Genomic DNA, 144,179 nt, shown 5'->3' with positions numbered 1-144,179 from the left:
AAGCCAACCACAAGAGACCGTGGTGGCTTTACCGACCCATCAACCCTCTTCATCCCATCCAAACAAGTGTGCTCGGACTTCCACAACCGAGCCACGCCTTGTTGATGAAGAGGATACCATTCCTCCACCAAGCCCTCCACGGAGCCCACACCCGGAGCGCGCTGACCGAGCTAACTCTTCCAAGTGGGGTCCAAAAATCACTTTTCAGAATCGTGTATACGGGATACTGACTCCGTAGTCGCTGAGAAAGATCACCTAATGGCCTTTAATCTGGCCAAAAGTGTTTGCTTTCCACCTAACATGGAGCACCACGACCACCTAACCGAGCTAAAGGCACTTCGCTCACCCACAAAATCCATGGTGCTAGTAAGTAGCTCTCATGTTTATCTTTCAAATTCTTACAACTTTCTGCTCAGTCGTACTTAAAAAAGTTTCTTTCCATCCCTAGGTAGGCCATACAAAAGAACCATATCGCTCATAAGCGAGTGTTGGAGCTTCAGAAAACAACAAGGCAGGCTATGGCCGAAGTAACTAAAAAAACTGCCGAGCTAGAAGAGGCCAGGAAGCAGCTGGCCGAGCTACGAACCGAGAATGGTCGTCTGACCAGTCTTGTTAACTCGGCTGAGGCAGGCAAACAAAAGGCAGCAGCCGTGGTAACAGATAAGTATCTGCGCGAGTTCGCTAAGCTCGAGGGAAAAAGAACACCGAGATAACCAAGCTTGAGAAGAAGCTGGAAGATGCGGAGGACCGTGGTTTCAAGGAAGGGGAGGCTCTTTACATTAAGCAATGCGAGGCGACCAAAGACTTATTCTTTAAATGCGGATGGAGGACAACCGTGGCACAGCTCGGTCATGGGCCAGAGATCGAGGTCTTTAACCCTCCTCCGTATTTTATCCCGGGTTCGATGACGGAGTACGTTGCTGCCATTCAGTAACAATTTCTTCAGGCTGAGAATGACGAAGAAGAGACCGAGCCAAACAATACCTCGGTTGTTAATGAACCTACTGTTCAATTAGCTCAGTTGGAGCCACCTATTGAAGATCTGACGACCGAACTACCAGATGAGACCAGGCTACCAGATGAGACCGGGCTCTGAGTTGATCTTGACGTGGAAATAGATGACCTTTTTGCTTAATCTCTGTATTTTTCTCGTTTTACTTTTGGACAAGAAGTTGTAACCGGGCTGAGGTCCCACCTTGTGTATTCAATTTGCACTTAATGAATCCTCTTTTGTTCCAACTGTTATCTCAGTTTACTTCCATGCTGGTACTTGCCTTCTAACTAATCTGAATGAAGTATAACATTCTCTTGCCGCGATACTTTATCCCGGTCTTTAGCTTTCCAATCTATCAAGCCACAGTTGCCAACCTCTTCAGCCTAGATTATTATCTCGGCTGAAGAACAATAGGTGTTGATTTTTCCAGCCAACCACTCTTCAGTCTAGATCATTATCTCGGTTGAAGAGTGCAAAGTGTTGGTTTTTTCAGCCAACCACTCTTTAGCCTAGATCCTTATCTCGGTAGAAGAGTACAAAGTGTTGGTTTTTTCAGCCAACCACTCTTCAACCTGAATCCTTATCTCGGCTGAAGAAGACTAAGTGTTGGTTTTTTCAGCCAACCTTCCTGCAGCCTGGATCCTTATCCTGGGCTTATGAAGGGTGTTGGGTATTCCAGCCAACCTCTAAGTTGGTTTTTTCAGCCAACCTAGAGTAAAGTGTTTGGTTTTTCCAGCCAAACGTCCTGCAGCCTGGATCCTTATCCTAAGCTTAGGAGGAGTGTTGGTTATTCCAGCCAACCTCTAAGTTGGTTTTTCCAGCCAACCTAGAGTTAAAGTATTTGGTTTTTCCAGCCAAACGTCCTGCAGCCTGGATCCTTATCCTGGGCTTAGGAGGGGTGTTGGTTATTCCAGCCAACCTCTAAGTTGATTTTTCCAGTCAACCTAGAGTAAAATGTTTTCAATTTTCCTAACTCCCTAAAATAATCTATTACAGAGGAAACAACTATACTGAAAAGAAGCTGCTTGTTTTATTAAGAAAGGAAAAAAACTACAAATATTTGGAAAAAAAAGCTAAAAATAAAATAACTGGGATTGGCAGTGTTCCACGGCCTTGGAATGGCTTTGTTGTCTTCATCTTCCAAGTGGTATGCCCATTTTCCTGCTAATCCAACCACTTTGTATGGTCCTTCCCAATTGGGCCCTAGCTTGCCATCTCCGGGTACCAAAGTATTTCCTATTACTTTGCGAAGTATCCAATCTCCAATCTTGAACTGTCTTGGATGCACTGTCATGTTGTATTTCCTTGATAACTCTTGCTAGTATGAGGCAATGTGAACCAGTGCTCTTTCTCTTCTTTCTTCCACAAGGTCGAGCTCCAAGGTGATGGCTTCTCCATTTAGGTCTGGATCAAAATTTTCACTCCTAATTGTAGGGAGGCCGACTTCGAATGGGATTACCCCTTCCATGCCATAGGCCAAGGAAAAAGGTGTTTCCCCAGTAGATCGACGAGGTGTGGTACGGTAAGCCCATAAAACATAAGGGAGCTCTTCAGCCCACTTGCCCTTTGCTTTTTCTAGCCTTTTCTTCAATCCATCCAAGACAATTTTGTTTGATGCTTCTGCTTGGCCGTTTGCTTGGGGCTAAGCCGGTGTAGAATTGTAAAACTCTATTTTGTACTATTCACAAAAGCCTCTAAAAATTTTTCCATCGAACTGGGTGCCATTGTCTGATATCAAAGCTTTTGGTATGCCGAACCGAGTAATGATATTCTGCCAAACGAATTTCTTCACATCTTTCTCCTTTATTGATGCTAGTGCTTCTGCCTCCACCCACTTTGTGAAGTAGTCTGTTGCTGCTAGAAAGAACTTCCTATTGCCGGGTGTTGTTGGGAGTGGCCCTACTATGTCCAAGCCCCACATTGCGAAGGGCCATGGGCTAGTTAATGGTAGAAGTTCTCTAGCTGACTGATGTATTTGGTGTGCGAACTTCTGATATTTCTCCCACCTCTTTACATACTTCTCTGAATCTGCTTGCATGTATGGCCACCAATATCCTTGCGAAATGGCTCTGTAAGCTAATGATTTTCCTTTTTGGTTGCTTTCGCAAACGCCTTCGTGTATCTCGAACAAGAACGCTTCAACTTTGCTGGGATGGACACACTTTAGATAAGGCCCTGTGAAGGATTTTTTGTATAAGGCCACTGATGGGGAGAGCCAAAATCGCTGTGACTTTGCTCTTATTTTGTTGGCCACTTTCTTCTCTTCCGGTAGGACGCCGTTTTTTAAGAATGCTATGATGGGATCCATCAATGAAGGGCCTAGTCCGGCACAACATGCTTCTTCTACTTCAGGTTTTTCAATGCTTGGTCTTGGTAAGTAGTCAATCAGTAACGAATGTAGGACGACTGTATCTGCCATTGAAACAAAGCCTGCTAATTCATCCGCTCTACTGTTCTCTTCTCTACCAATCTGTTCTATCCGCACTACTTCAAATTTCTTGATCTCTTTTCTGACTAATTCTTGGTACTTAGTCATCCTGTCGTCTTTTGCCTCGTAGTCACCTGAAATTTGGTTTACCACCAGCTGTGAGTCACTGTAAACCATTAGCTCGGTGGCCTTCATGTAGGATGTTGATTTCAGTCGTGCTAAAAGTGCTTCATATTCCGCCTCGTTGTTTGATGCTGGGAAGTCAAGGTTGACTTCTTGTTCCACTACTAGGCCATCTGGTGAGATGAGAACTATGCCGAGTCCTGCTCCGTGCCTGTTAGATGCTCTATCCACAAAGAGCTTCCACATCTCTCCTACGAATAACTTCTAGCAGGTAGAGGGATCGGATGATGCATTGGGTCCTGAGTGTTGCTGGCGTTTTCTTTCAAGTCCATGCTTGCTGTTTGCTCCTCATTACCTGATTGTACCAAGTTTTCATTTGTTGGTGAATCTTTGCTTGGTGTAGCATGGTTTGTTTCTTTTTCCCTTACTTTAGTCTGGTCTGCCTCAGGGTATGACTGGGTATCCTGCACCAGGGGTTGCGTTATTCCGGCGTCAACTTCTAACCCTAGTTTGGTTGTATCGGTCAGGTCGACTGGGCAGATATGATGACTTCCTGGGGTGAATTCTGCGACAAAGTCTGCTAAGGCTTGGGCTTTTATCGTGGTTCTGGGTTGGAACTTGATGTCAAATTGTCCCAACTCCACTGCCCACTTCAAGATTCGCCCAGAAAAGTTCGCCCTCTCAAACAGAGCTTTTAATGGGAAAGCTGTGAGGACGATTATGGTGTGGGCGTGAAAGTAGTGCGACAGCTTCCTTAATGCCATCATCAAGGCTAAGGCCAATTTTTCCAATGGTAAGTACCTAGTTTCTGCGCCCAGCAATGTCTTGCTGACATAAAAGATGGGTAGATGTTGGATTCCTTCCGCTCGGACCAACACTGCGCTAATTACGTGCTGTGAGACTGCCAGGTACAAAAATAGTTCTTCTCCAGGTATTGGGGTCACTAGTAATGGTGGAGAAGACAGGTATTCTTTCAAACTTTCAAGGGCACGGTCGCATTCTTCATCCCACTGAAATTTGGCCTTCAATGCTTGAAAGAATGGTCGACATCTGTCTGACGACCGACTTATGAACCGGTTTAGCGTGGCTGCCATACCGGTGAGATGCTGTACTTCTTTTACTGAGTTTGGCCTCTCTAGAAACTGGATTGCTTTGATCTAAGAGGGGTCTGCCTCTATGCCACGGTTGGTTACCAGGAAGCCTAGGAATTTGCCAAATCCTACATCGAACGCACACTTAGATGCATTAAGGCGTAACTTGTGTTTCTTCAGGATCTGAAACATCTAACCTAGGTCCTTGAGATGTTCACTCTTGTCCATGCTTTTGACCACCATGTCGTCGATGTAAGCTTCTATTGTTCTGCCTAACAATGGTTCAAACATCTTGGTAACCATCTGTTGGAATGTTGCCCCTGCGTTCTTTAGGCCAAAGGGCATGACCTTGTAGCAGTACAGTCCTTTTGGTGTTGTGAAAGACGTGACCTCCTGGTCTGGTTCATACATAGCGATCTGATGGTAACCTCTGTACGCATCGAGGAAGCTAAGACAGTTGTGTCCTGCCGTCAGATCTACCAGTTGGTCTATTCATGGAAGAGGAAAGTTGTCTTTTGGGCACGCCTTGTTGACCGTTTTGTAGTCCACACAGACTCGCCATTTTCCATTCTTCTTAGGCACTACCACTGTATTGGAGATCCATCTGGGGTAGTGCACCTCTCTAATAGCTCCTGCTTCTAGTAGGTTTTCTACTTCTTCTGCCACTATCTCGGCATGGTGGAGTGCCGATCTGCGAGTGCGCTGTATAACTAGTCTGGCAGTTTGGTGGACATTCAATTGGTGACAGATGAAGCTTGGGTCAATGCCAGGCATGTCATACGGCGTCCAGACAAACACTTCGATGTTAGAGGTTAAGAATTTCATGACCTCTATTCTCTCAGTACTGGACATAGATGAGCCAAGCAAAAAGAACTTATCCGGGTTCTTTTCATCTATTCTTACCTGTACCAAGTTTTCCACTGCCTTTTGTTCAGCGGCTTTGCCAACATCGACAAACAATTCATTATTTTCGGGCTCTTCTACCATCTGAACAAACCACTGTGACGAAGCATTGCTTGGACATAATTTGTCCTCTATAGACCTCTTTAATTACTCCGACTTCGTTGGGGTGCCGCATGACTTGATGATATGTTGACGCTACCACTCTCATGGCGTGCAGCCATGTCCTTCCCAAGATTATGTTGTAAGTGGAGGGCACTTTCAATACCCAGAATTCCACTTGTTTAGTCATGCTTCCAGCTCTGACTCGGAGGATTATCTTGCCGACTGGCCATTCTGGCATTAAGTTGAACCCGATCAGGGGAGATACGGCGGGTGCCAAGTCTTTGTCCTTCAATTTCAACTGTTTGAAAGTTTCGTAGTACATTATCTCACATGAGCTTCCTTGGTCAATCAAAATTCGTTTGACGTTGTAATCCTTGATGCGAAGAGTGACGACCAGTGCATCGTTGTGAGGGCAATATATCCTTTCCAAGTCTTTGTCTGAAAAAGACATGACATTTGTCGCCTTTGTTTTCCCCTTTTTAATGGTGGGTTGCGCACTTAATATCTCCCTTAAATGCTCAACCTTCTTTATCATGCCCCTGAGTTCACATACTTGCTCAGGCTCGAATATCCCATGTATTATGTTTATCACGCCTTGAGGTGGGGCGTCATTCGGTGTTCCGTCTAGGTGGTCGTGGTTTTGGGGGGCTGGCTGTGTCCCTCCTTCTATGTACCGGTCTAGGTGACCAGCTGCCACTAACTCCTCCAGATGCTGCCTCAATGGTGCGCAATTTTCAGTGCGGTGCCCCTTTTCCTTATGGAAGGTGCACCGAGATCTTTCGTCGTAGTCTTTCTGAGCTTCTCCTAATTTAGTTGGCCATTTGACGAAAGGTTCATCGCGTATCTCACTAAGAATCCGATAGATTGGTTTCTTGAATACCGTGGTAATGGCAGTGCGGACTCTCAACCATCTTTTATCTCGGTCCTCTTTGTTGTCTCGCCTGCCTCGTCCATTCTTGCTTTGACGTTCTACCGTATTGACCTTTGCCGTAGTCTTCTTTTCTGGTGTTGTTGTCGTACTAGATTTTGCCTTGGCACGGGCGACATCCTCCTCCACGCGAATATGTTGGTGCACTCTCTCCATCAAGGCTTCCATCGTGAGGGGTGGAGTCATTGTAATCGAATCCCTCAATCAGTATCTGACTGGAAGTCCTCTTTTGTATTGTGTAATGGCGAGATTGGTGGGGCAGTCCCCTATCTGGTTGAACGTCTCCCAGTAGTGACTGTTGTAGGACCTCAATGTTTCTTTGTCACTCATGTCAATGGAGAGTAGCTGATCAATCTCCACTGGCGTCTTGGTGTTCGTTCTGAATCTTGTCACGAATGCCTCCGCTAATTGCGCCCAGGAGGCTATGTTGCCTTCTGGTAGCCTTTCGAACCAGGTTAAACCTAGGTCGCCAAGGCTGGATAGGAATAGGATGCACATCAAAGCTTCGCTCCGCCGATATACTGCCATAACCTGGCAAAAGTGGCTTAGGTGCATGTAAGGGTCTGTCTTCCCTTCGTACGTGGCAAATTTAGGCTGGATAAAGCTTGAGGGTAATGGTGCGTTCTCAATCGCCGGAATGAACGGCGAGCTATGTAGTTTTGCCAATACTTTATCTGTTGGTTTGTAGGCAAGGTGCGGTATTGGTATTCCAACCTCGACGCTTCCATGCGTCCAAAGAGCCAACCGCTGAAGGGCTGAAATTCTGTACGGATCGCGTGCCCTGGCATCCTCCTTCTGTCGCGTCCTTTCTTCAAGCACTGTCCGTAAATCGGACGATCTAGGTAACTCCGTTTGCCTGGATGATGTCTGATGCGTATGTGAGGACTGATAGGTACTTCTCTCAGTGTAAGACCTCAACGATCTCGTTCTCTCAGACCTGGAGTAACGAGTTCTGGAAGTCCTTGATTGAGTGTCGCCTGTCCTGAGGCTTCTACTCTCTGCTTGCGATGGCGTGGTATGCCTACCACGATCTTCTGAGTGGCGAGGAGGCGTATTGCCTTTGTGCCCCTCTCCTGTCGCCACCCCTTTTCCCTTGATCTAGTACTTCGTGGCCTCCATGTCCCCCGCCATCTTCCTTATTAGTTCATCTTGCTCTTTTATGCGATCCTCCAGAGCTTGAGGGTCAATTCTTCGCCTTTGCCTTTCAGGACTTTGTGAGCGAGAGCGACGGGGGCTGTTGTTCCGCCTTCCCCCTCGTATCCCTCCGGGGATTCTGTCGCTGGGGCTCTAAGTCCGCCATGGGAGGGATAGAGGGTAATCCTTCGCACCTTCCACCCCCCTCTGGGGTTTGTTCGTCGATGGTGGACTGCGGCAAATCTTCGTTGTGCGCCATTCAATTAGCGAGGGAAACTTGATCAAGAGGTTTTGTTCCTTGTCTGATCTTCCCACAGACGGCGCCAATTGTACGGGAAAGAAATAAACCTTCTCGTATAATCCTGTTGATCAAGCCCGCGCTCCTCCAAACGTCGTCGCTTTACTCCCTGAAAACACAAACGTGAGCTAGCCGGCGGGTGTGTGCCGGATACCTCTCTGATGCCTAAGTCAGCAAAATAGACAAATAGACAAAAGCTCTATGTATTCGATAATCAAAGTTGTGTTACCTCTCCATAGGTGATGTTGTGAGCTTTTATAGGTTCCGTGTGGCACAATCCTAGTAGGACTCTTATTCCTCCCTGTAGAGTCCTCCTAGGAATCACATCCCTGAAATGTAATGATTATCCTTCAACACCCCCCTCACTGCTTAAACCAAGTGAGATGGTTTTACCATGGTCGGAACCCAACATAACCGAGGTAAGCATGGCTATGCTAAGTCGCAGAGTAGACTGAACTAAGGCCAGTTCGGTTTCCTCCATTCACTACTCTTACCTCAGCTTCTCCTCTATAAACCATGATGTGTTTAGACCGAGCTAAGAAATAACAAGGTTTTGACCGAGCTAACCGCAACATGCCACGACCGGGCTAACTCTGAGTGTGGTGACCGGGTTGTCTGTAACACTCTCTTGGACCAGGATAACAACAAGGCCTTTTTGGGGACCGGGCTAATGCCAAGGCCCTTTTTACTCCGCCTTTCTTACTATGGCCCACAACGACCCATTACCCAGCTCGGCCCAATTTATATATAAATTACCCTCTCATTTGTTATCACCTAAACTTTGGTTAGCTAATAATAGTGTACTCTTTGAAGTAGTTGAATAAAAAATTGTTGCCAACGAGTTCTTCAATAGAATTTTTAGAACATTGTAACATCAAAATAGTGATGCAGAGTACCTTCATTGCGTTTGTACTTTAATTTTAAAGATATATTCATTCCTAATATTCTTATGATTTTTTTGAGGGTGTAAAAATTATTCTTCTTTGATAAATTATCTCTTTCTTGTCTATCACTTGAATATATTAGTTGATTAACTCTTATCTGATTGTAACAAGATTGTTATTTGTAACAATTTCAGCTTTTAATGTTAAAAACACTTAAAGTTCTCATTATTGCTACTCTTTGTTAAATTTTTTAATTTAAGTAAACAAACCCCCCCCCGGCCAAAAAAAAAAAAAATCTAACTACTCTCCTATGCAACAATAAAATTATCAAAATTGATCATTGAAAAATATTTTTCATATCATTAAAAATCGTTAATTGACTTAATAATTTATTTTTAAAAAATTTAATTATTAATATTGCATGAAAAATTAATTATTAATATTGCATACAAACAATCACAGACTTCTTTCAAAATTCAAACACCTTCAAATATCAAACACCTTCAAATAACCAAACACCTTGAAACATCACAATCTACTATCAGACACCTTGAATGTTTTGGACTCATGACTCATATCCAATTATACTATCACTTTGTCAATATTTTTTGTTTCTTTTGTCTTTTTGATTTTGAATTTTGAACTTTTGGTGGGTGAGTTTCGTAACAAGATCAGATCAAATTCGCAAAATCCAAAATGCCATTGGACTTATCACTCATAATCAATTATACTATTCGTCAAAAAAAAAAAAATCTTACTGCTTTCCTATACAATAATAAAATTATTAAAATTGTTAGTTGAAAAATATTTCTCATATCATTAAAAATCATTAATTGACTAAATAATTTATTTACAAAAAAATTAATTGTTAATGTTAAATTAAAATATTAAGATGTATCATAGAATCAGATAGAATATTATGGAAAAAAAAATTAACTCAAATTTTACTCGCATTATTTTTACATTTTTCCTTCTCTTTTTTAAATTCTTATCCAAATTTATAATGTAAACCCAAAATATTTAAATATCACCTAATGTGAAAGAGTTGTGTCAATATTAAATTTTAATTATTTTTTTCCAGATTATCGGTTACAACAGGTAAAGTAAATCCTCCTCCACCAACAAAAAGAGATGGACAATATCAATGGTATGAACTTGTATGTCAATTTTGATGAACAAATAAAAAAATGTTCATGGTTTGTTACAGCTACTAATCAAAGGATTTATCACAGATGCAATTTCTGAATGTCGTGCTCAACAAAACAATCGATATGCTAGATTTACACCTGAACAACGAAAACAATATATTGAAAATATTTCAAATAATAGGAAAAGAAAACGCAAAGGTCCAAACACATTTGACAACACAAATTACTCTTTGGAAGGGCATGACGAGACAACTCCAACGAATGGTAAACACACCAAATTAGTAATTATTTTTGACGTCTTTTACTATATAGACTTGATTTTAATGCCTGTAATTTGTTTAATATATATGAAAAACAGGTGATGTGTCATCGCAAATTGTTTGCTCTCTGACACATGAATTCCATGAATTACATAAAATGACACCTTGTACCTTTTGTAAAGCTAAAAGGTTTGAATATGAACCTCTGAGCTTTTGTTTCTATAAAGGAGAAGTAGTGCTTGCAAGCCCCTAAGTTCCAGAATGCCTAAGAACCTTGTTCATTTCTCAAACTATAGAGGCTGTTGAATTTCGTAGACATATTCGAGCATATAATAGCATTTTTGCATTCACATCATTTGGCGTGAAGTTAGGCAAGGAATTGGCAAATTCTAGACGAAGTGTTTACACATTTTGTGCACAAGGTCAAATATACCATGATTTGCCATCTTTGATTCCATCTGGTAAGGATCCTTGTTATTTTTAGTTGTACTTCTATGATACAGAAAATGAACTTAACAATGCATCACTTTGTAAGGTTGTTGTTGGTAAACTAATTGAGATACTTTCAGAAAATCCTTATGCTCAGTTTTTGCGTACACTAGAACATGTTCCATCAGATACTTTTCTAATCCATATAAGTACAGATGTGAAGTTGGATCAAAGGGTTTACAACTCACCATCAATTGATCAGGTAGTTGCAATTTGGATTGAAGGAAATAACCCAAATGTACCTCATGAACGTGATATTATAGTTCACTCAAATTCGGGGCATAAGCATAGAATGCAACACTATCATGGTTGTTACGATCTATTACAATACCCATTATTATTTTCTAGAGGAGATGTTGCATGGCATCAAAATATCCTTAAAAGAAATAGAGCTGGAGTAGATAATGGTGTCATTAACATGCAACAAAATTCAAATATGCATTCATTTACATTAGCTGAAGACATTTTTAGATAAGAACAAGAAGGTACTTACTTTTTTCTAATGAAGCCATTTTTTATTTTTATTATTTTATATTTTATCATTTTTTGTTTTTCATTTTTTTGGATTTTGATGAATGGGACGATGAAGGACTAATAAGAAAATTAATGGAAATGATAAGTCATGGAATAGCAAGGTATGGCCAAGCTTGTGTTTCGTTGAACAATTATATATTTTTCATAGTTCTTTGATGAAACCTTCCATTATTGTTTAACAAGTCCTAAAAAGTAAACAATTCGGATCACCAAAGTCAGTTCCAAAATGAACATACCAAGTCCAAACGCTCTCTCAAGTTAAGATGGCCAACATAAAAGAAGTTCAACCCATATATATATATATATATATATGTAAATCATTAGGGTTTTATTATGAATTATGGTAGTAGAATTAGTCGATTGTGATTTTTAGTTTTCAACAATAAATTTGCAATGAAAAATATTAGAATATATGCTTTAAATATTATAAATTTGTAACCATTGTTATAATATGCATATACTAGCAAATTACCCGTGTCGAAAGCACTCATAACATAATTTTATAACAATTAAAATCAATCACTTCTATGCAATCAACTTACCCGGCCCTCTTTCCCTCTTAATTTAAGCTATATATTAAGTGAAGGAAAATTCTACTACTTATATACATCACTACCATATGTAACTTTAAAGTTATGTCATTTTTTCCTTTAATCATGGCCAATTTTTCTCTTTAATTATTGCCTTATTTTAGTTATAACTTATGATATCTTTGATTGTACTCTATGTATGATTTGATAGTGACTTTATTTATTTATTTATTTTTAGTTATAACTCAGAAAGTATAAAATCATATTATTTTCTTATTTAATTATAAGATACATACGGTACACACTCTTTAAAGGATGTGTACCATAATCTTTCCTGTCAACGATAATAGTCTTTTTAACCAAAAATCTTGTTGATGGCTTGATCAAAAATAGAAGTACGGTGGAATTGTCTATAAATGTTCTTTGTCTTTTAGTTTTTTAGGCCTTTGGTTTAGTTTTTTCCATGAATATTTTGAATTTTAGCATAGGCAATGGTAGTTGTGGATTCAATTGATGGATCCGACAAATACCTATATTATTGACTAAACGTTAATTTAACTATATATTTTTTAAAATAAATTTGGAGTTTTCTTTTCTATTCAATATGTTTGGTTTCAATTTTCTAGAAATTTGAGTTTTTATTTTTCATGTTTTTTTGTTTTTAGTGAATATTTTTAAAAAATTTAGAAATTTTTTTTATTTTTTTAGTTACACCTTAGATATATCTAAATAGTTAAATATTTGTGAAAAAATATTTTAAAAAATTAATAAATACACAAAATACGAAAAATGTATTGATTTTTTTTTTTTTTGAATTTTTAGTATTTAGTGAATTTTTAAAAGATTTTTTTCACAAATATTATACTTTTTAAGTGTATTTATGTTAAGTGTGTTTAAAAATTAAAAAAAAATTGCTTAAAATATTAAAAAAATTCAGTGAAAACAAAAAATATATGAAAAAAAAAGTAGAATTTTTTGAAAAGTGAATTCTGAAAACTGAAACCAAATAGAGTGATTATCTTTTTATTTGATCAATTTACTTTTTTTGTATTATTTTTATGAAAAGCTCAATTCAAGAACAAATCAAGGATAATTTTTTATAGGTTCTAGAACTCAGTTTTGATCATTTGATTGTGTACAATATTTTTCTTACCAAGCCAATTGCATGGGAGTGACATATTTTAATAGGTATCATCGTGCCTATTTAATTGTAATTTCATTATATATTTTTCATATATTATTTTCTTGATGAATTGACATAAAAAAAACCCACCTATGAAGGACATGGAGGCCGATTACACTTATCAAATTTTAACTAAACAATATCCATGCTTTCAAACCTAAACATTAAACATTAACAAAAAATAACAAAATGGTTCAAAAAGTAAAACTAATATAAAACCTACAAACCAAAAAAAAAACATAAACATAAATATAAGAAAAATACCAGGTGCAAAGCGCATGCACATCCGCTAGTATATTTATAAATGAGAGATCTTTCAACAGATCTTCCATTTATGTTTCAAAATATTATAGATATTAAATTTGTAAAAACATATTCATAGCCAATCATATGAATTTATGGTGAAAAAAAATCATTTCATTGTGGATTTTAAATTTATACAAAAATTATATATTTTTCAAAATTCCTAAAAGGTTGGTATATGAAATTCATACAAAATTTTTGTTTTTTATAAAATAATTAATAAAATGATCTGAATTTTAAATTTTTAAAAAATTTAAAACTAACTTTATTATATTTATTTTGATGTTTATAAAATTTATAAATTTATTCTGAACTTTCTTAAATAAAATGGCACTTTACATTTTATTTCTTACATTTTTTTATTGTGTCTTAAAATTAAAAAAAAAACAATAAATAATAAAAAAACCAATATTTTAAAAAAAACATAAACAAAATGTGGAGTGAAAATAATCGTGTAAAAAAAAATTAAAAAATATATACAAAAGTATGAAGTGAAAGTAGCCAATATATACTGTGAGGGGCTGGCTTCGCTTCGGTTTGTGATTGAATTGAAAGGTTTTATTGGGCCTGTGAAGGCTTATCACGAGTTCCATTTTAATAATTTGAAACATTTGTGATTGAATTCAAAAGTATTATTGGGCCTGTGAAGGCCCATCCACAAATCATGTTGATCAGATATCGATAGTTATGTGATCAAATCAGTTTTGTATGAAAAAATAAACGGTAAAAAAAATAAACGATTGATAAAAATTTGATCCAATGAGATAACTATCGATATCCGATCGACGTAAATTTTTGCAGGCATATAATACTTGACGAGTTCTACACATTCAACAGTTCGAATTATCAAAACGGAACCCATGCTGAGCTTTTACGGATCTAACAATACCTTCTAATTCGATCACAGACTGAATTTATTAGTTTGGCACACACTTCAAAGTATTATATGTTCCCAATACTACAAGAATTTTCCCAAGGAGGGTGGGCAGAGGTTACAGGGTGTGTGTGGGGAACAATACTACAACAAGGCACCTTTGGGACACGGGGTCGCTGAACTTTGTGGACTAAAAATTTTCCTTTTCTGTTTTTTTTTTTTTGTTTTTTTTAAGGAAATATCACTTAATCTAGTGGGACACAATTTAACGGAGATCGAATTAAAAAATAAGAGTTCTTTTAATTTTTTTATTTATTCCCAACAGCTTCCACAAAATTTACATGGGGATTCATTTTCTAGTTTTTGTTTTAAGAATTGAAATTAAAAGTTTTTAGAATTTTGTTTGGATGATTTAGAATGGTTGAGACAGGTTTTGAGATATTTGACAGGAGATTTTGAAGTTTAGATGGCTCAAAATTTTGTTTTTTTTGTTTTTATACAGATGGTGGATGTAAATTGAATATATTTTGGCCTTAATTGGTTTTTATTTTTATTTTTTATACAACTACTTTTTATTTTTTTATTTTTTTAAGTTACATTTTTTTGCTTATGATTTGATAAATTGATTTGTTCAATTACAATTTTTTTCCCTTTCAATTTCACTTTTGATGCATTTAAGCCAATTTTTATGATTTTAAATTCAAAATTAATCTTTAAAAAAAATACAATTTAATTTGATAAATTGATTTGTTTGATGAATTATTTTTATTTTATTATATTTTCTATTTAAAAAATTAAAAAAAAATTCAGCACAAATTTTTTGCTAGAACTGTAGGGACCAGAAGACAACGGTAGCTAAATTGATTGGTTTGTTATAATAAAATAAGAATTAATAACACTCTTACATAAAATTTAAATAAATAAATAAAAATCGATGCCGTTTCATTACATAGCGGGCACGGCAGGAAATAATGCATCATAGGTACCCCATGTCCCCTTCACCAAACACTCTTCCCAATTGTCTGCGCTTTTGCTTTTCCTCTTTTTGGATATAAAGTTTTTTGATTGGCTTCGAGCTTATTTTTCTCCTTTCTTTCATTTTTTTTGAATTTAATTTCACTAATGGTCTTTAAATAAAGGATTTTTTACATAGAGATATCTCAAACTATTAAAAAATATTATTTTGACTCTCTAAATTATAAAAACATATAAATACACTCTCTAAATTATTAAAAAATATCACTTTACTTCTTAAACTATAAAAACATTCAAATAAACTTCCTAAATTATTGATGTGTTTCACTTTAATCCCTTTCGTTGGAGGTTCAATTTGTACATTTTTATAGTTTATGAGGTCTATTTGTATATTTTTATAATTTAGGACACAAAGTGATATTTCTCAATAGTTTAAGAAGTTTATTTATACGTTTCTATAATTTAGAGAGTCAAATGGATACCTGTCAATAATTCAGGGGGTTTTCGTGTAAATAACCCTTAAATAAATAAACTTCTATAATTTATTTTCTTTTCTTTCTACATCTAATCCATAGATGAGCCTAAGGGTGTTCATGGGTCAGTTTGGTTCGATTTGACATTAAATTTGGAATCAACTCAATCATGATTGATTCTAAGTTTTTGTATCCAGAACCAAACCAATCATTCACTATAACCAACCTAACCCAACCTAGTTTGGGTTGGTTTGAATTGAAACTACGGTTTCACTATATTAAAAATAAGCAAATCAATCAATAATAAATAATTAAAATAAATAAGTTTTTAAAATTTAAACGTAACTCAAATAAAGAGTAAAATATTATCTAATGCAAGCCAATGCAAAAAAAAAAAATTGGTAATAAAAGTTTAGGTGAGTGGAGGCTATCTCAGTCCAGGGTCAAGGTAAGATGCAGGCCTTAGCGAGGACTTATATTGGACTTATAGATCCCACTAAGGAGAACTGTTGGCAGCGAGAATCAAACCTAAGCCTTAAAGGCGAAGAGTCCGATCCTTACAAACTCAACCAACCCCCATTGGCCAAGCCAATACAAATTAAATCCAACTCGAGTTTAAATATAATCAATACAAATTAAATTCATTAATAAAACCACTACAAATTAAATCAACTACGAAATCTAAGTCTATCTTCTACTACTTCCTTCATTTACCTAATAATTCTTGTATATGAAAAATTATTAGGTGTAATCAAGTCTATTGTAATAAAACAATAAGGTGAACACATGTCAATGTAAATAAAAGTTAAATATATATATATATATATATTTGGTTCTCGGATTGCTTCTATCTATTTGATGATTTGAAAATCTAAAATCAAGTCAATACATTCAAAAATCAAACTAACCCAACCTAACTCAAAGGTTCGATTTGATTCGATTCTTTGATTCAGTATGTAATTTGGACCCCTAAATGTGCCATACTTGATCCAATGATGGAGGATATTAGGTTTATTCATTGAGCAAATAGGCTTCCAAGTTATTTAATTATCATTCAACTATCTTAGACCATTTTTAATTATTCATTAGATCTTTTATCAAATTTAAATTTGATAAAAAATTGATAAAATGGTGCTCTAATCATTTTATTAGTTTGATATCAAATGAAAGAAGCGTTACTTTTTTCATCAAATAAATGGAGTGTTTATCCTTTCATTAAATTTGTAGGTGACTGTTGGGCCAGACGTCCTTCTGGACATCCTTCCGAACAACTAATTTTGGGATAAATTTGATGAAAATTAACTCTAGACGGTTGACCGGCCATATTTGATGAAAAGGTTAGAAATCGTATCAGATCAAACTTTTACTTAAATTTTAACTCAAATTTGATGAAATATCTAATGAACGATTGGAGATACTCTCATAAATGTTTCATTTCTAAAATAAAAATAAGTAAATAAATAAAAACTTGATATGTAGAAAACTCGACTTAGCGGTATATTATGTGCGGTATATTATGTAAATTATTACAAAAATATATTTTAAAAGAAATTAAGATATTAAGGATGAATATTTATCAGCAAAGTACAAATTTCATTAAAGCTCTGTTTGAGATATGATTTTTTTGACTTTTTTTGGTTAAAATAGTCAATAAAAATAAAATAAACTAAATAATTAATAAAATAAAATATCACATTTAAATTATAATCATTTTACTTTTTTTTTCTACAATTATCAAATCGATTACAAAAAATAACTATCATCCCAAACACAAATTTTTTTTTACCATGTTAAAATAGTTAAATAATTAAAAAATCAATTAAAATAATAAAATTCCATATAAAGATCAGATCTCAAAGATGCTTGAGAGTTCACCACCTTATAAAAATTAAATATTTTTGAGTAGTATAAGTATGCCGTACCAAATTAAATACTCTCATCTAAATCTCTCAAAACCTCATACTCATTTAATAAAGGACAATAACAATTATAAAAAAATAAATAAATAATATAAAATAAAGGGCAATTAATAATGAAAGAGTGATGATAAGGTCTAGTTTAATATTGAGTGGTTCTTGCTGTGTTTTTAGCACAATAATAATTGTTGTGTTTTCATTTGAAATTTATTATGAATTTATTTTTATGATCTGAACCGCTTATTTGTAGGACACGTCGAATATTTTAAGTATGTTAAAATTATATTAATCGAATATCGGTAACTATACGATCGAATTCTATTTATTATAAAAAAAATAAACAATAAGTTTTTGTTTTGAGAAATAACATAAAAAATATGTAATCTGATCACGTAGTTATTGATATCCAATCAATATAATTTTTAATATACATAAAGTACTCAACAAATTTTACAAAATAAATAATTCAAATCATAAAAATAAACCTATAATAAACTTCAAATTAAAACATAACAGTTACGTCGTGCCTACCCATGCCTAGTTTTTTAATTGCAACACTCTTACTGATTAACTGAGTAGTTTTGGCCACATTGGATACTGAGTTATATTCTCTCATAGTACATTTTTGTGTTGTGAACTTTTGACCATGGTTTGCATTTTCAAATTCTTTGAATCTCTTTGATGCTATTCATGGAAAATGATCGTCTAGCTAATTATAGTTTGTAGACTTTGAAGTGGTTAGACAATTCAACTAAATTTGCATTCCAATCGTTCAACTCATTTAAATTACTATACGTGATTAAAATCTACATGAACACAATTTGATCAACTTTGAGGTTTTTCTTTTGCAATGTACAATATTAACGGAAAAATTACGATTCAATGGTATCTTTTCAAAATAAGTATGAAAATTTTAAAATTTTAATTATTAAAATTTATAAAGCTTATCATTGATTTGAATTTTTATTATCTCGTCAATATTAATATCCCTCTTTAGTTATTTTATTTTATTTATTTATTTATTTATTTCCAAATGAACCTGTCAGATTAGAATCATATTTTCAAAGTTCTTGTTTGTACTGCAAGGGGTTATTTGGGATGTTCTAAATAAATGTACTTTTTGACTTTTTATGAAATATGAGTTGGGTTTGAGTTGGATTTGAAGTGATATGTTAAAGATGTGATATGACTTAAATAAGATGATATAACTTAAATAGAATAATAACTTTTTAATTTTTAACTTTTTTTAAACATGTCAAACTAGACCTAAAATTCAACTAATGTTGAAGAACATGACAATGCGTCCTTTACAAGGAACGCGCTAGCCCTTATGTACTTATCTAATGAACTTGTAATATAAGTTCGGTTAAATAAAATACAACAAAGTTGTCCTAATCTATCTGTTGCCAATTCCACGCTCGTCGCTTTTGCAACAAACATAAATTAGAAACAAATTAAACCCAAGTAAACACTTTCCATTCATCCACACTTACATTTGGATGATAAATTTTGAGAGAAATGAAAATATAATTTTAAATTCTTTTAATTTCATCATTTGGAATGAATATGAAATGGGAGAGTGATTTTTAATTATTTATTCAGATTGAAATTATATTTATAAACTAAGCAGGACTCTCCATTATGATTTCATACTTTTGGAATTTAGTATTAATAAATACATGTAGGCCATATTATTTAAAATTTTATCATTTTTTTTTATAGAGAATTATTGGCCCAATAATTTTATTATTAGTACCAAGTTTCTTAATAATAAGATTTTTCATTTTTTAATTCTTATCACTCAAATATAACTTAAATGAGATGGTCAATATCTACAACATACATTGGGATTGTTTGGGATATTCTAAAGAGCAATGGTAGAGGGCCCAAATTTTGTGGCTCAAATGTGGCTCAAATGGCCAAAACGACGTCGTTTTGAGTACAAAACAACATCAAAATGGCCAAAACGACGTCGTTTTGGCCATTTGAGCCACATTTGAGCCACAGAATTAGGGCTCCCAAACATTTTTCTATTCTAAATAAGTATACTTTTTGACTTTTTATGAAATATGGGTTGAGTTTGAAGTGATGTGGCAGAGAGGTGCTGTGACTTAAATAAGATGATGTGATTTAAGGTGTCGTTTGGTTTTCGCTTTTTTAATTGGCTTTTTGACTTTTTTAGTCGTTTGGTATTCTTGTTTGGCTTTTTTGACTTTTTGGCTTTAGAATGACAAAATTGTCCTTAGTATAGAATGATGCTTTTTTTACTTTTTATTTGTATATAGGGTAGTTTGGTACTTTTGTAGCTTTTTTGTCTTTTTGTGATTTTGTAGTTTTTTTTTTTTTTTTTTTTTGTCTTTTGTACTTATTTAGCCCACAATGAAAACCAAACCAAGGCTTAATAAGATTGTGACTTTTTGACTTTTTTAAGAGATGTCAAACTTAATCTAAAATCCGATTTACTCATTGTGAAATTTAATAGTATCCTTTGTATATACAATAATGATTCATGTCACTAAAAAAATGATCACTAATAGTACTAATGCATTGGGAATGTTAAAAAAAAAAAAAAAAAAAAAGAGGCATAAGTATAGGCAGTGGGCCCGCCCACTACCACATCATTAGTGGTGCTATTAGAGTTTCACTTTTAGTGTTCTCAACCATTTTTCTTCTATATATGACCTTTAATTAAGGCGGTGAATTTTTTTTTTATTTTCATAAATTTTTTGGCCTCGTGGAGATCATTGCAGATAACAACTTGTAGTACAACAACTTTATTTATTAATTTTTATAACAAAACCCCACATGTCTTCACATGGATGACAATGTTCTGGCTCATTTTTTTGGCTAAATAATTTTCTGTCATTTCATGGCATCAACAAAGCCCCTAAAATGAATTGCATTATTTTTGACTGATTGAGAGAGAGAAAGATAGGGGTGTTTTGAGAAGTTGATAAAAAGTTAACTTTTGACTTTTTATCAAGTTTTTTTAGCTTTTTTAAAGGTGATTTGGGAAGTTGATAAAAAACTAACTTTTTTATTTTTGATTTAATATTTATTTATAGCATCAAATCAAAATAGAATGACCAATGTACCCTTGCCAAATTTTGAAATTTTAGATAAATCATTAACATGGAGGGTATTTAGGTAATTTCACAAGGCAATATTTTTGTCACTTGCTCAATGCAACAGCTGCAACAGCTGGCGTTTTCGGCAAGCCAAATGGCACAAAGTTGTGCAAGTTGTGAATTATAAAGTAAAGTGAGATTTGCAAAAATCATGATATGCTGAGAACGTGGAAGGATGGACTTTCCAAAAATTTATTTATTATTTTATTTTGAATTATTTTAGAAAGTTAGTTAAAAATTAATTTTTTAATTTTTTTTAAAAAATATATATAAAAAAATAAAATATTAATATAATTTAAAATAAATTAAAATTCAAAATTTAATTTTCAATTATCTTTTTAAAAGAGGCCTTTTTTTGATGAGAGAGATTTATTTAACTTTTTATCCATTTCTTAGCTTCATAATAAAAGGAATGTAATTAACATCGATTGGGCCACTGGTCAAACAGAGTCTGCCGGTTCAAAACATGGAATGGTTCAGTTGTTCGACAACTTCAATGCAATGTGGTCCCCTCTAGAGCAAAGGTAAAAACTCAAAAGGAAGAGGTTAGAAATTCTAAGGTTGTGTTGGTAAAGTTGTAAAATTATAATTTAATAATAGAATTGTATTTTGAATTTATGAGTTTTAGAATTATAATTTGAAAAGAAAAAATTTGTTTGATTATGAGTTTTGAAAATATTTTTGAATTGAGTTTTGAATTTTTGAGAAAATTTGTCATTGAGAAAATTTGTTTGATTATGAGTCATTAAGAAAATTTGTTTGGTTATGAATTGAGAAAATTTGTTTAGGTATGAGTTTTGAAAATAATTTTCAAAACTTAATTAAAAAAGTTATAACTCATAATTAAACGCACAACTCAAAACTTTATTGCAAATTCCATTCAAAACTCATAACCAAACTCTTTTTTACATTTAATTTAAAAAAATAATTTAACATGTTTTGAAATATGTGGTGAAATCAGATTTTCAAAATTCTATCCAAACGGAGAGTGCAAATGGAGGGACAGAATTATGATTTGAGAGCTTTCCCAAACACAACCTGAAAGTTTTATTAAAATTTTTATTAAAGTTTGTAAGATTCACACAATGTGAGTCTCATGTTAGTGAAATTTTTTTAAGATTTCTAACATTAGTCAACTAAAAATTAATAAAAATACTAAAAATCTCAAAAATTTTATCAAAATTTCTACTAAATATCTCACATAGTATGAGATCCATATGAGACTCACATGATATAAGTCTCACATCCATATAAGATATTTAATACAAATTTTGATAAAATTTTTAAAATATGTAGCATTATTAAAAAAAAAAACAAATCACTGAACACTCACATTTGTGTATAAGTGTTTATATCTATATTTCTTTATTTTAACATTGGTGATAATCATCCATCCAATGTCCTTGCAAGCTTCTCACTTACTAATTAGGTACAATTTGATGTTGGCTCACTTAAAAATGAACATTAGACGACCTCCCACTCCTCATTTCCTTTTGATTTTTTTTTTATTTCAAGTGAACATTTTAAATATTTCAAAAAATATATATTTTTAGGTTCAACTGTATTATAAATCCTTAAAAAATTGACGAAGAAATTGATCAAATTTTCCAAACATTCACAAGACCAAAAAAAAATTGAAAGGAAAAACCTAAAATTATTTTCTTTAAAAAAAAGAACATATGAAAACTGTTGGGTAGGTTAGTCCTGAAAAGTATTGGACTTTAATAACCCTTTACAAAGTATATTCCTAATTCGAATTTGTTTGAATGAAGGTATTTTGATTTTTTCACACTATTGAACTACTACTTTACTTTTCTAAAAATTTATAACTGAGTGATAGATAAGCTATATTCTGATCATAGTAAAAATTGTTATAAACGTAATTTTAATTTTGGATGAATTACATGAATCTTTATTTTTGTGTCTTACTTAATTTGATTAAATATATTAATTTTTAAAAAAAATAAAAAAAATAAAACATAAGAATAGTCGGAGCAAGAACTCGGATAAAAGCTAAGAAAAAGCATTATCAAGAACTCAGAAGGGACCAGAACGAGCTGATTGCTGTTACGATGAGGTTTGTTTTCAAGGAAGCGATGGACTAAAGTGGAAGGGCACGTGTCAGTCACCATATGGCCGGTGCAACCGGCGACAAACGAGTGGCCGCCTCCAACATGGATATCTTGTCGTTACCTTTAGTTTGCAATAATCAATTAATTAAATTAAATTGTTAGTTGGCTATTTCGGCAGCCCATGTGACCATATTGCATGATTTCAGGCATTAATATTTCTTCTGTATGCTTGTGTAATATGTATGTATGGTTAAAATAACTAAGAGCATTTATGATAAAGTGACTAAAAGTGTCTGTTTGTGTTATATGATAAAAGTGAGATCTAAAATATGTATTGAAATTTATTAATTTAGTGAGTAAATAGTAATATAATAATGTATTAAGGTGTGATAAATTTAAAATTTTAGAGATATTGATTTATAATTATGTATCAATTTTAATTAGTAAATAATAATCTCAATCAAATAATCAAAGATAAATTGACACAATAATTTTACGTGAAAAAAAAAATCACTGGCCAAAACTACAAACAATCTACTACGAAGACAAAAATGAATTATACAAGTGTACTCTCAATTGCCTAGCGAATCCAAGCCCGAATTAAACTGACCCTAATGTATCTCTTCCAATACCGTCTTCACCTCGGAATTGTCTTGTCCAACATTAAATTCACGATGCCGATGTCGAATCACGACAATCCACCAAAGTTTCAGGTCCAAAATTTTCCGTAATCCACTGAAGAACAATTCTTTTTTTTGTGAATAAAACAAACTAAGCAAACCCTTTGATATAATCCACTTAATTCATGATTAAACTCTTACATATATCAAATGAAACAAGCAAATAAGCTCCAGATGAAAAGCCTAATACCCAAAAAGAAGATCTAGAAGCTGTGTCCTAAAAATAGACTGAAACGCAGATTTATAGTAATCAGAATCACGATATCCGTGTTGGGTATACCTCCTTATTGGAGTGTGGGACCCAATTGATTTGTTAAATAATTTTAATTTGACTTGATTTAGGTATAATATATTTTTATATATTATATTTGAGGAGACCCAATCCAATTTAGAAACAACTAAGGTTTGATAAAACAAAACCCTAGATTCATAATATATATATATATATATATATTGTTTTGTGTGTGCCGCAAGTTAGAGGCAGTGGTCAAATTATATTTGTTTGGGTGCTTTTATTCTTGGGTATATACATTCAAGTTGGTGCACTAGTTTTGTGTGTAACAAGTTGGTGCATCTTTGTTTCGGCAGCTTTGGTGAAGTTGATTTGGGTTGTTATTTTGAATCTTCTTCAACTCTGGTTCTGAAGATTTTGGTTCATCTATTTGGTGAGGTCTTTCCTCTTTGTTTATTTGTGATTATTTGGAATTCACCTAAGGGTGGTTTTGTGAGACCATTAGTGTCTCGTTTGTAATCGTTTGGAACTTATTTGGTTAATAGTGGAATCGGATTTTGATCCCGTTGATGTACCTCACATTGAGGGAACCATGTAAAAATTCTTGTATTGCCTTTGATTTAATTTTTCCGCATTAGTCTTTATTCCCATTGATTGATTTACTTGTGGGAAATCACATATTTTCCCTAACAACTGGTATCAGACCTTACGGTTTATTTGAGTTTATTTATTTGTGTAAATCAATGGAGGGGAATGTGGGTTGTATGTCTAGCTTCAATAGAAGCAATTGGGTAACTTGGAAAACTAAAATGGAGGACGTATTATTTTGTAAAAATTTGTATGGACCCATTGAGGGTGACTCTGACAAACCCGAGGGTATGAAAGATGATGAATGGAATAGGCTTAATCGAAAAGCCGTTGGTGTTATCCGTCAATGGATTGATGACAGTGTGTTTCATCATATTGCTACTGAAACTTCAGCACATGATTTATGGAAAAAATTAGAGAGCCTTTATAATAGAAAATCAGCCACAAATAAAGTCTTTTTGTTTCGTAAGTTGGTTAATTTAAAATATAAAGAGGGCAGCCCTATTCCGGAACATCTGAATGAAATAAAGAGTATTGTTAACCAACTTGCTTCTATGAAAATTGTTTTTGATGATGAGTTACAGGCTTTGATGCTACTTAGTTCTTTGCCCGTAAGTTGGGAGACTTTGGTTATGACCGTCAATAATTCGGCACCTGATGGAGTTGTCACAATGAGCCAAGTCACTAATAGCTTGTTGAATGAAGAAACTAGAAGAAAATCAGCGGGTTCCTCTCATTCAGAAGCATTTGTTGTGAGAGGCCGAAGCAAAATAAGGAGGAGGAGTAAGACTTCTCATGGTCGTGATCAAAGCCGTGATAAATTAAAAGATGGTTCTTTTTCAAAGAAAGACATTGAGTGCTATTATTGCCATGAGAAAGGGCACATGAAGCGAGAATGCCGAAAGCTCAAGAATAAGGAAAAAAGGCGTAACAAAAGTGTGGACAAGAAGTAAGAAGACACAACGGTAGTTACTACCAATGGTGATCTCATGGTCGTTTGTGAAGATGATTGTATCAATTTTGTGGGCCAAGAGAGCAATTGGGTGATTGATTCCGGTGCTTCTTTTCATGTGACTTCTCGAGTTGATTTCTTCACTACCTACACCAAAGGAGATTATGGTTCTGTTCGAATGGGTAATGAAGGTTTGTCCAAGATTATTGGTATGGGTGATGTTTGCTTGGAAACAAATTTGGGCTGTAAGTTATTGCTTAAAGATGTGAGGCATGTTCCCGACATTCGCCTCAATTTGATCTCTACTGGGAAGTTAGATGATGAAGGCTTCAACAACAAATTTGGTGATGGAATATGGAAGCTCACAAAGGGTTCTTTGGTGGTGGCTAAGTGTAAGAAGACTCATATACTTTATTCGATGCAAGAAAAAATTTGTGAAGGTATTGTCAATACACTTGAAGATGATACTTCTACTGAATTGTGGCACAAGCGGCTTCGCCACATGAGTGAAAAGGGGCTGCAAGTTTTGTTCAAGAAAGAGCTTCTACTCGGTTTGAAAGGTACACATCTTAAAACTTGTGTTCATTGTTTGGCGGGTAAACAGCATAGAGTTTCTTTTCATAAAAATGTTGCTTCTAGAAAAGAAAATGTTTTGGAGTTGATTCATTCAGATGTTTGTGGTCCTTTAAAAGTTAGAACACATGGTGGTGCACTTTATTTTGTTACTTTCATTGATGATTATTCAAGGAAAGTTTAGGCTTTTCTACTAAAAACTAAAGATCAAGTTCTAGAAGTATTTAAGCATTTTCAGGCCATGGAAGAGGAGATGAATTCCTTACTTAAAAATCACACTTATGATTTAGTGAAGTTGCCTAAGGGGAGGAAAATTCTGAAAAATAAGTGGGTCTTCAAATTGAAGAATGATGGCAAGAATCTAAGGTACAAGGCACGTCTTGTTGTGAAAGGTTTTGGGTAAAAGAAAAGCATTGACTTTGATGAGATTTTCTCACCAGTTGTGAAGATGTCTTCTATTTGGGTTGTACTTGGCATGGCTGCAAGAATGAACCTTGAAGTTGAACAACTTGATGTGAAGACCGCATTTCTTCATGGTGACCTTGAAGAAGAAATCTACATGGAGCAACCGGAAGGTTTTGTGGAGAAAGGGAAAATTGTTTGCAAATTGAAGAAAAGTTTGTATGGTCTCAAGCAAGCCCCGCGACAATGGTACAAAAAAATTGACTCTTTCATGATGAATAATGGTTTTTCTAAAACCACTTCGGACCATTGTGTGTTTGTGAAAAATTTTTCGGATGGAAAATTTATTATTCTTTTGCTTTATGCTGATGACATGTTAATTGTGGGTCAAGATTCTATCATGATAAACAGGTTGAAATTGGAGTTGAGCAAGTCTTTTGCTATGAAAGATTTGGGACCGGCAAAGCAAATTCTTGGTATGAAAATTGTTCGTGATCGCAAAGAGGGGTTGATTTGGTTGTCTCAAGAAAGCTACATTGAGAAAGTTCTTGAGAGATTCAATATGGATAAAGCGAAGCCGGTTGGTTGTCCACTTGCGGGTCACTTCAAGCTTAGTTCGAATCAATGTCCTACAAGTGAAAAAGACAAAGAAGAGATGTTGAAAGTTCCTTATGCTTCAGCAGTTGGTTCTTTGATGTACGCCATGGTTTGTACAAGACCAAATATTGCTCACGCCGTTAGTGTGGTAAGTCGGTTTCTCTCTAATCCGGGTAAAGAACATTGGGCAGCGGTAAAATGGATTCTAAGATATCTTCGAGGGACTTCGAAGGTGTGTTTGTGTTTTGGGGATGGTAAGCCGATGCTTGATGGGTTCACAGATTCTGACATGGCTGGTGATATCGATTCTAGAAAATCTACTTCGGGGTATTTAATGACTTTTACAGGGGAGTTGTGGCATGGCAATCTAAATTAAAAAAATGTGTTGCTCTCTCAACTACCGAAGCTGAATTTATTGCTATTACAGAAGCTTGCAAAGAAGAGTTATGGTTGAAGAAATTTTTGCAAGAGTTGGGTTTGAAGCAAGAAAAGTATGTGCTTTATTGTGATAGTCAAAGTGCTATTCACTTGAACAAAAATTCTACTTTTCATTCGAGATCGAAACACATTGATGTAAGATACCACTGGATTCGTGATGTGTTAGATTCGAAATTGTTGTAACTCGAAAAGGTTCACACAGATGATAATATTTCAGATATGTTGACGAAGACTTTGTCAAGGGACAAACATTTAAAGTGTCAAACTTTGGCGGGTATGGTTGATCTCTCCACCTAAGTCAGTAGGGGGAGAATTGTTGGGTATACTTCCTTATTGGAGTGTGGGACCCAATTGGTTTGTTAAAGAATTTTAATTTGACTTGATTTAAGTATAATATATTTTTATATATTATATTTGAGGAGACCCAATCCAATTTGGAAACAACTACGGTTTGATAAAACAAAACCCTAGATTCACAATATATATATATATATATATTGTTTTGTGTGTGCCGCAGGTGAGAGGCAGTGACCGAATTATATTTGTTTGGGTGCTTTTATTCTTGGGTATATACATTCAAGTTGGTGCACTAGTTTTGTGTGTAACAAGTTGGTGCATCTTTGTTTCGGCAGCTTTGGTGAAGTTGTTTTGGGTTGTTATTTTGGATCTTCTTCAACTCTGGTTCTGAAGATCTTGGTTCATCTATTTGGTGAGGTCTTTCCTCTTTGTTTATTTGTGATTATTTGGAATTCACCTAAGGGTGGTTTTGTGAGACCATTAGTGTCTCGTTTGTAATCGTTTGGAACTTATTTGGTTGATAATGGAATCGGATTTCGATCTCGTGGACGTACCTCACATTGAGGGAACCACGTAAAAATTCTTATGTTGCTTTTGATTTAATTTTTCCGCATTAGTTTTTATTCTCATTGATTGATTTACTTGTGGGGAATCACATATTTTCCTTAACAATCCGCTCAAGCGTAAGAATGGCCGCTCGAGCGGAAAGATACAACTCTCAGTACTATTGCAAGCGAGAAGCGAGTGAAACTTCTAAAAGGTTGCGATCTCCGCTCGAGTGCAAGAACGGCCGTTCGAACGAAAAAACAACTTCGACTACAATTTTGATCCTTGACATAGTCAGCGAAGTGGCAAATATGATAGGATTAAGATCACAAACTCCTCTGCATATACACAATTCAGGTTAGATTCGCATCTAAATATTCATAACCTCACTTAAATAAAAGATCGAATAAAATTACAACTGAAAGAAGTTTTGTCAAACAAGATTGTTAATAACAAAAACCTAACAAGGTGTATGTTAAAAATATTATATATATATATATATATATAATTAAATCATAGAAGTACAACTTCTTTTTTCTCTCTCTCTCTCTTTCTCTCTCTTCTTGTGCTGCCAATTTTGCCACAGCAGACTTGGGCTACAAACCCCAACACCCCCTCCTCTCTCTCTTGCTAGCTATAGGGCTGGTTGCAGTTAACCAACAAATTAACAGTTAACAAAGTTAGCAAACACACATATTTTGAGCATCATTTGAGCCTTTCATTAGCCAAAATTTTAATAGCTGACACTAACACACCCCTTAACGGCTCTACTATGGATGCTCTAATGATTGAGAGAGTAACTTCCGGACTAAATTTAAGGGATCTAGAATTTTAGAGGTTACGTGGTATATAAATAGTAATTTGAACTTATATTTTTGATATTGGATATGGTTTGTTTAAATTTAGAAAACTCGTCCTATTAATTTAGCTGATTTTGGAGAAGTTGAACCTAAGATTTTGAGTATAATATACCTAAAAATATTCTACTCAATCAAACCCTTTGGTTAATATGTATGGATAGTCAATTTACCCAATGAAAACGTATGGGGAGAGGTCTGGTGTAAATTGTAAGAATACTTCTAATTATCATGAAAATTTATTTAAAATTTTATAATGTTTGAATTCAGTCAAATATATATCGGTACCATAAATTTTTCCGTTTCTTTTTGTGTTTCACATAAAATCAAATCTTTTCTATATGAATATTTTTATCTAGGTCTTTATTTTTTTTGAAAAAAATGACACACTAGGCATACATGTACATAATAAAATAGTTTTGTATTAAGGCTTACACAAAAAAAAGGTTTTTAATTTTGTTTTTCAGCATTTGGTTAACACTTTGAAATAAAAATGTTTTATTACCTAAAAGATAAATTTTGATTCAATAAAGTGTCATTTATGATTTTTTAGTGAGTTAAAATACTTATTTAAAAAGGTTAAAATGTGTTGCAAAGTTAATGAGTGAGAGTTAACTTTGTAAAAATTAACTCACGAATTTTTTAAAGATAAGTCATTTCTGAGAAAATAATCGAAAAATATTTTATTTAAAATTTTTAATTACTTTTTGTTCAACCAAATAATTAAAAATGAGTAATATTTTATGTCAAAAACAAATGGAGCCTAAAACAAAACAATATATAAGCCACAAAAAAGGCCAGGAAATTGTATGAATCCATTGCAAAAATATCAGGAAATTTGAAGGAAGTTTCTATGCAATGGTGCGGAGACTATCTTCAAATTCCAGAGACAGAAAGCAAAATACACTCTAGGCGACTTCTCCTTCATTGCTCTATTCATTTACTAATTTGTGATAATATATTTTATTTAGCAATATGGGTTTGGACAACACACTGTCCCGTTATAATAAGGAAAATGTTTGGACCTCACAAAAAGGGATCCCCATGACCTCCATTGATATATTGATTATTGGTGTGTTTGAATTTTTTTTAAGAGTTGTGTGTGACACGAATGATTCAGATCATTTTGAAAATTGTGAAAGTTATGTTTTGTAAACGTCTCTATCATTACTGTTATAATAAATATATTTCACCACATATCGACAACAAAAAAATCAACTTTTGATGTTACAGTTAAATATGATAAACATACTTTTATGATTTTTGTTTTGTTTTGTTTCTGTGGTACTTATCACACTGATAAAAAAGAAAGATGTAAAAGTGTTGTCCTATTTACCAACATGATCAATGAATGGGTCCAATTATGGTAGTGATTTTGGATATTATAATTTGAAAAATTACATAGTATGATTACTTTGTATGTTAAGGCTGGGTACAAGCAAAGTCGATTATAATTATAATCATATATAAATAGTTATATTGTGTCGTAATTTCTATGATAAGTAGAGTTAATTTCAAGGATAGAAAAAATAAATCTAATTTTTTTTTTCATTTTTAAAAGATAAAAAATAATTTTTGAAGTATGAACTACAATCTTAACAATGCTACTACATTACCACCGTACCATCATCTTCCGCTACTATCACCACTATGGCTGTCCAACCTCATCGTCTTCGCTAGTTGCCACCAACACTAATTTAACTATTAGTACGTTAATTTTAAAGACACAATCAAGCACAATAACATATTTTCTCTAGAAAAATATTTAGAAATATTTTCTTCAAAACAAATAGAATGTTATATATATATATATATATATATTTTGTAGGAGTGAAGAATAATTTGGGGATATGCATATATATTCCCATATGAAACTGTGATGGACAACATGCAAAACAAACACAAAGCAACCAATAATTCACAGCAATACAAGATTGACCATATTGAGTAGCAATATTATATGGGTAGTATTGAGATTTTAGTACAACATATGGCAAATGATAGCATGTTCACTAAGATATAATCAACACATGAAGAGCCAAATTCAGTCACATCCTTACCTGTCTTTTCTAAAATAGCTGTAATTAGGCCACAAAACCCTTTTGTCATTCTTCAACCAGTCCTCACTTTTTATCACTCACAATTAATTAACTATAAAATAGCATACTTTGTAAAACAGGCTGTCATTACTCATTTTCTATTGGAAATTTTATTAATTATTATTTTGATTAGAAAAAAACAAATCTGTCTTATCTCATCTCATGTCATGATAGCTAATTGTAGTTATTTGTGAGAATGCTTCATAAATGGCAAAATATATAGAAAATGTTATATACATGGAAGTCTCCTATTAAAGATTTATTAGCTGAGCTGATTTAATTGGATTTAACCATCCCAGATAAATTAACTTCTTTTTTGTTTTTTTAATACTAAATCCATATGCATAAAACTCTTATACATAACTCAAAACAAGTTACATAACAAAAAAACTCAAAACAAGTTTAGATATATTATTGAGATGAGCATGTTGGGATCTTGTAATCATATTTGAAAAATATCAAATAATCAAACCTTACATGTATATAAGAGTGTATATATTCATATGTGTGTCGTTTTTATTCTATGTATAAATATAATCTTGTGATTTTAATTATAATTTTGTGATACTGAGATTTTGTGGTAGTCAAATGTATGATACGATTAATTAGGTTAGGATCATGCACTATGAGGTTTTATGAATCAAAATGGCCTTAATTATGAGATTTTTGTAAATGAATCAATTTAGTTTTGTTTAAAAAGTTACAAATGGCTGAAATTTTGAGTGCTAGTAACTTTTGTAGGTGACTTGACATCTCATAACACATGGCCCAAAATGGCCCATTTGAGACTTAGCGATGGCATCTTAAGGCTTAAAAGAACGCCAGTCCCAATTTATTGGTGGCCCAAATAGGCAGCAACAAGGCCCAACCCAAATAATAGTAATGGCCAATTTTTGCACAAAACAAGTAATTCGGCCCACTTACCCCCCCAAAAAAAAGTAATTCGGCCCGAAGTGCTCACAGCAAACCAGCGGCTGGCCCATTTTATATTGATAAGGGGAAATTACCCATAAGTCCCATGTGGAACATGTGGACACCATTTAATTCCATAACTTTTTGAGTACACCCAAAAGTCCTTTCCCCTCTCTCTCTGCTTTTTGCTTTTACGTCTCCTCCTCTAACCCTAATCTCAGTCCTAAAGTCAAACAAGAAGGCGATGAAGAACAAGAACAAGAAGATGATGAAGAACAAGAACAAGAAGACGCTCATCCTCAGATCTGTGCTTAGATTCAACAGATTTGTGTATATATCTTTGTCAATTTCTCTCTCTTTCTCTCTCTATTTACAGATTTTTTTTCGGATAGTTGTTGATCTATGGTTGTTGTTGTTGCTGATGAAATAAATCTATAATATCATTGAAACAGATCTGTAATGACTCAGATCTGTACAGATATCACACAGATTTGTAATGAGAAAATTTTTGAATTCTGAACAAGTAATTTTCGAGTTTTAGTTACAGGCGGTGAAAACTGTAAAATTTTACAGTTTCAATTTTTTTTTTTTGTGCTGGAATGAATCATGGTTTAAAACTGTAAAATTTTGCAGTTTTATAACATTTTTTAGAATTGTAAAATTTTACAGTTTCATAACATGTTTTAAACATTCCGACGAGTCTCCGGCGATGTTGAACATTCCGACGAGTCTCCGACGACCGTTTGATGGAAGTCCGACGGTAGTAAGATGTGAACAGTGTCTGTAAATTAAAAAAAAAAAAGGATTTTTTGGTAACAATTAAAAATATATTGGACTAAGTGGTGCAAGTATTTTGTTTTGGGATTAGTTGGGTTTTGAACTTAGTACATGGGACTTATCAGTAAGTTCCCCTATAGATAATAACAGGTTTACAGAGCAAAGCTTAACCAGTAACCCAAGCACTTACCAAAAGTGAAGGCAAGGCCTTTTTTTTTGGGCCAAATTTTGGTATTTCCAACCTTTGTAGTACACCCATAAAAATAAAAATAAAATAAAATAAACCTTTACAGTTGTAAGTAGTTTCCCTATCCAACCCATTTCAAAGCAAGGAATGAATTCTATAATGAAGCTCAAGTCCTCATCGGCCAGCTCAATCAACCAAAACTATGAGGTGTGTCTTACTTTTTTATCATCTTATTTTTTTTCAGAGGTGTCGTTTGCATTAATCACCATTGATTAAGGCCGAAATGTACATCATTGAGGCCGTTAATTAGAATCTCTTAACTTCACTTGCTGGTCAAACTGTATACTTTATGTGTGTTAAATGTCAATCAGGTTGTACATCGTCGGAGCATAAAATGGGCAAAAAGACAGAATTTTGACAGAGTTGACTTTCCCGCACGTGCGTTGACTTTTTCTGAGAAAGTCAAACTGACGTTGTAAACCTGTTTGGAAGTAAGTAGAAGCATAAAAAGAAAAGGAAAAGGCTGGAATATGGTTCTGTACTTGTTTTGACCTAAAGAGAGAGGCTAGGGTTTGGAAGGGAAGAGAAACAAAAAGCTTCAAGGATATCTCCCATGGTGGTTCCTTCTGTATCTACCTCCTTCCACTCCTCCATGAGTGGCTAGTCTCATTTTCTAGGGTTTTGATGAAACCCTAGCCGTGTAATTATTTAGTTTTCTTTTTTATTTTTAATTATGTAAAGGTTTGAACATTTGTATGGTGATTTAGAAGTTTCTTTTATATATTTTTCATTATTTTTTCGAATATTTGACTTTCTGTGATTGTTGAATGTTATCCATACATGTGTTTTCTATTCCTTCACATTCAAGGTATGAGACGAACCATATTACGAGGAAGGAGTCGTATCACTACTCTAGTTTAGAGTGAACAATTCGTATTACTTGAGATGGTTCATGCTCGTACATTAAACGTGATGATCTTCTTATTAAATGCTTTGAGCTTGTAGTTGCGAAGCATTAATCCGTTCAAACCATAGCATAATTGATTTCAATTGGAAACCCTAATTACGTGGCTAGTGGTGGACTCTTTACCCTAGTTTTCTCCCCAATTCAGTAAATCCACTGTCAGTTATAGTAGATAATTTAATTCCTTAGTTTAATTTATTTGTTATTAATTTAGGCTATAAACAATCAATCTTTTTATCAAAATTAATTTAGAAATTTAACAATTAAATTAGTTTAATTTCACAATTGTCCCAGTGGATCGATACCTGGACTTACCATTATTCTAAAAGAATTTGGTATAGTTTAGAGTTTATTTTTGGTGTGTTCAACGACTCATCAAATTTTGGCGCCGTTGCCGGGGACTTCTGGCGAAATTAGTTAATTTAAAGTTACATTCTTATTTTAATTTTTAGTTTAGGATTTTATGATTTTGTGTTGCTAAGTGTGCAGAGCGTTTGAAATTGGAGCTATAATCGAAGTGCAAGCGGAGCCCAGCCGAGCTTTAAAATATTATAAAAAAAACCGCAGCACTAAAGTGAGTAAACAGAAGCCAACACTCACAAGCAAAGTACCAAAGTGCTAAAACGAAAGGCGAAGCTCAAATAGAGATTGGAGGCAACGTCTACACGTCAAGCATCCGCAAGACGAGTAAAGCGTTTTCGTTGAACCGCTGTGAGTATTTCTCCTTTAGCATTCTGCTTTCGTAACTTAGTGCACAGAACCGAACTTTTTGTGTGTGTGTGGGTAGTGTATGCACGGGCGTCATTCTTGTCGCCCTGAATTGTGGTGTTTGGACCTTGAACTAGAAAGGACCCTTAGGAGGCTTAGGGCCTCTGCCCGTGTTCCTAGGCTTGAATATTCATATTCATATATTGAGCCATTAGAGATGGCAGATCCTAATGTCCCGAATGTGCCTAACCAGACTCTTAAGGATTATTTCACACCCACTGCATATACATCACCATCATGCATCCAATTACCTAACACCACTGCTGCTCATTATGAGATTAAGTCCAGCACCATACAAATGCTCCCCTCATTCCATGGACTAACTCATGATGATCCTTATAAGCATTTGAATGAATTTCTGGAAATTTGCTCGACAGTGAGGATCCAGAATTTCACAAATGAGGCCTTAATGTTGCAATTGTTTCCATTCTCGTTAAAGGATAAAGCCAAACACTGGCTAAATTCTTTACCTGCTAATTCAATCACAACTTGGGACCAATTACAGTAACGGTTCTCGGAGAAGTACTTTCCCATAGGTAAAACCAACCAACTTAGGCGAGCCACCACAAACTTTGCTCAAATGGATGTTGAGCAATTCCATGAGACGTGGGAAAGACTTCGAGACCTTCTCCAACAGTGTCCCCACCACTAAGTGCCTGATTGGGAACTTGTTCAAACATTTATTATGGCTTAACTGAGCCGCACCGTCAAATGGTGGATTCGTCCTGTGGTGGGACATTTATGTCTAAAAATGATGCTGAGGCATGGCAATTGTTTGAGAACCTAAGTGATAATTCCCTTCACCATGCCTCCGCAGCCCCGCAAGTCCGGCAACCAGTAGTTGGAGCCCCGAAAAGATGGGGCATTTATGAGGTCGGGCAAAACCTAGAGTTAGCCTAACAAGTAGAGGCACTGTCCCGCAAGATGGACCAATTATTAGCTACGGGACATGCCCCTACCCAGCAAGATCAGCCTCAATTTCACGAGGCATGTGTTATTTGTGCGAGCCCTGTTCATGACTTGAGTGCGTGCCCTTCGGCATCACAATTTCTGGATTTAGTCCAAGAGCATGTGAATGCGGCTCAAGGATTCTCCAACCCGGGCAATGATCCATACTCCAACACATATAATCCGGGATGGAGAAATCACCCTAATTTCTCATGGAGACCCCCTTCACAAGGCACTTCTTACAATCCTCCACCACCAAAGCAGAATTTCAATAATTTTGCCAACCAATCATCCTACCGACCACCGCAACCTTATAGACCCCCACAACCGTATCGATAACCACAACCCCCGCCTATTCCTCAGGGCAACTCTGCCTTTGAGACTTAGGTGTTGAAAGTTCTCTCAGAACTTAAGGGGTTAGCACCGGTAGTTCACTCCCACACTCACTCTATTGCCAAGCTAGAGACCCAATTGGGTTAAATGGCTAACAACATAAATCGGAGAGATGAGGGAAAATTACAAAGTCAAACTGTGGCCAACCCTAAGGGACAATACAGGGCAGAGAGTTCGGTGGGAATGGGAAGCACCATGAGCAGGTGTAGGCAGTGATTAGTTTGAGAAGTAGTAAGGAGTTAGAGCCTCAGTCAGTTGCGTCTGATGCAACTAGAGTTAAGAAGGGTGACCACGGTGGTTCACCTAGTGAGAGTAAGGGTGAGGGGGAAACACTTAAGAGGGATGACTTAGTCCCTAGTACTTTACTTGAGCCCAATGCACCATATGTGCCTAAGGCACCCTTTCCCTAGTGCCTTGATACACCGTCCCCTTTTAATAAGAAGGCGGTATCTATGGAGGCAATGATGGAGGTCTTTAAACAGGTAAAAATCAACCTCCCCCTGTTGGAGGCGATTAAGCAAGTATCATTATATGCCAATTTTCTGAAGGACCTTTGTACGCAAAAGCGTAAATCTAGGACACATGTGTCCCAAAAGGTCCTACTCACGGAGCAAGTAAGCTTCATCTTGTTGAATGACACACCTCCTAAGCTTAAAGACCCGGGTGCCCCAACCATTGCATGTATTATAGGGGACCATTTCATTGATAGGGCCTTATTGGATTTAGGGCTAGTGCCAATTTGTTGCCGTACTCTATATACGAGGAATTTGGGCTTGGCGAGTTGAAGTCCACTACTGTTACTCTTCAGTTGGCTGACCGGTCCCTCAAAGTGCCACGAGACATGATTGAGGATGTACTAGTTAAGGTTGAAAGGTTCTACTTCCCTGTTGACTTTTTGGTGTTAGATATGGAACCGGTAGCCAGTTCTAGAAAACAAATCCCGATGATCTTAGGTCGACCTTTCTTGGCTACGGCCAATGCATGCATTAATTGTCGTACCGCGATGATGGAAGTTTCATTTGGTAACATGCAAGTGAAACTTAATGTTTTCCAAGCATCACAACAACCTCATGAGAAAGAGGAGTGCTTATTAGTGGATGTTGTAGATGAGATTGTGGAGGAGGCTTTGCCCTCCATTCTTGTAGAGGACCCTTTAGAGGCTTGTCTAGCTCATTTTGAGTTTGAAAATTTTGATATTGATGGGTCAGTTGAGGAGGTGAATGTCTTGCTTAATTCTTCTTCTACACCGAATTTTCCTCCATGGAAAGCCCAGTTTGAGTCACTTCCTTCTCTGTCGAGAGAGCCTGCCATACCATCTTTGGTCACACCACCTACACTTGAGTTGAAGCCACTCTCAGCCACACTCAAGTATGCATTTTTAGGGCCCCAAGATACTTTACCGATCATCATTGCATCTGACTTGACTATAGAGTAGGAGAGTCAGTTAATGAGTGTTCTCGTGGCACATCGGAGTGCTATAGGGTGGTCAGTGGCTGATTTGAAAGGGATAGATCCCTCTGTGTGCATGTATTATATACACCTAGAGTAGGACACCAAACTTTCTCGTGAAATGCAACGGAGACTGAATCCTAACATGAAAGAGGTGGTGAAAAATGAGGTATTGAAATTGTTGGATGCAGGTATCATATACCCCATCTCAGATAGCAAGTGGGTGAGTCCCACACAAGTGGTGCCCAAGAAATCGGGCATCACCGTTGTTGAGAAAGAGATAGGAGAGTTAGTCTCCACACGAACCACTACTGGGTGGCGAGTGTGCATTGATTATAGGAGACTAAATTCCTCGACTAGGAAGGATCATTTTTCCTTACATTTTATTGACCAAATCCTAGAGCGGTTAGCGGGGCAGGGTTTCTATTATTTTCTTGATGGCTACTCGGGGTATAATCAAGTCTCGGTGTACCCCACTGACCAGGAAAAGACCACATTCACTTGCCCCTTTGGCACTTTTGCGTACAGGCGCATGCCTTTCGGGCTATGTAATGCACCGGCGACCTTTCAACGATGTATGATGGCCATTTTCTCCGATATGGTGGAGAAATTCTTAGAGGTTTTTATGGATGACTTTTCGATGTTTGGACCGTCTTTTGAGGAATGCCTTAGGAACTTGACTAGAGTGTTAGAACGATGTATTGAGGCAAACCTAATCTTGAGTTGGGAAAAGAGTCATTTTATGGTTCGTGAGGGTATAGTGTTGGGACACATTGTGTCCCTTCGAGGTATAGAGGTTGACAAGGTTAAGGTTGACCTCATTGCAGGCCTTCCTCCACCCAATTCCGTAGGTTCATTAAAGACTTTAGTAAGATATCAAGGGAATCCAGCTTCCCTTCTCTCCCCTGTAATTTCTTTTCGATTTTTTTTTAAAAATGACAAGGGTACTATTTTTTTTGTGAAAATTTTGCTACAAAATATATTATTTTTAAGTTCTTGTTTACTGTGTTGATCAAATAATTTAGGGCGGAGGGAGTATCTGTCACACTTGTTTACAATATTTTCTTTCTTACAAGGATGAAGATTTTTTATACATAACAATTTTAAATTCACCTTAGTATTGTTGGTGTCCTGATCCAAACATGCTTAGGTACCTGCTGTATGATAACATTTATAGTTGACTATTTTTTATTTACATAAAATATTATGCGACAAATAGTTTCTTTCCTGTTTGGTTGCATGGAGATTAATTAGATATTTGATACGATTTTCAGAGGGGTTGTATTAAGGGTGAGGGGTCTCACATTTTTTCATTTAAGAATTAAAACATCATTTACAATGTTTTGATCCAAATGACATATTCTGTAGAAAATTACCTTATGTATGTCAACATGTACTCTATAGACTAAAAAGAGTTTAAATCTAGTATTTGCAGTATTGTTGGGTGTGTTTTCTTTTTCTCCTTATTTAAATTCTAAATTGGCTACCACTATTTGTGTGGTGAAAATCTAGTGTTGTTTGATAATCTACAATGTAATTAGTTTTTTGAGGTTTCAACCGTAAGTGATTATTTTTAACCCGAACCAAGCACTTTTTTTCATTGTTTTAAGCATTACAATTTGAACTCATTCTTAAGAGAAACCAATTAACATTTTAGAAAATTAGTTATGATGGATTACCATAATATTTTTATATTTCAGTGAAGTACTAATAAGGATTGGCCAAAATGGATTTACTAAAATGCAATGACAACCACAATTACTACATCTAGGATTGGAAATGTTGTTCAGTGCCTCTTTTAGGCCAAAGTGCACAAGGGTTTGTGATATCATCATTGCAAAATGTGTATGAAACTAGCTAGATTTGTTGGAATTCTCAAAATTTCTATTTAATTTTTTTTGAATATGACTAGGGGGTTAATTTGGCAGGTGTTGGTTTTGAATACTGGCCCTACTTCTTGCTTATTTTCATGTTTTTTTAACCTTCAACACCATTTGACTAGCTCTATCTGTAATTTACTTATCAAAATAATCAATCAATTAGTAATATTTGCATATGGTCTCTACAGTAGTTCAGTTTTTTTGTTTGTTTATTTATTTATTTATTTATTAAGACATTGCTTATGATTAAATTTGAACCAGAATTGCCATCAAGCAGAGGAGAGGACCTGCAGTCAAAGTGCTTGCTTGAACTCTACGGACTGGAGGCATTTTGATTCTATTGCTTCCTTGCATGTGGAGCTTATATTGATCAGACACAATTTGACAATGATTATTTGAACTAATGGAAGATATAATTTGGTTGCATTTTGTTAAAATGATTATTGCCACAAATCATGTTTTGCTGCATTAGTGATAATCAATGTTCACAGACAGAACCTGCTTGCTTTCCCTTTTGTAACTGATGACAAGGATCTGGCCTTTTCATTTTAAAAATTACTTCATCAAGAATATTTAAAAATATGCATGTGAAAGAAAAATGTATCCTAAATAATGAGTTTTCTTCTGGATTAGAAGTCTCTCTAACTATTATTTAGCGGAGAACTCGTATTGCATCTTCTGTAATGCATGTTGAACACTCTATCACATCCCCTTTACTGTTTTCTCAAGGATCTAATCTAAGAACTAAACATTCTAGTACTATTAGTTGGATTACATTGTAGCTGACTATGAAACATTTTCTCTTGGTATGTTCTGTAGCTGACTATGTTAAAAGTGATAAATATAGCTCATGGTGCATATTTATAACTTATTGTTCATGTAACAGTTGCTTAGTGTGTTGTCCACTAATCACACTACTGTTTTTAAGAGAAACATAATGAGTACTTAATTTGTTTCAATCAGACTACTATTTCTAATTGTTCAATCATGTCATAATTTGTTTAAAAGATGATGAGTACTTAATTTATTTATATTAATTCAATCCATATTATTTTTATAAATGTTAAAAATGTTAGATGTTAACTCTGAAGCACCCGTTAACTCTCAAGTACCATTTGAGAGTGATGCGTCACAACATTCATCGCCAGCTACGAACGCACCTATGAACTCACCGTCTCCCCTCTCTAATCAACATGTTATTAATTTAGAAGAGTCTAATACTACTTGTGGAGGAACTAAAAGAAAACCAAGTGTTGTGTGGGAACATTTTCAAAAACAACAAGTCAATGGGGTGTGGAAGGCAATATGTAATTATTGTAATAAGCATCTTGGAGGTGATTCAAAAAATGGAACAAGGCATTTGCATGATCACCATAAGAGTTGTACTAGGAAAAAAGTGATAGACATGAGGCAAAAGTATTAACTAACAACTTTAGTAGAGAGATTCCAAAAATGAATTCTTATATCTTTGATCAAGATTTTGCTAGGAAAAAGTTGTCAAATGCCATAATCTTGCATGAATATCCCCTCTCTATCGTAGACCATGTTGGTTTTAAACGATATTCAACAGCACTTCAACCATTGTTTAAAGTGCCTTCTCGAAATACGATAAAGAGTGATATTTTAAAGATTTATGATTATGAGAAGGTGAAGACATTGAGTTTGGTGGAGCATAATAAAAGTAGGGTGGCAATCACAACTGATATGTGGACTACTAGCAATCAAAAAAAATGATTCATGGCTGTCACCGCACACTTTATTGATGATTCATGGACATTGCAAAGTCGCATTTTGAGGTATATTTTTGTAAATTTACAAATCATTTAAAAATTCTATCTTATTCAGTTCAATTTGCATGTTATTAATACTTGTTTATGAATATCATATTTTAAGTTTATTTATGTTCCATGTCCGCACACAAAAGAAGTTCTTTGTGATACTTTCCTTGAGTGTATGATGGATTGGAATATTGATAGAAAAATCTCGACTGTTACTGTTGATAATTGCTCCACAAATGATACCATGATTACCATGTTGATGGATAAGTTAAGTAATTCATCGCTTTTGTTGGGTGGTACTTTATTTCATATGCGTTGCTGTGCGCATATTTTGAATTTGATAGTGAAAGATGGATTGGATGTCATACGAGTTGGTGTGGAGCAAATTCGAGAGAGTGTAGCTTATTGGACAGCAACACCAAAAAGAGTAGAAAAATTAGAAGAAACAGTCAACCAATTGCGTATTCCACATACTAAGAAATTAGGACTTGATTGTGCAACTAGGTGGAATTCAACCTACTTGATGCTTCAGACAGCCTTATTGTATAAGGATGTCTTTTCTAGGTTGAAAATTAGAGAGCCCCAATATAAGACTGTGCCAACTGAGCAAGAATGGGAGTTTGCTAGAGAGATTAGTGGGAGGTTTAAGATTTTTTTTTCTATCACTGAGTTGTTTTCTGGTACAAAGTATCCCACAGCCAATGTTTGTTTCCCAACTTTATGTGAGATTAGGATGACACTGTCTCAATGGCTCTCTTGTGAAATTGAAGTGATCAGAACAATGGCATCAAAAATGGTGGAAAAATTTGATAAATATTGGTTAGTGATACATGGTGTTATTGGGGTTGCAGTTGTACTTGATCCTAGGTATAAGATGAGTGTATTAGAGTTTTATTTTGAAAAAATTTATGGAGACAAAGCTGAAGATGAAGTTGATAGGGTTCGTCATATTTGTTATGATTTGTTGCAAGAGTATCAGCACTGAGTTGGTATGGAGACAGATGTTGTTGGTGACTCTTCTGCTCATCCAGAAATTGTTACAGAGACCCCTTCAGAATTTGATTTGTTTATTAGTAGAAAGAGAAGTAAAAAAATAAAGAATGTAAGATCAAAGTTGGACTATTATCTAGAAGATGATGTTTTGCCAAGAACTTCAGGTTTTGATGTTTTGAATTGGTGGAAAGCTAGTGGACCAAAGTATCCGACTTTACAGGCAATAGCTAGGGACATTATAGCTATTCCTGTATCCACTGTTGCTTCTGAGTCAGCATTTAGTACTAGTGGAAGGTTGGTGAGTCCACATCGTAGTAGACTTCATCCAAATAAGCATTAATGTGTGCACAAAGTTGGTTGTGGGGTGAAGAGATGAAAGGTATTATTTCATCCAATTTACATATTATTATTTCACTTTTTATTATTTATATTACCATGGAATAATTTCACTATTGAATTTATATTCTTTAATTTTTAGGAAATTCAACATTGGAATCGGTGGGCTATGCAACTATATATGATGATGATGAGATCGAGTTGGATCAGTCATGTGCCACTTTTGTGTTAGTTGTCATCTTTTTTGTTTTAATTGTTAACATTTTTTACATTTTATTATTAGTATTAATTATTTGTTTTTTTCCTTTTGTTATTTAACAAGAGTTCAAGTTGAAGGAGATGATGGAAGTTGTGTGGTTTGTATGGGTTTGAAGAAACAATGGATTTGCTTTTTTATGTTGTAATGGATATTTTTTTTATTTTTAATTTCAATTTTTGGGTAACCTATCCCTTGCGGGTTGTGCTTGGGATTAATTATTCTCTTTGGTACTTGTTGAATTTTCTTGTGTGTGTGGGCTGCTGGACAGATGTTTGGTTTGTGTTATTTTGTTGCTACATGATGTTTTGTTTGTGTTATTTTGTTGGATTGCTAAATTTTCATGTTGTAATGGATGTTGAATTTTCATAATGTTGCTACAGGATGTAATGGATGCTGAATTTTCAGGATGTAATGGATGCTGAATTTTCAGGATGTTGCTACAGGATTTAAATAGATGTTTATTGATGTTTTGTATTTTGCTTCAGGATGTTTACATTTACAGATTTTTACAAATTTTTTTTGTTGCCTCAGGATGTTTTGTACGTTGGCAACAAAATGTTGCTTCAGATAATGTTGCTTCAGATTTTTAATCAATTTACAGATGTTGCTTCAGATTTGTAATCAATTTACAGATTTTTAATCCATTGTTTCAGGATGAAAATGGATTTTCAAGATGTTTTGTAAAAATGGATGCTTCAGGATGTTTTTAATCTATTTACAGATTTTTACATATATGAAAAAAAAAAATTACCACCGGGGATTTTCAGGGTCGGGGATCCCCGATCCCTGATCGGCGGCAGGGATGGGGCCGAGCTATGGGTCCTCGTCAGGGATCGAGGATGAGGACGGGGCGTATATGAGTTTCGGGGATCAGGGACGGGGGGAGTAGTCCCCGGCCCCGCCCCGCCCCGCCCCGTTGCTATTCCTATGAACAACTCTTTGAGCTGTCACAAGCGAGCCCCCTGTGGTTTGCACATATTGTGAATTACTTGGCCATTGGGCAAATTCCGCAAAATTGGTCTAAGCAAGACAAAGACCGATTCTTTTCGCAGGTCAGGTATTACTTTTGAGAGGATCCGGAGTTGTTTAAATATTGCTCCGACCAAGTGATCCGAAGGTGTGCGCCAGAGAGTGAGGTGCATAGCGTTCTTACATTTTGTTATTCTTCTGCATGTAACGGTCATTTTAGTGGGTATAAAACAGCCGCCAAGATTTTACAGAGTGGGTTTTATTGGCCAACAATTTTCAAAGATGCCCATCAATTTTGTATAACTTGTTCGCACTGTCAGCAAATAGGTTCGATGTCTCGGCGTGACATGATGCCAATGTCCCCTATTCTTATGGTAGAAATATTTGATGTTTGGTGGATTGATTTTATGGGCCCTTTCCTGTCGTCATTCGGGTTTGAGTACATTCTCTTAGCAGTAGATTATGTGTCTAAGTGGGTGGAGGTAATAGCTACCCGAACAAACGATCATAGAGTGGTAATCAAATTTTTGCATAAAAATATCTTTAGTCAGTTTGGGTTTCCTACAGCCATAATAAGTGATCAGGGTACACATTTTTGTAACCGGTTCTTTGAGTCGGTAGTTAAGAAATACTCTATCACTCATAAAGTTGGCACTCCATACCACTCTCAAACTAGTGGTCAAATGAAAGTCTCAAACAGGGAGGTAAAGCACATAATTGAGAAAACGGTGAGGCCGAATAGGAAAGATTGGTCACAACGGTTAATTGATGCATTATGGGCTTGCCGTATTGCTTATAAAACACCCAGTGGGATGTCACCATATAGAGCGGTGTTCGGCAAAGCTTGCTATCTCCCGGTTGAACTTGAGCACCGAGCATTGTGGGCCATAAAGAAGTTTAACTTCGATATGGCCGCGGCTGGGCTCAACCGGAAATTGCAACTCAATGAGCTGGAGGAAATCCAGAATGATGCATATGACAGTTCGAGAGTTTTGAAAGCTCGAACTAAAGAATTTCATGACAAGCACATTAATAGAAAATCTTTTGAACCCGGCCAAAAAGTGTGGCTTTTTAATTCAAAATTGAGACTCTTTCCGGGAAAGTTAAGATCAAGATGGGATGGTTCCTTTGAGGTTGTTGAGGCATTTATTCATGGCGGCGTTGAGGTGCGAGATCCAAAGACTGGCCACACTTTCAAAGTGAATGGCCAAAGATTGAAACCTTATATAGAGGGGATTGGGAATGGGGATATGATTAAGTCCATTGCTTTGATGGACCTATTTTACTATGATTCATAGATTGATTTATTATTCTTTTTTTTTTCTTTCCCTTTTATGATATTCTGTTTTTCTTTGTTCTCGTTATGCTTTATTTGTGTCTAGGATACTTTAAATCCTCTAAAGGTGTAATTCTTTGGTGTTTGTCGTGCCCGAACGGCATCTGACGGTCTGGTATAGCCACATAACCGTCTTTGTAGTGAGTTCCTAGGAGACCAACTGAGACGGTGGAAACTAGAGTTTGAATGGCAAAGTTTAGAACACAAAGGTTTGAGATTTCCGAGACTAGAGTCTAGTTTAAATACTCAGGGGTGTGGAGATTGCTTCAAAACTACCTCAGCTTGAACTCTGTATGGCAGCCCCATAGGTTGAGGTAGCTTTATGCGCCTTGATTCTGGATACCGAATCAACCTAGTCTGTCACCCTGTTAGAGAATAGGGAAAGTTACAAACACAGTTAGGAAGAAAAGTAGTACCCGTGGTTTTCGCGTGAAGATTATACCTTTAGTGGACATTCCGTATGTTCTTATGTGCTATATTTAGTCCGGATGTCAATTGAAGGTAGAAATGGTTAAGTATACTTTAGGCGGTATTAGCCCGAAGGCTATAAACTACGCTGGGTTTTATTACTTGGGAGATTCTGAAGTGGCAACTTTATGCCATAACTTTGGTGCCTTTTGTTAGGTGCTGGGAGTTAGTTTTCCATTTTCTTGAAGCATGTACGCTTGCGAGTGCTTCTTGTTTTTGTTAAACTATGACGTTGCAATGTAGCAGAAAAAGGTCATTGCATGCGTGTGGGTAGAAGGGACCCTCCCTAGCCTGGGTAAGACCTTGATTTTTGATTTGTAGTTTTTGGGGAATCAAGTATTCAACTACATGTAGAAATGCTTAGAATTTTGTTAAAAAAAAAAAAAATTTGTTATACTTGTTAAATTTTAAAAAATAAAAATAAAAAACTCTGTGTTGTACTTGTTTTTTTAAAAAAAAAATTCCCATACGTGCGGCACAACCCACGCACGTGCGGAGCAATCCCCCAATTTGTGAGTTGCACACTGCTTAATAAGTAGGTGTGGAGGGAGCTGCGTTGACCACGTCGCACGTGCGGCTTGACTCTCGCACGTGCGGGACGCCGATTTTTCAAAAAATAAAAAATAAATAAAAATAAAATAATAATTTGTGTTCGAGGAAATCGCCGCACGTGCGGCCTGGGCTCCGCACGTGCAGGAGATTGTGCATTTGTGAAATCGCACACTGCTTAATAAGCAGGTGCGGGGCCAAGTGCAGAAAAATTTATAAAAAAAATAAAAAACACAATCTTATCTATCACTCTCTCTCCCAATCACTCTGACTCTCAGATTTCACTCTCTCTCCCTACCTTATCTATCTCACTCTCTTCTCTCAACCTCACAACCCACAAAAATCCACAAACCCACCTCTTCCTCCTCCTCCTCCTTCTTCTTCTTCTTCTTCTTCAAAAAAAAAAAAAAAACTCAGAAATCATGGTGCTAATACTAGTCCTAATTTAGTTTTTTTTTTTTTATTTGCTATATTTGTTTAGTTTAAATCGTTTTGTTAGTGATTCTCTTTAGTTTAATTAGTTTCTGGATTGTTTTGGTTTTGGTTTTGGTTTTGGTTTTATTTTTATTTTTCATTTTATTTGTTTAGTTAGTAATGTTATTTTTATTTATTTTTTATTCTATGCTGCAATTGTTTATTTAATTATTAAGTAGTGTAGTTTTTATTTTATTTTATTTTATTAAATTTCTTCTCTTAAAAATATATATATATATATGCTTAGTTTAGGTTATTTTATTCTATACTTTAGTCTCTTTTGTAGTTTAGTTATTTTATAGTTTAGTTTAGTTTATTTAATAGTTTAGTTAATTTAATTTAATGTCATTTTTATTCATTTATTTAATTATTTTCGTTTTTATATATATCTAAAAAAAAAAGGAAAAAAGTGGGAATTGCATGTGGTACATTAGTGGGCAAACTTGTGCTTTCATATTTTATTTTATTCTCATGATTGGTTCCACGGGTTTGTGTCTATTTGCTTTTGGTGTGTGCAAGATATGAGTCGACGTGTATCTGCTCGGGCCTCCAAGAAGGCCAGAGGTTCCATCTCTTTGGCGCCACCACCGCCACCGTCACCGTCACCACCATCCTCGCCACCACCACCGAGTGACTTGCCCCGGCTGGAGTGGGCTTCACGCCCTCTTCACATGCTCACGCAGTTCAATATGCTATTTTTTCAGCGTGCCGCAGACACTACTTGGGCCGTTAAGCAGCTTCGCCTCCGACAACAATTGGGCATTTGCGCTGTGACAGCTCCCACTTATCCTCGTATGGTATGACTATTCTACTAGAACCTGTATGAGACATCCACCGCGGATGGGCTGCTCTCTAACATTGATGGTCATGTTGTTCATATCACCTCATCCATGATTGCCACAGTGTTAGGGTTTTTCGCCAAGCCGGAATATCAGCCCTTCCCGAAAGTTGAGGATTGACAGCCCATACATAGCCTCATCCAGCAATACTTCCCGGGGGCCCACGGTGACCTCAGTTTCACATGCTTGCGGCGAAGCAAGCTGCCTAGTCGCTTACTATTCCTTGATTTCGTGGTCTATAAGAATGTCCTTCCACTTGGGCATCGAGCTGAGCGACGTTTGGAGTTTGTTCGGGTTTTACACGGGTATCAGCATGGCTATCAGGTCCCGCTTGAGCATATCATCTGGATGCATTTGTGGAAATTTTTACGAGAGGCCGTTCGGCCTGATCCTATGCAGAACCTGACTTGGCCACTGCCCTTTGCCAATTTATTGACACTTGTGTTTAAGCTGAACCACTTCCCCTTTGCTGAGGATGAGGAGATTGATAGAGGGTATCAGACTTTCGGCCAGCGGGAATGGCAGCATATCATATCTCATATGCCGCAGCCGGTTGGTGCCCCAGTTGATGAGGCCCAAGACCCCGTGCTCAACCATCCACCTCATCTTGTTCCCCTCGTGCCTCCCCAAGGGGACCCACTATACATGACTCGCGAAGCATACTTACAGCTTCAGCACTCTGTGGATCAGGTCCACAGTACTCTTCGTGATCACCACCAGAGTCTCATGGAGTTACGCACGGATTTTCAGGCGCATTGTGATTATTCACAGGCGACGTTTGATGGGTATCAGCAATCAGTTGCCTCTCTGCACACTGACTTCTATGCATACCGGGATTCGAGTGGGCAGCGGTTTAATCAGTTTGATCGGCAGTTCGATCAGCATGGCACTAGGGTTCATGATGAGGCGTTCAAGACTAGGACACTGATGCATGCCCTATTTGAGCAGCATTTCCCACCACCACCGCCAGATCCACATCCGTGATTTCTGTATATTTCCTTTATTTTCTTTATTTTGTTTTATTTATTTATTTTTTTTTCCTTTTTCTTTTCTCCTATACCAAAACAAAAAACAAAACAAAACAAAACAAAAAAGTGTGAATTGTGTATATGTTACTCTCTGTCTACCTGGATGTGCACCTATAATTCTGGTAATATTCTCTCATTTCTCTTTACTTTTCCATTGCGGACAATGTCATATTCAAGTTGGGGGATGAGGGTTATATGTTCTTTTGTGCATTTATATTTGGCTCATAATTCATGTTTATACCTGTTTCACTTGATTGCATTACTTCACTTGATGTGACTTTTTGCTAGTAGGGTGATTATATTTGCATATGTTAATTGGAGAGCATAGGAGACTTGTATGAAAAGGGTTTATTGGGTAGATACTTGCATGCGATGTTTGCACGAGGAGAGTCGTCGGTGTTTGTGGTATTAGTACACTTGTCATGAGTATGCCTTAATTCACATGAACACACTATCATAGCGGTGATCTTTTTATTATAATCTCTGGTGTACATCATTGATAATAGTTAGAGTTGCAGAAAAGAATAAATGAGGAGCCAAGATTCTTAAAAAAAAAAAAAAAAAACCACTTGACTAGTTTGGGTTCGTAGCCTTTTTAACTCGAGTTATTAAGCCCGTAAGGGTGTCTCTACACCTAATGCCCTAAAACCGTCTGGTTTGGGAGTCATTGGCCCAAAACTTGCTACATGGGTTAATTAGAAAGCTTAAGGGACTTGGACATTGCACAGTTAAGGAAAAATAAGAAGAATAACTAGTTCGGATTCGTAGCCTTTTCAACTCGAGTTATTAAGCCTGTAAGGGTGTCTCTACACCTAATGCCCTAAAACTGTCTAGTTTGGGAGTCATTGGCCCAAAACTTGCTACATGGGTTGATTAGAAAGCTTAATGGATCAGGACATTGCACAGTCATAAAAAAATAATAATAATAATAAAAAAAAAAGTGAAAAAAAAAAATTTGAGAATCTTGGCTGCAACAGGTTAGTTTTTCTGTATATGTTGAGTGTTATTATGAGTTACACTAAGCTATTATAGTGGATAGTTAACTAATATGGAGATTGCACTTTACACCGAGGGTACTCATGACTTGTCTACTAGCATGCACAAGTTTAGGGAACTTTACTTTTGTATTAACTGAATTGTGATTTCGACTCAATAGGTTCCTTCATGCTTGTCCACTGTGCCTTTAATGACTCATAATGTCTCAATATCACACTGTAGTGGCACATAAGTTGATTGTTAGGTGGAGTAGTGTGGTCATTTGTTGTTGAGTATATATGAATATGTTAATGTTTGTGGGTATCATTTCTGGAAACTCTCACGAGACTTTACTCGTCCACTTGGGGTAACCTTGTGGTTTAAAGGCTTGTTACATATGCTAAATGCAACCGTTTTCCCATGAAAGAGGAAATAGATTGATTTTGTTTAATTTTATTTTATTTTACTTGCTTGAGGACTAGCAAGTAGTAAGTTGGGGGATGTGATTAAGGTCGAAATGTACATCATTGAGGCCGTTAATTAGAATCTCTTAACTTCACTTGCTGGTCATACTGTATACTTTATGTGTGTTGAATGTCAATCAGGTTATACATCGTCGGAGCATAAAATAGGCAAAAAGACAGAATTTGGACAGAGTTGACTTTCCCGCACATGCGTTGACTTTTCCCGCACGTGTGTTGACTTTTCCGTACGCGCATTGACTTTTTCTGGGAAAGTCAAACCGACGTTGTAAACCTGTTTGGAAGTGAGTAGAAGCATAAAAAGAAAAGGAAAAGGCTGGAATAGGGTTCTGAACTTGTTTTGACCTAAAGAGAGAGGCTAGGGTTTGAAAAGGAAGAGAAACAAAAAGCTTCAAGGATGTCTCCCATGGTGGTTCCTTCTGTATCTACCTCCTTCCACTCCTCCATGAGTGGCTAGTCTCATTTTCTAGGGTTTTGATGAAACCCTAGCCGTGTAATTATTTAGTTTTCTTTTTGATTTTTAATTATGTAAAGGTTTGAACATTTGTATGGTGATTTAGAAGTTTCTTTTATATATATTTCATTATTTTTTCGAATATTTGACTTTCTGTGATTGTTGAATGTTATCCATACATGTGTTTTCTATTCCTACACATTCAAGGTATGAGACGAACCATACTACGAGGAACGAGTCGTATTACTCCTCTAGTTTAGAGTGAACGATTCGTATTACTTAAGATGGTTCGTGCTCGTACATTGAACGTGATGATCTTCTTGTTAAATGCTTTGAGCTTGTAGTTGCGAAGCATTAATCTGTTCAAACCATAGCATAATTGATTTCAATTGGAAACCCTAATTACGTGGCTAGTGGTGGACTCTTTGCTCTAGTTTTCCCCCCAATTCAGTAAATCCACTGTCAGTTATAAAACTCAACTGTATGTGTCAATTTCCGACCACACTGCCAAATTAGTACTCAGCTGGAGAGCACTAGCAAAATAGATTAAGCCCGAACGACCTGCAACAGAAAGAAGAGATTCCGGTGGTGGTTCGTCCACCCGGGGGCACTCCGACGATCAAGTCAGTTATCTCTTAAAGATAGAAAAAATGCTTAACTCACTATTCAGAATATAAATTACGTACCTTAGACCCATGGGGGTGCCTCCCTTTTATAGCCAATACAATCCTAGTCCCAATAGAAGCCTAGCTCTAGTGGACTTATGATTACTGCTAATCTTGAACTCCTGGTAGGATTAGGATAAACACTCTAAGAGTCTTATCTTTACCCAAACTGAACTCTTTTCTCATTTTAGGACTCTTGTCCCTTATCCGCTTATCCCAGATTCCAGTATTCTCGCAGATAACCTCGGCCTATCCGAGATCACCTCGGCGTCATGTCCAGGACACGTGGCACATCGGCCGACACTTCGATGCCACCTCGGCCACGTGTTGTCACTCAAAAATTATGTCCCCACAACTGCCCCCTAGGTTCTATTACCTCGGCATACTAAGGTGATGGAACCTATATCATTTCTTCCATCTTGCACGTCGGTTAAGTTCGTTTCAACATTTATTGCCGAAGTTATAACTTGTCGGCTCAATATGTCCAAGACCTATAGCCTGCTTTCACCAATGCCTCAAAACCATTAACCATGTTCATTCAAGTTTCTCAATCCAGATCATCCTCTAAGCCGAGGTATTGTTTCATTAAATCAAGAACTCCAAGAGCTCCTTTATGCGTATGAGTTGTCACGCATAACAGCTCAACCGTCCTTGCCACGTGTTTTTCTCCTTCTGGGTTGTACCTGATATGCTCCTGTAAATCGCCTTGTGTCTAGGTGCACCGTCTGACAAGCACGTCGCCCTAAACGCATTGATGGTATTTTGCTGCCATTCTCCATGTTTGATTAAAATCAATTTTCTCTCTTCGTCTCTTCACTTTTGCATCCTCGTTCTTAAGCTCCCAACTCTTTCTCTCTCTGACTTCTCTCTCCAAATCCGCCATTGTTCCAGATCTTCAAGCACTGTAACCACTTTTATTCCTCTTCTCCAGTGAAGCTTTCGCTGTCTTCTTCCAATTGTAACCGCCTCCTGACTCCAGCGTCTTCAACATCTGCTTCACTCATTTGGTAAGCTACTGTTTTTATCACGGTTCCCAGTTCTTAGTTCTCTTTGAATTCTGTTACATTTGTGCTCTATTACTGTGGCTTTGTATATATTTCTTACAAATCTGTGTATGTGAACTCAATCATGCATTTGGGCATATTTACATCGTGATTTTATTTTTGGCCCAATCCACTCTTGATTATTCACACACTGCTTACATATCTGTTGATCTTTGCCACTGTTCTTGGCTTCACACACCTGCACAAACTTTGTCAGTGTTCTTGACCACTTCGTTACTGTTCTTGATTCTGAATCACGTTCATGTTTTTGTTTCCCATGTTTTTTCCAGATTCTTGCCATCAATCTTCACTTACCTAGACTTAGGATTGGGATTTGTCTATAGAAATTACGAACCTTAGGAAAAACTCACACGAATTCCCTTTAGATCCATACAAACTCTTACCATAGTACATTTTTAGGTTTTAGCCGAGGTCCCTCAAACCCTTCTAAAACACGTCCTTCTGAAATCCAACTCCTTCAATTAAGCTGACGTCGTGGGCATGTAGAAGCATATGGTAGACACCCCAACTAAGTTAAAGTACTTTAGGCAGGGGTTTTCCATTCCTGCCGACGTCCACCTCAGGTTGGCAGGGGAGGAGGATTCCATTATGCCCGACGTGGACCTCATGTCTTTCCCAGTAGTGGCCTTTATCAAGTGTGGACTTATGTTTCCACTTGACACCCTTTTCCGAGAAGTCCTCCACTGCTATAAATTGAACCCAATGCAACTTGCCATCAACTCTTATCGAGTTATCAATGGTATAATCGCCCTAGCCAAGAAAGAAAATACTAGGGTTACCCTTGCCGACATCTAGTACTGTTACACCATATGTCATCTAAAATCGAAAAAAGGCCACATCTATTATCTCAAGCCGAGGTCCATAGAGTATAAGCTTATTGCCGACCTCCCAGACTCAAACAAGGGTGTTGGAGACGATTACTTCATCGTCTCGGGTAACTAGGAGTTTCAACCAAACGATGACCTCCACCTTTATCTCCTAAGCCAAACAGTTTTCAGGGAAGGAGATGGTAAGAGCCAAGTGTCACATTTCCTTGCTTTTTTTTCCAAGTTTTCAATACTTTGTTCTAACGTCTGTGCTCTTCTTTTTACAGTTCTTCCACAACCACCAAAGGGCTTCCGCAAGTCCTTCTTCTCTAACAAGGACTTGAAGAAGCTACTGGACCTGCCAGTTCACAAGCGGAGAGCCCCTTTGCTACTCAACTTCATTCCCACTTACACGTCGGTTCTTCTCGACGTTCTAAAGAAGAAGAAGAGTCAGTCTTCTCCGTCCGCCACTACTCCTCCCACAACTTCATCATCTCGGCCAGATCAGGGGTCAACCTCTGATCCAACAGAGCAGCCATCTACCTCGGCTCCATAACTGATCCGACCATCTCAACGCCGTCGACGACGCCGAACTGTTTTTACTGCTGAGATGGGCCGCAAGAAAGCAGTCGCTGAAGATCTCTTGACCGACATCTCATCCACCGTCGACGCCCAACCAGCGCAGTCTCAGCCTCCACCAAAGTCAAAGCCAAAAAGATTGAAGAAGGCTCAGCCGAATGCAACGGTGACTTAGATTGATACTGTGGACACCTTGCCAATTTCAAAATTGGTTAAGAGTGAAAAGACCTCTTTGGCCGTAGAGAAGAGGCCCATCGAGGCTGAACTATCCTAATCAACCCGGTCAAAAAGGCCGAGGTCCGAGTCTGCCACAACCTCGGGGCCCATGAAACCAGATGCCCCATGGGCTCCCCTAATCACCATCGAGGACAAGCCAGTGAGAGCGGGTGATAGCTCGATTGACCTCAAAGTTAGCATCGCCCTCTCTACGGCTTTACTCCTCTTAAACGATCTCAACCGAAACGCCGAGATGAGCGAGTACGAAAACTTCGCTCTGATTCTCCAACATTCTGTTCAAGTAAGTCTTTCACACTTGGTATTTTTCTTTCTCTATTCCTTCATACTCAGAGAATTTTACTAACTTTTGTTATGTTCATTTTTTTCAGGCGATCCAGCATGCCCACTCATTCTCTATGCAAGCTTTTGAAATGAGAAAGGAGTTGGCCGACAAGATTAGGAAGATCGCTGGTTTGCAAAAGACCATGAAAAAGACTGGGGCCAAGATGAAAACTTTATTCGACTAGGCCGTGGTGGCCATTAAAGTGAAAGACGAGGCCGAGGAAAAAGCTGACGCTACCGAGGCTATTGCCAAGGTCCTCACAGCTGAAAAGAAAGAGGCCGAGACAAAGATGGCCGAGGCCCAAAAGGATCTTCAAGATGCCTTGGCCACAAAAGCTGCTGAGATCAAGGCCGCAGATGAAAAGGCATACAATGAGAGGTGGCCAATGTCACGACGGACTACAAGAATCAGGTGAAGCAGGCATGCAACATGGGTTTCACCCTTGGTTGTATGACTGCTCTAAAAAAGCTGGACGTCCCCGATGACTCCCCCCTAAAGAATGCCAATGTCCTCACCCTGTCATTCCTCCCTCCTCCAAGCCAATCCGAAGACGATTCTGGGTCTGAGGAGGAAGCTTTGGTGAGGAAATCGAAGGAAGCTGCTAGGGCCAAGTCCCCTACTCCAAATGAGCAAGTCTTAGACTTGACTCAAAATAAGGAGGGTGAGGTCCTCAAAAATGACACTCCTGAGAAGACAACATCCGACGTGCCCATTGCCGACAAGAGCATCGACCAGACTCTCAAAGAGATCGATGCTGAGCTCGCTGCTGAGAAGGACGCCGAGAATAATTCTCAAATGTCTTCGGAGCCCCATCCTACTGCTGATGCCCAATAGTCTTGGTTTTTTGCTTTGTACTTAGTACTTTGTCTTAGTTTTTGAATCAATGTAAGCTTGGATCTGGTCGAAGTGCCACTTTTGTAATTTCTAAACAACTACTCATTTGGCAGGCCGAAGTGCCCTCTTCTTTTTGAACTGATTCTTCTGAATGCAAGTACAATTTCCTTTGTATGACTCTTGTATGCTTCTGTACTTAGAATAATTTTGCATGCTTTCAAGCATACACCTTATCTGTGTAATCTTCTCGGGATGAAATACCTTGGTTATACAAACCAACGCTTTTATCTCGGTAAGTACGCAAGTACTTCTTTCGTTATAACCTTAGCTTAACTTGTAAATTTTTCTAAAAAAATTTCAACAAGTGTTTTAAACCAATCTTCCTTTGAGACAACCTTGGTTTAACTTCAACTTGTAAATTTTTCTCAAATTTCAACAAGTGTTAAACATGACCTCAGTTTAATTTCAACTTGTAAATTTTTCTCAAATTTCAACAAGTGTTAAAACATGACCTCGGTTTAATGTCAACTTGTAAATTTTTCTCAAATTTCAACAAGTGTTAAACCAATATTCCAAGCATCAATTTCCAACCCTAGCCCTCTGCCCCCTAATGTGAACCTAAATTCCACTTGGGTTCTCATTTAAGACTGGGCCTTTGACCTTGTTGCAGAGGTTAGATTCAGATAAAGACTGGCCGAGGTAACTAACCTCGTACTTTTTGTTAATCTGACTGATACGTACTTAGTTCCAATCTGAGTTTGATTATGCCAATATGACCAGCCCAGGTTATCCTAACTTAGTTCAACTCTATTATATGCAAGTAAAAGTTCTACTCTGCCATATAATAAGCTTAAGTTATTCGTCATGTTTCGCTTAGAAACATCGCCAACTTAGTTCAACTCTATTATATGCAAGTAAAAGTTCTACTCTACCATATAATAAGTCTAAGTTATTCGTCATGTTTCGCTTAGAAACATTGCCAACTTAGTTCAACTCTATTATATGCAAGTAAAAGTTATACTCTGTCATATAATAAGTCTAAGTTATTCGTCATGTTTCGCTTAGAAACATCGTCAAGTATCCGGTCAATCGCATTACACAAGTTTAAAGATCAAGCTAAAACTTTATTACTTCTGCTAATAATAAGATAAAAAGAAATCTTAGAAAATGAGAAAATCTAGGGGTAGAAAAACTTTAGATTGCAAGTATTCCAGGGTCTTGGCAATTCTTTGCCTTCACAGTCCTCAAGCCGATATACCCCATTGCCCAAGACCGAGATGATTCTATAGGGTCCCTCCCAATTTGGGCCAAGCTTGCCCTCTCTAGGATCCTTCTTGTTGCCGACGACCTTTCTCAAGACGAGGTCACCAATTTAAAACTTTCACGGGTTCACCTTCTTATTATAAGCCGTGGCAAGCTGCTGCGGGTATGCCCCCAGGTGAATTGCTACTTTCTCCCTTCTCTCTTCTACTTCCTCAACGTGCGTCAACGTCGGCCTTCTGACTTGTTGGATTACAGGTTTGGCTGACCTGTCCACATTTAGTCTGTGGCAAGTGACCTCAGGGTCAATGCCAGGCATCTCGTAAGGCGTCCAGGAAAACACCTCAATGTTTGTTCTCAAGAACGCCTCCAGTTCTTTTTCTTCTTCCTCGGCCAACCCCGAGCCGAGAAGGAAGAAGCGTTCTTCGTTCCTTTGCTGGACAAGGACTTTCTTCAGGGTTTCCTCACTCTTCTCGGCTGGCTCTTTGCCAACGTCCTCCAGGACTTCCATGTCTTCATCCTCAATCTCTGCTGGTTTTGCTTCCCGAATGTTGCAGGTAGATTTCATTGCTGCCATAGAGTAATTCTTTGCCTACACTTGATCCCCTCTAACCTCCTCTATCCCATGCTCTATTGGGAATCGCAGTAGCTGGTGCAATGTTGAGGGAACAGCCCCCATTGCATGCAGTCATGGTCTTCCCAGAATTACATTGTAAGGGGAGGGGGTATCAATTATGGTGAACTCTGTCTTCACCCTTTTGGTGCTAGCCTGCACCTCTAAGCTTGCTGCTCCTAGGGGCCATGTCAACGTTCCATTGAACCCAACCATTGGGCCGTTGGACTATTCCAAGTCATCTTGGTGAAGGCCATGCTCCTTGTAACACGTGACATACATGATGTCACAAGAGCTGCCTTGGTCGACTAAGATGCGGTTCACTTGGCACTTTCCAATCTGGAGGGATATTACCAAGGCATCATTGTGTGGATGTTGCACCATCTCTAGGTTTTCCTCAGTAAAGGACACCACTGGTCCTTGGCTCTCGTTTTCCCTAGGTTTCTTTTTCCCGACCTGATATACATATTGCAGGTGTTTTACCTTTTGGGTTTCCCCCTTATCTTATTCTCATTTACCTTTGAGCGGATCACATTGATCACTCGAGGTCTGCCTGCCTGTGGTTGTGGTGCTGGTGGGGGTGGTGCTGTTTGTGCCTAGGGCAGTCTTGCCTACCCTGCCCTTGTTCTGGCTTCATCTACCATGTCCCTTAAATGGCCCTGTCTTACCAGGTATTCCAGATGTGTCTTCGAGGCTCTGCACCCCTGAGTCAGATGTCTAGCTTTATTATGGTAAGCATAGTTCTTGTCAAGGCTTCTTTCCATAAACTCGCCTAGTACCCTTGCTGGTGCTCTGTAGTAGGGCTGATTGCGGATTTTCTCCAAGACTTTGTAAACCGGAATTCAAAATACGGTTGTGACTGCCTGAACAACCCTTAATCCGATTTCTAGTTCGTTGTAGCCACCATCACCTCGGCCTCGCTTCAGCGAGCCATTTTTCTTCTCTAGTTTCGGTGCCTTTGTTCCCAGAGTATCCTCCTCGGCCCTGGCGTATTTCTCTATTCTGGCCATACTTTTTGACAGTGTTTTTGCCAATGATTTTCAGAGCCGACAATTATCTTATAGGCCATTCTCAAATGATACGACCGCCACCCCTTGGTTGCATTTTGGTATCCAGTTGAATACCTCATAGTACCTTTTGGCATAGGCCCTCAGGCTTTCGTCCTCGCCAATTTTCAGAGCCATCAGGGCATCCACCCTTAATGGCTGTAGTTTTTTCATCCCGAACCTGGCAACAAACATCTCGGCCAGGCCTTCCCGGGTTTTCACAGTTCCTTTCGATAACTTGTGAAAACCAGTCTGATGCAATTTCTCCTAAGGATGAGGGGAACACCTTGCAAAGCAACGGCTCGTTCCCAGTGTACAACGCCATCGAGTTCAGGTACAAATTGACGTGATAGTTGGGGTCCGACTTCCCATCGTAGATCTGGAATCTCGGCATGCTAAACCTTTTCGGGGCTTCGAATTTGTCCAATTCTACCGAGAAGGGCGTTCTCGGTTTGACCGGGGAGGTTACCTCGGCATCTTGTTGCCTCCTCTGTAGGTAATCCCTTAGGTCCTCCTTGGTCCGACTAGGAGCTCGGCTATCTCCTGACTTCAGCCTTTTAGGTGCATTACTCTCAGCTTCATTGTGAGCCCTCTTCGACCTTTCTCTATTAGTTGCGTCGAAGCACAACTCCTGTCTTTGAACATGCTGATATTCTTTGGGGTCTACTTCCTTGGTGTGATGTGTCCTTCGAGATTCTTCCCTTCTCCACTCTCCTTGCCCGACCTCCCTTGAAGGCCGGTGAGAGTGTTTTTCGCTCCTGGTGTGCTGGGGGACTGTAAGGACTGTTTTCTGCTCATCTTGTCGGGCATCTTTCTTGGCCGCTGGAATTGATGTATCTTGTAACGGGAACGGTGGTTGCATGACGTTGTTCTGCATCATGAAATTGACGACCATTTGCAGGTCTGCCAATTTGTTCGCTATTCCCTTTACCTCATCGTCCCTCCGTAGGCATCTATCCTTCCATACCTGAAGGTCGTCCTCGTTGTAATACCCGCTTTGGTACGTTTTCTTTGGTACGTCGCCTTCCTGGATTCTGATCACGAGTCTCTTCGTTGCAGTTGTCTTCTTCGATGTCAAGGTCAACAGGTTTCCCACTCCCAATAGGAATTTCATCCCTAATCTTCTCTATCTGTCCGTCGTTGGCCATCTGTTCTCCTTTATTTCCCACAGACGGCGCCAAAATTATGTGTGTCAATTTTTGACCACACTGCCAAATTAGTGCTCAGCTGGAGAGCACTGGCAGAATAGATTAAGCCCGAACGACCTGCAACAGAAAGAAGAGATTCTGGCGGTGGTTCGTCCACCCGGGGGCACTCCGACGATCAAGTCAGTTATCTCTCAAAGATAACAAAAATGCTTAACTCACTATTTAGAATATAAATTACGTACCTTAGACCTATGGGGGTGTCTCTCTTTTATAGCCAATACAATCCTAGTCCCAATAGAAGCCTAGCTCTAGTGGACTTAGGATTACTGCTAATTTTAGACTTCTAGTAGGATTGGGATAAACTCTTTAAGAGTCTTATCTTTACCCAAACTGAAGTCTTCTCTCATTTTATGACTCTTGTCCCTTATCCGCTTATCCCGGATCCCGGTATTCTCGTAGATAACCTCGGCCTATCTGAGATCACCTCGGTGTCATGTTCAGGACACATGGCACCTCGGCTGACACTTCGGTGCCACCTTGGCCACATGTTGTCATGCAAAAATTATGTCCCCACATCAACTATTATATAAATTATAAATATTCAAAACTTTGAAAACTATGTCACATACATTAATTAATGAGTAAATTACAAATACATCCCTTGAGGTTTTCTTAAAATATAGATTGCTCCATGTAATTTGAAAAATTACGAATATCTCCTTATCATAATTTTTTGTTTAACAAAATTAACTGAAAAAAATTAAATTCATAATTACTCTCCTATAAAATAACAAAATTACCTAAATTATTAATTGAAATATATTTCTAGCATCATTAAAAACTGTTAATTGACTTGAGTATTTATTAATAAAAGAAACGATTTGTTATGAAATTAAAAATATCAGGGGTGAAATATAATTTTCAAAACCACATAAAGTAATTTATATTTTAATTAAATATCAGAGGATATATTTATAACTTATCCTTAATTAATATATCAATTGATACGCTCTATTTTTTTTTATCAGTCATACTATCTGCATTTCAACGAGTTTTAGGCCCAATTTGAGGCTTTTCAGTCCATTTCTCACCCTAAAATAAAATCGAGGTATTAAAGTGAAACTTCCTTTAAATTTTAGGGTAAATTATCAATAAGTCTTAATAGTTGGACTTAATTCTCATCAAGTCCTATTAAAAATAAGTTTTGGTAAAATTATCGCTAAAAATAATTTTTTGTGACAATTTCTTTATATGTCACTAGAAATTGACAATTAGTGACTTTTTTTTTGTAATGATTTTTATAAATTGTCGCAAAAATTTACAATTAGTGACGTTTTTTAATAACAAATTTTTCTCATATGACCTATTAGACAATAAGTTTACTTATTAAGACCTATTTACTTATTAAGACCTACACGTAAGTACCCCTTAATTTTAATTATATGAACTAATAGTAGAATTTGTTGTTGGATAAATTATTGATTTTTTTTTTTAAAGTTGGATTCTTATAACAAAATAAATTTTCAATTTTCAATTTTATCAGTCATAATATATATAAATATTTTTTAACATCTCTAATTTTTTTGATTTATTTTTAATATAACTATTTGTGTTGCGTTTAATTGATAAAATATTAGTTTTTCATTGATTATACGTAACTAGGGATACAAATGAACCAAGATATTCATGAATAAGTTCGGCTCGACTCTTTAATGGCTTGATTCGGTTCGTTTAGTAAAATAGTCGAGTTCGAGCTCGAATATGAGGCTCGTTTAGTAAATAGGCTGAGCTCAAGCTCGCATAAGCTCGGCTCGATTATCTTTATTTAAATTATATAATAAATGTATTATTTATATATTAAATAATATGTAATATATTATTTATATATTAAATAATATAAATAATATTTTTTATTTAAATAATATAAATAATATTAAAAAGATTATTGTGTTGAACCGAACCGAACTCGAGTTTCATTAATATTAACGAGCCAAGCCGAGCTCGAGCCTAGTTCCTTATCGAGCCAAGCTCAAGATCAATAAACGAGCTCGATAAGTAAACAAGCCGAGCTCGAGCTCAGCAAAAGTTGACTCGACTCGGTTCGTTTGCAGCCCTATACGTAACAAAACATACAAATAATTTAGACTGAAACAAATCAAAAAAATTAGATATTAAATTGATAAAAAAAAAAAATTGTGGAAAAGAGTAGAGGGCTGCGTTTGGTTTAGTTTTGAAATTGTGATTATTTTTTTGAAGTTGTAATTTGAGTGTGGAATTTTGAGTTGAGTTTTGAGTAATTAAAAATTTGTTTGGTTATGAATTTTGAAAAAAAATTTGAATTTTGAATTTTGAAAAGAGCGGATTATATTTACCCAATTGTTCGCCAGAATATCCAGTCGGTTTTGAATAAAAAAAAGAACATTCAGTTGGTTGACTGGAACAGTGTAATTTTAATTTTTAATTTTTTTGGCTACGATTGCAACCTGTTATTTGAAAGGGGAAAAAAAAAAATTATATTTATGTTTAGATATTTTTTAAATATAGAGATTATTTTTTTAAGATTTTTTTTAAAATAATTTAATAATCTCATCAATAATTATTTTTAACATTATATCATTAAAAAAATTTTGAATTTTAAGTTTTGTGTTTAGTTATAAATTTTGAAATTAATTTTTAAATTAAATTTTTAGTAATTTTATATTGTGTATTTGATTATAAATTTTGAAAAATTTATTCAAACCAAACGGAGAATTTTTTTATTTTTATTTTTTATTTTTGGGAAACGAAGCCGATACCAAAAGTGTAGATCCATTCTCTCTTTTTTGCTCTGGTTCGCTCTCAAAGTCGGCGTTACGCTAACCATATGACATAAATTCGATCTAAGCTACTCAGGAAACTCAAATCGCTGTCAGCTATTGATCGTCAAATATTGGTACTTGTCTCTCTTTCTCCGTTTATCAATTTGCTTGCTTTTTATATTTTGAAATTGTTTTTGCCCCAATAGTCTTTGATGAACACAAAATAATCCTCAATTAATCTACTTGAACGATTACTTATCTTCCTAATTGGAAATTATGTACCTGGAATTGCAAATACCGTATCTGGTGGATGGTTAGAAGGGTCTGTGTGAAAGAATAGTCTTTTTTCTATAAATTTCATATACAGAAGGTGCAAGGTTTGACAAGAGCTAGAAGAAAGAGAATTTGCAAACTGGGTAAGTTTCAATGTGTGATTTATGGTGGTTTCTAGTGGAATTTTTAAGGGCTAACTCTTTCTGTTAGTGTAAATGTCATTGAACTATATTTTAATGTTTTAAACTTTATAATGTTGGGTGTTATACAAAGTTTTACAGACACAGTTCTAATATTTTTTTTATATTTAAAAGTACTACATTTCACTCTGGATGAAATGAAACACACAATTGGGTTTTTCGGAAAAAGAATTTGAAATCTACACAAAACCCTTCTTTGGCAAACGTTTTTTTCTTTTTCTTTTTTTGTGGTTTAGGAGTAAACTTCCCAAACTTGTCATCCACCGACTTCGGAATCAACTATCTAATGTTGGTTTAGCCGGAGTAGGACGAGGGGCAAACCTCAGGTGTGTGAATTGACTCCACAACGCACACACTATTTAAGTTAGGGAGTGCAACTATCAGGATTCAACCCCACACCTAAACCTTGGATACAATTCATCCAGCATTTAAAGGACCGTCTTAAGACTACTACACCAAACCCCTAGGAGTTGGCCATGGAGAGTGTAGAACCTGAGACCTCAGGACTCATCCCCCAAAACCTTGCCAAAGTGTCACAACCCCTTGGGTTAACAAACGTGTTTTACTTGAACTAAACCAATGAATGCAATTGATTGCCAATTCAGCGGAACAGAGCGATCCTTATGAAATCGATCTGGTGTTTGGTGTACCACAACTCTTTCATCAATATATTCCTCCAAAACTTAAAGAAATAGTTATAGATTGCAATTCATTATGAAATCAGTTATCTTTTTGCTTAAAAGAACAAAATGGGCGAAAAAGTTACAAAATTGATAGATGTACTGTTCTACATGAAAGTGTACCATATTTTAGGATGTATCCTCGAATGCATTGGTTGCATGGATTCTAGGGTGTTATTATTGTGGTTACTGTGTATGAATTTTGTATAAAACTGTGATATCCACATATTGTGTCATTTAGTTAGTTAAGTTATTACTTCTCATTTATTAAGTATTTACCATATGGAATCCGTTATTGGACACACAAAATCTTTCTTTAATCACTTACATTTATGTTTTTGTTATGCGACAATGATCTCCATATACTTATGCCGTTTGGTCATGTAAATTGTCGACTTATTTTATAAGTTATGAACTGTTTTACATGGACTTTTCTATTTCCCCCCAAAGTAGTTGTGTTCGTCGGATATGACAAAAGTAAGGGTGTGGAATGTGTCCGACACCTGTACTCAATTTAAATACTCGGATCCTCTAATTTTTTATGATGTTTGAGGAAGAAAAAAAACCCTACTTGTTAGTAACAAAACATTCTAGCCTCTCACATGGATGAGAGATAAAAATTTCATATTTTTCCTAATTCAAATATATTTCTATATAAATTATCGCATCTTACATTAGAATATTATACAATATGCAATATATACAAGTGTCTAGCCTCTCACATTTGTTAGTAACAAAACATTTCTAGCTTCTCACATGGATGAAAGATAAAAAATTTATATTTCTATATAATTTTTAATATTTTAAACAAAAATATTATACAATATCTAATATATATGTGTCCATGACGCATCTCCATACTCATACCCAACCCAACTTTTGGATACTTATCCCAATATCCTAAGATTTAGGATTATGAAGATTTGATGCTTGGCCACATACTCACATCCGATTCTCGTACATGAGTCCATGCAACAAAGGTTATGAACTTACAAATGCAAATGTAATGCTTCTTTTGTTTTGTTAGATGTTCTTCTCATTTAGGTTAGCATCTTTGACAATTCTATATGTGTATCTTTTAAACCGCTTTGAGTTTATTTTTCTTTATTTTTTTGTGTATTGTTCAAATGTTGTTAAATAGCACTGATTAATTTATTGCACTTCAATTTGGAAGGTGATTTTTTTTGGGATAACACCAAGGGAGTTCTTCTGTTGGCAACAAGATGGCCTATGAGATAGATGAGCAAAAGAGTAAGCACCATTATTGTTGTGTGCATGTACAAGCACAAGAACAAGCACTAGCACAAATGGATTATTGCATTTCTTAAAATGTTTCATTTGTGTCGTTTCTTTGCTTGAGTTTGCCTCATAAAGAAAGAGCTCTATGATTTTCTTTCAAGACTGTCCTAATAAAGGGCATGCTTGTCATTTAAAAATTATCCACTTCAAGTTTTCTTTCCTTTCCCCTTGTGGTAACAAACACAGGTTAAATGAGATAGAAGAAAGATAGTTTCAGTGCTTGTGTTTTCTGTTGATGAGCTATCCTGATTATATTACTGCACAATATTCCTTTACTTACAATTTGCTTAGAGATGCCACAAACTCATGTCATATATTGATATGTTATTAACTATTTACACTTTTTTTTTTTGCGGGTCTGTCAAAGTTATATTTGGCTTCTAATGTCAAAAATTGTATTCGATCTTGCAGAGGTTGGTTTAGGTCTCATTGGTTTTGGCATATTTTTTTCAATTCTTGGGATAATTCTTTTCTTCGATAGGGGTTTGCTTGCTTTGGGAAATGTAAGTCTTTTTTATAATGGAGATTTTCAGGCTTGATTTGTACCATGAACAGCCGTAACTTTCTAATATTTTTTGCTCGTCATCAGATATTTTGGTTGGCAGGAGTGGCCCTTCTACTAGGTTGGCGTTCTACATTACAGCTATTCACTAGTAGATCAAACTACAAGGTATTAATTTATAGCAGAAAAGGGATGCTAATAAGACAGTTCATTCTTTCAATGAATCTCGTGGTTGCAGATTGGATGTTTGAAAATATTGCTTTCAAGCAAGAACATTTTTGTTTCATTTCCATTGAAATAACTGAAATGTTTCTGTTTCCCAAGAAACTCATATGAATCATTAAAGGAAAACTGAAATTGCAATGCTTTCACCGAAATGCACCGAAACTCGTGAAAACACTACGAAACATCTTGGAACAATGAGTTGTTTCAATACCTATTTGGGATATCTAACAAGAGCTATTAATTTATATTTACCTTGTTTGGTTAAAAGAAAATTTCAGTCAAAGAAAATTCTTAACTTTATTAGAAAATCAGAGAAACTAGAAAGTAGAGGAGGACAAATGTAAATGGACATGGTTAAGTCATTTATTCTATTTCTTTGTTACTATAGGCACTCTTTTTTTTTTTTTTCAGAAATATTATTACGGCTACTTTATTTTCTTTTCTTTTTTTATCCCTACTACTATAATCTGACATTTCTTGTGAACTGTTTTCCCAACTAACCATTTAAGCCCTTTTTGTTTTTTTGTTTTTTTGTTTTTTTTTATGAGTTTCTAATATTAATTGACCTTTATTGAACCTTAATCTTTTTGTTGGGGGTGGGGTGTGGGGGTGGTGTTTGGGAACTTTGAACCATGTTTGCACTACGGACCATCCACACCTTGGGAACCCTTCGACTTTTCTTTACTATAAATATCATTATCATTTTTATTATTGTTATACACTTGTGCTTGATCAGACTGATTTGTTTGACATTAATTAAACAATTCTTGGTTAACAATAACTTTACTTCCAAATTACTTATTTGTGCCCTTTATGTAAAGAGATGTGTAGACCCAAGTAACCTAATCTTCCACCTTAGAGTGGAGGACAATGCTTTGGTTCATGGATTGAAGAATTGGAGCAAATTTGTGGATTTCATAAAATATTAGTTGATGCATGTGTTTAAAATTTTACACCATTGTAAGAATAAGCTACGGCATCTTGATTTATTTTATTATTTTAATTTAACTAATAAGAATAAGATACACAAGTAACTTTCCTTGTCCATTAGGGATAATAATTTTGAAATTCTTAAAAAAAAAATACAGATTATATAAATATCGATGATAAAAGTTATATAATAATATATGCTCTCGATTTCATAAATTTTGAAAGTTGACGCTCTCACTCCCTCTCCCTCTCTCCTACTTTCGTTTGCTGAATTGGTGGCTTAGGTGTAGACCTCAAATATGTCAATTATTTAATTATTGAGTTTGTATAAACATTTATATAGAGTTTAGTTTATGTTTTCAGACATTTCCATAGGTTTTAAAAAAAAAAAAAAGATTTGTGGTTTCTCTTATGTTTCCATAATATTTCTGTCTCCAAGCTTACCAGACCATGCATTGAAATGAAATTTCGATCCTTGTTTCCAATTTTCTTTGAAATGATGTGTTTTTTTAATTATTTTCTTTCTACCCACCTAGAGGCTGGGAAAGCTGGACAGTGGCTTATATGGTTCGTTTTTATGCTAGCTATTACCATTTTGAGATTCTCATCACCAGTGGGTCTGAAATCAGCAATATTTTCCCATTTTTGATTGACCAGCTTTTGTTTTAGTTAACCAATGCCTTATCCAGAATGTGATAAATATATATTTCCCGCCTAATATTGTCTTTTCTCTTGATCAACTATTTATTTGTTAAAATATGTTGGCAGAAAAAATTAAATAAAGACACTAGAACTTGCTGAGCCTGACGTTAATGCTTATCTGAAAGTTGAATTAAAATCACATGCTATTGAAATGGAGATAAATATATCTTAGTTTTCTTCGTTTCACTGTCAGGGTTCTGTGTCATTTCTTCTTGGGCTCTTCTTCATATTTGTTCGTTGGCCAATAGTTGGTATAATCTTGGAGATATATGGCTGTATAGTTCTCTTTGGGTTAGTATTAGTCTTAACTCCTAACATGATGATTTCTTCTGTGTATTATTATGTGAGGTTAATTACACCAAGACTTCTTCAACTATTAGCGAATATCAACTTACCCCCCTGCATCTATGAACCCATATATTTTGACCCCTTAAAACTATAAAAATGTATCACTTTCATTCCCTTCAACCACCTTCGAGAGAAGGGGGGGGGGGGGGTATTTGTTCAGTTTATAGCTGCGGGGGTCAATATGTACATGTTCATATATGAGGGGTGAGGTGATATTCACTAATAGTTGAGGGGGACTTGGTTTTTTAGCCCTTGTTATGTTCCTAGACGTCTAATATTTTTACATGTTCATGTAGTGGTTTTTGGCCATCTGTCAAGGCCTGTCTCTTTCAGATTCCAGTTCTTGGATGGATTCTACAATATCCTGTTCTGGTGAGTTCTGCATTAGCTATTTCTATGTTTATGTCATGTTTATACTTGCCACCCCTTGGGCTATTTTTGTTTTGACAGAAGTCTCCTTCTATTACGTCATATATATTGTATGTACAATATTATGACCAAGTTAGTTTAATTGTATATTTCTCAAGGGGAAATAAAATCTTGTTTAGAGAGGGGAGTAATGGCATAAACAGATGTCTCCTTGAAGCACTAAGCAAAATATTACACATCTAAAGCTACATGAATAAAGATTAGCCTTGCCTCCATTTCCATTGTTACTAAAATAGTAGATATGTTTGATATGAGTTTAGATTCCTCTGATTAGGACACCTATGTACCAGAGACCTGCCAAAACTTGATATACTTGTATATTTTTAAATTTAAAAAAAAAAAAAATTATGGATGGAGGAAAACTTTTACTGGGGAAATTAACTTGTCAAATAAATAAATGGTTGGAAATATGAATTTGTTGCCACCAGCTACATCTTCAAGCTTTTAAATTAGTTTCTTTTGAAAGAAATGTAACAAAGGTGTGATGATTTTCTGCATTTTGTTCTGGTTAGCTATATTTGGATGAAAATTTCTTGTAAAGGAAATGCTTCATGGGTTACATTTTCCAAATGTCCAATTTTCCATCAATTTAGGGACTTCATGTTACATCACCTAGGTGATGGTTACAATATACATCTATAACAAGTTGAGCGTTTTAAATTTAATGTCACAATTGTTGTGCCAATCTATAACTGATGATGTTTTACAATTTCAGCTTCTTGATCGTATGAGGAGCTAGCTTTGGTTGATCGTAGTAATATTTTGGGCTGAATCAAATATTGGGATGGTAATATGCTGATCATCCCCTGCTTTTATCCGGTTGCACAGTTTATGATGACGAAGAATTAAAATAGAAAGTAGTGAAAGCATGCATACTTGTTCTCATGATTTTATACATTGTTTGGGTTGACAGTGGAAGTAGTTGTTAATACCCAGAATTGGGATCATATGATGTTTTTGATGTTCAACCTTCTTATCAGATTCATGTTTGGGAACACTAACTAGTGTAAATAGTAGTTTAGTTGATCTGATAACTCATGCAATGCCATCTCTTTGTGTGCTACATTTCATTTTGCATTTGACAATCTCATGTTTACTGAATGAATGTAATAACATCTATTGTTGTTGTGCTACATGTTATGTCTATCTAAATATTCAATGGAAGGAAATAATCATAGGTAAATTAGTGGGAAGTTTCACAGCATGAACTTTAGTCTCATGATTTTTCTGTTAACTTCTAATATCCCACACACCAAGGCACTGACCAACGAAATGCCATAGCCTCTAACTCTGAGAAAAACTCCCCTCGATCCCCGTTCCGCACCGGGCCATACACTCCTGTGAACACCCAATGGAATTGATCCGCCACACACTGAAACAGAGAAGACACTGAAAAGTTGCCTAATTCCTCCTCTTCCTTCACAACACCCTCGAATCCCAATAGATCAGTACACCACCCGCCATGTACACTGTCAGCAAATGTTGCCATTCTACAAATCTGCCTCTCCAAATTTCACGCACCACTTCTATACCCAACACCTCCATCTTTGTCTCCTGTAAGCACACCACATCAGCTTTCGTACTTCGCAAGACGACCTTCACTACTACCCTTCAATCCCCGCACATTCCAGGACAAAATTTTTAACTTCATTTCAACAACAAAGGATCCCTCCGACATCTCCGTGAATCACGATCAACCCTTGCTCCACCCTGTTCATAATTGATGGAACGCACTAAGTTCCTTAACTCCCGTTTCCTTTTACAACTAGTATCTGCCACTATAACCACTTCTTTACTAGGAGACCCTTTTCGCCACGACGCCTCCACTGCTGAAAATAAACGTAAGGCTTCCTCATCATGTCCTTTGAACAACAGACCCAACAAACTCCCTTCTCCCCAATCAAAACCCTTTCCATAATCCACAACAATGAGAACCCATCACCGATCCTGACCTCCATTCCCCCTGAGCTACCCTATACTTAACAGCCACCACCTTTCTCCACAATCGCTCCGTCTCCCAAGCAAAGTGCCATAGCCATTCCCCAACAACGCTCTATTAAAAGTCACCAAACTCCTTATCCCCAAACCCCCTACCACTTTCGATTGACAAATTCGCCACCAATCAACCAGGTGATAACTATAATCATCACCCCTACTACCTCACAGGAAATCTCTTTGTAACTTCTCAATCCGTCGTGCCACAGACGCCGGAATAACATGCACAGGCATAAAGTATGTCGGGATACTGCTCAATACACTTTTGACCAAAGTCAACCTTCCCCCTTTCGAAAGATATTGCCTCTTCCAATCTGTCAACCGTCGTTGAATCTGCTCCACAACCTGTCCCATACCTCTTTAGCCTTAAACGACGCCCCTAATGGCAAACCCAAATAAGTCACTGGCAAAATGGACACCTTACAATCCAACACCGCCGCTAGCACTGGCAAGCCGTCCACCTTACTCACTGGAATCAGCTTACACTTCCTCAAATTCACCCCGAAGGCCTGAGACAGCCTCGAAACACAACAAAACACACCTCAAGTAACCCAACTGTTCCGCCACCGCCCCACAGAAGATTAGCGCATCATCTACATACAACAAATGGGAAACACTCATAGATGCTCTTGTGGGAGACTCCACCACAAAACCTTCCAGCAAACCTTCATGACCTGCTCTTTCCAACAATTTGTTCAATGCTTCCATCACTAAAATAAACAAAAGTGGCGACAGAGGGTCTCCCTGACGAAGACCTCGATACGTCTGAAAGAACCCCACTGGAGTACCGTTAATCATAATTGACAGCTGCACAGTAGAAATACAGAACTGAATCTAGCGACACTCAGTTTTCCCAAAACCCATACGATCCAAAACATACAAGAGAAACTCTCACCGCACATTGTCGTAGGCCTTCTCTATGTCCAACTTACAAATCACACCAAATTGCCCTTGCCTAATTCGAGAATCCACACACTCATTAGCCACCAAGACTGCATCTAAAATCTGGTCGTTGACGGTGGCGTGTGTGGTATTTGGTCTTTTTTTGTTTGATGTGGCTAGTTTGGTTCGAACGTAATAGGTGCACGTTTCAAGAGATTCATCGCAGTGTTAGTTGGCTTGGGAGTTGTCTTCTGATTGTTTTGTATAGTTGGTTAGAGATAAAAACTGATCTGGACATGTTTGGTTTCTTAGAGTTTTTGGATGAGGTTATATGTTAGAGGGTTTGTTTTGTCTCCTTTGGAGTTCTTGTAATCATCTTGATACTTTCTCAATAAAGTCTACATACTTATTTATCAAAATAAATAAATAAATAAATAAAGTTTGGAAGCTTAAGTCCCATTTTAAAAATTCTAACAATTTTTTTGGACTGTTTTGCCTCTATTTTTGTATGGTCATTTGTTGAAAATGTGATATGCGCACCATAGGCAATCTGACGTGGCAAACTGTTTATTTATTTATTTATTTTTTATGTTTCAAACTTTAAAATCTCATAAATTTCATTGTACATATACCTGTTTTTTTTTTTTTTTTTTATAAAATTTTTATTTGTTTAATCTATTTGTGGAGATCTGGCAAACAATATTCATATTAAACATGAACATTTCACAATTCTGAGTTTAGAACTATGGGATTTTACTTTTCCAAACTATGAAATTTTACAGTTTTAATTTTTCAAACTAAAAAAATTTACAATTTTAATTTCTATTATTATGAAATTTCACACTTTGAAAATTATTTTCCAAATTAAAATTTCACAGTTTTTTTTTATGTTCAAAACTGAAATTTTATCTTGAAAACCAAGACAGTTCACATTCATTGTTTCTAAAACTGTGAAATTTCACAATTTTAAAATGGATACAATTTCAATAATGAACACATGAGAAATGGGACTTGTAAAATTAGTAAAAACATAAAAACTAAAAAAAAATAAAAATAAAAAATAAAAAAAAATTATTGCATTCCATGGTAATATAAAGGTTGAGTTTATCAGCAATATGGCTGAAATAGCCCGCAAATCAACCCAATCAAAACCTCGAGTGGAAGAATTGGCCGAAATTATTAGGTACAATAAGGATATTTTGAAAAGGTGGTTAAAAATTATTTTTTTGATTTCTTAAACTTTTATCACATGTAAGAAGTGATGTGACTTAAAATAAATTAAAAGCTAACTTTTGACTTTTAAGTTATGTTTCTAAAATAGTCCCAAATCAAAGGGTAAAATAGGCATTATAACTTAAATATGACACCATAAATTATTTATTTATTTTCATATGAGTAACTAATACTTTAACAAAATGATAGGCGAATTAAACCTTAAAATGGATCATTGTGCAACTTTGCCATATTCATTTTGTTTGATTCTAATTTTTTGAATTTAATTCTTTAAGAATTGAGTTTTTATTTTTATTTTTATTGAATTCTTTTAATATTTTAAATATATATTTTAAAATTTTTAGATGCACTTACGCTGTATTTGATTAGAAGATTTGGAAAGGAATTTAGAAATAAAAAGAAAAAATACGTAAAATGTGAATAAAATAATTTACATTTCACTTAATTTCATGCACCTTCTCATTTTCTCTTTCCAAATCTTTTTCTAAATTCCCCAACCAAACACTTTGTTAATATAAATACAATTAAAAATTATAATATTTGTAATTTTTTAAAAAAATTTCACTAAATACTAAAAACACAAAATATATTAAAAAATTTTATTAAAAACAAAAAAATGAAAAAAAAAATTATAAAATTGAATTAAAAAATTGCAAATTATTCACTTTATTTGGTTCCTGTTTTTTAGACTCAGTTTTTTGAAAATTTTGGAGTTTTTATTTAGTTATTCACAGAAAACTAGAGAAGTTTTCAAAATTTCATGAGAATACTTTTTGATGTGATAATTTTTTTTTTTAAATGTCTCTCCACCCATGGAGGGAATAGTGAATTTTTTTGAAAACCAAATATTATATATCAATTCGGTTTCTATTTACAGACTTCACTTTTAGGAAATTTTACTTTTTATTTTTTTATTTTTCTTATTTTTTTATTTTCACCGAATTCTTTTAATTTTTAGACACACCTAATATAAATATACATAAAAAGTATAATATTTATGAAAAAATATTTAAAAAATTCACTAAATACCAAAAATATAAAAATATATATATATATAAATTCAATACATTTTTTGTATTTTTGTATATTTATTAATTTTTTAAAACATTTTTTTTACAAATAGTTTACTATTTTGATATATCTAAGAGCAACTCCAACCACACTCTCTACTTTTCACTAGTTAAAGTATAAAAAAAGTACATTTTTTATTTTACTTAAGTACTTTTGCTATTGTGTTCTCCAATCATACTTTTTATTTTAGCTAATCATTTAAACTAACTTAATTAATTTTTAAAATAAAAAAATACTAATTATTGATATTTTACTAATATAAATTTGCAATAATATACAAACATACAAAACCTGTAGAATGAGGAGAAAAAAAATACAAAATACAAAATAAGTTATTCTATAATTCATCAAACAGAATTGAAAGAATATATAAAATTGCTACACACACATATATATATATATATATATAATATAAAATTCCAAATCCAAGACGTAAATATACAAAAATCTAAAATATATACATACATAATTGTTTAGAGAGCCTCTGGAGCTCTTCAATTGTAGCCACCAAAAGAATAGGATGGTAAAGTAGCTAGCCCAATAGATAATCTATTGGAGCTCAAAATTAGACTTACATTGGCTAAAATGCCTAACAAGACTTGTTTAACTATCTCCTTGGAGATGCTCTAAGTAAGATGTATCTAAAAAAAAAATAAAAAATTGTTTAAAATTTAAAAAATATTAACTAAAAACAAAAAATACGAAAAATAAAAAATTTAATTTTCAAAAAATTAAAACCAAACATACATTCATTTTCAAAAATAACTCAAAAAAGTGAAACCTAGCATGTAAAATATATACTTCCTCCGTTCCAAAATATTAGTCCCTTATTCCATTTTTTATTATCCCAAAATATTAGTCCCTCTTAAAAAATCAAGTACAAAAATAATATAAATTTCTTATTTTGTCATTCTTTTAAATTAATAAACAATAAAAAAGTACAATTATGACATTAAGGCCTGGTTTGGCTTATACTATATAAGCCAAAAATCCAAAAAGTTACTCCAAAATCCAAAAACATATCACTATTCACAAAAAAAAAAAAAAATAATTTTTTTCTGGCCAAGTACACACCGAATTGACAACAAGCTAGTTGCTGTGCAGCGGCAGTGCACCTAAATGAAAGGATTGGGTGTGATTTGCACACACACCGCTGTTCGGCCTGTGGGGCCTATCACAGATTTCGTTTTAATAATTTGAACCGTTAAATGTGTAGAACTCATCGAGTACTATATGTCTGAAAAAAATCACATTGATTGGATATCGATAACTATATGATCAAATCAGTTATGTACAACAAATGGATGGTGTTATAATTAATAATTGAAAAATAAATAAGTCTGATCAGATAGCTATCGATGTCCGATTAACGTGATTTTTTATAGATACATAGTGTTCGACGAGTTACACACATTGAACGGTTCAGATTATTAAAACGGGACCTGTGATAACCCTCACAGGCCAAACAAAACCGTCCAGCGCTTTGTACAAAAATTAGGCAATAATTTCCATAGCCAATTCACTCCAGCCTTATACGGCGGGGGACTCTCACTAATCGTCTCTTACACACTTTTTTTTTATACAATATTTTAAGACACATTTTTTCATAAAAAGCTAAAAAGTTAACCCAAACCTCTATATTTTTTTCTCAACTTTTTTAGTCCAAAAAGACAAAAAGTACACTTTTTTAGAACACCCTAAACCAGTCATATTTCCAAAAAATATACTATCAAAAAGATAATTTTGAAAAATTAACTTTTTTTTAAATGTAATAATTATACTATTAAAAAAAAGTTAAATTCTCAAAAAAAAAAAAAAAAGAAGAAGAAAAAAAGACCATTCTTTTGGGAGAGACGGGTACATAAAATTCCGTAGGAGTACTTTTAATGTGCTATTTTATTTATTTATTTATTTTTGTAATTGTCTCTCCATCTATGAAAAGAAATTTGAATTTGCAATAGTGAATTTTTTTTTTTTGAAAACCAAACAGATACCCATTTGAAAATATAATTTTCAAATCACTTTTTGAAAAAATAACTCAAAAAATTGTGAAACCTTGAAGGGAGCTAAATGCAAATGATCCAAATTACACGCAAAAAGGATGAGCTGCTGCCACCTTTCAACCAGGAAACGGCTGCCATGGCATCCCATTCCCCCAATTTCCATCCACACATCCCATTCCATTCCATTCCTCACTAATTTGACAAAAATTGAATTTTCTTCTGAATCATCACCATGGCCATGTGGGTCTCAACCCTCAAGAACCTCAGATGCTGCGCCGTGATCACGGGCCTCTCGAACGTAGTCGTGATCCTTATCGGTGCCATTTTGATCAAACTCGTGTACCCAGATTGTGGCCACAAAGATATTCTTCCTTTTGTTGTGATTTTGTTGGGTTGTTGCATTAAAATCTTCATCATGATCCGTACCGGCATTGCTCAACAAGCCACCGCCACGATGATCCTCAATCGTCCCTCCCAGAGCGCCGTACTCGACGCCGTTATACGCCATGAGAGACGGGTATCAATTTGCTTTTTTTTTTTTTTTTTTTGGTTCTTTGGTTTTTTCATATCAATTGACTCAAATGTATGTACGTATGTATGTATGTGTATGAATTGCTATCAATTTTGTTGGCTAGGGTTTCCCTTGTGAATAATGGAGCCCCAATTTGGTGGGTTTTTATCATTTTTGGACTTTAGTAGTTTATATAAGTTATATTTGCAATATTTGAGATTTCAATTTGTGGGTCGTGGTAAGCTTGGAAGTTGGATCAATATGGCAGTTTATATAACTTATATTTATTTGGCATTCTAGTGACTTGCCTAGAATATTCTAGCTTTTGGTTTTAGATTGTGAGTCATATCAATTGGGAAAGCATCATCATGATATTCCTTTTGCTTCCCGGGCAATAAACGTAAGTGGAGTCCTTTTATGTCAGTTGATTCAGATGTTTGGGGTCCTGGTTGTGTCACTTAAAAATTGGGATTTCAATTTTTTGTCACTTACGGAGAGATGGGGTTTTGTATGGGTGTACAAATGTGGCAAGGTTTTGTGGATCGTTCTAAGTTTATGAAATTAGATATTAAAGAAGGTTCTGGTTATCGGTAATAAAGAGTTGAGATTTAGGAGGAGAAGAAGAAGAAAGAGAAGAGTCTAGGAATCTCTCCTTATGCATCACACCTACGCTAGAATCGTGTACATAATTTTCAAAGAGTAATTGATGGAGAATCTTTTTAAAACTAGTTATTTATTGAATTGGAAGAATTACATAATTGTATATGGACTCTTAATTCTAATACAATTTGAATCATGTCTTTGGAAACTTGTAATCTTTGACTAATAAAACCCCTATTAACCTGATAGAGAGCATATATCAATGCCCAATAATATATCAATTCTGAATTATATGAATTTAAGAGGTCATGAGTCATGTTTTCACTGTGTAAAATTTTCCTCAAAATTCACTCCCCAGGACCACTGTGGCACTGTCCTACAATAGAATGAAGTTATATTGTTTTTCTTGATGAAACAGATCAGGTATAAGAGATGGCTTTTGTGGACTCGTTTTTTAATGCTTACTACAGTGCTGCAGTTTCTGGCAACAACTTTCCTCATGCTCATTGTGGCTAAACACGTGCATCAAAGAGGAGCATCAAGTAACTGTGTATTAGGTAATTGGTGGTCCTTCTTCCGGTTCTCCTTGCCTTGAAGTAGGCCTACTACTTATTTTGTTTCACTCTCTGCAACATCTAAACTATATTATGTCATATAGTACTCTCTTCTTCTTACATAATATCATATAGAAATGGAGTTGGAGATGATCTGATTATCTCTCTCTTTAGTGGTGATTTTTCTTTGACTAGTCAAGGGACATTTGCTGTTGACATCAATCTACTACTTTATTTTGTTGTCTTGATCCAGTTATGTTTTGGCTGAACTCATAAATGTAGTAGCATTAAACATGAGCTCCCTTGCTTCAACACTAATTTTAATCTGCCTTGTTTTGTGTGTTGCCCTCATGTTTCATGACAAATGAGTTCCATTTTGCATTAATTTCCACTAGGCACTATGTTGGTTCCTTACTCATCTATTGGTTATTCTTCCTTGCTTTAGTTTCTTTGCTACCAAATCTCGTCTCTAGTCTCTGGCTGTGGTAAACAGTATGTTCAATAGGATGGAAGGGTCCTGCTGTGCTGCTGCTAAAGGTTGAGTGGTCGGTTTTGAATGAACATGTTCATTTCTATAAACTTGTTATTCCAACTTATTACCAAGTCAGGACTTTGTTATAAAAATTTGGGCAAATTACATATACACCCCTCGAGGTTTGGCTAAATTACAAATGCCCCCCTGAGGTTTGAGAAATTACGAATTCCCCCCTGAATGCTATATTTGCATAAGAAATTAGGGGGTAATTTGTTATGAAATATAAACCTCAGGGGGCAAATTGTTATAAAAATACAAACCTCAGGGGGCGGGATGTAATTTCCGAAACCTCAGGGGTGTATCTGTAATTTAGCCAAACCTCGAGGGGTGTATATGTAATTTGCCCTAAAAATTTTGTTATATAAGAGAACATTGGTAGGCATTTATGGCAAGAGAGACGATTAACTTGTGCTGATCCTGTCAAATCTTGTTCAGTAGGGTGGAGTGGGGTAGTGCTTTAATTCTTCCTCTTATGCTCTTTAAAGGTATGATAATAGAGTGTTTAAGTGTGTTAAGCAACCCAAAAATTAAATTCAAAAGAAAGAATTTTTATTTCTCTAGAGTCATTTTCAAAGGAAAACAGGTTTTTCAAAAAATGAAATTGAACAGCATAATTATGTGAAAGATACTATAGTGGAAAAATACTAGTTTTGATCTAATTTAATAGTAACTTCCATCTTGGTCCTTCAAAACAGAGATGGGTTCGGGGGGATTCGATGTTTAGAGTATGTTGCCCTTGCAATGCTAAACTCCCTGCTTCTGTCAATGTTTATAATTTTTCAATGGATCTAACTTGGTTTAATACTGTTAAAAATGAATTTTGGAATAATATGGTTTTTTAGGAGATTGACATGCGCTTTCAAGGGATCAAATCAATTGGATGTAGTTTTATTGAAAGCATGATTGTCTGTCTTACTAAACAAGGTGTGAGAAGACAATGTATGTGGGGTTGGAAAATATTTCGGATGCAATTCCATGAAAATGATAAGTGATGTGCAAGAAAGTAATAATATGCTAGAAATGGCGTATGCTACAATATAGTTTATGTTGGAAATGGTGTTTCGAAAACTTTGTAACATGCTAGAAATTTTGAAGCAATAATATGCTAGAAAAGAAAAACCTACAAGGGATATCATGTATGATTTTTAGATGCACAAGTTATATTGAGTTGGAAATGACATATGAGATGATGCAGGACAACAATATGCTTAAAGTAGCCTGCAAAATGGTGCAATGCAATATTATACTAAAATGAGATGCAAAACAATGTGTGTTGTGCTTTCAGTTTTTTATTTTATTTTATTTTTATTTTTTGGAAAATACAAAACAATTGTTTTGTTTTCGTGTTTTTGGAAACAGAAGTTAGTTGTTTTCAGTAAAATTTTCCAAAACAGTTTTCGGAAACAATTTACCAAACATGCTCATTAGGGGTGTTTGTGGTTCGGATTTGGACAGTTTGCGGATTGGTTTGGACTTGTTCGCATCTATGCAGTTTGGTAAAAAGATAACCCGTAACCGTCCGCAATGCAGTTTGCGGTTTGTGCGGATAGGGTTTGCGGATGTGCGGGCGGTTTGCGGATTGGACTTTTTTCTTCAAAAATTTATTTTTGAGCCTTATTTTTTTCTCATTTTGTAAATATTTATTTTGGGCCCTTTTCTTCCCATTTTCTACAATGCTCCAACATTAATAATTAATGAATTAAAACTTATAAAATTAAAAACACAACAAAATCAACTCGTAACACAAACAAATCATTCAAAATCTTAAATCAAATCATAAACTAACACAAGCACATATTTCAAAATCTTAAACTAGAACTTCATATTTATTAATGAATTTAAAATTAAGTTATGTTACAATAATAATATAATCAGTATTTATTCAGTTTCAGTTGATATAATACTATCAACAAATGTAATGCTAGAGTAAGTTCAAAAAATAAAGGGTGTTTTGTTTTGCGCAAAAACATCTAGGTGGGATATAAGAATGAAATAAAAGGTTAAGATAAAATAAATAAATAAATAAATAAATAAATAAATAAAAGTGCGGGCGGTTTCTTGTAGGTGCGGGTTAAACCAGCAATCTGCTCACAACCTGCAAACATGCCATATTTCAAACTGCATCCGCCCGCATTATATTTGCGAAACCGCCCATTTGAATGCGGGTTGGGCGGTTTTTACGGATCGGACAAACCGTTGCCCACCCCTAGTGCTCATTAGTGAATATGGTTTGAAAACAAAAAAAAAAAAAACGAAATGCACAACTAAATAGAGTGAATATGGTTTGAAAACATGCAAAACAATGTGAGGTCAATACTATAGTAGTCAATGGTACGTAAACAGTTGCTAGGTTGGTTGATACTTTGGTCAATGGCAAGCAAAATGGTGCAAGATCAATGTTATGTAGAAATAGAGGAAATGAGTCAATTGTCAGGGAGTTTGTGCCTATATGACAATCTTGAGCCACCAGACAGATGTGAATCAACATAATAGGTCAGTAGGGTGTTGAGTAACACACTAAGATGATACATTTGACATTTGCACAAGTGTATCTCTAGTGAATGTACTACTACGTGTTGAGTGACTGGGATACATGACCTAACACAAGTCACACAAAGTGCCAGATGCATAATAGAACTACTTGTATAAAGTAGACAAGCATGATGGAATGGCATTATTATGCAGCAAATGATGGAAAGCTGTGTTACTGTTCACATGAGCCTTTGTACCAACTCCATACTTTTATCTAGCTCAAAGATTGTTTGACCTTTGGTTTCCTTCTTGAAATTTTCGTTTGTTTTGTATGGTTCTATAGGTTAATTCTTTTCTGTTAATTTCTTATGGTCTCATTGTTTGTTTCTTATTCTTAACAATTTTGACATGATTTCTTTGCACAACCAGGAAAGAAAAAAGAGAAAAAAGTGGAGATAATCTCTTGCATGCAGCAATTTTAAATATCTAGAAGCATTGTATGCAAATGGTTTCTTGTTGGACTAGGTACTAAGGCCATGTTTGGTTTGTATTTGTGAAACAATTTTGAAAAATAATTTTCTAGAAAGAGTTGTTTGGTTGTATGTGTAGGAGTTTGGGATGATTTATTTGTTTATTTATTTTTGTAGTTGAATAGATGGGTGTGAGAGAAAAAGTGATTGATTGACGTGTAAGATGTGAGAGGAGAGAGGAGAGAAAAAAAAAGATTGATTGATGTGTAGTAAATAGAACAGTGATTTTGGATTTTTTTTTTTTTCAAAAATTTTCAACCAAACAAAAATTGTCTCTCAAGAGACAAACCAAACAGGGCCTAAGTGCCCGTTCACATACATGGAAATTTGAAAAGGCTTTAAACTTTAAACGAACTCTAACTATTTAAACATGTTCTTAAAATTGTTCTCACTTTTCAGTTACCTATATGCCATGGACCCTGTAGCAATTTGTCTAGGGATATTAATCACATTGGATATGAAATTTAAAGTCTGACCCTTCATGATTATTGATTGGGTTGTAGGTATTGAACCCGTTTCGGGTACATCATAGAATCGTACTCAGTCGCACCCCCCGACAGATTGATCAGGCTCTGGCGTCTTGAATTTCTTACCTTGATGTTTCTTGCAAACATAAATATATAACTTCTTTCCCCTTTGCATTGTCAAGATTATTTTCATTTTGTGTGTGCACACGTGTGTGGATGGGTGACTGGATGAACGAGTGTGTGATTGTATGTGTGTTTTTGTTTTGCTATTGCAGAAACTTACAATTCATGTCAACAAATTTTGGTTGCAGGGCATGTTTCAAATGGTACCAAGTGGCAGCAAGACATACTTGTCCTTTTCATTATCATGATGTTCTATGTGGGGATGGTACAATGTTTTACAGGATCTGATATCCTAAGGTGGAGGTCTTTTTATGCAACTGAAGATAATGCATGGAAAACTCATTACAGTGAGATATTTGATCATGGCATTCGAGAGGCTTTGTGCTGTATGGGACGCGTGAAATACTTGTAGGCTTCTGTTCATTTTGGTTGACCTGAGGGGCTTACATTTATGTTGACTATCTGATTTTTGTCATTTTTTTACTGCAATCAACTAGGAATGTGTTGGAGGATGATGAAATTTACTCGGTGGCACAGTTATTGGGTGATCTGGTAGATTATCGTGCGGCTGGCACTGGGCATTTAGAATTATTGGCAGGTTTTCCCCCATCATGTGCTGTTATTGTGTGTCACTTTAATTTGGTGGCTTGATATTTGCCAGTAATTTTTTAAGATTTAACTGCGTCTCTCACATTGCAGTTGATGCTTCTCTTATACACTCGATCAAGGCAACTTTGGTTGTTTTTTATGAAATACCATTTCTTTGAGAGGTGCACTTTGAAAATTTGATATTGGATTACACTCTAACAATGCATTGAGGATGCTGAGAGTTAAACGTTATAGTTATATTGAACTTGGTTGTCTGCATCTGCATCTAGATGGCTTAACCCTACAAATGTTCAATTCTTGGAAACATAGTTTGGACAGGAGGAATAACATTGATCATAATTAAACATATTCATTGACATAGCTCGGATCTTTAGTTTTTTGACCAATAATTGCATGTTTTGTTAGTTTCAGGCATACATTGCTGGAACTGTAAATTTTTAAATATATTGCAAACCTTTTTTTTTATCGGTCCAACAAAAGCGCGCATGTCTTGAGATTTTGTAGATATTCATATTGAAACATCAGATAAACTGAGATGCATTAGACATAAGTAATTTAAGGATCCGGAAGCTGGTTCCTTCTATGATTTAGCATTGTTATCCAGTATGAGTAGCATAGGGATAAAAAGTAGCCATTGGCTACGTGACGAATAAAATGATACTCATCTCTATGTGCTTCGTGCGCTTAGGGAAGACAAAATTGTGCGCTAGCTGGATTGCACTCTTATTATCAGAGTTGAGAGTAGGAGATGTTAGTGAAACATGTAAATCTGAGAGAAACCAATGGAGCCATACAATCTTAGCAATGGCATGAGTGATAACATGATACTCAGCCTTAATAGTAGAACAAAAAATAATAGATCCTTTTATTGTCCAAGAGATAAGAGAATTACTAAGAAAAACTTAGAAGCTATTAGTGGACTTGCGATAAGAAACATAACTAGCTCAATCAACATCAACTTAGGCGCGAAGAGTCAAAAAAGAAAGGAGAAAGGGGAAACAAACTTTGGAATGTTAGCTTGATATACATTGTTAGACCTATTTTCTAAAAGCTTAAACTTTTAGATGAATTAGTGGTTAACACTTCAACATGATGTCAGAGCTAGTCGGGTAGTCTCCTGGGCTAAGTGTCTGCCTCGGGTTTGTTTCTAGTCTCTCTATCTCTATCTCTATCTCCTCCATTTGCAACTGGGCTATACATGCAGAGGAATATTAGAGACTTGTTCCACGTCGCTTCTCTAAGCTATCCGAGCTTGGTTAATATAGTTTAAAGGCCCCACCACCTGAGCCCAATGGGTTTTAGGTTGGATGCCTCCAAAAATCTAACATGATATTAGGTTAAGCAATGGATCTGATGTTCGAACCTCATCACCTATCCAATAATTATAATACTTGCAAATGTTTGGCTTGTTTATGGAGGACAGTTTGGCCAAATATGAGGCGGCGTGTTGAGGGTATAAATTCAAAACTTGAGGAATTATAACAATATCCATTAGTTGTGGCGGGTGTTAGCCATTGGGAAATTGGAATCTGATTGAAGTCTCTCATAAGAAGGAGATGATAATTGTTTAATGTGAAATATGTTGTGTGAAGGTAGTGATGGCATACTAATCAGGATTTTGGAAAAAGAAATTAAATCCTGTGAAATAGGAAGAAAGAAGAATTTATAGATGCACATACCTTTTAATTTTTATGGTGGTATTGGATTGGATTGGTATATGGGTCACTTTTCCTATTATATATTCCCTTGAGGGGAAGGAAAAGCTGTTGGATCAACTGACAAAGAGGATGTTGGGAAACAATATTGCTCTCAGTGTCTTTTTATTTACATGCATATTTGTTCTTGAGATTTTTGGAATTATTTAAAATATGTGAATTCTTTGGAACAAGACAAGAGTGGTCAATCATAATAGTTCACAATACCTACTATCTTCTAAATTTTGAGTGATATATATTTTTGCCTTTTGGGAATATGTCTTCTCTATATGCTCATGTATATTTAGAACCAGTAGATGAAACAATAATGAAGTCAGTTATCTACTTGTTAATTGAATTTTTCTTTCCCTTGCATTAAATAAAGTCATACCTTAAATATATGCTCTTTGATTTCACAATCCGAGTATGATATTTTTCATGACATGAATTGGCATCCTCTGTTCAGGATTAGCTTTATTACAGACGCATAGTGAATCCCCTAAACTATATGAAGGGTGTTTGGAGGCACCTGAAGAGCGAATTCAAGAGGCTGCTGTTTTTCATCCGTTTGCTGAAGCTGCCTATACGGTCTTGTCAGGGAACATTCTTCAATATTTCTTTTTATAGTTGATCATGACAATTCTAACATTGCAGTGGCATATGGTGCAGGGTCTGTTACTTGATATTGGAAGAAATCCTGTACTATTTCCTTGTTCATGGCTCTATAGGCAAGGGATTTGGGCTCCCTGGACTCGTAACAGGTTGTCCACCTCTCAAACTTCTTGCGTGGTTAGATGGGTAACCAAAATATATTATATATTCAACAATTATTATCAAATCTGTTTCACAAACTGCATAGACAATCACTTTTTTCTTTCCCCTTTATTTGTTCACACGTAAATGACAAGAAAAATTTTTGTGTGCAGGTGAGTGCATGTGTAAATGGATTTGAGCTCTTGGTCTCCTGGAAAATTTCCCATATACCTGTTCTGCTAGATGTGGTATTTACAATTGCCATTTTTCTAGGTACCCTGTGCTCAAAGGTGATAACTGGTGGAGAGGTCATGCAGCAGCCTTTTTGAAATATGTTAATTTATCTCCAGATGCACTTCGTCAAGGGCGTGTTAACCAGGTTAATTTAGAGTCATGGGCTCGTGTTATTACTTATCTCATAGAGGATAAATTAATTTGTATTTTTCTTAACTAGAAGTACATGTAGGCCTAAAGTCCAGTTATAATCCGGTACATACAAGGTTTTAAAAAGCAGCCGCAACCGTTACGTAACGCCGTTACGTAACGGTTTTGGCGGTTACCGCCACCCGTTACGGCCGCTTTTGCAGTGTGATTGAGATTCACAGGTGCGTCGGCCGTAGCGGCTGCTGTAGCGGTCGTAACGGTGCCGTAACAGCCGTAACGGCCTGTTACGCACCGTTACGTAACGGTTCCAAACTGTTTCTTTAGAAAAAACACAAAAAAAAGCTAAAAATGGGAGAAGAGAGATAGAGAGAAGAGGGAAGATAAAGAGAGAAAATAGAGGAGCAAGAGATAGAGAGAGAGAGAGAAGAGGGAAGATGAAGAACATATTATTGATTTGTTGAAACTATAAGATGTATGCTATTCTATTCAGCTGCTATCACTAAACCATTTTGTTTGTGTGTGTCTATCTATATATTGTTTGAAAATAATAATAATAATAATAAGTGTGGTTATCATCTATTTGGTTGGGTTAAAATATGTATATATATATATATTTAGGCTCTTATTTATTCTTTTACTTTTGTCATTATTTATTTTATATATAATAGTTAGTGATTGATTTTTTGTAAAATATAAAGTCATTAATTATTAAAATAAAATGTAAAAAACTCAATTTATAGTGATTTAAAAATATGAAATATATTGGATCATACTTAAAAATTTATAAAAATTGATCAATATTTATTTTTAACCCAATAAATATGATCATGGAAAAAAAATATGCGTATCGGTAAGTTTTTTTCAAATTGTGCAAAAAATAAAAAAATTCACGATTCCGGTAACCGCAACCGTTATACTACGGCCTTTACACCCCGCAACCGCAACCACGTCACCGCCACCGTTACGGCGACCGCAACCGCTTTTCAGAACCTTGGGTACATACCTAATTCTTTGTTGTTTCAGTTATTATTACATGCATCGGTTTAGAATATTTAGGAGTCACATGTGCGCTGCATTTGCAAATTTGTATGGGTTTAAGGCTTATCTAATCCTAGAATGAGATGCTCTAAATTGATGGAGTATCTAATTTTTCTTCATATCACCTGAATATAAATCAATTAAAATTATTTTGTCAAACGTGCTCATTAGTCTTAATCTGATTGGACATGTACAATTATATTATGTACAAAGAAACTCTCTCAAATTATATCTCTAAAGCCTCTCCCATTTCATATTAAAGAAGCATGGCATGCTTCTAGAATTTCATATAACAAAGCAAATATACTCTAGGCATTTCAAGCATCTGAGATATGTACATGTCATGCAATAGGAATACATAGGGTGTTACAATAACCCTCTTCTTCTCTTGTGAATTTGAGGCTTGGAAGACGGGTTTCATGCCCCTCCCCTATCTCCTTTCTTTTTCCCTTTCCCCTGCTCTCCTCTCTTTTCATCTTATGTTAATAGAAAGAAAAATCAACATATGATGAAAAGTAATAGAAAGAAAAATCAACATAGCTTATTTCCATGCTAATACTGTTTGAAAAATGAGGCCAAGAGTTTTGCTACACCAAATTCCATTTCAAATTATGATATTCTCCAACTTAGTCTGGAAGTTCAACTTTGTGGGGATCAGAGTTTCCAGACCGAAGACTGTACATGCGAAAAACCTTTGATAAATGATTAATTTAGTAGTTCAAAAAAAAAAATGATTAATTTAGATACAATCTTCTCAGGCTCTTCTTTCTGTTTCCTTACTTAATTAATTAATTAATTGATTGGTAAGTTAAGGAGTCTCTTTATTGAGAATGCGGCCTAAGCTGCTGGTGTGCCCCCCCTAGGGGACTTCTTGGGCTCTTCTTTTCATTGGTGTTGGTAAATTTATATATGATCTTGAGAAATGTCATTAAAATTCTCAGTAGCTTCATTGCCTGGTAAAATGACTCGAGTCACGTTAAAGTGCTAGAGGAAGCAGGAGGCCAGATTACGACTGGAAGCAGCCACAAAAAGATGGTCGGTTGGAAGCTTAATGTGTTAAAAAGTTTTGATCAGGCAATCCCAATCACTATAATTTTCATTTTTGTTGAGTTGAGGTTGTGGCTCTTCATCTCTAAATTTCAATAAACTGTTCCAAGCTGAAACTTCTGGAGCACTAGAAAGTCGCTAACTTGCATGACCTCTTGTTGTTTGTCCTCTTCCATTTTATGTTTGTGTTATTTGGTGTTGTATTATCCTCTAATTCATTTTTTATCTTGTCTTTTTACTTTAGGCGAAGTGTGAAGCTACGTATTTTATCGTGGTTGTACATCATCTGAAATCTGTTGTAATTGCTGTACGGGGAACTGAGACTCCCGAAGACCTCATAACTGATGGCTTATGTAGAGAATGCATCCTCTCTCCTGAAGACTTGGATGGGTTGATAAAGCAAGTTTCTCTCTCTTCTCTCTCTCTCTCTCTCTCTCACAGCCCCACCTCAGTATATGTGCATGAGCATGCAACTGCACATGTTGCCTGTATGTTTTCACATGTGTGCTTTCGCGTTTTTTCTGTCCCTATGTGTATTTTCATGCATCTTTCTGCTGTATTCATGCAAGTGTTTATGATTATATTGTATAAAAACTTTTGAATTTGAGGTGGTCAATTACCTTCTGTGTGGTGGTACTGAGTGATCAAGATGCACAAAGACAAGCAGAATAGAGTGCACAGTGAAAGAGATAACGAGGTTGACAATACTTGAACCCAAGGTCTCCTGGAATCCTGAACTTGATACCATGTTAGATCATCAATTGTTCCAAAAGCTTGAGCTGTTAGGAAATGAGCCCAACAATATATATATATCAAGTAAAAAATAATGGAATCCAAATTTGATGAAAAATAATTGCACATTTGAGCTGTGCGAGTGCAAAATAATCTTCTCGTATAATCTTGTTGATCAAGTTTGCACTCTTTCAAACATCGTCGTTTTGCTACCTGAAAACACAAATGTGAGCTAGCCCGTGGGTGTATGCCGGAAACCTCTCCGATGCCTAAGTCAGCGAATAGACAATAGACACAAAAGTTCTATGTAATTGAGAGTCAGAATTGCAATACCTGTGCATAGGTCCTGTCATGAGCTTTTATAGATTCCGCCTGGCACAATCTTAGTAGGATTCTAATTCTCCTTAGCAGAGTCCTCTTAGGAATCACATACCAAGGATAATGCCTATCATGATAACACCCTACTCACTGCCAACCAAGTGAGATGGTTTCAACTCTTTTGTTTAGGCCGGCGGTACGGTCAACTGAGCTAACACATCTCAATGTTGCTCTAGATAACACTGTGGTAGCCCCAACTGCAGGATAGCGCCGCGCCGAGCTATACTTAGCTCGGCCTTCTTCTTTGCTAACACCTCGACTTGCTACAGAACCTAGCTTTAGATAGCCAGGTCAGACTCCTGGCGACGTCTCTGTCCGACTTGGTGTCCAGATGACCCAGGATGGGGCTATCTAAGCTTTCACCTCGACTCATAGCTCAGCCCAATGTTTAAGATAGATGGTCTTAGCTCGGCCCAATTTATTCACATAAATTACTCTCTTAATTGCCCCTTAATTCCATCTGCAAAGCATGATTGAGATTATTGACTTCTGTTAAAATCCACCTACTCTCCACCTACTTCACCCACTTAAACCTACTCCACTAAACCTAACCCACTACACCACTACCACCTCCACTTCACCTACTCCTTACCTACTACACACTCACCCTCTTCTATATATAGGAATCATGAATCATTGTAATAGATATCAATATAAATCAATCAATAATACAATTCTCTATTTCTCTTTATACATTAAATTTCTACATGGCATCAGAGCTATAGGTTAAGCTCTTGGTGCTCTTCGCCTTCTGGCGGGCGGCAACTTTGCCTTAACCGCCCGCCAGACCTCAACCAATTGAAACCTCCAACACATACCTCTCTCTCACCACTATTGATAGATCTCATCTGAACCAGGGTTTCTCTCTCTGCTTCTTCCTCTCCCATGCCCAAATGTGACATCTGTCAGGAGACAGTTGGCTATTTCTTTTGTCTCGAGGATAGAGCTTTACTGTGTCGGAAATGTGATGTTGCCATACACACAGCAAATACCTTTGTGTCTGGTCATCGGAGATTTCTACTTACAGGAGTGAAAGTAGGGCTTGAACCCACTGAACCTGGTGTGTCTGCTTCCTCAGGGAAGGCACAATCTAGTGAGAAAATCTCAGAAACAGAATCTCGTTCTGTGTCTAGAAAGGGTACCCCAATGCTGTTGACTGGTCAGTATAACAAAGTATCACCTGTCCAAGTTGCTGGGGTTGGGGATTTTCAACCAAGTAAGTTGCCATTGGCTGGAGGATCCACAGCTGGAAGTATTCCACAGTGGCAGTTTGATGATTATCTTGGACTAGCTGACTTCAATCAGAACTATGGCCACCAATCTCTCTCTCTCTCTCTCTCATCTTTCCTCTTTTTCTACACAATATTTTTGTACCACCGCCCACTCCATGATACCAATATTATTATTATTATTATTATTTTTTTTTTTCACAAAAAAAAAAAAAAAAAAATTCATTCCAGTTGATTTTTCTGCATTACCACACCTACCATTCGAGTTTGCCAAACACACTTGCTTTATTCATTTCAGGGATCAACCTCGATCACAATTTTACACCAAAAAAAAAAAAAACAAAAAAAAAAACAAAAAAAAAAGAAACAAAAAAACAACAAAGAACACCCACAGATTTGTTTTCTTTTCTGCAGTCGGCCACCCACCGCCCTCACTTCTTCACCTATGCCGCCGGTCTTTTCTTCTTGCCTCCGTCCTGGGCGGCCCTTGATGGTGCTGCCTCCGTGTTTTCCACGCCGCCGAGCACGTTCACTCCTCCCTGCTCCTCCACTACAGCATATGGTGGACCTCCGAATCGGAACATCACGGTGGCCTTCTGCTTCAGCTCCTTGTTTTCTGCCTTTAGCACACTTATCTCTGCTCGCGCATCCTTATACATGCGTTGGAGCAGAGCCAGCTGGGAGTTTAACTGTTGCACCTCATTTGTCCTGCTCTGCAGCCGGTGCGACAAGTTTGTGACCGCAGTCATGGTTTCCACACATGACTTCAGAGTATACTGATTGGCCTCAATATCAGTTTGCACCGCCATTTTTTGCTCCACCGACCGCATCGGAAAGTTCAACGGAGCAAACACAGAGGTGTTTGGTTGAGGTTCACTGGCCACCGCACCAGTTCTCTCTCTTGTTGACTCATTGAGGTCGGGAAAGAGAGTGAGCAGACCACGGGAAGAAGAGGCTATGTTCTGGGTAGCTGAACGGGAAGAAGAAGCCATGTTTTTGGGTTGCTGAGTGTTTTAGAGAAGGGTTGGTTACAGAATGTTACAGAGAACGAAGAGGTTTCAACTGGTTTGTTATGCTTCCAAGCCTCAGACTTCGCTTTGGTTTATAAAGACAGAGACGACGAGGCCGACACGCGCTCTGTCAATCACGTGCATCGCCGCGTGTCAGGCGCCCCTTTTGATGGCTCGACGCTTTCTGTCGGGCACGTCTTTTGATGAAGTGGGCGCGCCTTTTGATGGCACGCCTTTTGAAAGATTGGGCACACCTTTTGAGGGTGCGACTTTTTAGGGGTCCGACAAGACTCTGTAAACTGTCCCGACATTGATTCCGGTTAGCTCCTTTATGGGTCCGACAAGACTCTGTAAACTGTCCCGACATTGATTCCGGTTAGCTCCTTCATGGGTCCGACAAAACTCTGTAAACTGTCCCGACATTGATTCCGGTTAGTTTCTACAAGGGTCCAGCAAGACTCCGTAAACTGTCACCACAACTGTCACAACATTGTCTGCTACAACGGTCCGACATGACCCCATAAACTGTCTTCTACATCGGTCTGACACCGCCATCTAGTGTCCTCTACACCGTTATGACACCACCATACAGTGTCCTCTACATGGTTATGACACCCCCATACAGTGTCCTCTACAACGTTATGACACCACCATCCAGTGTCTTCACCAATGGTCTGACACGACCATACAGTGTCTCTTATCCTCTTTTATTTTTATGTATTTTCTTGTTTTGTTACTCTCTCCAAACTCAAGTTGGTTAGTTCCTATCCCCCTTGAGTTTGCGGGGGGCTGTTAAAATCCACCTACTCTCCACCTACTTCACCCACTTAAACCTACTCCACTAAACCTAACCCACTACACCACTACCACCTCCACTTCACCTACTCCTTACCTACTACACACTCACCCTCTTCTATATATAGGAATCATGAATCATTGTAATAGATATCAATATAAATCAATCAATAATACAATTCTCTATTTCTCTTTATACATTAAATTTCTACAACTTCCAGCCGAGCTACCTAAGTTCAACCGATCTCAAACCAACTGAGCTGAAATAATCATGCCAACTGAGCTAAGATTTGCTCGGCTTCTTGAAATTGCGCCGGTCGTCCCATGTATCTGACATCATGTCCTTACTAGGACACGTGGCATGCATCGATTGCCCCCTCGTACTATGCCAGTCGTTTCACACTGCGCAGAAATTTGAAAAGACCCGCTGTTTTGGCTCCATCACATATACAACCCCTCAGCCTTGAACAGTCGCCGGTACTGTTCATCTTCTAACCCAAAAAATCCTTGCAATCAGAACTCCAATCTTGCATTTGTTTGCATTCAGGCCCTGGTACTGTAGTTTTCATCATCAAATCAAGCTCAACACTATTACTGGAACGCCATTTGTTGATCAGCGTTGCACTCTCCACTAAAAACTCTTAAGTTTTTATGTTCTTTCGAACACTCCATATGATGCTTTACATGTTCTTGGTGTTTTTAGCATTACAAACCCATCATAGTGATACTGCAATAGTATTTTTAGTATTATTATGTGCTACAATGAGCCTAGAACTGAATTAGCTTCCCGCACTCCATACCTTAGGACGAACTCCCCCCTAACTGGAACTAAAATCGAACAAGAACTTTGGCTTTGATCCAGAATCGTACTGAAACCGAGCTACAAACCTGTTTGTGCTCATTTAGATGTATCTTGCCAAACTAGGAACCATTATCTAAACATTACCGGGCTCCCACCTGGCCTTTTACATGGACCGAGCTAAAATTTTGTCCTTCCCCAGGACCAGGCTACAACCTTGCCTCAGTTTTCAGCCGAGCTACACGTCGCACATACTTTCAAGGTCGAGCGAAGTACTGTACACTGATGCCTTAGCCCGGTTACCAGTAACACATTCTATGTTCTTCACTGTGCAGACTTGACTAGGTTTATTCAGGCACACCAGTCACTACAATGCCGGGCTAAGGAGCCGAGCGGATACTTGTAAACAACTAAGGCCACACCTATGGGAAAATACCAGTTCCTGGTGAGTTCGCCCAGTGCCATAGCCGAATTCCGAAGGGATTATCACATCCCTGACGACATAAAATTACCCTAGCCGAGCTGGACACCACGCCATGTGGCGATCCCAGTTTCGTCCCTTTTACCCTTATATCCCTTATAGTGGTTGGGCTTCGATTCCCTGTCTAGCCCCTTATCTGCGAGTTTCTTAGGCAAACTAGATTGTGCCCCACTCAATTATCCACGAACACATACAGAATAATAAATGGAATTGTTGAGCTAAACCGCCGTCTCGATCTCAACCTTGGATTAGCCGAGCTAATTCACCAATACTCGCTAGGCCAAAATGACGACGGTTGAGTTTATTACCTCCGTATCAGAAAGGGTCAAGAGAAAATCGTCAAGCGCACACTAGATAACGATCTGAACGATGACAATTTTCTCTGGATTTGGCAATTTTGAAGACCAGGAGGCCCAAATACGGGGTTACAATATCAACTGGAATAAAGGGATCCTTAGTGAGTGTAGCTAAATTTTTCAAAAAATTGGTACCATTACATAGCCGTGCTAACACTTTGTTCTATTTGCAAATTTGAATCGGTTGAAAGTAGACTACGCCCACTCCAACCAAGTCGCACTACGAGCCGTATTACGGTACCATTACCGCGATTGGACCGAGCTATTAGGAGTAGTACCGACCTATCGATACAGCGGCAAGAGAAAAAGTAGAGTTACAGGCTTCTTGCTTGAGTCTTCACCCGAACCTGATCCCAACCTACCCCAAATCAACCTTATTCCCCTCACAAAAGAGCAAGAGATGGTGAAAATGCGAGCTGTTCGTGCCCTTATCACTGAGCAAGCTTTTGCTTCAAACGCCGAAATTTAGACCGAGCTTCCCCCCCCCCCCCCAAGTCAGTCACGTGAAACCGTCGTCGCCCTTCTATCCACCAGGGCTACCTCATCTCGGCCTGGCAAAAGGCCACGCACTTGGGCATTCCAACCACAACGGCTGGGAGATGAGGAGGATGCCAAACTGCCTGAATCTGAGCTGCCAACAACCCAGCTTGCTGAAGGGGGCCGGCACTTCGGCTGCACTGGTTTCTTTTCTCTATCGGTTTGGGCTCCAGCCGTGACCTTTAAAGGTCGCGCTGTGACCATAACTGATTCAATGGCTGCTGAAAAGGACCACCAACTAGCCTTCAGCTTATCAAAAAGCCTATGCCTTCCAGCCGATATGGAAAAACACAACTACCTGATCGAACTAAAAGCAATTTGGTCCGCTACCAAGTCGATGGTTCTTGTAAGTCGCCCACTTTCATATTTTCATACTCTTGTGCAAACTGTCTGCTTGGTGATTCTAACAACTTTAATTCGGATTGCAGGCCGTGCAAAAAAACCATGTGGCCCACAAATGCGTGATTGAATTGCGAAAGACAGCGGGAGCGGCAATAGTTGATGCATATGCTAAGGTAGCCGAGTTGAAGGAGGTAAAGGCACAACTGGCCGAGCTAGCTGCTGAAAAAGAAAGGCTAGCCGAGCTGGTTAGCGCGGCAGAAGCTGACAAGAAGAAAGCCTTGGTCGAGAAAAAAGACCGCTACTTGCGCCAACTTGCCAAGATTGAGAAGAAAAAGAACGCCGAGATCCAGGAGCTGAAAAAAAAGATGGAGGACGCTGAGGACTGGGGTTTTAAAGAAGGTGAAGACACCTACATCCAGTAGTGTGAGGCGGCCAAGGACATCTTTTTCAAATGCGGTTGGAAGGCGGTGGTGGTTGAGCTTGATCAGGTGCAAGATTCTGCTGTGTTCCTCAATCCCCCTCTCCACTACATACTGAGCTATATGACAGACTACGCAAATGCCGTTCAACAGAAATTCTTAGTTGTGGAGGACAACCCAACCCCCAACAATGCTCCAGATGATCTTCCTATGCGGTCGAAGGGGCCTGACCGGACTGAACCAAGCCTGGTGGTTGAAGAAGGCATCATCGACCTAACTCTGGAGGATGGCACTGTAACTGTCTTGGCGGACGGTGAAGTTAGTGATGGGGCTAACGCCGAGCTGGAAGATTTACTTGGTTAACCGTGCTACGACTATTCCTCTTTCACTTTTGTTTTTTAGCTATGTAACTGGGCTATAAGCCCCATCCTTTGTAAGCATCTTCTTTTTAATGAAAAATGTCGATCTTTTTGCTCGGTTACTGTGTTTGTTCTACAATATTGTGTAACATATTGTCTGCATGCCTAGCCGAACTAACCACGTCGGCCATACCTTCACCTGCCAACCTTCATTGGCCGAGATACTTATCTCGGAGAATGAATCCAAAAAGTGCGTTGGACAGCCCGGCCAACTTGTATTGGCCGAGATACTTATCTCGGCAAAAGAGGGCAAAATGTTGGTCAAAACCTGCCAATCTTCTAAAGCCTAGATCCTTATCTCGGCTAAAGAATGCCAAAAGTGTTGGTCAAACCTGCCAACCTTCTTAAGCCTAGATCCTTATCTCTGCTAAAGAACATAAAAATATATGCAGGTCTTTAGCATAGATCCTTATCTCGGCTAAAGAGTGCAAAAATTGTTGGTCAAACCTGCCAACCTTAAGCCTAGATCCTTATCTCAGCTAAAGAGTGCAAAAAGTTGTGTTAGTCAAACCTGCCAACTTTCTTCATCCTAGATCCTTATCTCGAATCAAGAGTACAAAAATTGTTGGTCAAACCTGTTGGCATATTATAATCACCGAAAGTCACTTAGTATTTTATTAGCCGAAAGGCAGTAGGGTCTGTTATAGGGTCTGTTATCATTGTTATGCCCTCAGGGATCATCTTGTAATTGTTGTGTTTGTAAACCCTAATCTTCATGTATAAATAAGGGGTGATATCTCATCATACCCTAAGCTGATTTATTCGAGCTTCATGGTATCAGAGCTAAACCTATAGGGTTTCGGCTCACCCTCGTTGGTAGACCTTTTCACCAACAACAACAACACTCTAGGGTTCGAAGCTTACCTGGGTGGATCTTCCTCAGCCGTCTTCCTCGGTCGATCCTCCTCAGTCGATCTCCTCAGCTGTCTTCCTCAGTCGATCTCCTCATCCCCTCAGCTCGTCTTCCTCAGCCGTCTTCCTCGTCGACCTCCTCTGTCGATCGTCACTCGGCCGACAGCACCACAGCTCGGCGACCTCCTCCAGCCATTTCGTCGCTCGTCTTCTTCGTCGCCCTCAGCCTCTGATCTCACTGTGGTATATAAATATATATATATAACTCTCTATATATCCGGCTCTATTTATATACATATATATATCAGGATATATAGTTCTATATATATAAAGACATGTATAAATAAATCAACGTAAAAAAAAAAAAAAAAAAAAAAAAAATAAATAAATAAATAAAATGAAATAAAAATATATATATATATTCAAAAAAAAAAAAAAAAAAAAATCATTTCTTAATATGTCTTTATAGTGGTCATTCTGCCTGTTATCTCACTACCACCTTCCGGGTTTGTGATTTCTACTAGTTTGTTGTGGGTTTGGTAGTATTGTATCCATGACAGATTCCACTAGTGTGTCCTCTTCGTCTCAAACACCAAAGAGTGAGAGTCTCATTCTACCTACTACCATGACTGAGAATCCCAACCCTAGTCTGAAAATCACCACCTCTCTATTTAATGGTCAGAACTACCTAGCATGGTCTCAAAGTTTGACTTTGTTTTTGAAAAGTAGAGGAAAGATGGGGTATGTTGATGGCAGGATACAGGCACCTAGTACCACTGACTCAGGTTATGACCAATGGGAGATTACCAACTCTTTGATTATGAGTTGGCTTATCCATTCGATGGTTCCAGAACTTGGTGAGAGCTACTTGTCTATGGAGACTGCCCAGGACATTTGGGAGGCTGTGGCTGTTACCTATTCCCGCAAAGGAAATTTTTCACAGGCCTTTGAGTTGCGTCGCTCTATTGAGAGCACACTTCAGGGGGAGCAGACTGTTCTTCAGTACTTCACTTTCCTCACCAACGGCTGGAAACGCCTTGACCACCTGGAAGACTATAAGCCCGTTTGCCCTACTGATTCTGTCAGGTACAAGAAGTTCATTGCTCGGGAACGGGTCTTTAAATTTTTGGCCGGCCTAAATATGGAGTATGATCCAGTTAGGGGTCGAGTTCTGAGTATGGACACCATTCCTTCACTACAGGAGGCATTTGCCTATGTACAAAATGAGGAAAGTCGTCGGTCAGCTATGATGTCCCCTGTCTCTACTGACCGTTCCGCATTACTGTCTACTCCCCGAGATGGCCTTAGCCTGCCTCCTCCGTCTGCTGCTAAGGAGTCTATATTCTGTGATTATTGCAAGAAGCCGCGGCATACTCGTGAGACATGTTGGAAGCTTCATGGAACTCCATCTGGGGGTCGAGGTGATCGGTCAGGTTCTCGAGGAGGTCGGTCAGGCCACTCTCGAGGACGTGGTTCCTATTCCCGGGCTCATCAGTCTAGTGCCGTTGATACCCTTGATTCTAATTCTACTTCTGTTACCCAAGCTTCTGATACTGAGCTGGAGGATGCTTTGCGCCAATTGTTGGACCGCCGATCTTCTACTGCTCTCAGTACCGCTTCCTCGTCCTTTGCCCGCTCAGGTAACTTAGCATCTGTTCCTTGTGCTTTCCTGTGTCATACATCTTTGCCTTGGATTATTGATTCTGGTGCCTCAGATCATATGTCTGGCTCCTCTGATCTTTTCTCTGCCTATAAGCCCTCTTCAGGTCAGGACAAAGTTAGGATTGCCGATGGAACTGTTTCTTCCATTTCTGGAAAAGGTTTAGTCCAAGTCACTCCTACCATGCATCTATCTTCTGTTCTCCATGTTCCCAAGTTTTCTGTTAATCTGTTATCCTTAAGTCGTCTTACCCAGGATTTGAATTGTTGTGTGATGTTTTTCCCTGATCATTGTCTTTTTCAGGACCTTGTCACGGGGAGGACGATTGGCAGTGGTAGTGCAGAAAATGGTCTCTACTTCCTAGATCAACCGGACAAACTTGCTTATTCTTCCACCGCGTCTTCTACTACCCCCGCTGATGTATGGTTATGGCATCGGCGTCTTGGGCATCCCTCCTTTCATTTACTTAAGCATTTATTTCCTTCTAGTTTCGCAAATCATCATGTGTCTGACTTTCTTTGTGAGTCTTGTCAACTTGGAAAACAACATAGAGCTTCTTTTGCTCCCAGTTTGAATAAAAGCTTAGTTCCTTTTTCATTAATACATTCTGATGTTTGGGGTCCCTCTCGTGTTCTGTCTGTGAAAGGTCATCGCTGGTTTGTTACATTTATTGATGATTTTTCTCGTGCTACTTGGGTGTATCTCATGAAAGATAAGAGTGAAGTTTTCTCTGTGTTTCGCACTTTTCATAAGATGATTTGTACTCAGTTTGGGGCCACTATCAAAATATTTCGTTCTGATAATGGCGGGGAATACATAGATTCTGGGTTAGGACAATATTTCTCTACTCATGGCATTATCCATCAGACCTCTTGCACCAATACCCCTCAACAAAATGGGGTGGCCGAACGCAAGAATCGGCATCTTCTTGACATGGCTCGGTGCATGTGTTTTTTTATGAACGTGCCTCAACCCTATTGGGGCGACGCTGTTCTCACCGCTGCCCATCTTATTAATCGTCTCCCTACCCAGGTCTTGGACAAACAGGCTCCGCTTCACGTCCTCCTCGGTTCTCCGTCCTTGTTTTCTATTCCTCCCAAAATATTTGGTTGTGTCTGTTTTGTCCATAATCACTCTCCCTCTCGTGGTAAGTTGGACCCTCGCTCCCTCAAGTGTGTTTTCCTTGGTTATTCTCCTACTCAAAAAGGGTATAAATGTTACCACCCTCCTTCCCGTAAATGGTTTGTGTCCATGGATGTCACTTTCTTTGAGTCCCAGTCCTATTTCTTGTCCTCTCCGGTGTCACCGTCCTCATTTCCGGGGGAGCCTTGGTGTGAAGTGAGTCCTGTGTCTCCTATGGTAGAAGTAAGTCCTGTGCCTCCTATGGTAGAACCAGTTGTTCTTGCACCCCCCTCTTCTACTGGAACTATAGAACCCACTGTCACCAAGAATAAGGATGGGCATGTTTATGTCCGGGACATCGACAGGAAACAAGTTAACTGGATACAAGGGACTGTTTCTGCTACTCCACTGCCATCTCCTGCTTCTGATGAGAGTCTAGGTAACTTTGAATCTCGTGAGTCCATTGATCTTGATGTTCCTATTGCCAAAAGGAAGGGTGTGAGATCTTGTACTCAACATCCTATCTCACAGTTTGTATCATACTCTCATTTGTCATCCTCATATAGAGCGTTTGTGTCCAATATTTCCTCTGTTAGCATTCCTAACCATTTTCAGGATGCTCTTGCTATCTCTGAGTGGAAACTAGCCATGATTGAGGAAATGAAAGCACTTAAAAAGAATGGCACTTGGGAATTGACTGAGTTACCTACGGGCAAACGACCTGTGGGCTGTAAATGGGTATATACTGTGAAACACAAAGCAGATGGGTCTATTGAGCGTTACAAGGCAAGACTTGTGGCAAAAGGGTTTACTCAGACATATGGCATTGATTATCAGGAGACCTTCGCACCCGTGGCTAAAATGAATTCAGTAAGAGTACTTCTCTCTCTAGCAGCTAATCTAGATTGGCCGCTTTATCAGTTTGATGTCAAGAATGCTTTTCTCCATGGTGACCTCGAAGAAGAAGTATATATGGACATTCCTCCGGGTTTTGAGGATCATCAAACAGAAGGGAAAGTATGCAAACTTCGGAAGTCATTATATGGTCTCAAACAGTCTCCAAGGGCTTGGTTTGAAAGATTCACTCAGGCTATGTTTAAATATGGTTTCAAACAAAGTCAGGCAGATCACACATTGTTTGTGAAACATTCCTCATGCGGAAAGACTACAGCACTTATTGTTTATGTAGATGACATAGTTCTTACAGGCAATGATAGTGGGGAAATACCTCTGTTAAAGAAATACTTAGCCAAAGAGTTTGAAATCAAAGACTTGGGAAGCTTGAAGTATTTTCTGGGAATTGAAGTTGCTCGCTCTAAGGATGGGATATTTATCTCACAGAGAAAATATGTGCTTGACCTGTTGAAGGAAACTGGGATGCTTGGCTGCAAGGCATGTGCCACCCCACTGGAACCCAATCAAAAATTGGGAGATGATGAAGGAGGAGAAGTTGTGGATAGGGGGAGCTATCAACGATTAGTGGGTAAGCTCATTTACCTATCTCACTCCCGTCCTGATATTGCTATTGCTGTCTGTGTAGTTAGTCAGTTTATGCATGCTCCTCATCAGATTCACTTTGAGGCTGTCATGAGAATCTTGAGGTATTTGAAGTCTGCTCCTGGTAAGGGTCTGTATTTTTCAAAGTATGATCATCTTCGTGTAGAAGCCTATACAGATGCTGACTGGGCTGGGTCAGTAACTGATAGGAGATCAACTTCAGGGTATTGCACATTTGTCGGCGGCAACCTAGTTACTTGGAGGAGTAAGAAACAAAATGTGGTTGCCAGGTCAAGTGCAGAAGCTGAGTTTAGAGCTATGGCACAAGGTGTGTGTGAACTTTTATGGATCAAATTATTGTTGAGTGATCTAGGTATTGCTCAGACGGACTCCATGCGGTTATATTGTGATAATAAGGCCGCCATCAACATTGCTCACAATCCAGTTCAACATGACAGGACAAAACATGTTGAGATTGATCGCCACTTCATTAAGGAGAAACTCACTAGTGGTACCATTTGTACTCCTTTTGTTCAGTCTGGTGAACAACTTGCTGACATTCTCACCAAGGGAATTGGGAATAAACCGTTTCATGACATATTAGGCAAGCTGGGCATGAGAGATATCTTCGCACCAGCTTGAGGGGGAGTGTTGGCATATTATAATCACCGAAAGTCACTTAGTATTTTATTAGCCGAAAGGCAGTAGGGTCTGTTATAGGGTCTGTTATCATTGTTATGCCCTCAGGGATCATCTTGTAATTGTTGTGTTTGTAAACCCTAATCTTCATGTATAAATAAGGGGTGATATCTCATCATACCCTAAGCTGATTTATTCGAGCTTCAAAACCTGCCAACCTTCTTAAGCTTAGATCCTTATCTAGGCTAAAGAGTACAAAAAGTTAGATTGGTCAAACTTGCCAACTTTTTTTAGCTTAGATCCTTATCTCGGCTAAATAGTGCAAAAATATGTGTTGGTCAAACCTGCCAACCTTCTTTAGCTTAGATTCTTATCTCGGCTAAAGAGTGCAAAAATTGTGTCGGTCAATCCTACCAACCTTTATTATCCCTCAGTCAGCCATTGAGTACAAACAAGTTTAAAAATAGAGGAATACAAGTATTGAAAGAAATTATACTGAAAAAATGTCTACTTGTTTTATTAAATACTTGAAAGAAAATTACAAGTATGTAAAAAGGCTAAAAATAATAGACTTTGAGATTGGCTGTATTCCATGACCTTGGGATAGCTCAGAAGTCCACGTCCTCGAGGTGATATGCTCCTTTGCCTGCTAGACCAATCACTTTGTATGGCCCCTCCCAGTTGGGTCCCAACTTGCCGTCCTCAGGTACCAAAGTATTTCCCATTACTTTACGTAGTACCCAGTCTCCGACCTTGAATTACCTTGGATGCATTGCCTTGTTGTATTTTCTAGACAGTTCTTGTTGATACGAGGTGATGTGGACCAAAGCCCTTTCTCTTCGTTCGTCAGCTAGTTCGTCAGCTAGATCTAGCTCCAAGGCTATGGCTTCTCCATTCATATCAGGATCAAAGTTTTCGCTTCTAATAGTGAGGAGGCCAATTTCCAAGGAGATCACTGCTTCCATGCCATAAGTCAAGGAAAAAGGCGTTTCGCCAGTCGATCGCCTAGGTGTAGTTCAGTATGCCCATAAGATATGAAGAAGTTTTTCAGCCTATTTTCCTTTTACTTTTTCAAGTCTTTTCTTTAAGCCATCTAAGACTACTTTGTTGGAGGCCTCAGCGTGGCCGTTGGCTTAAGGATAGGCCGGCGTAGAGTTGTAGAATTCGATCTTGTGCTTTTTGTAGAAGCCCCTGAAGATTCGTCCATCAAATTGAGTGTTGTTGTCCGATATCAAGGCCTTGGGAATTCTAAACCGGGTTATGATGTTTTGCTAGACAAATTTCTTGACAGCTTTCTCTTTGATGGAAGTGAGCGCCTCTGCTTCCACGCACTTGGTGAAGTAGTCTATTGCCGCAATAAAAAACTTTTTGTTACCCGGCACAGTTGGGAGTGGTCTCACTATGTTTACCCCACATTGCAAAAGGCCAAGGGCTAGTCAAAGGTAAGAGTTCTCTAGCGGGTTGATGGATTTGATGCGCGAACTTCTAACATTTCTCGTATTTCTTGACATATTTTTCTGCGTCTGCTTGTATGTACGGCCATCAATACTCTTGTGAAATAGCTCGGTAGGCTAGAGATCTCCCTCTTTGGTGACTTCCATAAATGCCTTCGTTGATTTCAAACAGGAATGCTTCGACCTTGCTAGGATGGACACACTTTAAATATGGTCTTGTGAATGATTTTTTGTACAATGCGAGCGATGGGGAGAGCCAAAATTACTGTGACTTTGCCCTAATTTTGTTAGCTTCCTTATTCTCCTCTGGCAAAATACTATCTTTTAAGAACACCACAATGGGATCTATCCAGGAAGGGCCTAGTTCGGCGCAGAATACCTTGGCTGTTTCGGGTTCCTCAATGCTTGGTCTCGACAGGTAGTCCACCAGGAATGGGTGTGGGACGGATGTATCCGCCATCGACGCGAAATCGGCCAGTTCATCTGCCTTGCTATTTTCTTCTCGGCCGATTTGTGCTATTCTTACAACTTCAAATTTCATGATCTCCTTTCTGACCAACTTTTGATACTTGACCATTCTATCGTTTTTTGCTTCATAATCGCCCGATATTTAGTTGACCACTAGTTGGAAGTCACTAAATACCATCAGCTCGGTGGGTTCCATGCGGAATCTTGACCTCAAACCGGCTAACAATGCTTCGTACTCAACTTCGTTATTGGATGCTGGAAATCCAAGGTTGATTACCTGCTTAATGGTTAAATCATCTGGTGAGATGAGAACTATGTCAAGTCCTGCACCGTGCCTATTGGACGCTCCATCCACGAAGAGCTTTCACATCTCACCTACAAACAACTTCCAGCAAGTGAAGGGATCTGATGATGCCTTAAGATTTGGAGCGTTGAAGCTGTCTTCTTTTCAGTTGTTTTCTGTCGTTAGGATTTGATCCTTACTGCCTGACTGTCTTAGGACTTCACTTTAAGGTGAGTTCTTGCTTGTAGTTGTGCGGTCTGCTCTTTCTTCCCTTTTTGCAAGGCTGAATGGTTTGCTACATAATTGAACAACCTGTTGCGGGGGTTGCTCTATCTTTGCGACACTTTCCCCTTTTTGCTTGGTTGCCTCAGTTAAGTTGATCGGGCAAACATGATGACTTCCTAGGGCAAACTCGGCCACGAAGTCTGCCAAAGCTTGGGCCTTTATCGCGGTTCTTGGTTGAAATTTAATATCGAACTGCCCTAACTCCACGGCCCACTTCAAAATTCGCCCAGAAAAGTCCGCCATTTCAAACAAGGCTTTTAAAGGGAAGGAAGTTAAGACGATCACGGTGTGGGCATGGAAGTAGTGCAACAATTTTCTTGAAGCCATTATCAAAACTAAGGCCAACTTCTTCAACGGCAAATACCTCGTTTCGGCTCTTAGCAATGTCTCGCTAACATAAAAGATAGGCAGGTGTTGTATTCCCTCAGCTTGTACTAATATTGCTCTAACTGCAACTGTTAAGTATAGAAAAAGTTCCTCTCCTGATACTGGGGTTACCAACAATGGCGGAGAGGTTATGTATTCTTTTAAGCTGTCCAGAGCGCGGTCGCACTCATCATCCCACTCAAACTTGGCCTTCAGCGCCTGGAAGAACGGTTGACATCTGTCTAACAATCGACTTATGAACCGGTTTAGTGTGGCCGCTAGGTCTGTGAGATGTTGTACTTCCTTGACCGTGTTAGGCCTCTTGAGATCTTGAATGGCTCTGATCTGAGAAGGATCGGCTTCAATACCTTGGTTGGTTACTAGAAAGCCAAGACATTTACCTGACCCTACGCCGAATGCGCATTTGGTTGCGTTCAATTGCAGATTGTGAGTCTTCAAAATGTGAAACATCTTAGCTAGATCCTTGAGATGGTCACCTTCATTCTTACACTTGACCACTATGTTGTCTATGTATGCATCCATTGTTCTGCCCAACAATGGATCGAACATTTTGGTGATCATTTGCTGGAACGTTGCCCCTGCATTTTTTAGGCCAAAGGGCATGACCTTATAACAATACAATCCCTTAGGTGTTGTAAAGGATGTAACATCCTAGTCCGGTTCATACATAGTGATCTGATGGCATCCATGATATGCATTGAGAAAGCTAAGTCGGTTGTGACCTGCAATTAGGTCTACCAGTTGGTCTATCCGTAATAAGGGAAAACTGTCTTTTGGGTATGCTTTGTTGACCGTCTTGTAGTCCATACATACGCGCCACTTGCCGTTCTTCTTTGGCACCACTACGGTGTTGGAGATCCACTTGGGATAGTGGACTTCTCTGATCGCCCCTGCTTCCAGCAGGTTTCGCACTTCCTCAGCCACTATCTCGGCGTGGTGAAGTGTCGATCGGCGCGTTTGTTATATAATTGATCTGGCGGTTGGGTGGATATTAAGTTGATGGCAGATGAAGTTAGGGTCAATGCCATGCATGTCATATGGCGTCCAGGCAAACACCTCGATGTTACAGATCAAGAATTCCATGATCTTTATTCTTTTGGTGCTGGACAAAGATGAGCCGAGTAGAAAGAACTTTTCTGGGACCTTCTCGTCTATTCTGACCTCTACCAGATCTTCTATTGCCTTTTGTTCGGCGGCCTTGCCGACGTTTGCGAACAATTTGTTGTTTTCTGGTTCCTTTACCATTTGTACAAATCCTTTTGCATTTTGGCTTCCGTTTATTGTTACGAAGCACTGTTTGGACATGATTTGGTCTCCTAAGACCTCTTCAATCATTCCAGCTTCGTTAAGGAATCGTATCATCTGATGGTAGGTTGATGCTAGCGCTCGCATGGCGTGCAACCATGGTCTTCCTAAAATTATGTTGTAGGTGGAAGAGACTTTTAATACCCAAAATTTCACTTGTTTTGTCATTGCTCTAGCTTTAACCGGCAAAATTATCTTGCTAACCGGCCATTCTGGCATTGAGTTGAAGCCAACTAAGGGAGATGTTGCGGGTGCTAAATCTTTGTCCTCCAACTTGAGTTACTTGAAGGTCTCATAGTACATTATTTTGCATGAGCTCTCTTGGTCAATTAGGATTCGTTTAATGTTGAAATTCTTGACGCGCAGAGTAACCACTAGTGCGTCGTTGTAAGGATTTTGTAACCTTACTAAGTCCTTGTTAGAAAAAGTGATGACGTTTGTTGCCTCCGTTTTTTCCTTTTTCATGGCAGGCTGTGCACTCAATACCTCTCTCATGCGCTCAGCCTTTTTGATCATCCCTCTGAGTTTACATACTCGATCAGGCTCGATGATCTCATGTATCACATCGATTATGCCTTGGGGCGAACCGTCGGCCGACGTCCTAACTGGCCTGTTGTGGTCCTAGGGGGCAGGCTGCGCTCCCCCTTCAATATACTGATCCAGGTGGCCTGCAGCCACTAACTCCTCCAGATGTTGCCTTAATAGTGTACAGTTTTCAGTTCGGTGTCCATTTTCATCATGGAAGGTGCAATGGTACCTATCATCGTAGCCCCTCTGCGCTTCTCTCAACTTGGCTGGCCGCTGAACAAAGGGTTCGTCGCGTATCTCGCTAAGAATTCGGTAGATAGGCTTATTGAACACCGTGGTGATGGCGGTGCGGACTCTTAACCTCCTTGCCTGGGAGTCCTCATCGTTTGGTCGTCTGCCTTGACCATTTTTGTTCGATCGTTCTTTCCGGCTGACTGTGTTAACTTTTGTCGCGAATTTTTTGTCTGACATCACTGTTGTGCTGGACTTTGCCTTGGTGCAAGCGCCATCTTCATCTACCCTGATGTGCTGATGTACTCTCTTTATCAAGGCCTCTATTGTGAGGGGTGGCGTCATTGTCATTGAATCCCTCAATTTATTACCCGCTAGTGGACCTCATTTGTACTGTGCGATAACAAAGTTTGTAGGGCAATTTCTAATTTGATTAAAAGTCTCCCTGTTAATAATCATGTATTATTGATTTATTGATGGATATGTTTACAATTCCTATACAATCTATATATAGAAGAAAATGTGGTAGTAGGTGTAGTGGAGGTGGTAGTGGGTTAGGTGAAGTGGAGTGTGTGGTGAAGTGGAGTGTGTAGTGGAGTAGGTGAAGGTAAAGATGAGAAATTCTAACAGCCCCCCGCAAACTCAAGGAGGATAGAAACTAACCAACTTGAGTTTGGAGAGAGTAACAAAACAAGAAAATACATAAAAATAAAAAAGGATAGGAGACACGGTATGGTCGTGTCAGACCGTTGTAGCAGACAGTTTACGGGGTCATGTCGGACCGTTGAAGCAGACACTGTGTGGTCGTGTCAGATGTAGAAGACAGTTTACGGGGTCATGTCGGACCGTTGTAGAAGACAGTTTATGGGGTCATGTCGGACCGTTGTAGAAGACAATGTTGTGACAGTTTACGGAGTCTTGCTGGACCCTTGTAGAAACTAACCGGAATCAATGTCGGGACAGTTTACAGAGTCTTGTCGGACCCATAAAGGAGCTAACCGGAATCAATGTCGGGACAGTTTACAGAGTCTTGTCGGACCCATAAAGGAGCTAACCGGAATCAATGTCGGGACAGTTTACAGAGTCTTGTCGGACCCATAAAAAATCGCATCCTCAAAAGGTGCGCTCAATTTTTCAAAAGGCGTGCCATCAAAAGGCGTGCCCAATCCATAAAAAGGCGTGCCATCAAAAGGTGTGCCGGACATGATGGCGAGGCACGTGGGCGCCTTGGCTTGCGTGCCCGTTTGTTGGCTGGTGGCAAGAGGCGCGCGATGCGCGTGGCTGCCTCGGCTATAAGACAGAGGCTGAGGCTGAGGCTGAGAAAAGCTGCGAAAAACCTCTGAAAAAACAAAAACTCTTCTTCGTTTTGCTGAGAGAGATAGTCCGTAACACTCTGTTGTCTGAGAGAGATTTCTGAGAGAGATACTCTGTAATACTCTGTGGCCCAGAAAATGGCTTCATCTTCCCGGAGTCTGCTCACTCTCTTTCCCGACCTCAATGAGTCAACAAGAGAGACAACTGGTGCGGAGACCAGTGAACCGCAACCAAACACCTCTGTGTTTGCTCCGTTGAACTTTCCGATGCGGTCGGTGGAGCAAAAAATGGCGGTGCAGTCGGATGTGGAGGCCAATCAGTATACTTTGAAGGCATGTGTGGAAAGCATGACGGCGGTCACAAATTTGTCGAACCGGCTGCAGAGTAGGACAAATGAGGTGCAGCATTTAAATTCCCAGCTGGCTCTGCTCCAACGCATGTATAAGGATGCGCGAGCAGAGATAAGCGTGCTAAGGGCAGAAAACAAGGAGCTGAAGCGGAAGGCCACCGTGATGTTCCGATTTGGAGGGCCGCCATATGCGGCAGTGGAGGAGCAGGGAGTAAATGTGCTCGGTGGCGTGGGAAGCACGGAGGCAACACCGTCAAGGGCCGGCCAGGACGGAGGCAAGAAGAAGAGACCGGCGGTAGAGTAGAGAAGAAAAAATCGTGCCTGTGGAGAGGGTTGTTTTTTTGTTTTTTTTTTTGTTTTTTTTTTTTGTTTTTTTTTGTTTTTTTTTTTTTTTTGGGTGTAAAATGCTGATCGGGGTTGAGCCCCGGTAGAAATAAAATGAGTGTATTGTGCAAATGCGAATCTCTTTGAAACTATATGCTGGTGTGGATCAAAACCGTGGGCCAAAAAGTTGGACGGTGTAAAAAAAAATATTATCGTTTTTTATTTTTTTTTTATTTTTATTTTTAATATAATATAATAAAAAGATATATATATATATATATATATAAAATAATGAAAGTTGGCTGGCACAGCTTTATATATATATATATATATATAAAATAAAGAAAGCATAGATTATATATATATACTATTGGTGGCTGCGATGCTTTGGACAAAATTCGAGTTGGAGTTGGGGCACAGAGTGAGTGGACAAAAAAAAATAATATATGTGAGTGGGGCACAGATTATATATATATTTATAGAGAAAAAGGTTTGGGCATGTGAGTGGGGCATAGATTATATATATATATATATATATAAAATGGTTTGGGCGGTGGATGGGAAGATAATGATGTCTCGCATGCATGTGGCCATGGGCTGGATCCTTGGGTGTCTCGCATCTACTTGGTCCTCCAGATAATGTGCAGCTCATACATTATTGTAGAGGCTCCCACAGCCAATTTGCTTGGATGGGGTACGTTATTGTAGAGGCTCCAGAACTGTTCGACGGTAGAGAAAGTGTAGATGGGGCGAATGGAACTGCCCCAAGTGGCTTGCTTGGACTTGGCGGAGGGATTGTTGAACCAGAACGTCCACGAGTGTTCCAGTGGGTGTTGTTGTTCTTCATCGACTACGGCCTTGCCGGACTTCGACTCCGACACGATCTCTCCTTCCCCCGCTTCTTCGCCATCGTCGTTGTTCTGAACAGCAGTGAAGGTGTCAGTGGCACCGTACACTTCACTCAAGAAGGAGATGGTCCAACTACAGTTACCGGAAGCGTCTCTGGGCTTAAACCTGGACTTCATGGTTTCCACGTCCATGGCCATGGTGATTTGACTAGCAAATTTCAGTGGCTCTAAAATTAGTGAAGAACGGTACCTAATGAATTGAAGATGTAGCAGATCACGGCTGGGTGTCTGGATCAGACTGCTCAGGTTGATTTATCGGGTATGCAGAACAGAGAGAACAGCGGTGGGCTAGGAGGACTTGATTGGCAAGGTGAGCGTAGAAAATAAACGGACTAGGTTGAGATCCGGCGGACGGCTTAAGGTGAGGTTGCCGCCCGCCGGTGAAACGAAAATATTAGGTTCTAAACCTGCTCTGATACCATGTTAATAATCATGTATTATTGATTTATTGATGGATATGTTTACAATTCCTATACAATCTATATATAGAAGAAAATGTGGTAGTAGGTGTAGTGGAGGTGGTAGTGGGTTAGGTGAAGTGGAGTGTGTGGTGAAGTGGAGTGTGTAGTGGAGTAGGTGAAGGTAAAGATGAGAAATTCTAACAGCACTCCCAATATCGGTTATTGTAAGACTTAGCGTTTCTTTCTCGCTATGTCGATGGAGAGCAGCTGGTCTATCTTCACCAGTGTCTTGGTGTTTGTCTTAAACCTGGTAACAAACGCCTTTGCAAGTTGCACCCATGAAGCTATGCTGCTTTCTGGCAACCTCTCAAAACCATGTCAAGCCCAGATCGCCTAAGCTTGAGGGAAACAAGATACACATTAAAGCCTCGTTCTGTCGGTATACGGCCATAACCTGGCGGAAGTGGCTTAAGTGCATGTAAGGATCTAATTTCCCCTCATAAGTGGTGAATTTAGGCTTGTGGAAGCCCAAGGGCAACGGTGCATTCTTTATTGCCGGAACAAACGATGAGTTTTGTAACCTTGCTAACGCTTTGTCTGCTGGTTCGTAGGCAAGGCGCGGTACTGGCATTCCAACCTCGACATTTCCATGTGTCCGAGGAGCCAATCGCTGCAGAGCAGAGACCCTTTGGGGGTCACGTGCCTATACGTCTTTTCTCATTCGTGCCCTCTCTTCTAGCACTATCCGTAAGTCCACCGACCTAAGCATCTCCGTGTCCTTTGTTGTCGTCTAGTGAGTATGCGAAGGCCGATAACTGTTTCCCTCCGTACAAGACCTTTTAGTCCTTGTTCTCTCTGACCTAGAGTAACGAGCCCTAGAGGTCCTTGACTACATGTCGCCTGTCCTAAGGCTTCTGCTTTCAGTCTGTGATGATGTAACTTGCCTGTCATGATCTCCTGAGTGGCGAGAGTGCGTTCTGCCCTTGCCCATCTTTTCTTCTGCCACCCTTTTGCCTTTTGTCTGACGCTTCATCGTTTCCATGTCAGCCACCATTCTCCTTATCACTTCGTCTTGCTCCGTTACGCGATCTTCCAGAACTTGAGGATCCATCCTCCGCCTCTGTCTATCAGTGCTTTGAGAGCGGCGTGGATTTGAGCCCCGTCTTTCTCGCATGTCTCTCCGTGGGTTCCATCACTGGGGATCCAATTCTGCCATGGGCAGGACAAAAGGCAAACCTTTGCGCCTCCCGCCTCCTTCCAGGGTTTGCCCATTAATAGCAGAATGTGGCAAGTCTTCATTATGCGCCATTGAAATTAATCGAAGAAAAACTCGATCAAAAGGTTTGTTCTCTGTAACTTTTCCACAGGCGGCGCCAATTGTACAAGCGCAGAATAATCTTATCGTATAATCCTGTTGATCAAGTTTGTACTCTTTCAAATGTCGTCGCTTTGCCACTTGAAAACACAAACGTGAGCTAGTCGGCGTGTGTGTGCCAGAAACCTCTCTGATGCGTAAGTCAGTAAATAAACAATAGACACAAAAGCTCTGTGTAAGTGAGAGTCAGAATTGCAATACCTGTGCATAGGTCCTGCCATGAGCTTTTAGAGATTCCGCCTGGACTCTCCTTAGCAGAGTCCTCTTAGGAATGAGATTAGCAGTCCTTTTAAGAATCACATCCACAAGGATAATGCCTATCATGATAACACCCTACTCATTGCTAACCAAATGAGATGGTTTCAACTCTTTTACTTAGGCCGGCAGTACGGTCAACCGAGCTAACACGTCTCAATGTTGCTCTAGATAACACTGTGGTAGCCCCAATTGCAGGATAGAGCTCGGCCTTCTTCCTTGCTAACACCTTGGCCTGCTACAGAACCTAGCTTTAGATAGCCAGGTTAGACAGCTGGCGACGTCTCTATCTGACTTGGTGTCCAGATGACCCAGGATTAGGCTATCTAAGCTTTCACCTTGACCCGTAGCTCGGCCCAATGTTTAAGATAGATGGACTTAGCTTGGCCCAATTTATTCACATAAATTGCCCTCTCATGAGCATTAGTAAATAATGACTGCTATTGTTTACCAAGTAATTTTGGATGATTTTTTTACCTCCACACATTGCTATTTTGAGCATGTCTTTACAATTTGTTTACCACTTCATTTTTCCTTTTTGGAGTTGATGAGTTTATATTTTCTTCACAGTGGCAATTATGTTCACCCAGATGTTAGGCAACGAGTAATTTCATCTATACCGCACTATGGGCATTCAGGTATAGCTGAGGCTGCACGAGATCTATTCTTGCAAATTGAAGGAAATCCTGGAAATGATGGTAAGATAATGCAACTTTCCATAACATTGAGCATTTAATAATGTAATACTAGTAAAAACCCATTCAGTAGGCTCATGGGTGTCTATATTATTTCAACTAAGATCTCATTAACACATTATATATTGGTTAAACGAAAAGTTTTTCTTTGTGATCCCACAAAATTATGCATTATGATTTAAGTATTGTTCTTTATCCTTTTGTTATTTTGGATTACTTGAACAAAAAAAGAATTACCAACCCTTATCAATTTTCATTTTTTCTACTCGTGAAAATAGAAAATAGAAAACAAAAACAATACCAAACATGGTCTGAAGTGCTCATTTTTTGAAGAGACTGGGTAGAGAAATAGAATCTTGAAATTGATGTTTCCATTGCATGTTTTTTTAACACACTAGTTTCTTGCCCTTTACTAACCTCAAGAACACTTCTTGAAATCATAGCTATATTATTTATAACTACAGGTACATGTTTTTGTTATCCTACATTGTGAGCCATGTTATTGCATGGTGGTTGCACATCATCTTCACATTGTTATCTCCAAGGACTTGCGGTCCACACATTAAGTCTCAAGTCTCCTAAAGTGAGATGATTCTTTGATTGGATTGTCCTACATGCACAATAACTCCCAAGTTTGGTCTCATGCATGCTCGTTACAAAACATTGTCCTTTTTCATTTTAAATTAGCAGACCTCACAACATCACATTGAGTTTCAAACTCTGCACAATTTGTTTCCTACTGAAATTTGACTATTTTATTTATTTATTTATTAAATTTCCTTACTAATTTCCCACTTGACATGATTCTTAATTTTGAAGGATTGGCAGATGTTTCCTCTAACTCAAGAGGATTTCTTTCTTCATTGCTTGGAGCTGGATGTGAATGTGATGGGTATGGTCTTCGCATAGTGGGGCATTCCCTTGGAGGAGCTATTGCCGCATTGTTGGGACTTAGGGTAAGGGTTATGCCACTTCAAATATTGTTTTTCCTTAGAATGTATTATTCTTTCTTTATTTATTTGAGTTGTTCTTGTCCAAAACTTTACTTGTGGAATGTATAGATGAGAAGAAGAAGAAGGAAAAGAAATAGAATGAGAGAGAGAGAAGCTGTATTGTTTATTTGATTCAAAAGAATAGGGTTTCTCCCTTACACCTATATATAATAATAAGCATAAATCATAAAGACCAAATTACCCTAACATTTAACACTCCCCCTCAAATTGGTGTAAAGATGTCTCTCATGCCCAACTTGCAACAAATGGGGTGAAAGACTTTACTACTAAGACTCTTCGTAAAAACATCCGCCAGTTGATCTATAGACATAACAAAAGGCATACGTGCTGGAAATTTGTGTTAATGCATATAATAAGATAGTGGCATATGATAGTGGTGTTGGTGGTAGATAGTGGCATGTATAGAATATGATAGTGGTGTTGGTGGTAGATAGTGGCATGTATAGAATATGATAGTGGTGTTGGTGGTAGATAGTGGCATGTATATAATATGATAGTGGTAGATAGTGGTAATATATAATATGTAAGTGGCATATAATGGGTTATAATGATGTTTGAAATATCTCCTATATAAGGAGTGTCATTTGGTCTTGTAAAATAAGAAGTTTTGAATATAACAGAAATATATTCCTTCTTCCTCATATTTTCGGAGTTCTTCTTCCTCATATTTTCTAAGTTGGTATCAGAGCTACAAAAAACACAGCAGCCCTAAAACCGTCATAGCTATGTCGGAAGTCACGTCCGAAACCACTTCAACCCCTGCCGCTGCCATTCCGTTGAAAACATCAAACTCTCACTCTGTCCAAATCACCACCATCCGCCTAAATGGTGATAATTTTCTCCGCTGGTCACAATCTGTCCGGATGTATATCCGTGGGCAAGGAAAGATCGGTTACATCACTGGTGACAAGAAGGCTCCTGCTGTTAATGATCCGCTGTTCGACAGTTGGGACGCTGAAAACTCCATGGTTATGACATGGTTGGTCAATTCCATGGAGGAGGATATAAGCTCTAATTACATGTGCTATCCTACTGCACAAGAATTGTGGGATAATGTTAGTCAGATGTATTCTGACCTAGGAAATCAATCTCAAGTTTTCGAATTAACTTTGAAGTTGGGAGAGATTCGTCAAGGAGATGATTCCGTCACCAAATATTTCAATTCGTTGAAAAGGTTGTGGCAGGATCTTGACATCTTCAACACATACGAATGGAAATCGGTTGACGACTGCAACCACCACAAGAAAACTGTGGAAGACAGCCGTATTTACAAGTTTTTTGCCGGCCTCAACATTGAGTTCGATGAAGTGCGAGGAAGAATTATTGGCAGACCTCCTCTCCCATCCATTGGCGAAGTATTTGCCGAAGTCAGAAGGGAAGAGAGCCGAAGGAGCGTCATGCTTAAGAAAAAAGGTACTGGTGAATCAATTGAAATTTCTGCTTTAATTAGCGATGCTGCGGCCAACAAGGCTGCAAATTACCAGCGCAGGTTTGATGATAAGCCACGGGTCTGGTGTGATTTTTGCAACAAGCCTCGCCATACACGTGAAACGTGTTGGAAGATCCATGGCAAACCTGTCAACTGGAAAAGCAGCAAACAAGGAGAGAAGAATCGTGGCTTTCCTACCGCTAATGAAGCCGATTCAGGTCCCTTCAACAAAGAGCAGATTGATCAACTCTTAAAGCTGATAAAATCCAACTCCTCATCCGGTACTCCTAGTGTTTTGTTGGCACAAACAGGTAGAAATCCTAAAGCCTTCTCTTGCCTAAACTTCTCTCCGTGGATCATAGATTCCGGTGCCTCCGATCACATGACTAGTTTTTCCCATTTATTTAGTACCTATTTCCCTTGTTCCGGTCATGACAAAATCAGAATAGCCGATGGTAGTTTTTCACCTATTGCAGGAAAAGGATTTATTAAACTAACTGAGAAAATTAATCTCAATGCTGTTCTTCACGTCCCCAACTTAGCCTGTAACCTTTTGTCTGTCAGTAAACTATCTAAGGATTCTAATTGTCGTGTTACATTTTTTGAATCCCATTGTGAATTTCAGGACCAGAACTCGGGGATGATGATTGGGCGTGCTAGGATGCTTGAAGGTCTTTACTACTTTGATGAAGTACCTGTTAGTAATAAAAAAGCTCAGAGCTTTAATAGTACTAGTTCAATCTCTGTTCGAGAAAAAATAATGCTATGGCACTATAGGCTAGGACATCCTAGTTTTCTTTATCTGAAACATTTATTTCCAGAATTATTTAAAGAGATTGATTGTTCTTCTTTTCATTGTGAAAGTTGCATTTTTGCAAAATTTCATCGCTCTACTTATTTGCCAAAACCTTACCAGGCTTCCAAACCTTTTTATTTGATTCATAGTGATGTTTGGGGCCCTTCTAAAATCACTACTCTTTCTGGTAAAAGATGGTTTGTTACATTTATTGATGACCATACCCGCTTATGTTGGATTTATTTGATGAATAAAAAATCTGACGTGAAAAATTTATTCACAAATTTTTACAATATGATTGAAAACCAATTTCAAACCAAAATTGGTATTTTACATTCTGATAATGGAACAGAATATTTCAATGAGCAGTTGGGTGAGTTTTTGGAAAAAAAGGGAATTTTTCATCAATCTACATGTTGGGATACCCCTCAACAAAATGGCATTGCAGAACGAAAAAATAAACATCTACTTGAAGTAGCACGTGCTATAATGTTTTACATGCATGTTCCTAAATATTTATGGGGTGAAGCAATTTTAACAGCCTCTTATTTGATAAACAGGATGCCTACAAAGGTGTTAACATACAAAACGCCTTTCGATTGTCTCAAAACTTTTTTTCCTGACACGAGGTTGTTTTCTGATTTACCCGCCAAAGTTTTTGAATGTACTGCCTATGTTCATGTTCCTAGTCAATTTCGTTCAAAACTTGACCCCCGTGCTATAAAATGTGTTTTTTTGGGTTATTCCTCAAACAAAAAGGGGTATAAGTGTTTCGACCCTCAAACCAAGAAATTTCATGTGAGTATGGATGTGTCATTTGTGGAAACAAAATCCTATTTCCCCAACACTTCTCTTCAGGGGGAGACAAGTGGAGTAGAAGACCGTTTTTGGGATATTTCTATCCCGCTCCCCAATGTCATTTATCCTACACAAAAACCACATCTGTCTGATAATGATCACTTAGGAGAACCAAGTTCTATGGTGCCTAGTCAAGAAGATTCTTGTTTAGGGGGAGAAGTACTACAAAATGATCTAAATCCTGAGCTTCAGGTTTATACTAGGAAGCGATTTCATCTGAGGAATAATGACCCGAATGTCCATCCTAATGACCCGAATGTCCACCCGAGTTCTGACATCGAAATTTTAGGTAATCCTATTCCTTCTATTTCCGACCTTGATGTTCCTATAGCAATTAGGAAAGGTGTCCGAAATTGCATTAAACATCCTATTGCAAATTACCTCTCCTATCAAAGACTGTCTAAAAACCATAGAGCTTTCACATCTAGGATTTCATACTTGTTTGTTCCAAGGAATATACAGGAAGCATTGGATGATCCGAATTGGAAATTAGCAGTCATGGAGGAGATGAATGCTTTAAGGAGAAGTGGTACTTGGGAGATAGTTGATCTACCCAAAGACAAGAAAACAGTTGGGTGTAAATGGGTGTTTACGATAAAATGTAACGCAGATGGAAGCGTTGAGAGATACAAGGCGAGACTGGTGGCTAAAGGCTTCACTCAAACTTATGGGATTGACTATCAGGAGACGTTTGCTCCTGTTGCTAAAATAAATTCCATCAGAGTACTGTTATCTCTTGCAGTAAATTCAGATTGGCCTCTACATCAACTTGACATTAAAAATGCATTTCTCAATGGTGATCTTGAAGAGGAGGTGTTCATGAGCCTACCGCCGGGATTTGAGCAGAGACTTGGAAGCGACAGAGTATGCAGATTGAACAAGTCATTATACGGACTCAAACAATCACCAAGAGCATGGTTTGAACGCTTTGGGAAGGCAGTTATCAGTTGTGGCTTCTCGCAGAGTCAAGCAGATCACACAATATTTTATAAACATTCAAAAAACAGTAAAATTACAATTTTGATTGTTTATGTTGATGACATCATTTTAACTGGTAATGATGAAGCAGAGTTAGCAGCCCTCAAAGAGAAACTCGCAAAAGAATTTCACATTAAGGATCTGGGAGCCCTCAAGTATTTTCTCGGAATGGAATTTGCAAGATCCAAGGAAGGTATATTCGTTAATCAGAGAAAATATGTTCTTGATCTCCTTGGAGAAACAGGTATGCTTGGTTGTAAGATGGTGGAGACTCCGATCGAGCCTAACTTGAAGTTACAAGCTGCTAAGGCTGAAGAAGTCAAAGAGAGGGAACAATATCAGCGACTTGTCGGGAAATTGATTTACTTGTCTCATACGCGGCCTGATATTGCCTTTGCAGTCAGCATGGTAAGTCAGTTCATGCACTCACCAGGGGCAGAGCACTTTGAGGCCGTTTATAAGATCTTAAGATATTTGAAAGGAACTCCAGGGAGAGGCTTACTGTTCAAGAAACATGGACATCTTCAAGTTGAAGTATACACAGATGCAGACTGGGCAGGAAGTGTTACAGACAGGAGATCAACATCCGAATACTGCTCCTTTGTAGGTGGGAACCTAGTTACATGGCGGAGTAAAAAACAGAATGTGGTAGCTAGAAGTAGTGCAGAAGCAGAGTTCAGAGCTGTTGCCCATGGAATCTGTGAAGTAATGTGGATTAAAAGAATTCTTGAAGAATTAAAGCTTTCTCACCCGACACCTATGAAGGTCTATTGTGACAACAAAGCAGCTATATCTATAGCTCATAATCCAGTTCTACATGATCGCACAAAACATATAGAAGTGGATAAACATTTCATCAAGGAGAAAATCAATGCTGGCATAATCTGTATGACCTACCTTCCAACAGGTGAACAATTAGCTGATGTGCTAACGAAGGGACTACACAAGAAGCAATTTGATAAGCTGACTAGCAAGCTGGCTATGGAAGATATCTTCAAACCAGCTTGAGGGGGAGTGTTGGAAATTTGTGTTAATGCATATAATAAGATAGTGGCATATGATAGTGGTGTTGGTGGTAGATAGTGGCATGTATAGAATATGATAGTGGTGTTGGTGGTAGATAGTGGCATGTATATAATATGATAGTGGTAGATAGTGGTAATATATAATATGTAAGTGGCATATAATGGGTTATAATGATGTTTGAAATATCTCCTATATAAGGAGTGTCATTTGGTCTTGTAAAATAAGAAGTTTTGAATATAACAGAAATATATTCCTTCTTCCTCATATTTTCGGAGTTCTTCTTCCTCATATTTTCTAAGTGTATCACACCCTTATTCAACTTCTCCTTAATGAAATGTCTATCAATCTTAATATGCTTAGTTCGGTCATGTTGAATAGGATTGTGCACAATACTAATGGCAGCCTTGTTGTTGCAATACAAAGTCATGGGATCACGGCAATCAAACCCTATATCACTCAACAAAGAGTGAAGTCACATCAGTTCACATGTTCCATGTGCCATAGCTCCGTATTCAACTTCAACACTGGATCTGGATACTACCGCATGCTTCTTACTCCACCATGTGACTAGATTTCTCCCTACAAAAGCACAGTAATCGGAGGTTGAGCGTCTGTCATCTATAGAGCCTGCCCAATCTGCATCTGTGAATGCTTCCAACCTCAAGTGACCATGATTAGTGAACAAAATTCCTTTTTCCAGGGGCAGATTGAAGGTACCTCAAAATGCGATAGACTGCATCCAAATGAGTTGCTCGAGGATCGTGCATAAACTGACTCATTATCCTAACTGCACAGGCAATATCTGGCCTAGTATGAGATAGATATATTAGTCTTCCCACAAGTCTTTGGTACCTTTCCTTCTCCACAAGCTCACTAACCCCACTACAAAGATGATGATTAGTCTCAATCGGAGAAGCAGTTGGTCTGCAACCTAACATGCCTGTTTCCTCAAGAAGATCTAGAATGTACTTCCTAAGTAATAAAGATGCCTTAATCAGATATGGCAACTTCAATCCCAAGAAAGTACCTTAACGGATTAAGATTTTTGATCTCAAACTCCTTGGCTAACTACATCTTGAGATGAGTCACCTCCTCCTCATCATTACCTGTCACAACTATGTCATCCACATATACAATAAGCATTGTTACCTTATGTACACTGCGTTTGATAAACAAGGTGTGATCTACAGTGCTTTGCTTATACCCAAATCCCAGCATTGCCTTTAGGAATCGTCGAATCGACCAAACTAAGCTCGAGAAGATTGTTTCAAACCATACAAAGCCTTCTTCAATCTACAAATCTTTCCAACTGTAGTCTGAGATGAGAATCCTGGAGGTACATCCATATATACCTCTTTCTCCAAATCCCCATGAAAGACATTCTTCACATCTAGTTGCTGTAAAGGCCATCCCAAATTAGCAGCACACGAAAGAATAGCTCGAATGTAATTCATCTTCGCTAAGGAGCAAAAGTTTCTTGATAGTCTATTCCATATGTTTGAGTAAATCCTTTGGTTACTAGTCTTGCTTTGTACTGTTCAATCGTCCTATCTGTATTGTTCTTAATGGTGAACACCCACTTACATCCGATTGGTTTTTTTCCATTAGGAAGAGAAACCAACTCCCAAGTGTTGTTCTTACTCAAAACTTGCATCTCTTCTACTATAGCTACCTTCCACTTAAGATCATTTATAGTTTCTTTCCAACCTGCGGAATACATACAGAAGAAAGAGACGAAACAAAGGCACAATATATAGAAGACAGCGAACCATATGACACAAATTTAGAAATGGGGTGTTGAGTACAGGTTCTAACCCCCTTTCTAAGAGCAATAGGAAGACTCAAATCATCAGCAACAGGGCTATCAACAACTGGTGAAGAAATAGGCTGAGGATTATTACTTGTAGAGTCAGTGAAAATTGGGTATGGAACTGGTATGAGAGATGATGATTGACCGGGTGGCGCAAGAGAATTCTGACGCCGTGAATAAGTCTTAAGATCAGCTTTGTCTAAACGATCACCAATATCAATCTCCTTCTCAACATAACTCTTAGGCTCCCCCTCACCACAAATAACAGCCCACTGATTAGGAAGGAAAAAAGACAACTCATGCTAATATGATGTCGCCTCATCTACAATCTCATCCGTAACACTCTTCCCCTGAGGAGATAGCATAGGACACAAGAAAGATCAAGAAAGACACACTGGACAGCCTTGGGATCAAGCTTCCCACGAGTTCGAGGTTGGAGGTGAACAAAATAGACACTGATAAAAACTTGAGGGGGAAGAGAAGAAGTGGGATAAGCCACAGGAAGAAGTTTAAGAGGAAGTTGGAAGTTGAGGACACTAGAGGGCATACGGTTAATAAGGTAAGTAGCGGTAAGAACAGCCTCCCCCCCAAAAGACTGAGGAACATTCATAGTAAACAAGAGAGAGCGAGCAACTTCAAGAAGATGGTCATTTTTGCATTCAGAAACTCCATTCTGCTCAGGAGTGCCAACACAACTAGTTTGATAAAGAATGCCATGCTCCGCGAGGTATGCTCGGAAAGCTCCATCAACATATTCAGTCCGATTATCACTCCGAAGAATTTTTATAATAGCATTGAAGAGATTGGACACCATTTTATGAAAAAGTTTGAAACATGAGAAAACCTCATTTTTAATGCGAAGTAAATAAATCCAAGTCACACGGGAATAACAATTAATAAACGTGACAAAACACTGATAACCAGAGAGGTAGACACCACAGGGGAAGGACCCCACACATCAGTATGAATAAGCATAAAAGGAAAAAATACTTCTTTTATTAATGGAAGGATAACAAGTACGTTTATGCATAGCAAGCTCACAAGCATCACAAACAAAGTTATTCCTAGGACAATCTCGAACTAATGAAGGAAAAAGTTTTTCTAAAATAATAAAGCAAGGATGGCCCAAATGACGATACCACTGATGAAGCAAACGAAGGGAGGAGCCAGAAGTGGATTGAAGAGCCTGAGAGGACAAAGTTGATGGATGACGAACGGCGTCCAGAAAGTACAGACCACCTTGTGCTTTACCACTGCCAATCAATTTCCTCGTAGCCAGTTTCTGAAAGACACAATGAGTCGGAAAAAAGGTTACAGAGCAATTGAGAGCAGTAGTAATGCTACTAACAGGAAGTAAGTTAGTGGAAAAATTAGGAACATGAAAAACAGATGAAAGAGAAAGCAAAGAGGTGCAATGAACCGAACCCTTGCCGAAGATAGAGGATAAAGTGCCATCAGCCACTCTAACCTTATCTCTCCCAGAACTAGGAAAATAAGAAATGGAAAAAATAGAAGTACCCGTCGTGTGATTTGTAGCACCAGAATCAATGATCCAAGGAGACGACGAAGAGGTACTAATTGCACTAGCAACAATACCTGTGTGAGCAAAGTTGGAAGAGGCAAAAGAGAAAGGAGCTAAGGAAGATGAAGAATCAAGTTGAGCCATCAAACGTCTGAGAGTGTGAAGCTCATCCTGGGAAAGAGAACCAGTGTCACCCGAGGCACTAGCAGTAGTCTCCGATACATGTGCTTGAGCACGAACACCACGACCACGACCACGACCATGGCCTCGAGTAGGCCGACCATGCAACTTCCAACAATGCTCTTTATCATGTCTGTCTTTCCCACAATAATCACATTTCAACCGGTCCCGATCAACCAAGGGACCCGTACCACCACCTTGAGGCTAACTAGGCTGAGTATCACGTGACTTTGGGGCTGCAACCATCGCTGATCGATCCTGAGTAGGGACATGTACCATAGCACTACGACGACTCTCCTCCTGCTGAACCAATGCATAAGCCTCGCGCAGTGCGGGAAACGGAGAGCGACCCAACACCTGAACCCGTATCTGATCACACTCCAAAGTCAGGCCAGTAAGAAAGTCATACATCCGCTCCTTTTCCACAACCTGTTGAAACATAGTGGCATCCGTGGAGCAAATTAGCTGGAAACTCTGGTAGTAATCTAGCTCTTGCTATAAACCACTCAACTCCGCATAGTAGATTGCAAGAGAGCGATTCTTTTGATCCAAGCCCCTAATCTTCTTTCGCAATTCATAGGTCTGTGCATCATTACCCTTTGAGAATACATCTAAAAGACGACTATCCAAATTTTGTGAGCAATATCCATCAAGAGAAATGTTCGACTAATAGTAGGCTCCATAGAATTGATTAGCCAGGTCATAACTAAAGTATTCTCAGAAATTCATTGAGTAGATAAAGCACTATCTGCTGTAGGTTGCTGGGTTCTACCAGTAATATAGCCAGTCAAATGCCGGGCGGCAATGGCAAGACTACAGGAGCGGGACCAAATCAAGTAATTAAGACCATTAAGCTTGACCGGACTAATCTGGAGAGAAGGACTATCACCAAGAGTCATACCACGACTCAGTCCACTCTCCTCATTGCCCTTAGAGTCTTGACCCAAGCTGTCAACCATGAGATGAGAAAAAGAGGGTGCAAAAACACAAGCAGGATATCAAACAAATCCAGAAAACACCCTAACCAGCATAGCAAATCAGGCTAAAACAGTCCAAGATAAGCCTAGAACAAAGCAACCAGATCAACTAGAAGCCAAAAAACGGAAGCAAAGCATCCAAACAGCAAGAAAAAGCCAAGGTAGGGCCAAAATACATCAAACCAGGGATAGCAAACCCCTCCAGGGTTCCAGTCGGCTCCCTAAGATGGGAGGAGGGACAAAACCAGCAAACAAAGGTTCAAATAGTGACTTTCGAAAAATCACCCAGTTTTGACGAAAAATCAAAAAAATTGGAAAACTCAATCAATAATGACCAAACAATCAAAAGGAGATTATAGGGTGATTACCCATTAAATTTCGAGCATATTGTTTTTTTTTTTGATTTTTTTGTTTTGTTTTTTTGAGAGCAGACGTACCAAGATACAAGAACAGGAAGGAGACTGAGAGGAACAATCTTTAAGGAGGAAGTTATTGCTCTGATACCATGTTGAACGTATAGATGAGAAGAAGAAGAAGAAGAAGGAAAAGAAACAGAACGAGAGAAAGAGAGAAGCTGTATTGTTTATTTGATTCGAAAGAATAGGGTTTCCCCCTTACACCTATTTATAATAATAAGCATAAATCATAAAGACCAAATTTCCCTAACACTTAACACTGTCCTTTATGCTAGGTCTTCCATTTGTAGATGCAGATATGAGTACCAATGGAGACTTAATCATCTACTTTCTTCAAAAACACAGCTGAATTATTTTTAAATTTTACCAATGTGATTGTGACTGTTTTGTACAAATTCCTGGACTTATATGATATTAGGGCCTAATTGAGTCTTCATGTGCTTAGGTGAACTGATTGTCCCTGAAACTCAAATGTTTTTCTTTTTTTCTTGTATTCTTTTTCACTGCTGACTTGGTTGAGGCCCAGTTAGGGGATTTCGAGTGTGACTATTTCAGCTTTATCAAGTTTCTCTCTCTCTCTCTCTCTCTCTCTCTCTCTCTCTCTCTCTTAGTTTTTGAATTCAAGCAGAGGTAACAATTCCACAAATGATAATGATGAATGAACTGTCTTTGGTATTCTGTGATCAAACCATAGCTTTTGAAGTTAATTCTATTATTTGTGAAATTCTGAAAAATTGAACCATAAAAGTGCATATGCTGTTGGCCATAAGCTAAGGAATTAATATTCCGTGTCATTTTAGTAAGACACTGGGTGCCTCCCTTTCCCTAAAATATATGAGTCTGAGAAACAAGTCTAGGTACTCTGGATTTGGTTCATTGTTTGAGCCTGGACAGTCAAGCTTAGACAAAACTAAGGTGGCCAAATAAGGCCTGTTTTCAACAGTACTTAAACTACTACCAATATATATATATATTTTGGTTTTCTTGGACAGTTATATCGCCAATACCCAAATTTGCATGTCTATGCTTACGGTTCTCTTCCGTGCTTGGATCCAATCATAGCAGATGCTTGCTCAGAATTTATTACGAGGTGATGATCGAGAGATTTTTTGTATTAATGTCATTTTTACAATACTTTCTCATTACTGTAATTGGTCTTCAGTGTGTTTGTTCAATCCATGTGTGTATAGACCTTTTGTCTGAATGTCACCTGAAACACATTATTAATTTTCTGCAGTATTGTATACAACAATGAATTTTCAGCACGTCTTTCAGTTGCTTCAATCCTAAGGCTTCGTGCAGCTGCACTTATGGCATTGTCACAGGATACAGCTGATTCAACCATAACTTCTATGCTTGCACACAAATTTCTGTTTGTGAGCAGGTATGACAGAACTAGGGTTGAGGAAAAGATTCACGATTCACATTTGAATTCTAGTGCTATGACAACTGGAGATAGAAACCTCCATGGTTACATTAGTCCATGCAGGAATGGTATTAGCTGACCTTTATTTTCTTTATGTATTCAGTTTGTCTAGGCAACACTTGGGCAGCTTCTATTTACACCATGATTTTATCTACTTACACCACCTTTTTTATATATTTTTATTACAATCTTACCCTTTATAAAATTACCTTTAAGGACTTAAAATTAAAAAATATGTATTAATATAATTTTTCCTTACAGCCCTTCCTCTTCCTTCCCACCAGTCACCACCCACCCTTCTCCTCCACCGGCCACCATCCTTATTCCTCCACCAACCAGCACCACCCGCTTCCCCTCTGTCACTCTCTCCATCCCTCTACAAGTCCTAACACATCTACCTTAACGAACATAAAAATAAATAAAAAATATTTTTTTAACTCAATAGTTAAAACGTACATATGATGATTGTGAAATTGTATACAAGATTTTGGTGTTCGAGAGATGATTGGGTGTAATTTTCTATCATTTTGATGTAGTTTTATGCAATTTGAAAAAAAAATGGAATCGAAGCTCTGTTTGGCTTTGATTCGCTGAACAAATTAAGATTGTCTGGCTTTTGATAGCATAACATTTTAAGCTTATTTAGACCACTAAGGTCGAATGTAATTAATTTCACTAATTTTTCCTTATTTGGCCCAGGTTATCTGAACAAAATTTGAACCAAAAAAAAAAAACCAAAAAAGGTTGTTGGGTGGGGGAGGGCTTTCGGGGGATGGTCGTGGCGCGGGGAGAGCTGGGGGTGGTGGTCGTCGTCGTCGGAGAGGTGGTGACTATGAAGTTAGGGTTTGGAAGATTGGGGGGTGCAAGAAGAAGATTAGAAGTTAGGGATGAAGATATTTTCGGAATCATCGAGGGTGTAATGAGAGTAATTTTTTAAATTTAAATGCAGGTGTAAATAGAAAATGTTGTAAGGAGTTTTTTGTGGTGTAAATAGAAGCTCCCCAACATTTGTGATTTTTCACCTTTGCTGTCAATGAATGCCGGGATTATATGCTATGCTTGATTTTAATGTTTGAGACTGAAGGTATTTTGCTAAAACATTTTCTATTTATCGCTGCAGGGATCACGGGGCAGGATCAAGAGTCCTCCCTCTGGCAAGCTATCAACATGAAAGATGATTCTGGCGGTGAAATTAATCGCAGTGATTCAATTGATGATTTCACTAATCCTTTTTGTGCTTCTCCTGATAATGTAAATTTGTCTGGTGATCCTGTGTCTGAGTTTATGGAAACCGTGCCATTGTCTCAGAATGGATCCCCGGGGGTTCTCCCTGAGATGTTTTTACCAGGCTTTGTAATTCATATAGTACCACAGAAAAACAGCTTTCACACCCCTTTGTGGAGAAGTTGGAGAACCCAAGAGAAGTATTGGATTTATAAAGCTTATACAGCAAATAGAGAAGATTTCAAGGATATCGTTGTGTCAACATCCATGTTCCTTGACCATCTACCTTGGAGGTTTCTAATCCCACTCTTCCTTTCTTGTTATAATTCTCTAGTTGCTTTGTTGGAATATCAAGAAAAATCGACTCTCATGATCTGTTGTTTCACTTGGTGGTGACTTGCAGATGTGATTATGCCATGCAAAAAGTATTGGAAGTGCGAAGTGCCTCCCGAAGTGCCTCCCAAAGTGCTCTATATGATGGATCTCAAATGGTGTGAGTTCTAACTGTTGAGTTCATTTCTAAATTTAGTTTCTCCTATCATTATTTGAGCTATGTTAGTTTAGTTTCAACCAGCTGGTTGGGTAGAATGTAGAAATGGTGATACAGTTATTGCCATCATCCAATATACATTATACGGTAGAGATGCTACTTGGAATGTGCATCCTTGTTTGTAGTAGTTTGTGGAATAGGAACAGGAACACTACTAATTTTAGCTGCTCTAAAATGCAACATTATAGTTTATTAATCACAAGTTTCCAGGTATTTCTGTATGAGTAATTTTCTTGAAAATTAGATGATAGATGATACATATGTTACGGTGCAAAAAATTTCAATTTACCTTTTGAACTTTGTCATATTCGAATTGATTTACTTTATCAACTTTGTTTCAATTATTTGTCAATTTCTGTTTATATATATATATATATATATATATATGTATATTAAGGTGATTTGAAAAAAATAATCCACTAAAGACAAAAAGGCAAATCTTTTTTGAAAAAAGCCTAGAAAAATGTTTTTATTTAGTTGACTTTTTCCAAATCTTATTCTTTCTTTAGCGAATTTTAAGTCAAGAGGCATCTAAAGATTTTAAAAATTAACAAAAAAATTGAAAAATGTTCAAAAAAAAAAAAAAAAAAAAAAAAAAAAAACAGTTCCAAAGTTGACAAACTTTGTCATATTCAAATTGATTTACTTTATCAACTTTGTTTCAATTATTTGTCAATTTCTGTATTAAGGTGATTTTGGAATAGAAGGCCTTAAAATTTTAAATTAAGAAAATTGGATCTAATTTGAAAAAATAATCCACTAAAGACAAAAAGGCAAATCTTTTGTGAAAAAAGCCTATTTTAGTCAAATATGACAACGTTACATCCAATCCATAATCATTTTATTGTTTTTCTCACAAAAGTCAAAAAAGCTAAAAAGTCTATCTCAAACGAGATTTTTTAGTCTCAGGTTAAATAAGTTAATAATCAACTCACATCCTAAATGAACTCTTAGTTGACTTATTTCAAATCTTATTCTGTTTTTAGCGAATTTTAAGTCAAGAAGCACCTAAAAATTTAACAAAAAAATTGAAAAATGTTCAATGAAGACAAAAAAAACCTAGCTTAAAAACAGTTCCAGAGTTGACAAACTCCAAAATGTAAATATTGTAGTATCTTCCCTTCCCTGTATAGCATGCTAAAATAGCTAGTTGGCATTTTAATTCAATCAACTAAGTTCAATTAGTCAAATTCATATAACAACTAAAATAAAATTTTAACTTAATTGAACAAGAATTTAAGAATGCCTCAAATTAATTAATTTTGGGCCAAGGGAGTTTGTTGTTGTTGCCTTTATTACTCAGTTTTGCTGGAATAGAGGTGGCCGAGGATCCGGACTCGTCAGGTTCAAGGTATTTATGGCTTTAAGGGCAGAGTGGATATCTTTTTGGAAAAATTATTAACTAGTCCTATTGTTCCTGAAAAATGAGAAATAACAAAACATATTAGGTGGGTGGTCCTTTACATTATAATCATTGTTGTCACATCATAAATCGAATTGCGAATCGTAAGATTTTTTTTTATTTAGCATAACATATATTTTATATATGTATGTATGTATAGTATTATTCAAAATGAAATAAATATCAATATAGCTAAATTATATATATGTATATTGTATTATACATATAAACCACGCATATCAATATACTTAGTTGATTTTTTAGTTTTTTGGCGCAAACAACGTTTATTCATACTTTTTGCAAACAAAATTGAATTGTAGTGTAGTGTAGTGTAGTGAATCACAATGAATCACAATTGAATTTTAAAATTCATTCAATTTAATATTCAGTAGTATGAATCAAATCTTTTTGGTTGAAATTCGTATCGAATTGTATGAATCGTAAGATTTCTAACAACCATTCTCTCAATTACTTAACAAAGGTGGGTCAGTAAGTATTGTTTTGCTCATAAAGTTTTCACTACGTCATTGATTGGGAGCATTACGTGTACAATGCACTACATGTACAATGCCTCATTGTTCGTTCTTTGTTTTGTGCTTAGTTTGTATCTCACCTAATTTTAAGTAATTCCATTGAAGATTTCATTGTGTTTTTAAGTTTATGTATTCTTTACGAAGCATGACAACAATAGGAATCCAGAAATATGAGTCAGTCTAGTTTATATCTTAAAGTAGTGTATCAAAAGTTTACACATAATTTTACTGGCAAATATGAATCGACCTAAAAAGTGTTTAAATGTGTCACAGAGTGATATCAAGAAGAAATGTTTGTTTTCAGTACGAAAATATTCGGGAAATGCTACAGTACCATAGGTAATTGAAAAAATGGCATCTTTTACAAGTTCATAACAATCGAGAGAATTTTTCAAATTTCAACGTAAAAGTTTTATAGATGGAGTTAACCATTTTGATAATATGTGAATACAAGTGGAGAAAATAATACAAGTGGAGAAAATAACCTAGTATTATCTGATTTATAAGAACACAAATAAGTATTTTTATTACCGTTTTTGTTATGACCTATTTGTGATGTTAGTTATGAAAGTGTGTACTATAAACAGAAGTGAAGTTATGAAGTTTTATGATTGGTTACTACTAGCTCATGGTTTTTTATTATGAATATTTGTGATATGATTTTTTTATGAGGATTTGTAGCGTTTTTGTTATGATCCTTTGTCCCTAGACATTTAATGACACTTTTACAACATTGGGTTTTAAATTGTCACAACAACCTTGTTGGTATGGAATTTAAGTTGTCTATGCTGGCTGCTCAACTGAAATTAATGTCTATTTAACTGAATAGTACTAGTCATCTACCATTATCATGAGGATGACTCACATTCCATGACAAACTTGAATTCAGCATAACTTTACATCAAAATGCAGGTATGTTGTTGTTGTCGTTGTGTGACACCTTTTCTAGAAACTTATAGGATTACTGGCAGCCTCAAGCTTGTTTAGTCTTAACAAAAAGAAAAACCACTCCCTCAATACTTTTGGTTGTGACATTTTTTTTTTTTTTTTTTTGATCAGCAAAGAAAATGGACATATTTGTCCTTCCATTTTTAATTTGTGTTAATTTAGTTCAATCGATGACTGATGTTATAGTTATAGATAGAAAATGCTCATGTGCAACACATGACTATTTCCCAAGGACAATAAAAAAATTCTACCAAATCCTTCCTCCACACTTTACCCATTCTCACTTCTACGTCTGTTATTGAAGAGGTTAAATCCACACTAATCAAAAAAATTGAAATGTGAAATTGATGCAATTGAAACTATGGAGATCAAATTGATGCTGCAGTTGAAATTGCAATGACTAAATTGATAGAATTGTCAAATTATACGGACCATTAATATAATTTACTCTTATTTAATTTGATATGTAGTACCACCACAACTAGTTTCTCTATTATGATATAGCAAATTGCATCCAATTATGCATTGTTGGAATTTTTCCTAACATCTTAGACCTTTTGGGTCATATAAAATTGCATTAAAGCTCAAGTTAGGAGTCTTCAATTCAAGTCTCACCTATAGAGAGTCCTTGGATAGCCCAAAAATAAATATATAAATATATAAAGAGTTATTGGATAATTGACCTAATTAACAATATGACTTCCCACACTTTAATATTAGCTGCCCATATTTTAAATGACACACTAAAAAGGTTTGAAATTAAGTGGAGGAGAGAAGGTGAAAAACCCAAAAAAAAAGAAGAAAATATTGTAAAACCATTTTAGTTTGAATTTGAAAGCATAGCACTGGGACTGGAATTCACTTTACCTGCAAATTGGCATACACTACACTACGGCACTCAGCCCACAGAATTTTTAAGTGATATGAATTATTAAATTGCTTCCTAATTTATAGTATTTTAGTTCAAGCTTATCTTTTACAATTGGTGAGTTTCCTACCAAAGTTTCTTTACTTGGATGTTGTGCGGGGAGCAAATATTCCGGCAAGCCCGTACTCCTTTCTTCCGAGCTCCGTCGATGTCCGATCACCTGCGAGCAAGTAACGGTGAGCTACCCGGCGGTGTGTGGCCGGAAAAACCCTCCGACGATCAAGTTAGCACACACCTTAGGATGGATAGAGAGAAGGGAGAGAGTGTTTGAGTGTAAGAAATTCCTTACAGAGTGTTCGTCTGTCCCGTATGGGGGGCTCAGACATGCTTATATACCTTCTGAGCCCCATATCCACTCCCTGTCATCTCCTGACACGTGGCTCTGCTATCCCATCTGTCAGCATAAACCATGCCGTTCATCACCTGCTCTCAACTGCCTGTCAGCATAGCTGGAGCTCGGCAGCCGAGCTGCCCTACCTCGGTCATACCATGCTTCATACCTTAAGCGCCTAACCGGATAACCGAATGAAGGACCGGGCTAGGCGGCATCCCGGCAGAGCTTAGCCCGGGCTCCTCCTTTGGTCGGCCTTCTCGCCGGTCAGTCAACTACCTCGGCTGACCGCGCCTTTCCGAGCGCCGGCCTCTCGGTCTGTCTGGTCTCGACAATCCTCGGACCGAGCATCCTAGCCTGACCGGTCACTTCCTGGCCGAGCAGCTTCTGCACGGTCCGGGGCAGCGCACAGACCAAACTCTGCCCGGCCCAACTTCTGGTAGCCCACCTCCGGGTGAACAGTCGTTCATCTCGGCCCAATGCTCTGCTGGGCCCTCAACTTGTTCGGTCTATACCTCGGCCCAACACCGGAGCATAAATCACCCTCTCAATTGCCCCTTAATTCCGTCCGCGGAAGCGTGACTGGGATTATTCACCTCGTCCGAGATAACGTTTCTCCGGTCGTCAGGACGCCAAGCCTCGACAGCTAGTCGACGTAATTGTCCGCAGATTTGACCGGTTATATTCCTCGGCTGACCTATTCCCGTTGAAAGTAGCTCGGTTGGCTCTTCGTCTTTTCAACCCGTCGCTTCAGTCCTGCCAAAACCATAAATGGGGACACGTGGCGGTCTGCCATTGGTCATCGGGCAGCCAACCCGCCGTTTTTGCCAGAATTTGAATTTGGGCGGCCTTTCACCCTTACAAATACAACACCCTCCTCAAGCCGTTTCTTCCTACTGCTGCCTCCATCTCTGTCGATTCTCAAGCCCAAGCTCGACTGCCATCCTGCCATTCTTCGTGTTTGGGAAGAACACCTTCAGCCCTTCACAGGTAAGATACCTAATCTCTCTTATGTTGCTATTTGCTCTTATTTTGCACACATTAGGACCCAAAAACGTAGCTTTTAGGGCTTAGACCATAGAAAACGTCCTAAACCTCCCACTGTTCTTGGTGTTCTTCGTCTTCCTGAAGAACATCGAAGAACTGGGGTGAACCGGGCTCTGGGCCTTCTTTTGATCCGAAAAGTTAGCCAAACCGGGCAAACAACGTGTTTGTTCCAATCATGGCAAAAACCGAGATAACCAAAGGACTTGGTCGCTTAACCGGGCTAACATCAGGTCTGCTTGGGCGACCGAGCTCCTTAATCAGACAACCGAGGTAGTTTGGCCCCCTTACCGACCGAGCTGAAGTCTAGCTCTCTTAGCGAAACCACACACTTACACTTACCATCCTTTTCCTGCAGAGTCCAAAGGGGACCCGTCATTCCTGAACCTCTCAGGACCGAGCTGCAGCAATTTATCACCGTGCCCAACCCATCAACTGGGCTATAGTAAGTCGGCCACAAATGGGGAAGTTCCGCTTCCTTGTGGATACTCCGGCCGCGCTAGCCGCTTTCAGAGAGGACTACGGCGTCCCGGCCGACGTCCATCTCGAGCTGGCCGAAGAAGAGACCACGCCTTGGGGTAGGGAGGAATGCCCCTTCACCGTGCTATCCATCGTTGAAGGGGGTCTTCGTTTCCCACTCAACCCTCTCATAACCGAGTTCCTCCGCCGAACCGGGCTGGCACCCACACAGGTGTCCACCAACACATATAGAATAATCAACGGCGTACACGAATTGAACCAACGGCTAGGCGCCAACTTAGGCCTAGCCGAGATATTAAGGCAATACACTATGGGCCACACCGGTGACGGCCTGGCTTACTACTTGAAAATAAGACCGGGCAAGGAAAAAATCGTAACCGGCACCCCGGACAAAGATATGCACGATGATGATTTCTTCTGGGTGTCCGGCAACTACGAAACAGCCGAGGTGCCGGGCTGGTTCATAAGCAAGGACTTCGGTTCTTCATGTAAGCCACTCAAACTTGCTCGGTTAACTTTATTCTTTAGTTTTACTAACCGGTTTCCCTGTTTCTTTTGCAGCTATCCAAGCCTTGCAAGCCAACTACCAATTCCCCAACGTCGAGGCAATTCGGGCCGTGCTTAGGTACCGTCACCGAGACTGCAACGAATTGCTCGGCTACACACCGACTTACAGATATTCTGCTCCGCGCCGGAGTAGAGTAACTGACTTCCTCAGAGCTCCTTCGCCACCTCCAGATCCAACCCTACCAGACGTCCCATTAATCCGGTTAACCGACGAGCAAGAAATGGCCAAAAGATCTCGGATCAAAAACCTTCTAACCGCGACCTCAGCCGAGATACCGAGCGTCACCACCCGTTCCCCGGCTGCCGGTCAATCGAGTGCAGCCGTCGTAGCCCTTGCTTCTCCAGCTCCAGCTGCCGTGCAATCCGCCAGAGAAGCGCGCCGGGCTGGAAAAAGACCAAGGGCAGATCCCTCCGCCGAGCTTGTCACCGAGCTGACAACCGAACATCCTGTTGAAACTCCGGCTCCCGTGCCCGCTTGGCGTCCTCAGCTGAAGCACCGGGGGCAGGACATCCCGGCGACTGCATCGATCAAGGCAGACAAAGAACATTTGCTTGCCTTCGATCTCTCCAAAGCGTTTCTCCTACCGGGCGACGTGGTAGGCAGTGACCACGTCCCTGACACCCGGCTGGTAAAATCTTCCGTGAAGTCGATGGCCAGGGTAAGTCGGCGTTCTTTTTAACATTTAACAAGTGTTTGCTCGGTCCTTCTTGCTCGGTTCCCTTTCTGATGTACTTTGCTTCTTTGTGCAGGCCATTCAAAAACAACATTTGGTCTTGGAGCGCATCCACCGGCTTAGGCAGAAAGCCAACGACACTGCCAGCCATGTTGAAAGCCTTCAAGCCGAGCTCGGCCGGGCTAAAGCTTCTCTCGAGATGGCCAACCATGACAATAATAGGCTGCTCGGTCAACTGAATGCAGCCGAGAAAAAACAAACCGAGCTCTAGGCCGAGGTTGACACTTTGAAGAAGGCGAAGAAGAAGGCTTGCCGGGCTGCCAACAATGCGGGTTTCAACGAGGCCGAGATGAATTACAAGAAGCAAGTCTTTGCAACACAAGACATATACTTCAAGGCTGGCTGGAAATCCGCTTGCGAACAGCTCGGCCAGGGCTCTGACACCGACGTTTTTACCAATCCTCCCAAAGCTTCACTACCGGTCTACCTCGTGCCATATGCAAATGATGTATTCAGTGCGCTTCAAGCGGAGGCCGAGGAGGGGCTTGAAGAAGGGAGTGATGAGACAGATTCGGAGGCTGAAGACGCCGTAGTGGAAGTGCAGCCCGGTCAAGTTGAGCCCGGTGCTCAAGAAGCGAGCCCAACCACCAACCTTGAGACTGCCGAGGATGAATTCACCAATCTATCCCCCCTGATTTAGTTTTCTTTTCTTTGCATTTTTGCTTTCAATACTTTAGATGTAACCGGGCTCTGTCCCCACCTCTTGTAATGAATTTCTTTATCAATGAAAAATTTTGGATTTTCGCCAAGTGTTTGCCCGGTAGTAATTAATTCCGTCTTCAGGAAACTATCTCGGTATGACTTATCATTTGAACACTTGGTCGACCGGAGTCCATAACATGGTCGAAGCACTTGAGCATAACAAAACAAATTCATGCACCGAAATATCCATCTCGGTTGTTGCTAAGTTTGGACAAGATACCATGTTGGACAAGACGCCAACTCTTCCAACCGGAGTACTTCATCACGGTTGGGAATCCCAAGTTGGACAGAACACCAACTCTTCCAACCGGAGTACTTCATCTCGGTTGGGAATCCAAAGTTGGACAAAAAACTAACTCTTCCAACCGGAATACATCATCTCGGTTGGGGATTCTAAGTTGGACAAAACACCAACTCTTCCAACCGGAATACATCATCTCGGTTGGGGATTCTAAGTTGGACAAAACACCAACTCTTCCAACCGGAATACATCATCTCGGTTGGGAATCCTAAGTTGGACAAAACACCAACTCTTCCAACCGGAGCAAATCATCTCGGTTGGGAATCCTAAGTTGGACAAAACACCAACTCTTCCAACCGGAATACTTCATCACGGTTGGGAATCCCAAGTTGGACAGAACACCAACTCTTCCAACCGGAGTACTTCATCTCGGTTGGGAATCCAAAGTTGGACAAAGCACCAACTCTTCCAACCGGAGCAAATCATCTCGGTTTTAAACATTAAAAGAACAATCCAAGTGCTAATGCAAAATGACTTCTATAATGTGACAAAAAGAATTACATTCTGCTTTGCAAGCCAAAAAATTGCTTTACAAAAAAGAGGAAAGTAAAAAGCTTAAAAATAATACAATTTCAAGTTGGCCGCATTCCATGGCCGGGGTATGGCTCTTCCCTCTAGATCCTCCAAGTGGTAAGCCCCCTTGCCTGCCAGACCAGTGATCTTGTAGGGTCCTTCCCAATTTGCCCCTAGTTTGCCTTCTCCTGGCACCAGGGTGTTGCCCATAATTTTCCTCAAAACCCAATCCCCAACTTTGAACGGCCTGGGGTGCACTGTCTTGTTATACTTCTTGGAGAGCTCTTGTTGGTAAGCGGCAACATGGATGAGGGCTTTCTCCCGGCGCTCTTCCGCTAGGTCCAACTCCAAGGCAATAGCCTCGGCATTTAGCTCGGGCTCAAAACTCTCAGTTCTGAGGGTGGGCATTTCAACTTCCAAGGGTATGACCGCCTCCATGCCATAAGCCAAAGCAAATGGAGTTTCCCCGGTCGAACGTCGCGGGGTTGTTCGATATGCCCAAAGGACGCTCGGTAATTCTTCAGCCCACTTGCCCTTAGCCTTTTCCAACCGTTTCTTCAACCCATCCAGTATAGTCTTGTTTGATGCTTCGGCTTGACCATTGGACTACGGGTAGGCCGGGGTGGAGTTGTAGAATTCTATCTTTAGATCTTCACAAAATCCTCTGAATAGGCGACCGTCAAACTGGGTACCGTTGTCAGAGATCAAAATCTTGGGGACGCCAAACCGCGTGACAATGTTCTGCCAGACAAATCGCTTCACGTCTTTTTCTTTGATGGTTGCCAAGGGCTCAGCTTCAACCCACTTTATGAAGTAATCTGTGGCCGCGATGAAGAATTTCCGGTTGCCCGGTGCTGTTGGCAACGGTCCCACTATATCTAGCCCCCACATGGCGAAAGGCCAAGGACTGGTGAGGGGAAGAAGTTCCCTGGCAGGCTGGTGGATCTGATGAGCGAATTTTTGGCATTTCTCGCACTTGCGGACATATTTTTGGGCGTCGGCCTGCATGCACGGCCACCAGTATCCCTGCGAAATAGCTCGGTAGGCCAAGGACCGTCCCCCGACGTGGCTGCCACAACTGCCTTCATGAATTTCAAACAAGAAGGCCGCCACACTGTTCGGGTGCACGCACTTGAGATAAGGACCGGTGAAGGACTTCTTATACAACGCGCCGGATGGAGAGAGCCAAAACCGCTCGGACTTCACCCGGATTTTGTGTGCTTCTTTCTTGTCCGCTGGAAGAGTCCGGTCTCTGAGGAACGAGATCAAGGGGTCCATCCATGAAGGACCTAGCTCGGCGCAGAGTACATCCGTCTGCCCGGCGTTTTCAATGCTTGGCCGCGGAAGAAAGTCAATCAACAGGGGGTTTGGAGATGTGCTATCTACCATGGAAGCGAGGCCGGCGAGTTCATCAGCCCGGCTGTTTTCTTCCCGGCCAATCTGCTGGACTCTGATTGCCTCAAACTGCTTGATATGGTCCCTGACCAGAGCTTGGTACTTCGCCATCCTGTCGTCCTTCGCTTCATAAATCCCAGAAACTTGATTAAACACAAGCTGGGAATCACTATATACCAGAAGCTCGGCAGCCTTCATTTGGATTGCGCTCTTGAGCCCAGCAAGGAGCGCCTCGTACTCAGCCTCGTTGTTAGACGCCGGGAAGCCGAGTGTGATAGAATGCTCTATGGTTAGGCCGTCCGGGGATATAAGAACAATACCTAGGCCGGCACCATGGCGGTTGGACGCTCCATCAACAAAAAGCTTCCACATGTCCCCCACGAAAAGCTTCCAGCAGTCAGATGGGTCCTGAGAGTTGCGAAGGGCAATGGGATCACAACTGCTCGGCTGTGCGGTGTCAAGTTTGGTGTTGACCGGTTCAAAGTCAGTGCCCCTTGGTGATTCGACACCGGACTCAGCAAGTTGGTCCGTAATGCCCAAGTCCGTAGGCGAAACACCAGGTTGCGGTGTGAAGCCGGCCGCAGGTTCTGAGCTGCCTGGAACCATTCCTTCCCCCCTTGAGGATTCGGCACCGGACTCAGCAAGTTGGTTCAGAATGCCCAAGTCCGTAGGCGAATCATCAAGTTCTGAGCTGTGTGGAACCATTCCTTCCCCCCTTGGTGAAGCGGTACCGGACAGAGTGGATGGGTTGGTGATACACAACTCCGTCATCGCAACACCGGGAGGTATTACCGTGCAAACTGAGGGAATTGCGATGGTGCGCGCTAACTCCGCGGCGCGACCTTCTGCAGCTAGTAGTTCCTCGGTTGGCATTGTGGGCGTCTCATCATCTGCCCCGGCAATGTCGACCGGGCATACCGGATGAGTGCCAGGTGAGAACTCGGCAACAAAATCGGCCAAGGTTTGGGCTTTGATTGCGGTGCGCGGCTGGAACTTCACATCAAACTGTCCCAACTCGACCGCCCATTTTAATATTCGGCTGGAAAAGTCTGCGCGCTCAAACAAGGCCTTGAGAGGGAACTCGGTCAGTACGACGATGGTATGGGCGTGAAAATAATGTGCCAATTTCCTCGAAGCCATCATCAGTGCCAACGCTAGTTTTTCCAGCGGCAAGTACCTCGTCTCAGCCGGCAGAAGGGTCTTACTTACGTAAAAAATTGGGAGGTGCTTAATTCCTTCAGCCCGGACTAACACCGCACTTACTGCGTGCTGGGAGACGGCAAGGTAAAGGTAGAGTTCCTCACCGGGCTCTGGTGTAACCAACAGCGGCGGAGAAGACAAATAATCTTTGAGCTCAGCCAAAGCTCGGTCACACTCGTCATCCCATGAGAATTTTGACTTCAATGCTTGAAAGAAAGGGCGGCAGCGATCTGATGACCGGCTTATAAATCGATTAAGCGCGGCGGCCATCCCGGCCAGATGCTGCACGTCCTTAGCCGAGCTGGGTTGTTTCAATTCTTGCACGGCTCTGATCTGAGTAGGGTCTGCTTCGATGCCTCGGTTCGTGACTAAGAATCCCAAAAATTTCCCGGATCCCACGCCAAAGGTACACTTCGAGGCGTTCAAGCGCAGCTTGTGCTTCTTAAGAATGGCGAACATCTCGGCTAAGTCGGACAAATGGTGTGCCTCATGTCGGCTCTTTACCACCATATCATCGATGTAAGCCTCCATTGTCCGGCCGAGCAAAGGAGCGAACATTTTGGTCACCATCCTCTGAAAGGTTGCCCCGGCGTTTTTCAAACCAAAGGGCATAACTCGATAGCAGAAGAGTCCCCTTGGAGTCGTAAAAGAGGTGATTTCTTGGTCAGGCCCATGCATGGCAATCTGGTGATAGCCGCGGTACGCATCCAAGAAACTGAGCCGACTGTGTCCAGCCGTCAAATCCACTAGCTGGTCAATGCGCGGCAAAGGGAAGCTGTCTTTTGGACAAGCTCGGTTGACTGTCTTGTAGTCGACACAAACTCGCCACTTTCCATTTTTCTTGGGCACCACTACCGTGTTGGAAATCCACCGAGGGTAGTGCACTTCCTGTATTGCTCGTGCCTCAAGCAAGTTCTTTACCTCCTCTGCTACTACCTCGGCGTGATGCAGCGCCGATCGCCTTGTTCGCTGGATGACTGGCTTTGCTCCAGGGAAGACATTGAGGTGATGGCAGATAAAGCTTGGGTCAAGACCAGGCATGTCATAGGGCGACCATGCAAAGACTTCGATGTTCGCCATTAAAAACTCAATCATCTCGGTTCTCTCCATGGCCGAGAGACTTGAACCGAGCAAGAAGAACCTGTCCGGCTGCTCGGCATCAATCCGCACCTCAACTAATTCTTCAACTGCCTTGTCTTCTACTTTGGTGCCAACATCATCCAAGACACTCTGGTCCTCCGGTCCCTCGATCATTTGAACGAATCCTTTGGCAGCCCGGCTCCCGTTGACCGCCACGAAGCACTGCTTGGACATGACCTGATCACCCCAAATCTCTTCGATTGCCCCCATAGCCGAGGGGAATCTCATCACCTGGTGGTAGGTCGATGCTACGGCTTGCATGGCGTGAAGCCATCCTCTTCCAAGGATAAGGTTGTATGTTGAAGGCACTTGTAGCACCCAAAACTCCACTTGCTGGACCACGGATCCCGCTTTGACCGGCAGGATAATCTTTCCCAATGGCCACTCCGGCTGTGAGTTAAATCCAACCAGTGGCGAAGTGGCCGGTGCCAAGTCTGTCTCACGAAGTTTGAGCTGTTTGAACGCATTATAATACATGATCTCGACCGAGCTTCCCTGATCGATCAAGATCCGTCTAACATCAAATTCTTTGACGCGTAGTGTTACGACAAGAGCATCGTTGTGCGGCGTCTGGATACGCTCTAAATCCCTTGAGGTGAAACTGATCACGTCTTTCTCCTCTGTCTTCCCCCTTTTGATGGCAGGCTGTACTGACAAAACCTCCCTCATATGCTCTGCCTTCTTAATCATGCCCCGGAGTTCGCAAACACGCTCCGGTTCCACGATTCCGTGGATGACATTAATTACTCCCTGTGGTGGTGCATCTCGGTCGTCCTGTCCCCTGGGATCGACCGGAGCCTGATTCGGTTTCACTCCGCCATCGATGTAAAGGTCCAGACGCCCGGCCGCAACCAGTTCTTCCAAGTGTTGTCGCAGAGGCAAACAATCCTCAGTTCGGTGGCCCCTCTCCCGGTGAAACGTACAACGATACCGCGGATTGTACCCCTTTTGTCCATCGCCCAACTTAGCAGGAAACCGGACATACTCCTCGTCTCGGATTTCGCTAAGTATGCGATAGATTGGAATCTTGAAGACCGTGGTTATGCCAGTCCTTGCCTTCATTCTCCTGTTTGCGTCCTCAACGTCATCACGGGGGTAGTCATCCCGGTCATTCCGACGTCCTCTACCCCGGTTTTTACGATTTGAGCCTCGGTCTGATTCCTCTGCTCGGTCATTTGAGCGGCTGGACTCTTGCCCAACTGCGTGCACTTTGCCTGCTGTCTTCTTGTCTGTTCCGACCGGAGTGGCCTTCACGGTGGAAGCCGACGCATCATCCTCTACTCGGATGTGCTCATTGATGCGCTGCATGAGCTGGCCCATGGAGGTCGGTTGGTGCATGGTAAGCGAGTCCCGCAGTCTATGTCCGACCGGGAGACCGCGCTTATATTGCGTGATAGCGAGGTTGACCGGGCAGTCTAAGATCTCGTTGAAGGTTTCCCAGTACCTTGAATTGTACGCCTTCAGTGTGTCGCACGGTTCCATCTTGACACTTAACAAGTGATCGACTTCCTTTGGTGTTTTTGTGTTGGTTTTGAAGCGCGTAACAAACGCCTCGGCCAACTGATGCCACCTTTGTATGCTCCCTTCCGACAACCTCTCGAACCACTTTAGGCCCAGCTCGCCTAAACTTGACGGGAAGATTAGGCACATAAGTCCGTCGTTGCGCCGATGTCCGGCCATAACCTGTCGGAAGTGGCTCACATGCATGTACGGATCGGTTTTTCCGTCGTAAAGTGTGAACTTAGGCTGGTGGAAGCCTGCCGGAAGCGGCGTTGTTTCGATTTCCAGGGAAAAAGGAGTGGCACTCAGCCTTGCCAAGTCTGTATCCTCGAATGTTGGCATTGCTGGGCGGGGTGGAGGCATTCCGACCTCCTCGCTGCCGCGAACCCCGTAGGAGAGCCGCTGGAAAGCAGGTATTCTCTGAGCTTCGCGCCGGCGAGCCCGCTCCCTTAACACTGCCCGTAGATCCTCTGACTGAGCAGAATAAGAGTACCTCGACGTCGTCGCCGGACGTGAGGGTTTGTAAGTGCTGTCTTGCGCGCTAGACTTTTCTGCACGCATGTCGGAATCACCAACCTGGTAACTCCTGGTGATGGAAATGGACTGAGTACGTCGCTGACTCTGATCGCCTGACCGGCGGGATGGGGTGCGCTCACTGTGGTCTCCCACTCCAGCTACACCTTTCCCTTTGACATGCCGCTTAAGATCCTCCATCTCCGCCGCCATTCGCCTGATGACAGCGTCTTGGTCCCTTAACTTGCTTTCCAATCGCCTGGCGTGTGAATCTCTCCGCCGGTGACCGTCTGGACTCCGTGAATGCCCATGACTCCTTCCGCGCTTATCCCGCGCGTCACCTGACTGTCCTCCAGTGGGCGTCCCCAAGTCAGCCATTGGATGGGCGGCAGGTGGTCCCTCTCTCCTTCGGGTATACTCCGGGGTGGCTCCATCGATGGCGGACAACGGGAACTCGTCGTTGTTCGCCATGGAAGGCGATCAGATGAACCTGGAAGACAAGGTTTTGTCTGTCTAGATTCCCACAGACGGCGCCAATTGTGCGGGGAGCAAATATTCCGGCAAGCCCGTACTCCTTTCTTCCGAGCTCCGTCGATGTCCGATCACCTGCGAGCAAGTAACGGTGAGCTACCCGGCGGTGTGTGGCCGGAAAAACCCTCCGACGATCAAGTTAGCACACACCTTAGGATGGATAGAGAGAAGGGAGAGAGTGTTTGAGTGTAAGAAATTCCTTACAGAGTGTTCGTCTGTCCCGTATGGGGGGCGCAGACATGCTTATATACCTTCTGAGCCCCATATCCACTCTCTGTCATCTCCTGACACGTGGCTCTGCTATCCCATCTGTCAGCATAAACCATGCCGTTCATCACCTGCTCTCAACTGCCTGTCAGCATAGCTGGAGCTCGGCAGCCGAGCTGCCCTACCTCGGTCATACCATGCTTCATACCTTAAGCGCCTAACCGGATAACCGAATGAAGGACCGGGCTAGGCGGCATCCCGGCAGAGCTTAGCCCGGGCTCCTCCTTTGGTCGGCCTTCTCGCCGGTCAGTCAACTACCTCGGCTGACCGCGCCTTTCCGAGCGCCGGCCTCTCGGTCTGTCTGGTCTCGACAATCCTCGGACCGAGCATCCTAGCCTGACCGGTCACTTCCTGGCCGAGCAGCTTCTGCACGGTCCGGGGCAGCGCACAGACCAAACTCTGCCCGGCCCAACTTCTGGTAGCCCACCTCCGGGTGAACAGTCGTTCATCTCGGCCCAATGCTCTGCTGGGCCCTCAACTTGTTCGGTCTATACCTCGGCCCAACACCGGAGCATAAATCACCCTCTCAGATGTGTATTAGGAAATATGAATAATGGGCCTATTCGGTTCAATTTCTTACAAACTGAAAGCTAATAATTAGAAAACATAAATTAGAATAATTCCTTTTTTTTTTTTTTTTTTGTCAATAATTAGCTTCCTTATTTATTTTTGTGTTATAAGTTGTAAGCAAAAGTTATACTAAACAATGTGATACAAAATTTTAAAATAGTGTATATCAAGCTAATGCTTCCCTTCACATCCAATCTCCTTGGCATGTAGAGAAGCCAATAAAATGAGAGAATAAGGTATACGAAGATAGACAAAACATAATGTGTTTAGATATCACAATGAAGTTAATAAAAAAAAGAAAACGAAGAAAGACGAGAACGAGATAGAGCTAAATCAGTTCCTCTCCATAACATTATTGTACTGTAATGAATTATGTAAGGGTTATGGAAAAATTGGATCAATTGTTATAATAACTTTTTTCTTAATGTGAAATAAAAGATAAATTTATATAGTTGTAATTTTCTTTTTCTTGATTGGTTTACTTCGTCTTGTTCCTCTCTCTCTCTCTCTTTCGCTTTAGGTGACTGGTTGATTTGTGTATAGTTTTTAGGTACATATGGTTTTCCACTGCCACATTGCACATTAGGTCTGGCTTTTTTTAATTTTTCATTTTTTTTTACTTGAACTATGTTTGGTTGCATGAACAATGGGCAGAGACAGGTACAACAACAACAATTATGTTTCTTAATTTTTAGTTAGCAGAGAGAGAGAACCCAGAATGGAATGGCTTTTATAAGTTGATCATGTTATTTTATTTTTGAATAAAGTTTGAATTAGTTTTTTTCAACCAAGTCCCAACAGGATCATACACCTTTTTTTAGGTACATGGCACTGTAACCAACCTGCGCGACCACTATGCTTTTTCTTATAAAAGTAGACCACATTACAACTTTATCAGAACACCAAACAAAAATTATTATTATTATTAAAAGTCTATTTATTAATTAAAAATATCCCTTTGCTCACAAATTTATTTATTTTAATTCATTTGATAAATTCATTTTATAAGTTTACTTTAGTCATTTAAAAAAGTTGCGAATATGCCATACAAATTAAAAATAATAATAATAAATTTTATTTTTAACAAATAAATTAGATGCTTAGCTAACTCTCGATGTAGATCTCCCCTTTAGTCATACTAATGATACGAGTTCTAAGTCATATTTAGCTGCGGATGGATTGTGATGTTGTAGTGGAACACAAAAGTAAAACTTTTTATGTTAGATTGAGTACTTTTATGTCCAAAATATATATATATATTATTCAATAAGATGGCTCATGTTTTTCTTGCTCTATAGCTTGTAGCCACAACCTCTCTATTAATATATATATATATATATATGAGAGAAAGAGATGATTTCCAACAAGTATGATTATTTCCAACAATAATTAGGAGAGGACTGATTGATTTCATATGTAAATATTTGTTTTTTTGGAGATGACACTTTAAGAGACAAAAGTTGATATGAAATCTGGAAGTGGCCTTTAGCAATGGCTGCTTGGTGGTAGTGGACAAACTAGTAGTCTGTCCCATTGTCCCACATATATAGGCAATGTGAAATTTCACACTAGTAACACTCAAAAGTTATAAAATGTATTAGTATTAGATTGAATTGAAAATCAACTACTACTACTATTTATTTAAATTAGTAGGTGATTGTACTATACACAAGAATTTATTTTTAAAATAAAAAATTAATTTTGAGTTTTAATATTTTGTATATAAAATTTTAATATTGAAAGTCAAATACAAATAAATTTGTTAATGACTTATATAAAAGGTTCATAAAAATAATTTCTTTCCAAGTTTAAAAAAAAAAAAATGTGTATTCGCAATCTAAAATCAAATCTTATTAATCAAATTTATTAAAAATCATAAATTCCACTTGAATCAAAATATTTTTTCTAAAAAAAAAAAACGAAAAATTCTATAATATACAAATTATGACTTGGTTATAACTCATGGTGTATTATTTTGATTATTCATTGAAAAGATATTTGCTAATTTCTTTTGTTTTTTGTTATGTTTAAAGTGGTGTATCGAGTCATTAATTATACTTAAAGTGGTGTTTGATTATGATATATTATAATACTTTTATATGACAATATTTAAACATTTTATTACACGAAAAAATGTTTAATGTAGGTTGATTTGAAGGTATGGTTTATGCTTATATCAATAAGATCGTAAGAATCATTGATGTATATAAAAAATTACAAATTCAAATCATAAACAGTGTCCTCAAAAAGAATTAGGCACAAAATCACTACAACTTTAATAATTTCAATTCTCAAAAAGATTCTGATTAATTATGTGATACATCATAATAACCGTAATTTTTTTATTCTAGCCAAATTATTTTTGTATATCTTTTTTGACAGAGTTCATGAAGGTACATTATCAGTAATATTATAAAGTTTAAATTTTTATTTAAAAATTATTCTAAAACATCAATATGTGCCTTAAATATACGCAATCATTTTCAGTGAATCATTATTCTTCAAAATAATACTCCACACTATTTATTATTTGACATTTGTCAATTTATCTTCTAAAAACTTAACAAAAAAAATTATTGAGTTTTATTATTTTAATCAATCAATATCGAATTGGACGCTACACATGTATGTAAATCATTTCTAAAAATATGAAATCTGAAATAAAATCATAATGGAGTTAACTTTACTTAGTGTAATGATATTTTATATTATGATATGTGTTACAAAAGAATAATATTAATTTTAATTTAAACTATTTATTTTAATAATTTTAACCTTATCATTCTATAAAAGTGTTACTTAAATACTTATATATCATTAATTTAGTTAAATTATTTATTTATTTTGATAATTTTAGTTCTATTGTACTATAAAATTGTAATTATCATATAATGATTTTACATGATATATATTAAATTATAAGATAGTAAAATAAATACTAATTTTGATATTAAAAATAACAGTTAAATGAGAAAGAGTATTAGTAATATAAAAATAAAAGTGATTCTAATTATTTATTTTTATTTGAAAAATAAAAAGGAGTAGAAATAGAATTACACAAAATTTATTTAAAATATCAAATATAAATATGTCGTGATTGAATTAAGAAGAAAATATATCAATTAATTATGTAGAGTATTAATTTTTTCTTTAATATTCTTTTTGAATTATTCATACATATTGCATCTAGATGTATAAAATTTAAATTAAATATAAGTGTTTTGTAATAAATAATTTCATGTTAAATAAAAAAATTAAATATAAATTAATATTAAGAAATAATTTCATGTTAATTAAAAAAATTAAAATAAATTAATATTAAGACATTAATAAGATAGACAAAAAATAAAAAATATTAAAAAAAAATGATCTATAATATGCACATAATTAAATTATAATTATATGTATGAAAAATAAGTATTTCTTAAATAAAATCTATATAAAATTGGTTATTATAATAATTGAAATTAAATTTATATAGAAATTTATATGTAAATGAAAAAGGCATGCTGATATAGTTTTTTTAGAAAAAAAAAAAAATCTTTTACGTTGTATTTGGTTGGGGATTTGAGAAGAGATTTAGAAAAGAAAAGGAAAAATATAGGTGAAATGTGAATAAAATATACCTATATTTTACCTAATTTTATACACCTTTTTACTTTCTCTTTTCAAATCTTTTACCAAATCTTTCAACGAAACATAACGTTAGAATGTGCCACATAAGAAAGGAAAACATTATTGTTATATATGGGTGTGGCTTGTGTCCAGTCCGTAATTAGATTGAACTATATTTTTAGGCCTCGTGGGCCCACCACTGAGCCTGTATTGATAATTTGAACCGTTAAATGTGTAGGACTCGTCGAGTACTTTATGCCTTAAAAAAATCACGTTGATCGTATATCAATAGCCACTTGATCAGGTCATATTTCTGTCAACTTTCAGTATGATTTTGAAAAAAATTGTTAATAGAAATATAATCAAATCAAAAAACCATCGATATCCAATTAGCGTGGTATTTTGCAGCAATAAAGTATTCGAAGAGTTCTATATGTTAAAATGGTTCGAATCATCAGTATGAGTTCTGTAGTAAACCTACGAAAATCTAACAATATGATTCGGTTCGAAATCAAACTGAAGACAAGTCTTACCCTATTGTGATACTGATTGTTTTCGGACTCTGTATATTGCGAACTCCATGGGAAACATCAGGCACAATAAATAAATAAATAAATAAAAAGACATTCAAATCATAGAAGTTCGTTTTTCGCATTACTTTTCTTTAGTCACAATTTTTTCCTTTTCACCGACCATCCAATTGCATGACAATTGCCTTTTTATATATAAAAAATAAAAATAAAAATAATCAACAATTTTTTTAAAGGTATTTCTAAACAAGAAGACCCTAAATTTATTTATTTATTTATTTTTATAAAAAGAAAAAAATAGACCAAATTTTAAGAAAGTTCACTAAAAACACAAATAAGGTTTAAAAAACAAGGGACATTAAAAATTGACTCCTTTATTTATTTGGTCCAACTTTTTAAAGGAAATTTAGTAATATCTCATTCAGGTCTATCCTGTGTTTGGCAAGTGGGTTTGCAGGTTTTTTTGGCTATTTTAGCCACAAAAAACAAAATAGGCTATTTTAGCCATAACAAACAAAACATCACATCCAACCCATAATCATTACATTCTTCTCTCACAAAAAAACTCAAAAAAGCCAAAAAGCCAAAAAGCCCTTCCCAAACCAAGCTTTTAAGCCCAGGCTAAAATAGTCAAAAAAACCAAAAAGCCAAAAAGCCAACACACTTCCCAAACGGAGGTATATAAGGTTTG

The 144,179-nt window shown here is 38.3% G+C and overlaps 3 protein-coding genes across 10 annotated transcripts; all 3 read left to right on the top strand.

Annotated features, from left to right (window-relative positions):
- Positions 1-61,554: 61,554 nt before the first annotated feature.
- LOC114305354 (Got1/Sft2-like vescicle transport protein family) lies at positions 61,555-68,342 on the top strand. Of its 4 annotated transcripts, none has more exons than XM_082872695.1 (8): positions 61,575-61,755; positions 61,989-62,037; positions 63,949-64,025; positions 64,485-64,576; positions 64,663-64,743; positions 66,626-66,723; positions 67,077-67,152; positions 67,925-68,342. In XM_082872695.1, the coding sequence occupies exons 3-8, from the start codon at positions 63,998-64,000 to the stop codon at positions 67,946-67,948; spliced, it is 399 nt and encodes a 132-aa protein (XP_082728821.1). In that variant the 5' UTR covers positions 61,575-61,755; positions 61,989-62,037; positions 63,949-63,997; the 3' UTR covers positions 67,949-68,342. The 4 variants fall into 4 exon arrangements, with proteins under 4 accessions (XP_028106237.1, XP_082728821.1, XP_028106239.1 ...); XM_028250438.2 differs by having other exon boundaries at positions 61,585-61,755; positions 61,940-62,037; XM_082872696.1 differs by having other exon boundaries at positions 61,625-61,755; positions 61,943-62,037.
- A 6,058-nt stretch (positions 68,343-74,400) lies between these two features.
- LOC114305352 (lipase class 3 family protein) lies at positions 74,401-124,049 on the top strand. 5 transcript variants are annotated; one of them, XR_014331300.1, is made up of 14 exons: positions 74,401-74,910; positions 75,923-76,061; positions 80,374-80,593; positions 80,683-80,783; positions 82,955-83,076; positions 83,158-83,249; positions 83,515-83,620; positions 85,955-86,109; positions 109,415-109,542; positions 110,368-110,495; positions 121,537-121,634; positions 121,782-121,928; positions 123,091-123,487; positions 123,598-124,049. XR_014331300.1 is itself a non-coding variant. In XM_028250433.2 (14 exons), the coding sequence occupies exons 1-14, from the start codon at positions 74,626-74,628 to the stop codon at positions 123,689-123,691; spliced, it is 2,322 nt and encodes a 773-aa protein (XP_028106234.2). In that variant the 5' UTR covers positions 74,401-74,625; the 3' UTR covers positions 123,692-124,049. The 5 variants fall into 5 exon arrangements, 3 of the variants coding, with proteins under 3 accessions (XP_028106234.2, XP_028106233.2, XP_028106235.2); XR_014331299.1 differs by having other exon boundaries at positions 110,359-110,495; XM_028250433.2 differs by having other exon boundaries at positions 121,782-122,038.
- Positions 91,942-92,966, top strand: LOC145792141 (uncharacterized). Its single transcript, XM_082872694.1, has 2 exons — positions 91,942-92,373; positions 92,456-92,966. Exons 1-2 carry the CDS (start codon positions 92,242-92,244, stop codon positions 92,789-92,791), a joined length of 468 nt encoding a protein of 155 aa, XP_082728820.1. The 5' UTR covers positions 91,942-92,241; the 3' UTR covers positions 92,792-92,966.
- Positions 124,050-144,179: the final 20,130 nt, after the last annotated feature.

Source organism: Camellia sinensis, chromosome 6, assembly GCF_055761805.1.
Source record: "Camellia sinensis isolate YWXY chromosome 6, ASM5576180v1, whole genome shotgun sequence".
In the NCBI taxonomy this organism is placed as follows: domain Eukaryota; kingdom Viridiplantae; phylum Streptophyta; class Magnoliopsida; order Ericales; family Theaceae; genus Camellia; species Camellia sinensis.
Note: the sequence above shows the minus strand (reverse complement) of the source record. Positions and strands in the feature narration are given on the sequence as shown.

Bases quoted from the DNA above. Each gene is read 5' to 3' on its own strand.
- LOC114305354 (XM_028250436.2), top strand. From the start codon at position 63,998: ATGGCCTATGAGATAGATGAGCAAAAGA. The intron at 64,577-64,662 runs GTAAGTCTTTTT...GCTCGTCATCAG, and splicing joins GTTTGCTTGCTTTGGGAAAT to ATATTTTGGTTGGCAGGAGT. The intron at 66,724-67,076 runs GTTAGTATTAGT...ATGTTCATGTAG, and splicing joins GGCTGTATAGTTCTCTTTGG to TGGTTTTTGGCCATCTGTCA.
- LOC114305352 (XM_028250432.2), top strand. From the start codon at position 74,626: ATGGCCATGTGGGTCTCAACCCTCAAGAACCTCAGATGCTGCGCCGTG. The intron at 80,594-80,682 runs GTAGGCTTCTGT...GCAATCAACTAG, and splicing joins ATGGGACGCGTGAAATACTT to GAATGTGTTGGAGGATGATG. The intron at 83,077-83,157 runs GTCTTGTCAGGG...CATATGGTGCAG, and splicing joins TTGCTGAAGCTGCCTATACG to GGTCTGTTACTTGATATTGG.
- LOC145792141 (XM_082872694.1), top strand. From the start codon at position 92,242: ATGGCTGCTGAAAAGGACCACCAACTAGCCTTCAGCTTATCAAAAAGC. The intron at 92,374-92,455 runs GTAAGTCGCCCA...TTCGGATTGCAG, and splicing joins CTACCAAGTCGATGGTTCTT to GCCGTGCAAAAAAACCATGT.